This window comes from Canis lupus, chromosome 14, assembly GCF_048164855.1.
Source record: "Canis lupus baileyi chromosome 14, mCanLup2.hap1, whole genome shotgun sequence".
Taxonomy (NCBI): domain Eukaryota; kingdom Metazoa; phylum Chordata; class Mammalia; order Carnivora; family Canidae; genus Canis; species Canis lupus.
Window position 1 is genome coordinate 42,160,183 of NC_132851.1, and position 144,179 is coordinate 42,304,361.

Genomic DNA, 144,179 nt, shown 5'->3' on the forward strand with positions numbered 1-144,179 from the left:
TTCATGTTATAGAAACAATGATATACCAATTCCGAGGTTAACTTATAAAAGGCTGTATACAGCTTCCATCTTAGGTGCTGTTATATAAAAATGGCCAAAGATGGTCCCTGGATATTGGCCCCTACGTTATGTACGGCTTTATAGTAGGGTGGTACCAGTAGCTCAAAACTGAACAGTACCAAACTCAAATTCTTACACATCCAACTGGTTTAAATAGAGCCCAAATATGCATATGTTTGACTAAATTGAGCTAGCCTGTTTTATACACTCCATGAAATCACCTTAACAGATGCTAGGCCTGCGTAAGACAAACCCTGTAGCTATAAAAGACCCCAGACCCCCAGAGATTCCTGTCTGGGCTGAATGACATCACTCACACGGGCAAGCCTCCACCTCGCCCCCAAAAATCCTGTTGCTCTCTTTTCCTGGGTGCTGGCCTTCTGCTGCCTTTGGAAGCTCTCCTGCTGTGAAGTACTTCCCTCACCTCATGTGACCCTGTCCAAGTGCCACCCTAGGAAGCTCCTTGTGAAATACTGCTGTGGATGGAACTTAAGGGATTATGCTAAGTAGGATAAATCAGACAAAGAAAGACAAACACTGGGATCTAAAAAACTCTGAACTTGTAAAAACAGAATAGAATGGTGTTTAATGGAGGCTAAGGGAAATGGGGGAATTAGAAGATGAGTTTAAGGGCAGAAACTTGCCAACTAGAGACCAAGAAGTCCCGATATGTAATGCACAGCATGGTGTTATAATGAGCAATACTGTGAAGAGACTATATCTTAACTGTTCTCATCACAAAAAAAGAGATAATAATTATGTGATATCATAGAGGAGTTGGCCAATGCTCTGATGGTAACCACATTGCAATAAATAAATGAATCACATCAACATGTTGCACACTTTAAACTAACATGAGGTAATATGTCAATTATATCTAAAAAAAGAAAATCCCATGGAAAGGATTTCATGCATGCCATTTTTAGCATTTGAGGACTTTTGCTAAACCAAGATTGTTAGTGAAACTGGTTGAAAGTCTTCCTATACCAGCATTTGTTAACCATAACCTGTGTTGAAGGAGTGGGAGAGGCCTCCCTCCCACTCAATTGCTCCAATTAGGGTAAGAAGGCAGAAAAACAAACTGACTCTTGAAAGGAGACGAAGAAGGAAATAATCCCCTCGCATTTCTTTCCATATCCATTTCTTACATTATTATTTAAAAAATAATAAATTTATCTAAATAATATTTAAATCAAGAGCAAGGAAGGACTAACATTAACTACTTCCCCTGCCAAGCACAAGATTCTCTCCTTGTTAATTTCCACCTATCATCCGAGATTGATAAAATTATTATCCTTATTTTCCAGATGAGAAAATTAAAACTTAGAGTGGTTAGTAATTTACACAACATCAGATAGCTGGTTGTAGTCAAATTCCACGGTGTGCCGGTACATCTCGGCAGTTTTTGAAACTATCCTTTGGTTTATAAACCCAATTGCTATTATTTACAGAATTTTGTATTTACTATATTCACTATAGATTTTCTCTATCCCAAACTGTGATTACTTAAGCCCTGAAATAAGTTCATATCTGTTCTTTATCAAGTCCTACCTGGATCCAAAAGGATGAAAATTACACTATGGAATCAATCAAGTGCTATCAGAGGTGTCTGCTTGAGTTGTCTTCAATCGTATTTTAATCAGCATCTGAGAAGTCTTAACTATAGAGCAGATAGAGAGAACGGACCCCAAATCCAGTTACTTTGGTAGAAAAATGGCACAGAAATAAGATAGATAAAAGAGTAAAAATCTATTAGAGAAAGGTCACATTTTCTTTAGCAGTTAATCTGTTAGTAGGGTGGCAATGCAGTGTCTGACTCAGGTTGAATTTAAGGTTATCAGCATCTGGTTGTGTGAATCTATTATCTAGATATGAACTCACTTTTGATTGGCTTTTGTATGAGCTTGCTTATATCAGCTGCACAGGCTAGTTCACCAATAAATTGAAGGCCAGGTTTTTATTCATGAATCTATTTTTATAAACATCTTGTTTGCAAGAAAATTATTGAGGCATACTCCTAGGAACAAGTTATATCAATTACTGACCAATTTCCTTATAGTATGTTGTTGTATGTGCTTAAAAAAATCTAAAGTTCTGTGTTTTAAAAATCACCATATCTCCTGTTATTTTTACAAACACTATCTTAATTGAAAGTACATATTTTATAGCACAGGATATTCCTAAAAGCCTCTGTTAATCGGAATGCTTATTTAATTAGCATATTTTTGTTTCTACCTAGGTGTGCCGATTAGAAGGATCCTGTTATATTATCATTTTGTTGATATTCTGTATCATATTTCCATCATTGACTCATCAGCATTCTTACTTCCTTAACTTTCAGAAGAATCTTTCTGGATAAGGATAATAGCTCATTGAAATGAATTTCTTCATGGAGTTTTTTTCTCCACTATATGTTTTCTAATGGAGTTCTTTTGTTTGTTAAATAAATTGAAGTGATGGAATGGAGCTGTCAATATAATTGTGGGCTCTATGAGCTTGTTAGTTTTCCACGCACATTTTAGCATAAAAATTGAAGAAAATCTCTATTAAAAAAAGGAAAAATATCTTATTAGGGTTTAAGTATCTCTTGCTTGTAACCTCTGGTCTATAACTGGCTTACTCTGGGATTGAATTTCTCTTTCCTTGTCCTATCTGGCAATTTTCCACCCATCGATTGCCTCTTTGGAGACCATTTTTGGTTTTCTCTATCCTGATATGGTGATACTCTTGTACCCTTGACTGGAATGCTTATTTCCTTTAATAAAGGTGTAATTTTATAACATTAACATTAACAATTTAAGTGGGACCGTCACTCAGAGGAAAAGTAACTAACATTTACCGAACACCTACTATGTGTCAAGTAGTGGACCAGTCAAATTTATGTTATTAATTTATTATGACCGGAAAAAGACTTCATTTTGTTATCTAAACTGTAAGCAATTTTTCCTTGATTCAAAGCGATCTTTTCTGTGATTAGTCATTTGTGCTGCTAACACAACTTACTTGCTATTTTTAGCCAACTTTGGTGAAGCAAAGACAAAAAACAGTGTCAAATGACCATGGGTTCAAGATAGCAGGGGAACATCTGAAGTTTTAAAAATACCTACTAGAGATGAATGTAGTAGCCGTTTTATAGGGTTGGTGGAGGTGTGTGTGTGTGTGTGTGTGTGTGTGTGTGTGAATTGGGTGGGGAGTATTCAAGCCACAAGTGGGGAGAAAGAACTTGTGAAGCAAGTGAAATTTTTCATCTTCTAAGTACATTTGATTCCAGACTCAATGCTTGGTTTTGTGGCTCCGGGCTAGAAGAGAGATTTTTTTTTTTTCATTCTTGGCTAAGTGATAATCAACGTAAATGCAATGAGGCTTGCCCTAAAACAAAAGAGAGAAAACAAGATGCGAATCTTTTATTTCACATATGGTACCTCTGGCAAAGAAAAAAAGACTGAATAGAGTGTGAAGGAGAAAAAGTCATTTTTCCTCTACCCTTCTAGATTCTTGGCTGAGGTCTGTCCAGTAATAAATTGACAGATTAACAGGAGACAAATAAACAGAAGTTTAACAATTGAGTAACTCTCTGAAATGACCTAAAGTCATCACCTTACATACCAAGATGTTGGGGGGGAAGGTGTTATGGGGAAAGCTTTAAATATGTCATTGAATCTGAATTATTATTGAATAAGCATCACGCCTTCTCCACCAATAAAATTTCTAGAGGTTTAGTCATACCCTTCCTGGTACAAAAAAGGAGACATCCTTACAAATGGAAATTTCCCTGATGAATGTAAATGGCTAACATTTACTTGTTTTTTCAGAGCTTTTCCTGTGTCCGCTCTTTCTCAAAAACAATCAGCTCAAGATAAACTTTATGCCAAAGATAGATATTTATTTCTCTTCAGTAGAAAAAAATCAAACTAATGCATCTATTGGCTTCATACTACTAGAGTAAAACTTCAGAAATATGAACAATGAATTTGTTTGTTGAGGTTATAGTGAATCTTTGTATCTTCTTTAGGTTCAGGATATATTATAGGATTGTTTGTAAATAAAATAATGCATGTTTGGATGATTAATTTTTCTCTTAGTACGGGCATCTTAGTCCAAATTTTAATCCAATACTTAGAGCTGCTTTGTAACTCATCTGCTGAAATGTTCACTTTTCAAAAGGCCGCATTACTGAGGGAGTTCAGAAGAGGCCTCCTCAAGATTTGGTTCTTTGGCATGTGCACTATTTTCAGCTGAAGGCAATTGAGATCCTGTGGGTCCAAGAAAAATTTTGTTTTCCTCTTAACTACCTAGAAGAATCTAAATGGAAGTCTTTCCCAAAATAAGAATTAATACCAAAATAAATTTTATCTGAGTAACCCATTTGAACCATAGGGCAAGCATCCAATTACCATACATCATTGGCTCTTTATTGCCCTATGAATTGCCATCCTTCCCTTTGAAGCCCCGGACCGCTACCCCACGGCTTCACTCAAGATGGCATATGTACTTCATTTACCTTTCTGTCTTTGAATCTCTTATCTATGTGGGGTTCCCATATGAACAAAATTAAATTAAAATTTCTCCTGTTGATCTATCTCAATCAGCAAGCTAGGAGAAACTTTTGAAGGGTAAAGGAAAAATTTTGCACCTCTACATCAGTGTGGTATAGTGGAAAGTCCTAGAAATTGGGCCTCAGAAATCCTGAGGTTGAATCTCAGCTGTGTTCCCTTACTTTGGAAAAAGTTGCCCAAGCTTTCTGAGTCCCCACATCCTTATCAGCATATTAAGCATAATTCTACTTATCTTGCCTACTCACGGTACTGTTTTAGGAAGTAGGTAATATCTATGTAAACACTGGGTAAGCTATAATATTCTGTCAAAACCAAGTTATTTTGCATTCTATATAACAGATTTAAGAATTATTTTTACAAGTGTATGGTTTATGGGTATAGATTTGCTCTAAGGATCTGATACTAAAATCTTTTAAAAATATTAAATATAAGTCATGAAAGAAAAACTATCTAAAAAGAACTATGAGAAATATTTTACTTTTCAGCTAAGAATAGTAGCTCTAAAAGGCATGGTTTTGTGGCAGATAGTGATTGTTGCTCCCATAAAATGTGGAGGAAAAGAATTTGCTTCACATATTTTTTATTTATTTATTTTTAAAAAATGATTTTATTTATTTATTCATAAGATACACAGAGAGAGAGAGAGGCAGGGACACAGGCAGGCAGAGGGAGGACAGGGTCCCTGTGGGGAGCCCAATGCAGAACTCCATCCCAGGACCCCAGGACCATGACCTCAGCCCAAGGCAGATGCTCCACCACTGAGCCACCCAGGCATTCCTATTTATTTACTTCAGACAGAGAGAGAGGTGACAGAGAATCTTAAGTAGGCTCCAAGGCCAGTGCAGAGCCTGACATGGGGCTCGATCTCATGCCTGGAACCAAAATCAAAAGTTAACCGACTGAACCACCCAAGTGCCCCTCATCTCAGTTATTCTCAATGCAGAAAGATTTATATAATTGTTTTTTTCCAAGATCAACAAATAACAAGCAAATATCATAAACCTTCATATGTTGAACCAGACAATGCTCTAACTATAAGGGTAAATATGTATATTAAAAAAGGACAGAAAGTGGATTTTCTCATATAAATAAAGAGACCTTCTTTTCTCTCTTTTCTTAGAGTATTTCCCTTAGGAAACTTGTAAGTTATTTTTTCTGACTCTTTGAAATGGATGTAAATCATTTTAAAAGCTAAATGAGACTTTTTGTCAAGTTAAAAACCATGAATGCCTTTCTCAAGGAATGACCTGGGAGCCATCTCTTTGAAATATAATCATCAAGAAAGAGAGCCCTCACATTTCTCAGTTCCTGGGAGGCGGGAGCCTAACTTTTACTAGTACCTGGTTCAAGTTGCAAACTTCCTGTCCTGAAGATATAAAAATGTATTTTCCTTTGGGATAAAATCACTTAGTTAACCTAGATGATCACCTCCAGTTACCAGGTAAATTTAGAATGAACCGTGTGTGATCAGTGATGCTGCCAGGTCCCCTTATTTGAAGACTAGTAATTATTTATCTTGAGAACAAGCATGTAGAGGATTGTATCTGCTTGGTTATAGAAGAATAAGGAGGTTTTGTTTTGTTTTTCCTTCTTTGCATTCCCTCTTAACAGATGGCCTGTGATGTGGATTGCATTCTGGTTTAATGCTTATTCAACGATACAACTGTTTTCTTTCTTTTCTACTTTTTTGGAGAGGTTTTGGGCAGGCAGGGGATTTTTGGTTTTGGTTTTATTTCCCCAACATCATACATATCTGATTATATCACTATTTTATTCAAACTTTTTGGATGGCTTTCTTCTATCCATGGGATCACACCTAAATCCTCAAAATGATATCAAGGTCCACCATGCTTTACTCACATCTCTTTCAGTATCATCTGAGGGCTTTCTACATAGAAGCTGTGACACAATGCTCAGCACCATCCTGTTTCCTGAGCATGCTATGCAAATTCAAATGGCCATTTGAAAGAACATGGTAGGGCAGGACCTTGGTATAGGGTAGGGACCTTGGTAGATCATTTTCTTAGCAAAAGAGCAATTTAGCTAGTGAAAATTATGAAAATAAATCATTTAAAGTCTCTGGAAATTGTCCTAAGGGCAGGAATGGATATATGATATAGGAATGGAATTATAGGATATAGGAAACAAAAAAAAAATAGAGAAATAGTAATTCAAGAAAACTTACTAAATCTTGGTAAGAATGTGAAAGTTGGTGACATTACAACCACAACCTGTTCCCTTACACCTTCTCCTCCAGCAACCTGCTATAGAAGTTCAATTTTGGGCAAGTGAAGCCAAGAATACTGGGCTACTCTCCCACTAGACACCAGTCTAGGGCTGGGAAACCATGCTTAAAAAATCCAAGGAAGATAGGATGCAAACAGGTCAATAAGTGAAGAATATCAATAGAGAGATAGAAATCCTTAAAAATAGATACTCTGGAGTTAGGAAGAACAACAACTGAAATTTAAAAATATATTAGAAACAAATCAACAGATTTTAGCTGCTATCACAAGAAAAAGATCAACAAAATGGAAGAGCGATGCATAAAGATTATTGGATCTGAAGAACAGAAAAAAATAATGAAGAATGATGAACAAAGTTTCTATGGGACACAAGTGTAACTTTGAGGCAGCCAGAAGACAACTTAATCATCCAATGGACCTAGAAATGGAGAAAAAAATGAATAGAAAGTGTAATTAATATAAAATATGAAATACAATGAACCATATGAGTTTTAACTCAACAGTACTTTCAAGGAAGCATATGTTGGGTTGATTTATCACAAAAATACTGTATGTTGAATTTAAAAAGTAAGACCCAACCATTTTTTTTCAAGATTTGCTCTTAAAAATATTCCAGAAGGTTACAAATAAAAGGTTTGAAAAAAAATACCCGGAAAATATGCATCACTATAAATATGGATGTAGCAATCTTAATAATTGTCAAAATACCATTTCAGATGAAGGAAAAAAATGGTGTCAAGAGAAAAGAAAACTTGTAAAAGAAATAATGGATGAGAAAGTTATAACCATTGTATACTTCAATATATTTTAAGTAGTTTTTGGCAGAACCATAGGGTGGAATGTAAATCAGAAGTTGTGACCAGAAATTTTAATAAAATCCTCTCACAAACATTGGGATCAAACAGGCCAAAAAAAAAGAAAAAAAAAAAAAAAAGACCTGTTTGTATATTGAAATATTTCAACCAACATAGGAAACCTTGAATGAACCACTTCCTGGCCAATTATTGTGAAGAAGCTTTCCTGTTCATTCAGAAATGGCCAAACACCTGCCTGAGTTTCATTCAGATACTTTGGTAATTATTTATTATTGAGAGGCAAAAACATTCTCGGCCACAAGGAAGCCACTTCACCCTGTGCTGTCAGTTCTTCTCTGAAGCATTTTAAAAAGTGGGGATCAGCACCTTCATTGAAATTAATGTCTCGCAGCAAACATCCAGACTTTCTTCCAGAATCTTTGGGTGCTGTCTGACAACTGTTTTATGAATCATGACTTGTTTTCATATTTTTATTTGCCCAAACAGCAAAAACAGCGTCATTAAGCCTTGCAGACATTCTATTTCTGAACAGAGGACCAAGAATTCTCTTTCAGTAAAGAGAAAAATTCAGGGGATTTTGAGGATTCTAAAAGACACTCTCCAAATAGAAATTCTTTTTGATGTCATCCGGGTGCATAGAAACTGAAATCTGGGAGTTGGCTGCACGAAGCTATTTCGTGAGTTTCATGGAACCGCAGGCTGATGAGAAAAGACGGTACCACTCATTCTTCATGACCTTCTCTCATATGTTGGAACATAAATACATGTTTCTCAAGTGGGTGGTGTCTTTGTCACAGGTACTGCTTCACTTTTCTTCTTGAACAATAAGCCACAGACCAGCCTAGTCATTGCCAAGAAACATGGTTGCATCAAGGTCTCTTCAATTGTGGGCAGCTCTAGATCATAATTAGAAATGGAATCCACAATCTTGCATAATGCCTTGCAAGGGGGGGTCTGATTCAGGACAGCCTCAATCTCCAGGCCCTTTAAACCACCCATCTTCTCTGCTGTGTCGGATACATCTCAGGTTCAATACATCGGAGAAGCTCTTTCAGTCTTAGTGAAGACTTCAGTCTTTGCTGGCCAGCAGGGGGGAAAAAACAAAGCCATTCTACAGATCTCGTGATTTTATGGCCAATCAGGTTCTTCAATGAAATTAAAATTAAAATTAATTTCCTCTTTCTTTCTGTCTCCCTTCCTTGCTTTTCTTTTTTAAAGATAAAATATTCAGAGCCCAAACAAATGAAAACAGAAGTCGTTTCATTTTTAACTTTCTTTTCTTTGAGAGCTTCCAACTTAATTATGCTCAACAAAAAATGGTAAAATATGTTTTTATTAATTTTTATCAACCAGAAACTATACTAAATGATATTTTAAGTAAAATATGGCGGGATGACCATATTCACATATGTATGCACAATAGTGTATTATGCCATTTACAGCAAAGACATAAAGGCATTAACATATCATTTTCTTCATACACAAGTAGACTTTTTTTTTTTGAGAGAGAGAGAGAGAGAGAGAGAGTAAGTGGGGAGGCCCAGAGGGAGAGATAAAATCTTACGCAGGTTCCATACCCAGTGTGGAGCAGGGCGCAGGGCTTGATCTCACAACCCCAAGATCATGAATTGAGCCGAAAGCAAGTCTAACCAATTGAGCCACCCAATCACCCTCAAATAGTCATTTTTAAATTACCTTTAAGAAGGTAATTTAAAAAAAAAAGTGTGTGTGTGTGTGTGTGTGTGTGTGTGTGTGTGTGTGAGAGAGAGAGAGAGAGAGAGGGAGGGAGAAAGAGAGAAAGACGTAATCTTTGGGCTACACCTAGTTTATGGAACCCCTAAGTACTATCCCCAGGTATAAGATTAAAGCTCTTGATCTAGAGGATTTTTAAAGGCATTTGACTCAAATCAGGGCAGGATCAGAAATATGCTGATTTGTAACTTAAATGTAAGTCTAGTCCTGCTCCTTCCTTACTGGGGTGGACTAGGCAGCAAAGGTTACTTAAAGCAATGTCACAGCTCTGATTGAGTAATGCCCCCTTGCTCAAAAATCTATAATTAATCTCTGCTACATTCAGAATGAATCAAAACTCCTTAATCTGGCATTAAAGACATTCATGATTTCTAAGCTTGTTTTCGACTTTTCAATCCGGAAAACTCCCTCACAGCCAAATGGAACTTGTGGGTTCTTGTACGTATGCCCACTGCTTTCTCATCTCCATTAAAAACATTCTTTGCTTTCCCCACACTGTTTCCTTAATGAATTTTTAATTGTCAGGGAACTAGCAATATGAAAATTTGTTCAAAGAATCTTAAAGTTCTCCTTATACAGTTCTATTAATCACACAAAAATGAAGTCTTGTGCTAGAGTCACAGACTCTGTGTTAAAGGCTATTTATGATCCGGTTGATACGTAAGACTCTTGTAAAGCAGGGGCTGTGCACAGACTTTACATCAAACTTCAGGGGAGCTCTCCCGGGAGCTGTAAAGCCACGCTTCAGATACCTTAGGGCACACAGAGATTAGGTGGGTTCAAATCATGCAACTATTGATCACGAGGTTCAGAATTTCTACTGAGGTCTGTTCTCTTTCCACTGTACTGAACTTGTGGTTACATTGCTTGTAATTTTGACGTTGGAGATATCAGATCTAGAAAATTTGGTGTCGTGAACAGGGTCCTGAAGCAGGAGTCCAGGAATGAGGGCCCAAAAAAGGGAAAAGAAAGTAAGCTGGAATGAGTAGGAATGTGAGGAGCTCATATCTGGGAAGTAGAATATTGTAATGCGTAAAAGCAAAATCCAAATGGTGCAGCCAGTGTTAACAAACTGTATGATTTAGGGCAAAGTACTAATAATACCTTTAAAATGAGGATGATGCTTATTTACATTCAGTTTTTGTTTGTGCTTTAGCACACCAACAATATATAATATATATATTATATTATATTTATATTATATTATATTATAGCCAAATATAGATTTATATATAAATAAAATATATAATTATATATATATATATTTGGCATTTAGTAAATCTTCAATAAATAAATAATTCAATAATTCAATAAATAAAAGATTGGGAGGGGAATTTTAATCGACTTGAACTAAAACCTAGTTCATGAGGATTCCCATAAAAATACCAGAGACTGGGAATTTAAACAAAGGAAATTTATTTTCTCACACCCTGGAGGCTAGAAGTCCAACACCAAGGTGTTGGCAGATTTGGTTTTTCGGGAAGCCTCTCTCCTCACTGTGACCTCATATACTTTCCCTTCGGTGTTGTTTGGGGGTAATTTCCTCCCCTTTTTAGGAAGGCCAGTCACACTGGATTAAAATGCACCCTAATGACCCAATTTTAACTTAATCATCTCTTTCAAAGCTCTAGCTCCAAATACAGTCACATTCTGAGGTACTAGGGGTTAGGCCTTCAACATATGAATTTGGGGGCACGTGTCTGAGCCAATAACACTTGGAGACCAAGAATATAATCCCAGGAGATCGTATCTGAAGAACTTTAAGATTAAGGGCGTGTGATAGAAGCAATGGAATGCCATGCCACAGTGGATGGCTTCGTACTGTAAATACGACTAATAAGCGGGTGGATGATGAAAGCAAGGTTCTTGTCCCAGGCATTTTTGGTTGCAGTCTGACATTTGATGAGTGCTTCAAAATTTGAATGGAGAGCTTAGACAACTGACAGAGGGAATGCAGAGTACCATGGATTAGTTTTAGTCCATGAGGAAATCACAGATGTATGGATAAACCATAGTGAGCGTGCTCCAAAATCAATTCAGCACCGAAAGCTGTGATATTCAGTTAATACCGGCTGGAGTTCATCTCTCTTCACCCCCATTTTTCTCAAGCCTCTCAAGAAACCCTCTAATCTTCAGAAAACCCCGAGACAACTAGGATTAAGCTGCTTTCATTTTCATTTTTTAAATTTTTTTATTATAAATTTATTTTTTATTGGTGTTCAATTTGCCAACATATAGAATAACACCCAGTGCTCATCCCATCAAGTGCCCCCCCTCAGTGCCTGTCACCCAGTCACCCTCCCCCCCCAGGCCACCTTCCCTTCTCCCACCCCTAGTTCGTTTCCCAGAGTTAGGAGTCTCTCAGGTTCTGTCTCCCTTTCTGATATTTCCCACTCATTTTTTCTCCTTTCCCCTTTATTCCCTTTCACTATTTTTTTATATTCCCCAAATGAATGAGACCATATAATGTTTGTCCTTCTCCGATTGACTTACTTCACTCAGCATCATACCCTCCAGTTCCATCCACATCGAGCTGCTTTCATTTTCAAAGCCAGCCAGCAAATTCCCCCTTGCCACGTCCCTTCCACCCGCATGACTTAAATTCTTCCCACTTTAAATATTTGTCAAGAACCCAGATGTAGGAGAACAGGAGTCCTTTTAGCTCTTGTGATGGCAGGTGGATGTTTTATTCCTATCTCACCTTCGCCAAGAGTACATGGCTTCCTGCTTTGTGTTTTCTTCCAGTGATTCAATAGAAGGACCATCCCCACTCCCCAAGGGGGAAAAATACATATTTTATTACCATGAAAAGGAGGCCACGGAGCCCTGTTTTATATTTCCCCTACTTATTTTCATCAGCCTCTTGAAGTCTTTCTTCCTGGAGGAATTTCTGAAAGGGCTTTGAACTTTCTCTCCCGTTGAAATCTTTAAAATATATTTTAAACATAACACTTTTTCTTCTGCCCTCTACTCAACTATATTACTTGTCAGTGCACAGCAGGTATTGATTACTTGATTATTTATATCTAACCGAGAACACTTTTATTAAGAAGATTTTTTTTTTCGAAGCTTATACATTAGGGGCTTGAATTAGTTTCCTTTAAGAAAATCATTTGGAAATCCACAGTTCTTACTCCCCTTTTCATTTGGAAGATGAACTGCTCATTCTTTTCTAATTCACATGGCCCAGGCATGTCTTTGATGTTTTACTGACCCAGCAAATTTCTTTTTCATGCTGAAACTTCATTCACTTGGTTTTCCCTCCAACAGATCATTTTAACTATTCATCGGTAACAGTCTGATACACATGCTCATAAACACAGCAAGGTGAGTGAGAAGAAGGAGGAGGAGGAGGAGAGAAGGTAATAATTAATTTGGTAGGCTGGAAGAGATTTTTGGCTGCTCTGAAACAATGAATGATTGAAAGAATTAATTAGTATTAAAGAGGCTCATTTATTCCTCCCCAGATCATTTATTCACTCACAAAATCTGAAACCAATATAGGTCAACCACACACACACACACACACACACACACACACACTATCTGCCTGTTTTCTTATCCCCGATAATCCACGGTAAACTTGGAATTACACCTGTTTTCTGTGCATACTTCACATCCCTCTGTTAGGTTCTGCAGCAAGGTCATATTGTGTATGAGGTCAGAAATGCTGTGAGGGGCGGGGAGACCTGGGAAGAGCATGTTATAAAGCTAAGCCTTTATGATTCACCTGCTGTTCCCTATTCTTGAAGCTCTGAAGGCCTAAGACCTCGCTACAGCAAAGCCCGCCATAAATAATTTTTAAAATGCAATTTAAATTGAGATCCTGGGGTCTTTTTGTTGCGTAGGCCAGTATCAGTTGGATGAAGTTTTAAGGCGGGTAATCCATTCCTTATATAGAAAATGACTCTTAAGAGAGAAAAAGGCATTTGAGGAGAAACAGTAAGCACCTATAAGCTTACAGATATGTAACGTTGTCTTTTTGATTTCGCGTACCCATCAACCCAAGGGACTTAGTAGAACACTTGTCTGATGCATACCCTGGTACGCGTGTGATACCTCTTCTCTTTGGTAGTCTTGCTCTAATGAAGTATTTAATTGAAAAGAAAAAAAAAAAAAAGCTGTTCCTGGAGAAAAATAGCAAGTACATCTTCTTTTTTTTTTCCCTACAGTAATTTCTGGTGTGTATAAAATGAGAAAAATATCCTCTAAAGGGACTTAACAGAAATAAGTTGTTTGGGTACAGAGTGACATACCTCGGGAGCATGAGATAGTCTCACTCAACGTTGTTGCTGATGTTGGGGCGCCTGGGGGCTCAGTAGGTTAAGCATCTGCCTTCGCTCAGGTCCTGGGATCGAGCCCCACATCAGGCTCCCTGCTTAGCGGGGAGTCAGCTTCTCCCTCTCCCTCTGCTGTTCCCACCTGCTCGTGCTCTCTCTCTCTCTCTTGCACACATGCTCTCTCTCTCTCAAATAAATAAATAAAATCTTTAAATAAAATTGTTGCTGATGCCAAAACTTTTTCATAACTGTGGGTTTTGTGAAACTTTTTTTTTTTTAAAGAGGATAAAGCCTAGTATTATGGACTAAATTGTATCTCCCTCTCAAATTAATATGTTGAGACCCTAACCACTAACTTGACTATAATAGAAGATGAGGCCTTTAAGGAGGAAATTAAGGTTAAGTGAGATCATCAGGATGGAACCCCACGCTGATAGGACTGATGGCCTTTTGAGAGAGAAAAAAAAATAGACAAGAAAAGCCATATGAGGATGCAGTGAGAAGCCATATGAGGATGCAGTGAGGATGCAGTGAGATGGCATATGAGATGCCATCTGCAAGGCAGAGAGTGGCCTCCAGAGAAACCAAATAGGCCAATACCTTGGTCTTAGACTTCTAGGCTCCAGAACTTGAAAAAATACATTGTTTAAGCCCTCCAGCCTGTGGTATTTTACGGCATCTCTTCCTGACTGATATTCCCAGTCAGACTTTCAGGAATGGGGAGATGCATCTTTTTTAAACCAAAGTATCACAAGGAAGGAGTTCAAAGTGACATGTAGACTGCTCTTAAAAAGTACTGCAAAATCTTGGTTCTCTCATAAACTTTTCTTTGGTCACCTTTACAGTTTTCATTTTCCTTCTCCACATAATGTAATGATCACTGGGGAGGGTAGAGCTAGCGTTGTAGCAGGAGGGGTGGACAAAGTCTGTATGCTGCTAGTAGCATGACACCATGAGAAAAACAAGAAATAAATTGTTTAATTCAAGACCATGAGACAGTAGAAGGTGTACTGAAGGTGAAAGGTGAAAATTGATACTTATGCAAAAATAACCCAAAATATACTTAGATTTTGGTGGGATCTGTGTAATTAATAATCAAGGAAATAATATAGAAGAATTTTTGGACTGGGGCACCTGGGTGGCTCAGTGGTTGACCGTCTGCCTTTGGCTCAGGGCATGATTCTGAGGACCTGGGATCAAGTCCCATATCGGGCTTCCTGCATGGAGCCTGCTTCTCCCTCTGCCTGTGTCTCTGCCTCTCTCTGTGTCTTTCATGAATAAATAAAACTTTAAAGAGAGAGAGAAAAAAAAAAAAGAAGTTTTAGACCACTCCTTTTGGCTATTGATGTTCTGTACTTCTGTGTAGAATGATAGTTTGGGCCACCAGAAGTACATTTTCCGGGGACAAAAAGTAATCATCTATGATTCTTGTGCATGATTATCATATATTTGCAAATGAAGTGTTTTGCATAATTCAGAGAATGCTTCTAGGAGTTGGGAAATCATGGATAACAGTTACTAAAGTAATCAAAGTAGTTTGGGATCAGGAAAACTGTGTTATGAGGATAATATAAAGGATGAGGACAAATCCTTTAGGTAAAGACAAAGAAAAGAAAGGTAAAGAAAAAGAAAATAATTAGAATCTACAATGTTATTAAGGATAGAAGGTGGGGAGTAGACTTTGTTTATAAAATCAAATTCAGTAGACATAATACATAGTCCTTAAAGTTTGAACAATTTTAATCATATAATAACTTGAAGAACATCAAAGAGGAATTCCTTTTTTATGTGGTGAATATGAACTTTTTTCCTCACTCAAGTCTACTAATTGCATCTAAGTTAATATTATAGTGTATCAACAGCTATATTGTTTCCCAATAAATGATGGTAGAAAATATAGCAATTGGAAAGGAAAAGCCCAAATGTTTCTCCTCTTTTTTCCACATATCTAATTATCGAATAATGACACTTATATCCCTGATAGATGGTGTAAACACAACAGTGTTTATGTTTAAAATAAAATCTTTAGGGTCAGGATCCCTGGGTGGCGCAGCGGTTTGGTGCCTGCCTTTGGCCCAGGGGGCGATCCTGGAGACCCGGGATCGAATCCCACATCAGGCTCCCGGTGCATGGAGCCTGCTTCTCCCTCTGCCTGTGTCTCTGCCTCTCTCTCTCTCTCTCTCTCTCTCTCTATCATAAATAAATAAAAATTAAAAAAAAATCTTTAGGGTCTACATCGTTATTTTTTTAAAACTTAAGTCATTTTTTTACATTCCCATACTATGGTGGTTGTGTTAAATCTCAGGATATTTATTCTAATGTAGTCAGACGGAATGATCCAAGTGAAAAAAAAAATAAGTTCATAAATTAGGATGTGATATCAATCATGGAATATCATAGAAAATTATTCTTTATGATTCTTAGTTAATAAACATAAAAAAGTGAGACATTGTAATTAAAACCCATGATGGAGAAATAAGGCAACATTTTCAAATCCAAAGGACCAGAGAATTTTATTTAAGGAGAGCCTGGAAATACATCCAAGAGGCATGTGAAAAAATACTCCTGCATCTGTGTGATATTCAATCACATGGCTTTTGTTGTTTTGTCTATCTCATCCTGAGATATAACAAAAATTTATTTTTCCATACGTTGGTAATCAGTTACCTGATTGAAGGAATTGCTGGTTCGACCATTCTAAAATTATTTTTGTTATTTAAAATATCAAAATCACTTTATCTTTGAGGATTCTCTTCCTTATCTGAGGGACGTTTTCAAAAAGTACTAATGAAATCTTTCAAACTAGTATATATTTAAAATGTAGGTAAGAGTCTTTCCATTATGGCTTGCACTGTAGCTTTTTTTTTTTTTGACTTATTTCAACACACTATCATTTAATTTAAAATTTCAATTAATGACAAAGTATATTCTTTTAAGGAAATCAATGCTTTCCATATTTTAAAGTAAGTAAGTGGCAGGAACATTGTGAACAAGTGTTTTATTTGTCAATACAATAGGTTTATAACTATATATTATTGTGTTTTTCTTAGATTGATTGATTGATGGATGGATGGATTTAAGATATCCTCCACACCCAGCATAAAGCCCAATGTGGAGCTTGAACTCACAACCCTGAGATCAAGACCTGAGCCGAGATCAAGAGTCAGATGCTCAACTGACCGAGTCACATAGCAGACCCTATTTTTCCTTTCTTACTGTAGAATGTCTTCAGTCACTTTTACTATCCCAGATTAAGAAAGATTCATATTTTTTTAATGTCAAATATAGTTCACACGCTTGATGATATAATAATTGTTTTTGTTCTTTAGATTCTTTAACTTTTTCAGTTTCTTTTGTTATTTTAAAATAATAAAGTATTTTTAAAGTACTTTTTAAAAAGGATTTTGTTTATTTATTTGACAGACAGAGAGAGAGAACCAACAGAAGGAGGGACAGAGAGAGAGAAGGAGAAGGAGACCCCCCCCCCCCCCGTTGGAGCAGGGAACCCAAATCAGGCCTCGATCCCAGGACCCTGAGATCCTATACTAAGCCCAAGGGAGACACTTAACCCACGGGGCCACCCAGGAGCTCCTAACATACTTTTAAACTAAGTTTTTTAAAAATAACTTTTAAAGTGTTATGAAGGAGAAAACTTTAAAATGTGTCTGGCCTTGTGCTCGGATAACAGCTGATGAGGAGCCAACATCCTGGACGATAGCCATCAGGAGACATGAATCTCTAGGACACAAAATTCTTCTTCAAAGCAGGAACATGTGACCCTTGCACAAGTACAGATCAACCTTTTTTATTTGTTGAACTTCATTTCCAGAGACAATTAATCACAGGATACATTTTTATGATCATAGACAAAGAGGGTACACCAAACATCTAAGTCCTACGCTAGGTGCCACAGACTTGATGATTTGTTACAGGCTAGTAGAGTTCTTTGAATTTCAAAAATTGTGAGAGCATGCAAACAGAGGAAGGCTCCCACCACATGAGTCAGAAATATGTCCTTGAATAGTGAATATTTGTTTAGGCCACGTTATATGCATGTGCATGGGTCCAACCAATATGAAGTGAAGAGCACGTTATTTTTACACATATACTTTGACGTGAATATGATCTCATTTAGCAGAGAGCTTACAGAAAAGCAAATCGAAAGATAAAAATATCTTTTTACCTATTTTTCTTGCATAACCCTTAGTCCTTTTAAGAGTTTCCAAACTTGTAGAGATATTTCAGAGTTAAGGAGTATTTTTTTTTTTAGAAAAAAAAAATAGCATACAGTTACATAATCTTCTTCAGAGGCAACAAGAGATCTTTTGCAAATAAATCTTTTCTTATTAGTGTGTCAGCAGCTTCTACTTTTGCCAAGTTAATCATGTCGACAGCTGAAATCTAGCGTGTTTGTTTTGCTAGTTTGGGCCCTGTCAGCAGTAATGCAAGTAAAAGTGGTTTTCTTAATACAACCATTTTTCCTCCCCTCTCCTTAGTTAAAAGAAATAAATCCTTGTACAGATTTCCTGCCCCCCCCCACCACCACAGGAAAATTATTTTTTATTTTTATGTCTGTGTAATCTAGAGGATGTTTGGTTTATTAAGATTTCTTATCCTGTAAATTGGGTCAGCTCTTAGCAAATCTCCCAAAGAGGTATGGCTTACTGTTTGCAGTTAATTTTGTGATCCTATCTTCTCATATTTCTTTATCAACCTTCTTCCAGGTGCTCTAGGATCATCTCCTGGTGATCAAACAAAAAGACAGCCTGGAAGAGCTGTACTCACGTAGAACAGGGAACCCACCTGACTTCTTTCTACCGTATTCACCACTCTAATGAACCAACTCTATGTACTAAACCTCACATACCAAAGGAGAGTAGCTTAGATAAACAAGCACGTGAAAATTAAACACATGAACTACTACACACTGCTGGTTGAGAGTACAGATTGGTCGACATTTTCTGGAATACGACCTGCCGATATACTTCCAAACTTTTAAATAGTATGGATATTTCGATCCAGTAATCAATTCGTAAAGCTCTATCCCAAGGATTTAATCAGAGATAGAGCTTAAGTGATGCACAAAAGTCTGTATCACAATGTTATCATAAAAATGAAAAAGAAAAGAAACAATTTGAGTGTACAGCGGGGAGTGTTGCTATATAAGTTAAATAAGCAAAATCATGTAATTGAATAATATGAAATAATTAAAAACACAAAAAATAACTCCTTTCAGCAATTTGATGGACTATATACTATGAAGTGCTTCTTACTCTATGACTAGACCTTTAATATACTATTCTTTTTCATGTGTTTGTGGACTTCCAAAAAGTAAGGGAAATCTATAAGGATCACTTCTCTTTACATAAACCTAAACATAAATGGATTAGTGGTAGCTCAAGGGACAAGGGAAACAGCACTACAGTAGGCCCATCTGCCAAGGGAAAGAATTAAATCAGAGGTTCTTGCATTAGGTCTATGATTTTCATAGGACAATAATGTGTTCCGAGATTGGCACTACCCTGATTTCAATCATAAGTAGATGAGACTCTTTGCTGGAGTAAAAGATCCCCAGCTCAGGCCTTTAGGATTCCTAAGAACATGATCAAGAGGATATAAGGAAAAAAAAAAAAAAGAGGATATAAGACAGCGAAGACCCCCAACACACAAGGAAATAAGTCAACATATTTGAGAGACAACAGAAATAACTACTAGATATGGTGCCCACTTAATTCCTATATTTTAAAATCAAATCAGGATACTGGCTATTATTTAAATATCTATACCACAAATATAGTGGCATGAAACAACACAAGTTCTTGCCATACAGTTCTGGAGGTCAAAAGCACTAACATCAGGTGTTGGCTGGGCTGTGTGCCTTCTGGAGGCTAGAGGATAGCCCATTACCTTGCTTTTCCCAGCTTCAAGAGGCCACCTGCTTTCCCTCCTCATGTCCCTTCTCATCACTCCCAACGTCTGTTTTGCTCATCACATCTCCCTTTCTCACTCCTACCCTCCTGCCTCCCACCTAAGGGTCTTTGTGGTTGATCACCTTGAGCCCACCTGCATAATCCAGGATAATCACTCCATATCAAGATCCTTAACTTACGATTTTAAAGACTTTTTTTTTTTTTTTTTTTGCCATGTAAAGCAATATATTTACAGATTTCAGGTGTTAAAATGTGAGCACCTCCCAGGACATTACTACATCTCCTACAGCCCCCATCTGCTAAATAGGGCAAGCAATAATGCCTACTTTCTAGGGTGGTTGTGAGGATTACATCTATCAGATTAGCATTTTTTTAAGTACATAGAATAAGGCTAGTACATATTGAGTGATATAAAAATGTTTGGTGAGTAAAATAAAAATAAAAGAACTGCACAATCAGAAAAGACAATACAACTGCACAACCTGACTCTTTTATTGTTTAATTTTTTTTGGTCTTGTGATCATTTTCTACCAGCATGCCTGGTTCTTTTTGATCATGTACCACACAGTGAACCAAAATATATGAGAGAAATTGAATCGCTAGATATTCCTCCGGAGATTTGTGTTTACTACCTGCTGGTGGCTGGTCTAAAATCACTAACCATCCTGGGTTAATTTAATCTCATCAGGAAATGAGACGTTTATAATCCAGGCCTCAGATCTCATGAAGATACTTGGGTTATTTTCCAAGGGGCTGTACCTGTGAGTCCAAATACCAGTCTCTCTCCGTCTTTCCCTTCTGTCCATGGAGAGCACCACTCACCCAACCTTTGTCTTCTCCAACATTTTCAAGGTGAAGTGACTATGGACACAGCCTCACTCTCCTAATTTTCTTCCAAATCCTTATTTTATAATTCTTCACTTCTTTGACAATTTTCTAGTACTTTCTGATGAATATGCATTGCATTGTCTCTAGCTTGTTTCTAGTCAGCCTTTATCAACAGCCAATTGAACAACTGGATTTTTTTTTTTCTTAAGGAATTTATTTATTTATTTATTTATTTGAGAGAGAAAGAGAGCGCACAAGCAGGAGGAGCTGCAGAGGGAGAGGGAGAAGCAGACTGCCCCCTGAGCAGGGAGCCTGATGTGGGGCTTGATCCCAGGACCCTGGATCATGACTTGAACCGAAGGCAGACATTTCACCTACTGAGCCATCCAGGCACTCGTGGATTTTGTTTTAAGGTCCATGTGCTGTTTTAGAAAATAATAGCTCTTCTCCTAAGAAATAGTTCTCACACAGCTGGAACCTTGATAGAAACTGAACGCTGGGTTGTGGGAAACTTGGTGATTGTACGACATGAGCCACTGAGTCATAGATGAAGGAGGCTTACCAGCACATTTTCATCAAATGACACAGTATCTACCTGACGATGTTGAGCAGATCCTGAGGGCACAAAAAGAGAATCATAATTATGTCCATTATAACATTACTTCCAATTACTAAAAATTGGGAACCTCTTAGATAATTTACAATATGAAAATTCATAAGGAACTTTCCTATTGAATATAATGGGATATGGTAAAGCTATAATGCATGACCTAGCGTGTCATGCATTTCTCCGTGGAAGGAGAAAAGGTTTAGAATTTTATGGAAGGCTTCAACTATACATATGACATATATACATATACACATATATTTTTAAATACATGAAGCAAACATGGGCAATTTTTAAGATTAGAAAAATCTTAGTAGAATATTCTCTATATTTTCCTGTGTACTTGAATTATTTTATGATACAAAATAAAATATTCTTCTTAAAAGCCTTATTAGAAAAACTTAAGTTCCCTCCATGCTATTTATATCTCTTTGTATTACAAATTATGCTAATTTTTGTATTTGCCTCATCCTAATGCACTCTCGGCCCTTCCCTACCACACACTGCCCTGGGACGCTGGGCTCTGTGGACTGACTACACCTTCACATTTCCCTAGTGGACAGTCTTCTGGTTGGATCAAGCCAATGGGGGGCCACTGTCCAATTGTAGTGGAATAGAGCAAAAGGCTATAATACTTACTCTTGCTCCTCCTGCCTTTCTTTTTTTACAAGTTCTCTGGCAGCATCTGTATGCCAGTGGTCCAGTCCCCCAAAATTCTAGCTCTCAGTGGGCTCTGGCCATGCTCTTCATGCTCTTTTTAGCCCTAGGAATGGTAATGGTTTTGCATGGCTGTAATGGGGATCTGGCCCTTGCTAATCTATCTCTTTACCCCTGCCCACTTCCCTGGAAGTGGGGCTCCTTTGTTAAGCTGCTCGTTGAAATATTTGTGTATCCTGATCATACCTTGGTTAATGCACTGGTGAAATGAGAAAAGCAAAAATAATACAGCATAGTAGTAACAAAATCTGTTGAAATTCGCCATTTAATTTATGTAGTGTGAAAAAACTAAAAAGCATATAAAATTATTTTAATTTAATTGATTAATCGACAAGTCAGAATTGGTCATACCAAACTCCAAGATATATGGTCTGTTTGGATTGTCCTAAGCCATGAAACAAACTGATTTAATGATAGTTGTCAGTTTTATTTAGGATCATTAAAATAGTACCATATGCAAAGGCAACTTTCAATATATTTATTATTTGGAACGGGACAATTGTAATAGCTGTCATGGTCAATAATCCAGTGGTCGGGTTTTAATATGGTTACAATGATGTGAAATTATAATTCATTTTCCAAAGATAATTCACTAGAAATAATATATCTCATTCTAAGCCCAACGGTTTTTAAAATGGAAGGTAACCAGGCTCCTTAAGCAAAACTGATTAGTCTGTTCTCCTATTTCAATGGGTTTATCTATTAAAGTCAGACTAATTAGCGAATTTACTAATGAGGTTCCTATATCCGTTGTAAAGAAAAACCTTTCCACTGAAACCTTGTTATTAAAAAAGTAAGCGAGACGAGAACTCAGTTTGGCAAAATTGTGCAATCCAGATTCAGGAAATATAAGCGTATTTTCCTCTACTGCCTGCCACGTCGATCGGCAACAACAGGATCTCAGTTCAAACAAATAATTAGAGTTGATGATCAAAGGATAAACATAACCCTAATTAATGACTTTATTAATGGCTGTTGCTTGCTTAGGTTATTAATTCAAGTTCACTGTGGAGCCTCTTCATCCCTCCTAACCTATATGCAATAATTAACAACTCACTGACTCCGTCTTCAGGCACCAGGTGATGATGTGCCACTGTACCCTTGAGGTGCTACTAAGGATGGTTTTGCTTATCCGCTCTGCCTTCTGGCTGCATCTTTTGCTGCAATTTTCCATCTTGAGCTCGACTTCCCACTTTCTCAAACTCTGGTGACGCAGGTACTCTTGTAACCAAGGATCACCTGGCGTTGAGGTGGAAAAGCCTGGCATCTGGATTAATGACCACTATCCACGTGGATGTTGCCTGTGAGCAGAGCTTTTGCACTGTACTGGGTGGTGACTGCTGGCCCACGTGAGGAGCCCCCACGCCCCCCGCCCATTTTGTCTTTGAATTCAAAACATGCAACATATTTTAAAAGTCCAGAGGCAGGAGAATAAGGCCCCTTGAAAGAGTTGAAGTACACGCAGGCAGCAGAAATGGCTAGAAATGAGACTGGAAATAGAGTCGCCGTTCGTAGGTTGGAAGTCTGCAGATCATCCTATGGATTATGATCTTTACCATACAGGTTAGTGGAAGTCCTGACAGATATAAAACCAGAAAGTAATGGGATCGGATTTACATCTTTCCTCTTTGGTTTATCCTTACATTCAACCTTGTTTGAGGTAATGTTGTAGCCTCAACTTCTGCTTCTATTAGGAAACTTGCTTGTTTTTGTTTTCTTAACTATCTTTTCCCAAATTCTTCCAATCCAGAAATTTCTGGAAGACCATGTTTTACTACTGTTCAAAGTCTAAACTGACAGACTTTGACCTCTCTGATGACTTTCAGGGTCAGAAGTTCATGTCTTGCCCGGCTAGGTGACTAGCTACATGACTTGGCACCGAAGTCATGAGAGGTCCCAAAGATTGAATTTTTTCTTCTTCTTGTTCTTGTTCTTGTTGTTCTTCATGTTCTTGTTCTTCTTCGAAGTTTGTTTATTATACTTTAGAGATTTTTGTTGTTGTTGTTAAGGAAAATTAGTCTAGATGAGGGTGTTACAAATACAACATGATGTAGGGCTACGCTATGAAGGTAAAGTGAATTTGATTTCTGCTTATTGAGACTGAGCAAGAAAAGAGTCATTTTATGAGGGCAAATGTGGGCTTTAGCATCAGAGTTAGATTTCAGTCAAATCTTTGCATCTTAGCATTTGTGTAGATCTGGGCAAATTAACTTTCCAAGACTTTAGCATCTTTACTTATAAAAGGGAGACAACAGTATCTACTTCATGATGTGTGGACCTAATGAAATAACACACGTGAAGAATTTAGGAAAACAAGCAATTGGGACACACTAAGTGTTCCATAAGGTTGCAATTACTTTATGAAGTACTAAAACATTTGCATTTTAAAATTTATATTTAAGGAGCACCTGGGTGGCTCAGGGGTTGAGCATCTGCCTTCAGCTCAGGGCGTGACCCCAGGGTCCTGGGATCGAGTCCTGCATCAGTCTCCCCACAGGGAGCCTGCTTCTCCCTCTGTCTGTGTCTCTGCCTCTGTCTTTTTGGGTCTCTCAGGAATAAATTAATAAAATCTTTAAGAAAATAGTTCTGTGTAGATCAGATAAAGCTGACTTGCCTACTGCACCCTTTGGTTCTGTGGTTCTCTGAGGATACAGTAGTGGCCAAGATCCTATAATTATACCGCAATTTCAATAATAGTATTTCCTGTTCCAAATACTAGATAATAAGTATGAAGTGTATTTGCATTTGAAAACTCATACATGGGATTTGGAATTTGGCCTAGTATTTCCATATATCCAGTGACTCTGTGTACTTAAAACTATTTGATTTTTATTATCGATACTGCATCTGTAACGTTGTCATCTTGAGCATTCTAACTGGGGTGCGGCTCTGAATTTTGTGCAGAAATACCTTCCGTGATACCATGCTGTTTTCTTGCCTCTGATTTTATCCTATTTTCCCATTTCATACGTGGGGCCCTCAAAACCCTAATCTGGCTCTTCTTTCTTACAAGGGTTTTTTTCTCTTCTTGTTGTTCCCTCCCGAAGATATTCACTTTGTCCGTAAGGTCAAGCTATTTTTTTTTTTTTGATAGTCACTATTTCTAATAGAACTTAATGATTTTGGTCACTCACTCGTGTCTAATCTTAGGACAGCGTCTTCCTTTTCAGAAGTAAGGACTTTGATTCAAACTCTGGGAGAAGCACAATGCCATTTTCCTGGAAGCCCCTGAAAGTGAACTGTAAACACCCAGAGTGCGCAGGAGTTATTAACCCAGTAGTTTCACTCAATTTAAAGTCTAAATTGCTCACTACTGATTGTGTCATGACCTCATCATCTCCCTCAGTGTTTCTATCCAACCCTTTTCTTCAAACAACCATTTCTTATTACTGTTCTCCCTCAGCCACAATCTTTCCATTTTTCAAAGTTTCCGGGCCTCCCCCCGACGGCTTTACTCAGCAGGTAGGGATGGTCCTTACCAGTTGGCATTTTCTGCCGCCTTTACACTGGTCCTCAGACCCTGTAGCCATCCTTGGGGATCGGCCAGGCACTGGGGCCGAGCGACGTGGTCGAGGGTTATGAAGCCAAGCAGCCTGCCCCACCACTCCCTGCAGAGCGAAACCAAGACTTCGGTTTTGGTGTCTCAAGCTGATGCAAAGGGTGGTATGACTCTGATTCCTCCTCAAAACCCAAGACAGAAAGAATTGCCCCCTGGAGAAACCACCTGATACCATAATTGTTCTCACTTTTCGCTCAGTAGCTCACCCCTTCTGAAGCGGCCTGGACCCCATTACTGGTCACCCCACATGCTTAACTCGCACCAGCAGGCACTGCCCTGAGTCTCCATAAATCCCCTCTGTCCTTTTGCCCATGTGACTCCTGTCATACACGTGGATGCACGCCCACCCCCCACCCGCGTGCACACACCAGGCTACCTTTCCAGAAAGGACTCATTCTCCAACGCAGTCACTGTTGCATGTCCTTTATGAACCGTGGCTGACCGGCTGGATCCAGCAGGCACCAGTGCCACGGTGTCCCCGACACACCACCTCTGCTGGGAGAAGCCCATCCTCCCACGTGCTTTGCACAGCATCATTAACACGTGTTCCTGGCAGAGTCGCTCAAGCACAAAGATCGATCTTATTGAGGCAATGTTGTCATTGTTGCTTTCCCCAGACATCAACTGGCGGGAAGATCTGGGGTAGTTCCTCTGGATATTGTCATGACTAGGGGCCAACTTTAGAATTAACTTCCAGGGGCACCTGAGGGGCTCAGGGTTGAGCATCTGCCTTGGCGTAGGGCGTGACTCCGGGGTATTGGGATCGAGTCTTGCATCGGCTCCCCTCACGGAGCCTGCTCCTCCCTCTGCCTGTGTCTCTGCCTCTCTCTGTGTCTCTGATGGATAGATGAATAGAATCTTAAAAAAAAAAAATTTCCAGTGCCCGTGGAAGTTCCCATAATGGGACCGTTGACACCTCAAGCTAGAAGGTGAAGCTCACCTGCTCAGTGGTTCCGCGCTTCCTGCCCAGCTGACCACGCAAGGCCTGCATGGCAGTACTTCGTTCTCACAGGTTCTCTCTTCCTGGGAGGCAGGAGCAGAGGGCCTGGACTCCTGTGTCAGAGCTGCAAGCTGCAGTGTGTGCACAGTGGCAGACGAACGAGTCTTACGGGAACAGCCTGGAGGCCTGCACCAGGGATCTGCTTGTGGTTTTTGTTTGTTTTTTTGTTTTTTAAGATTTTATTTATTTATTCATGAGAGACACACAGAAAGGCAGAGACACAGGCAGAGGGAGAAGCAGGCTCCTCACGGGGAACCTGACGCTGGACTCAATCCCAGGACCTGGGGTCACGCCCTGGGCCAAAGGCAGGCGCTCCACTGCTGAACCCCCTGGGTGCCTCTATTTTTGCCTGTTTTCTATACAAGCTATACAAGTTTGATCCCCTGGGAGGCTCCAGGATGCTGACATCCACGAGGGGGGACTCCAAGTGTCACCTAGCTCCAGAGCCACAGAACTCCACATAACAAAATAACCACAGTCATTAGGCCAAGCCCAGCTGCTGCCAAGTGCTGCTCGTTCCTCCTCCATTTTTATCAAACTTCTCATCCTATCATTTGTTTCAACATCACGTGATTCCCCTTCGGGTCACATTTCTCTTTAGCTGAATGAATTTTAAAAGTCCCCCAAGGCCTCCTGAAGGCAAGCGTGTGAGGGTGCACGTGTGTGGAGAAAGAGTGTGCGTGTGCTGCGCGTGTGTTGTAGGCGCGGGAGCGAGGCGAGGGACCCAGGATGGCAAGCCTCCGCGTACCCCGCAGCAGGAGCCCAAGACACACGTGTATTACCACCAGTCGGAGGTTCTAGAAACTGATTTCAAATCAACCACAAAAAGTGAAAACGTGTTTATAAATGAATTCTCTGCTCTTTTGTTAAATGAGAACCTGCTACGTATATAGGTGGCTCCGTATTTCTATTTATGTAAAATGTGTGAGTGTTCGTCACAGGCCCCTCTGTTCCTAGACATGGATTTTCACGAGGGTTTACTATGACTGATGTGATAGAGAATATTCAATTTTTTTTTTAATTTCTGATTCATTCAGGCCTCAGTGTATGAGAAAGAGTCAGAAGACCTGACCTGACGCGTGACGTGGCCGTGATGTTGTAACACTGACGGGTTTATTCAGTCCCTATGCCTCCTGGTCTCTTCCACGCATGCGGCAGGTGACGTTGTTCCATAGATGGATCGGACTTGGTGCTGACCATGTGGATCTGTTCCAGGACAAGTCCTTGAGGTCAACATCTGTGGGGAACTGAGGAAGGAAGCAGGAGTGGGGGCAGCAGCCACCCCACAGGGGGCCAACCCCACTGGGGCTCTGCACCCACAGGGCCCGCAGAGTTGTCTGGGCCAGCCGGGGCTGCAGGTGCACCGGGAAGGGCCTTGCCCTTGGTCACGATGTTCTCTGCAGTTGGGGCAAAACCTGAAGGGCCCGAGATCTCAAAGGCATCTGCCAACAGTGGGCCCAGCAGCTGGGGCGACAAGTCCTCCTTAGGAGATGCCCTGGGAAGCCCGCAGCATCCACTACACACAGCGCGGACAGTAAATAGCGACAGTGGTTGTCCACCTCAACCCGTTACCCTGAGAACAAGATGACGTGTGGAAAATAGTTTGAAAAATAGAAAATGCCACTCCTGGTAACCAGGTATTGTGGACCTACGTCAACAACTGTGCATTCTGTTGACTCTTAATGTCATAAGTTCCTGAACTGTAACAGTTTTTGCTTTTAGGCAAATGTATGCGACATGAGTAATGGATCAATGCAATGGGAGGATCAGAGTGTTTTCTGATATTGTTAACAACAGCAAAAATCTAAACTTTTTAAAATGTATGAGCCCTTCTCAGTGTTCACAGGGTGCAGGACGGAATAGGAAAGGAAGGGAAGCTAGCCAGCTGGTGAGGCCGCAGGTGGAGGCTGGACCAGGGTCGCTCGCCCCCCACTGAAATCGGTTTACTTCTCGTGTTGCCAAGCTGCGACAGCGGACGGCCCTGAGACAAGGTGCTGGCCTTCTCTGCGGGGAACCTACACGGATGACGTCCGATGAGGGATTCCAGTTGGAAATTTGATATATTTCATTAATCTTTTGATAGATGGCAAAGAACCGTGCAGCATCTCACTATCTTTACTCACTCTTACATTTATAGCCACGTTGAATTTTTTATTCTAGTTCTGACCTGGGCTTTCTTGCATCTTTTCTTGGTTAATTTATCCTGAGCTTTATTTATTTTCTTGGGGATTTTCAAAGAACAACAACCTTGTTACATTTTCCCTTTTTTTTCTTTTTTTTTCTTTGCTTCTGCCCTTATGTCCGTCTTTATAAACAATTTCTTCCTCATTTCTTCTCTGAATTCTTTCTTCTAGATTCATTATTGCTGTTTAAAAATCATTACAGGTACTTTATAATAATGAGAACGACCTTTATTTATGGAGACAGACTCTGCAATGCCACTTTGTGAACAACACATTTACTTCATTCTCTTTGGTTGAATGTCGAGGAGTCCCATCGTTTAATTTGCCTGTAAACCGGTCAGTTCACCGGAGCCTTGAAAATACGAGGTTCTCATTACTTACCCTTATTCTTTAAATAGTCTATGAATAAATTTTTTTATTTTCCTTTCAGTTAAAATGTATTTGGAAGAGAATATATTTTAGTCTCAAAACTGTCTTACGAAACTTGATCCAGGGCAACCTGGAGCTGGTGGAGCCCCGATGTTCGGTGAGTCATGTTAAGTTTAAAGAGACCACAGGGCAGGGGTAGGGGTGCTTAATCCTAATGCTAAGATGTTGTGTCCTGGGTTCCCTTTTGTGCTTCCTGAAACTGTGTGGTGAGGAGACCTAGGACACATCTGTTAGTGTTTCCTGCCTCTTTTTGGATTCTTGCAGCCCAGTGGCGAGAGGGCCAGTGACTTTCTGCCCCGCCGTGATGCTTCCCTGTTCCCTCTGAGCCCACATGAATTCAGGGCCCAGGCAACTCCTCTGGCTGTGCAGTGGGGTATGCTGTGTGGCCAAATAGCAGTTCCTCGGAGGCCTCTGAGGCTCACGGATATGTCTTAGGGTATCCTTTCCCTTCCCCACATGTAAAGGCCTCTCTTCATGTTTGAGGTCTTCAATGTTTCCTGTCATGTGTGTGCTGGGCCTTTTGAGGCCAACAACAATATGGTAAAAATCAAGGTTGGCGAGAGCAGTCCTACTGAGAGCAGTGCTGGGTTTGAGACAGGTCAAGGCCTCACAGGAAGAGGTTAGGGAAGGTGGCTTTGGAATGTGTGGAGGTTGGTCCAGGGGTGTAGGGGCGAGGACTTTGCTTAGTAACCTGAAATTTTAAAGATTGCTTCTCTTCCCACAGGTCGAGTTTCATATGAGAGGACCAGTAAATTGCTTGCTGGGGCCACAGAAGTCACAAGACAAAACAGACAGAGCTTCAATATTAGGTTTTAGGCCGTTACATGGAGTAGCTTGCTATAGCAATGTGTGAATTTATTTATTTATTTATTTATTTATTTATTTATTTATTTATTTTAAAGCTTTTATTTATTTGAGACAGAGAGAGAGAGACCCCTGCAGAGGGGGTGCACAGAGAGACAAGCAGACTCCCAGCTCCGTGGGGAGCCCGATATAGGGCTCATCCTAGGATGCTGAGATCATGACCTGAACCGAGGTCAGATGCTTGACCAACCTAGCCACTCAGGCACCCTACAAGTTATGTGTATTTAATCATCTGTTCCCCATCCCCTCTTTTCTTGTTTGTAATATGGGATATTTCTCTAGGGAAAACAGGCTCTACCATGAGAGGGAAAATTTGAGGAAATAAAGGGTAGTTTCCTTTTATTTTTTTGTTTTTCTTGCATTGGAATAGTGAAACTTGTAATGGCTAGTAAAACTAGTAATCTTGTCTGGTTCTCTGTAATAATTGTCTGTGTATCTTATGTTCTGGAATTGTACTTTTTTTATGTTACTGGATATCAGAGAATTTGTTTTCAATGTTTTTTTCTGATTCACTGGACATCTGTATTTTGACTTTGGTAGTTGAGAAGGCCTCTTTAAGAATTAGGATGGATTTAAAAAAAAAGAATTAGGATGGATTTTCATTAAGATATTAGAGACTCAGAAAAAGATATCTGAGATTGTTCTCTTTCCCCAGATAGAGTTTTCCAGTGAAAAATCAGAAATGTAATTTTTAAAAGATCTTGCCTATTAGATAAACTAACTGATAACCATTTTAAAGATTTTTTAACCAAAAACTCTTCTCAAATTTGCTTTTGAAATGTATTAATATGAAGAAAAAATGCAGATTTGCTCTTGAAAATATATGAGAGGATCTATCTATCTATCTATCTATCTATCTATCTATCTATCATCTATCATCTATCTATCTACACACATATGCATGTAGTAACTGAAGCATAGATCTTGAAATCAAGGATATGCTAATTTCTGAGTCTCTGTGCTTTAAAAATCCCTAATGGAAACTCCATCGTCACTTCTCTTGGCTATTGTGCATCTGCGTGCGTAACATTAATCAGACTGAATTTTGCAACCGACTGCCTTTAGGAGCCTAAATAAATGAAGCTAAAATAAACTTTGTTTAATCTAACAGCCTCAAATTGACAGCATACCCCCAAATCATGTGGAACGCTTCAAAATGGCATTATATCATTATGTTTGTAAGATCCTTTTTTCTTCCTTAACTCAAGCCCGTAGAGACATATCTTTGGAGACAAGAGATCCGGTGGTCTTTTAAAAAACATTTGTCTGGATAATGATCCCTTTCATGAGAGAGGGGAATATCAGAAGGGCAGATAATATATGAATACAGTTTAGCCAAAAGGATGGCATGGGAATAAAGGCATTTAAAAATATGGGTGCACACGAACTTAGTCTTACAATTTCAGGCAAGGAAGTCACATAACACTATTTTGCATCTTTTTTTGTGTAATTGGGATAACATTGATGTCCTCGCCTATCATGAAAGATTTATGTACTATCTGTCAGTCAGATGTGAATTACCATGCTTTGGAAATTAAAGGATAGAAAAAATATTTGTATTACATTATATATGTAAATAATTTTATTTTTGAAAATTCTGATTATAAATAATAGTCACTTTATTATGAGACTGCTAATATGTGATCTCTAGTCCTCCACAAAAGCTAACTTTAATAATAATAAATTGGATTTTCTGTGACAGCCTCAAAAAAAATTAAATAAATAAAAATATTTGTCTGGTAATGAAGTAGGTCAAAGTACTAGGAAGTGAACTCAGCAGTAATTCCTGCTCTGATATTGAGCAATGTATCATTCAGGATTAATATTTTTCTGCCAATTAGAAGAAATGAGAAACACAGGTAACAGATTCTTAGTGACCTTCACGTATCAGGCACCTAGCAGAGATTTACTGAATAAATAAAAGTGACATTTTAGTTGGTTGATTCTTAAACTTCTTTCTCCCTTAAGGAAGAGTCACCCGTAATGGATGGCATTTATATGCATGACAGTGCCGGGAAGCATTCATATTTTGATGAAACCGAAATTTCTTGAAGGAAGTAAAGCTCCTCAATAATTTATAGGCAGCACAACCATTAAGTCTTGAAAAGAGTTCCTCTCTGTGGACTGAGGCTGAAAAAAAAAAAAAAAAGCAGATTATAGTGTGCTTAATTCCAAGAATGCCGTTGTTCATTACTTCATATTCTTTTTACTCACACAGGAAAAAAAAACACAGCAAAGCAAATGATAGATAGTTATTACAGGGATAATAGCGAATTTCCTCTAACTCATGCAAAATAAATTAATTATCATGAAAATGCCTATATTTTGATGTGCAACAAACTAGTTTTAACTCATCCTAATATACCAGTAGGCTGCAACAATACTGTGGAGAAAGCCTAATCTTGAAAGGTAAGAGAGAGAGACCTGGGCTGTTGGGAGTAATTTGACAAATTTTAAAGACACCGACTATCCACAGATATGATTAAGAGAAGTATCTTTCCCTTTATTTTATGAACGTGCAGAAATGAAGATTGTGTATGAAAACAAAAATGATTTCTAAAATCCAATTTCCTTAAAAGATAATAGTGGATCATTCTCTTAAAATACCCTATGTGAAAATGCTTTTTGCTTTTCTCTTTGTTACGACAAACTTTTTTTTGTCATTATTCATGTATGTCTCTCTCAGTTAATAATAATTTTTGAGATTTTCTTTTAGAAAAGAAACATCAAAGTGGTGTTTATTTATTTATACAAGCTCATGGAAGATTGTTTAGCAAAAATGATCCAAATTGTTGACAAGTTTTGGGTAGGAACAAAAAGAAATAAACAACCCCAGAGAGTCTCACTCCATCTGTTAATGACTGAAGGCTAGTGCTGGCACATAACCAAAAATTTACCTGCAGGCTTTTTTTTTTTTTTTTTTAAGGAATATAAGAAAAATTGTGGCTTTTTATTTAACCACACAAAATTCTATTAATTTGCTTTTGTATATCTCTCGCATCTCTCCGTTTTAATGATAATTGGATAAAGGAATTTGTCCTTAAAGGAGAGAGGTAGGTGAGTGGTTATAAATCACCACCGAAAGAGATCTCATCTAGAATCAGCAGGGATTGGAAGTTGTCATTCTGTCCACTTGGAAAAAGAAGCTGAGATGAGGGGCTGGGAGTTGGGGAGTATTTTGGGGAAGGGGCCGGAGAGTCAGAACAGGACTTGTCCTTGGGTTATTCAGAGAAGCTTCGGTTCTTTACCCCAGTGTAATCCTAGCATAATTGGATGGGATAGTTATTGCTTACATTTACAGACCTTGATCAGCACAGATGTGTAGCTGGTTTCTGGGAAGACAAGGAAAGAGAAATTAAATCCTATCAGGATTGCCTGTGTTTCTGTCTCTTTCTCTGCTGGCTTTATTATCTGTTAATATGAACGGGCAGCCTCATGGCAGCGAGGGACACAGACACAGCACGGAGCTCTTTGCTCAATACCTGTAGCCTATCAATCAGAGATGAAGAGAGAAGCTGATGAGCCCCTCCTTGGGCTTTGAGCACTTACTTGGATGGGTCACTAAGTCATATTATACATTATATTGAGCCTCCTTTGGGACGTGTACAGTTTGTATGACCAGGGGAGTAGGACCATGTATCAGAAATAGGAGGGTGAGCACAGATCTGGGGACCCTGTAACCAGACACCAAGGTATCAACCTAACAGGAGATTTTCTTTCTAGTGGAGCCAAGTTAGAGACAACATTATGCTTCCCTTTCAAAAACAATGAAGACACTGTGAACACCTGAGTCATATGAGGTAAATCATTTACATTCATTATCATTATTTAAAAATAATTTGCTTAACTTATTTTTTTTTAATTTCATGAAAACGAGTTTGATTTTGACTAGGGCAAGCACTGAGAACTATTTTTGAATAATAATGGAAAAGCATTAGAAAGTAAATGAAATAGGGGCACCTGGGGTGGCTCAGTTGGTCAAGTGTCTGGCATTTGATTCTGGCTCAGGTCATGGTCTCCGGGTGGTGAGATGGAGCACCTTGTCAGGCTCTGCACTCAGGGGGAAAATCTGTTTGGGATTCTCTCTCTCATTCTTCCTCTGCTCCTCCCCCTTAAAAAAAGGGGTAAATGAAATAATACTATTTGTCAAATATACACATAGATGTATAACCATTTAAGAGATTACTCATGAGGTTTTAAAAATCTAATCAGAAAACCTGACCTACACTAAGACTAAAATTTAGAAAGACTTCCTCACAATATAGATTTTACTCAAGTTAAATTATTTTCATATTTACTGTACCAATAACAAAATTTCTGATTCTCATTTATTTAGCTAATTTATTTCTTTGGGGTTTTCCAGAAGCACTTAGCCCTGGTTATGTTTTCTCAACTCTACTAACGTACACACTAGTCTTACTAGCTAAGAAACAGAAGTACAGACCTTCCTTAGCTTATGATGGGGTTGTGTCCCAGTAAACACGTCACAGGTTGAGAAGTATCATAAATCAAAATGCATTTAAATACATATAACCTACCAAACATCATTGCTTAGCCTCACCTACCTTAAATCTGCTCAGAAGGCCTACACTAGTCTACAGTTGGGCAAAATCATCTAACACAAAATCTAGTTTATCACACAGTGGGGGATATCTCATGTAATTGATTGACTACTGTAATGAAAATGAAAAACAGAATCTTGGTATGCGTATCTGTTGTCTACCCTCACGATCATAGCCTGACTGGGATCTGCTGATCGATGCCACTATCCAGCTTCCCTGTCAATAAGAAAACATGAAAATTCAAAATTCAAAATATGGCTTTTACTGAGTGTGTAGCCCTTTTGCACCATCGTAAAGTCAAGAAATCTTAAGTCCAACCACTGTAAGTTGGGGAAATGGCATGTGAAAGGTCTTTGTTAGGCGTGTTCACGACAACAACAAAACACATAGACAAGAAAAGTCTTTAGGCTTAGTGAAGGATAATGGATGCAAATAAAAAATACAAATAAACAAACAGAAAATTCTAGAAATGAAAATACAGTTTCTGAAATTTCAAAAAATATCTCCATGTAAATAAATATTTTTTAAAATTAGAGGATATGCTATAAATTTTCTCCAATAAATTAAGCTGAGGAAAATAACATTACATCATGTAATTCTCAAACAACAGAATGCAGCATTACAGAATGGATGTAATATTTTCAGGGAATATTTATTTAGCATAGATGATGATATACTTTACTGATGAAGTTTTAAAAGGACTTGATAGAATGTAAATAGGTAGATTTTCAAAGATGGATGAAAGGTACAGAGTACTTTGGAAAAACAAGTATTATAATGGAGGACCTAGTAGAACTTTCTTTCCTGTGGAATTCACACTTTAATATATCAGAGACTTTCAACTGATTTCAGGACATGTAAAAAGTGTTATGTCAGAAATTTAAATTTGAAAAATCTTTTCAACATAAATGTTATTGAAAAAGCACTGGGTTTTCATGTTCTATTGAAATATTAACCTATCACTCAACAGTTGTGTAACCTTCCACAAGCCGTGCTCTCTATTTATTCACTTTTAAAATGAAGAGTTTGGACCAGGGGATCTTAAAGACTCTTTATAACATTAAATATTCTGAGTCTATAGCTGCAGTTCTTAATCTTACACCCATGTTCACTGAACTCGAATGCATCATATTTTGAATATTGGTTAAAACGCATTTTGGGAAAAGGAATTTCCGTATTTTTAGTTAGTACTTTAAAGAATTTTATTACACCCCCCCCCATTAAATTTTACTGATTTAGGACAATATTATTGAGACAGAATTGATCTTTTCTTTCAGGATTGAATTCTGAAGAGCAAGACCATTCTCAGTGAAAATGTAAGATATCTTTGAGTGCATAATAATTTTTTTTTATTCATTCATGTTACTATTTACTTATAACAGATTCTGTTACCTTCTAAAAATCCTATATTGGTAACCAGCTTATCCGAACAAAAGAATAGAAATATCTAATTAGTCATACCTCCATTATTGATTAGGTGAAATATATCCAAGGGAGACAATGACAGAGATTTTGTTTAGATGTGTTCATTCACTCATTCATCAAATATACAATGAGCCCCTCCAGAGGCAGCGTGTTGCTCTAATCACAGCAGTAAGTTAAATGACTTAACTTTATGGCACTTGAATTTCAGCGAGAAAGACCACTGATAAATGAATACAGCAAAAATATAAACAAGGTTTTGTCAGAGAGTGCTGAATTATATAAAGGAAAATATCAGGAAGCAAGAGTCTCTCAGGCTGGTTTTGTAGAGGAAAGATGGATTCTGGTTTAATTATGGTGTTCAGGGAAGGGTTTTGTGAGGAGGTGGTCTTTGAGCAGAGATCTGATTGAAGGGAGGCTAAGGAGGAGCTCTGTAAATTCCAAGGGAGGAGAGATCCAGGAAGAGGGAAGAGTAAGTCCAAAAGTCCTACGTCAGATTTATGGCAAGGTTGTTGGAGAAAAGTGAAGAGATGAACACGACACGATGACAAAGAAAGAGAGGTCTGGTTCCTAACTTCACCATATCCCATTTAAACTATCTTTGTGCCTCTGACAAATTTCAAATAGACATCCTGTAGCTTTCATTTTAAAAGGATGACTGGCTATTGGATGGAGCCAGTGGAAGGAAGAATAGATATTGGTGGTCCAGGTAAGAGGAAATGAAAATTTAGGAGAACAAGACTAATTTCTTAAACTAAGAGATGAATGACAGAGGAGCCATCATCAAACCTCTGTCAAATCACTAAGGACTCCTCTTCTGGCTTGTGGCCTGGCCAAAAGCAGTGATGTCTTAAGAAATTCATGTTTTTCCTGAAACTATTTGTAATCTTTTCCAGGTTAGATTTAGATTGTAGGAGCTCCTGTTTTAAAAGAAGTAATTTTAAACCTTGTGGTGATAACAATATCCATAGCTTAGATTCAGCTTTTAAGCAAGCTCATAAAGTTTTTGTCTGATTTAAGCTATTCTATTTCAGGATGTATTGGGAGAACTGGGAATTCATAATATTTTGTAGGCGGTAAATTCAGTTGCTTTCCTAGCAGGGTAGAACGTTAAGGTTAAATGAGATAATGCACTAGAGAACACTTTGCTCTCTTTGGAGGAAAGTTTTTATATAAATTATTGTATTTCTCTTGTTGTTCTACATTTAATGTGGTATGTGCATATAACCATGCCATTTAACATGCTTTTATAAGTATTTTCTTTTATACCAGCAGAGTTATTTCCTCACTGCCAGATAATGCGAGGTTGGCTCTCACCCAATATTTTAATTTTGGTGTATATTGTTTCTCTCTAGATATGTGAAAAATAAGCCTACAGAAATGTCCAAATATACATGGTTTTCTTTTCTTAAGAAAACTCAATACGTAATGTAGTAAATTAAGAACTGATTATTCACTCTCCAAGGGAATTCACAAAAGGAAAGTACTCATCTTGTAAGATCCTTAAGGGATTTATGAAACGATCCAATTATGAAAATATTCCATTGAAAAATGTATTTATGGATATTTTAGAGAAATATATCACTCTCTCTATATATAGTATAAAAGGTTGTAGTCATGAGTTACTCTGGCACCTTCACTACAGTCTTCTTTATAGAACTTCTTTAATCTCCGCTTCTTGTCCTTACTGTCAAAAAAACATCATACCACACGCCTCAGGGATAGAAATATGGCAAGACAAAGAAACATTTTATACCCTCTCATGTGTGTGAGCTAACATGATCTACTCTGTCAGCTGCCATTCTGCATAACTGTCAGAGATTCCCTCAGGTTCATCTGCAAAGCTTGATTTCTCACTGATTACTTCTGAAAATTCAGCTTCCTCTAATTCAACTTAAATATCTCAAAATATAATTTAGCGATACTATTTTAAGACTGCACTTTAAAATTCAACTGTGTTACTGTGCCAAATAATTTTTGGCCATGAATCCATTCATTTATTTAATTCATCTATCAAAACAGTATAAGAGACACCTATACCAGACCTATGACGTCAGGTAACACGAAGTCCCTTCATATGAGAATCTCATAATTCAGTGATGGATAAAATATTTTGTGTATATATACATGTGTGTACCTATGTATAGATACAGTACATTACGTATACCTATACACACATGTGCACACAAATGTGCACACGTACACAAAACAAAAATATTAAGGCAAAGATATGGACAAAGCACTGTGTTATGTATATATATACTGAGGACACTGAGACAGACGTAGGCCTCCCTAACTTACATTTTGTACAAGGGGTACTCATCAGACTACCAAAGTTGCGTAACAGAGTCTTAGATCGAAAAGGGCCCGTAGGATGACATGAGCAATACTAGCTTGTGTTCTCTGCCTTGAAATTTTTGAAGAAAGAGGAAAAAAAGAGAGAGAGAGAGAGAACACTTGTTCTGAATGCACTTGTACTAGATGCAAACTCTGAAATTAGAAAAAAAAGTATATGATTATTCTACAATTTGTCATGGACAAATAGTAAATAATATACTGTGAAACCACCAGTTGCGTACTTCCAGAGCCGCTGAGAATCCTTAACAAGTGTGGGGGAAAAAAATGTCCCCATACAGAATATCTTTACATCTGTAGTCCCAAAATGTTTCTGTTTGTGGGTTCCAAGACACAGGCACAGGTACTGGCCTCTGTTTCTGGACCTGGCTTCTCGTTTCCGTTTCTTTTCATTCGATAAACCACAGAAGGCCTTTGTCCTTATTTGTGCAAATAATAATCTTCATGTAATAACATTTGGGGAGGGATATATGTTCCTCCCGTGAGTGCTGCTTGATATCGCTAGCTGTTTGGTGTGGTTCTTCTAAGTGGCAACTAGCTGCTACTACAGCTTTGGCCTCGCCCACTGGAGTGTGTCGTGCCTGGTTCTGAGGGACCAGTGGCCTTTCACTCACTCTCATCATGGGTCTCAATCCCCACTGACGAAAGGATCACTTTCTGCCTGAGGTGACTCTGTATCTGCTGGTGGGTGTGCAACCCAACACTTCCTTTCTACCAACATCAAAGACTCTGCTCTGGCAACAGTTCATGGATCTAACTGTTCGGCCCCTTTATCCTAAGGTCATCTTAGCCTTCCCAATACAGAGGAAGATGATTAGACCTGCGCTGGCTGTCAGGAAAGTCTTCACAGAAGGGATGTGCATCGTTGCTCCAAGGCAGAGGATGCATTTTCCGGCACAGGAGGTGCAGAAGACGACATGATCACCCCGCAGACACAAGGCACAATAAAGGCTAGCTCAGTGAAAGACTGGACTGTTTCTTACCTAACTGCACATGACATTTCTTTCCCTTTATCCCACAGACCTTTTGGAGAAATTGCCAATAGTTGGAAAAGAGAACACAAGTTCTCCCTGGCCTGTGGGTCTTCACACATGCTGCTCCCTCTCCTCAACCCTCTCCACCCTTCCCTATGCAAGAAACAGGCCCCACCTCTTACATTCACACCCTTCAGTTCTCAATTTGGTCATCATTTCCTATAATCGGCCATCAGTGGCTCAACTTCCCCCCATCGGCATTAGGGCATGTCGGATATGCTCCCATGGCGTCCTGTACTTTCTATTCAGTGGCACTGACCTCTCCCCATATCCTTATCCTTTGGTCTACTTGTCATTACCACCATGCCAGAAGGAAAAGACAGTGTTGACTTTATTTTATTATTGTACAAGCAAGTACCTAACTCCAGCTTGACCTAGAGTAGAATTTCTAAAACCTTCTAGAACAGTTCAGGGCCAACCTTAACTGCTCCGTATTGGCATATTAGAAGCATCCAGAAATACTCTACAAATAAATAAATAAATGCATCTCTGTAGGAAAAATAAAACATATTTTCGGGTTACCCATATCAATTTCACTTTCAGTGTGACCCACTTCTTTGTCGGGACTGATGTCACCAGTGCTGATATTACTGAACCAAACCAAGTTTGGAGTGTTTAGTCTTACTATAACTTAACCAGTAGCTAGAGGTTCCTTCTATCTCTAGGGATCCAGAATGAATGAAATTTGTGCCCTCTTGACTACATCCTGGTCCTGGAAACTTTCTGTCATTGTGACTATTACAAATATTTATATTCCAACCACTCTGGATACAAACATCAAGATTTTCCTATTATTTCTTGCAAAGGGAGGGAAGTAGCTTACTTTAGAATAAGGATACATTCTCTACTACGAGAATCAAAGCTACCAGCTAAAACAATGTTAACTCTCTTTCCCCAAATAGACACCCTATTGAGGTAACTGAAGAAGCAAAAAAACACAAAGATTGGTAGGAGGAGTGATGACCAACTGAGGAACGAGCAGTGTGCTTTACTGCACTGAAATGTTAATGTGAAAATTTGACACCAACATCCAATAGTTCAGGTTGGTCGGGATGTGAGTTCTGGAGGCTCCTGGATTGCTTCCTTCAGCTTGTAAATAATGCAAGATCACTAACGAGAAAGGGGTGGTCATCAATAATATGTGATGATGTCAACGAAGCATGCAAATAACTAAAGCCAGTTGTAGTTCCACTAGTGTTGGTGGAAAACACTGTAATTATACTCAAGCAGTTTTGGGGTGCTACAGTAAGCATATTGTTTTCAGAAAATCTATTTCACTTCTCAAATGTGATAATGTAGTTGCCAAAACATTTGAGTTCAATTCCTGAGATGGTCACATTATTTAGGAGGCAGAAGCTGAGAGCAAGTTAGCAACGCGGGTGTTCAGGAGAGTGCCATCTGGGAAGGGGAAGGAGATCACGTAGGAATGGGCAGAGGAGCCATCGGGCCAAGATGCAGACCCACCATCTTATGCCATCTTATGTATGATCATGGCATAAGAAGGCTTTGGGGTGAAGCCTGTCTACATGTGTGGACATCACTAGGCTTTTAAACCACTTCTTGAATCAATCAGTGTCTGAGAATCGCCCAAGAATAGCATGACCTTGAAGACTGAGGTGGACTCCAAAGAACTGAGAGCTGAAGGTTTCCAGATGACCCCCATGCTTTGCAGCTGGACAGCAAGTCTTTGTTTTCTGGGGGTAACCTGAGTGTTTCGTATCTCTATATGCCACAATTCCTAACATGAATTTTTTTTTTCTGGAGTTGTGTTTCTCCGGCTACTTTATTTTCAAATGCATCGGATACATAAGAAAGTTTGATAAATATTAACCCTGAACCTTTAAAACAAAGACACTGAGAAATTCTCTAATATGATCCACTTCTAAAATACTGGCTAGAAAATTTTAATAGTTTGACAAACATACAAGACGATAAATTATTTAATGACATGGATTTCAGATGGTAATTTTTAAGGATCTAATATACTCAATTTATCTAGATAATTAATTTTTATGAGATTCACCAATTACAAATTCTATTTATTTAATTTTTATACCCCATATAACATTCTGGCAGCATCTGATCAATCACATTTGTATGCTTCAAATGCAGCAGCAATTTATATCTGAATAATTTATTAAAATGTATCTTTTAATTTTATAGTTAGATGACATGAAATATGTGTACAGAGAATGTACAAACGACTGACGAGCTGTGGCAAAGAGATTTTTTTGAGGCAAATATTTAAAACTAAATGAAATTTTGATTATATATGCATTCAATAGCACTGAGCCATTAAACAAAAAAAAAAAGAATGACTTGTTTATTCCATTTGCTAGACAGCTTTGTGATTTGGAATATTTCTAAGCAGTACTAAAGGCATTAGACATCTAGGCAGCAAAAAAAAAAAAAAAAAAAAAAAAAAAACCTTAAAAACCCCTCAGTATTCACTTGAAGAAAAATCTCCATCCAAGTCCCAGAATTTATCATTGCTTTACTCTACAACTCTGATTTTGGAAAACTCTCAATTTTAAATTCTCTTTCTTCTTATGTATCATAATTTTTGCCATCATTTTATGTTGAGCCGGTAAAAAGAACAGTCATAGCAAAATACTGTTTTCTTCAAGATTTTTTTTTTTCAGTTTTTAAACAGAGACATATTTCAGAAAAGAAATCTAGGACACCAGTAAGTGTTTCTCTTCATTTTTCAAGTAGATGCATTGTGAGCGTTATTAACGGTAGTTTATATTAATATAGACTGTACCAGATATTGTAACTCAGCACTTATCCCAGGTTCTCTTAATCTTTCCCACACCACTATCATATAAATGTTATTCCTCCCGTTTTACCACTGAAGGAACTCTGGCACAGAGCAGTAGGGTGATGTGCACCAATTTACTAGGTAAGTAAACTACACTGTTAATATGTGAAACAATATTCATCTCACCCACAGGCTAAGCTCTCTCAGCAACATTATATAAATATACATGCAAACAAATAAGTTAATTTTTCATGCATTTAGTTGTACATACATGAAATCACATTTGCTAACTGATAAATGAACAGAGAGGCAAATAGGTAGCAGGTGGGATGTTTAAAGGTGAGGAATTAAATCACCAAGGAAGGGGCACCTGGGCGGCTTAGTCTGTTAAAAGTCCATCTGCAGCTCAGGTCACGATCCCAGGGTCCTGGGATCAAGCCCCACCTCAAGTACCAGGTCAGAAGCAGGGAGCCTGCTTCTCCCCCTACTTCTGTGTTCTCTCTCTCTCTCTCTCTCTCTGCGTCAAATAAATAAAATCTTTAAACATAAATAAATCACCAAGGGATCTAAAAATAATTGTCTGATATCTACAAATATGAAAAGTAATACCAGCCTCATACGTTTCTTGTGAGAATTAAATGAGAAGAGCTGAGATAAAATAAGAGAAAATGCTTATCAATATTCTTGATGCAGTTTGATCATTCAATAACTAGTTTCTTCCTATCAATGCCTTCTCAGAGTAGGCAAAGCCAAAAAATTGACCTTTACTGGTAGCCTAAAAGATACAAAATAGATTTTAGGAAAAAAAAAAAAAAGGTGGGGCAGCTTAGAGGATATGTAAGTCTTTCTCTACTACTTTAAAGATACAAATTAGCAAACAATCACTAGACCACAAAAGTATTCTGAAGAGCTACTACCTCTGTGGAGTAGGTCAAAGCCTGCAGAGTCAGCCAAAAAAATATGATTTCGATGGGGGTTGTTAATTCGTTCTTTGAGATAAAATTTTTCCTCAAAATTAAATTGCAAACTTTGAAATCTGATATTGCTAATAAAGTTCGTTTTTCCTCACAACACTTGAAATTTTGAAATATTTCTGAAGTGCTTTCTTATTTGTAATGAACTCAAGAGTGTGTTCACAAACAGATCTGCCCTTTCTGAAATATTGGAATATTGGCAAAAGTTGCTTAAAACTTCTGGTAAAAATAGGCCCATAAATTCCAGCTTATGCAATAAGAAAACAGAAAAAAAAAGTCTTACATAGAACCCCCCAATCACAAATATTTTCAAAAGATAATTGTCTACTAGCAAATCGTGAATTTCACATGAAAAAACACAAGCACTCAGACAACAGCCCGGTGTTCAGAGTTCTGACCGTGGAGACAGAGGCACTCGGATCTGACTTGTATCTCCTCCAACTACTAGTTGTCACACAATAATCACGTTAGTGTGGGTTTGTCATTCTCTCAAACGGGGAAATAACATTACCTTTTATTTATCTACTTTTTGGTAAGAATTAAATGAAAGAATGCAGGAAGAAAATCACATTACATGGTCTATGGCAGATAAAAGGAGCTCAGTCAATGTAAATTCATGTACTCACAAGGTAGATATGTGATCATCAGTTCAAGATTAATTATTTTCTTATATACCATTATTATCCACTGAGAAAATACAGTAGAAAATCATAACATGTTTTTACACATTAAGAAAAGTTTGAAACACATATTAATAGAACCATGCAACTTTTCCACAGGCTGTAAAAGAAAATCTAAATAAACAGGAATAAAAAGAAATCTATACCATGTTAGTCACATAATTGCTTTTCACCATGATGGTCTAAAAATTCTTTGCAATAACAACCACAATCCCACTTTCCAAATTGATTGTAAGTGTATGTGAATGGATGTGTGGATGAATATGTCTAAGTTGTTATTTATTTATTTATTTTTATTTTATATATATATAATATATATTTTATATATATATATATTGTTGGAATTTGATTTGCCAACATATAGTATAACACCCAGTGCTCATCCTGTCCAGTGCCCCCCTCAGTGCTTGTCACCCAGTCACCCCATCCCCCCACCCACCTCCCCTTCCACTACCCCTTGTTCATTTCCCAGAGTTAGGATTCTCTCATGGTCGTCTCCCTCTCTAATTTTCCCTACTCAGTTCCCCTCCTTCCCTTATAATCCCTCCTACTATTTCTTATAGTCCCTATATGAATAAAACCATATAATGTTTGTCCTTCTCCAATTGACTTACTTCACTCAGCATAACCCCCTCCAGTTCCATCCATGTCAAAGCAAATGGGTATTTGTTGTTTCTAATGGCTGAGGAATATTCCATTGCATACATAAACCACAGCTTCTTTAGCCATCATCTTTCAATAGACAAACTGAGGCTCCTTCCACAGTTTGGCTATTGTGGACATTGCTGCTATAAACATCGGGGTGCAGGTGTCCCAGCATTTCACTGCATCTGTATCTTTGGGGTAAATCCCCAGCAGTGCAATTGCTGGGTCATAGGGCAGGTTTATTTTTAACTCTTTGAGGAACCTCCGCACAGTTTTCCAAAGTGGCTGCACCAGGTCACATTCCCAAGAACAGGGCAGAGGGTTCCCCTTTCTCCACATCCTCTCCAACATTTCTTGTCTCCTGTCTTGTGAATTTTCCCCATTCTCACTGGTGTGTGGTGGTATCTCATTATGGTTTTGATTTGTATTTCCCTGATGGCAAGTGATGCGAAGCATTTTCTCATGTGCATGTTGGCCATGTCTGTGTCTTCCTCTGTGAGATTTCTGTTCATGTCTTTTGCCCATTTCATGATTAGATTGTTTGTTTCTTTGCTGTTGAGTTTGATCAGTTCTTTATAGATCTTGGATACTAGCCCTTTATCTGATACGTCATTTGCAAATATCTTCTCCCATTCTGTAGGTTGTCTTGTAGTTTTGTTGACCATTTCCTTTGCTGTGCAGAAGCTTCTTATCTTGATGGAGTCCCAATAGTTCATGTTTGCTTTTGTTTCTCTTGCCTTCATAGATGTATTTTGCAAGAAGTTGCTGTGGCCAAGTTCAAAAGGGTGTTGCCTGTGTTCTCCTCTAGGATTTTGAGGGAATCTTGTCTCACATTTAGCTCTTTCATCCATGTTGAATGTATCTTTCTGTCTGGTGTAAGAGAATGGTCTAGTTTCATTCTTCTGCATGTGGATGTCCAATTTTCCCAGCACCATTTACTGAAGAGACTTTCCTTTTTCCAGTGGATAGTCTTTCCTGCTTTGTCAAATATTAGTTGACCATAAAGTTGCGGGCCAATTTCTGGATTCTCTATTCTGTTCCATTGATCTATGTGTCTATTTTTGTGCCAGGACCACACTGTCTTGATGACCACAACTTTGTAGTACAGCCTGAAATCTGGCATTGTGATGCCCCCGGCTATGGTTTTCTTTTTCAATATTCCCCTGGCTATTTGGGGTCTTTTCTGATTCCACACAAATCTGAAGACAATTTGTTCCAACTCTCTGAAGAAAGTCCATGGTATTTTGAAAAGAATTGCACTGAATGTGTAATTTGCCCTTGGTAGCATTGACATTTTCACAATCTTAATTCTTCCAATCCATGAGCATGGAATATTTTTCCATCTCTCTGTGTCTTCCTCAATTTCTTTCAGAAGTGTTCTATAGTTTTTAGGGTATAGATCCTTTACCTCTTTGGTTAGGTTTATCCCTAGGTATCTGATGCTTTTGGGTGCAATTGTAAATGGGATTGACTCCTTAACTTCTTTTTCTTCAGTCTCATTTTTAGTATCTAAGTCATTTTTTAAAAAAGAATAACACTAATGGGAGACACATCTTATCAAATAACAACCTAATGTAAGATCTCTCAGAGAAATGTGGTCATGAGAGAGAGATAGAGAAATAGATACATGAACAAAATACAATTAAAAATATAATATTTTAAATCAGGAGGGAAGAAATGGATTTAAGATAAGCAATGGCCATTTGAATAAAAATGAAGATAGATCATTATTTTACATCTTGGAGAGAAATTAACTTTTAGAGAAGTTAAGAAACTAGTTTAAACATCTGAAACCAGAAATGTATTAGAAGACATATGGAATACCATTTTTGTAATCCTAGAGTGTGGAAAGCTTTCCTAAACTTAACAGAATCCGGAACACATGAGGGGAAAATATTGACAGATATGACACAAAACAACTAAATTTTACAAAAGAAACCAAGCTAAGAAATGTGTGAATAACTGAGAAAAGTGTTAACATATTGAAAAGGGCAACTATTTATTTGTGCCTTTATATGAATACTAAAAATAAGTACATGGAAATCTAACAAAAATGTCAGAGTATGAAGTCAATAGATTTTAAATAGCCAAAGCATAAGTGTTTAACCTCACAAGTAATGGAATGGGTAGTTAAACCACTTTTTTACCAACTGGATTATTGAAAATTAAGAAGTCCAAAAATATTCAGAGTGGAGGCGATGTAGAAATGGAATGAATGAATGTTGGGGGAATGAGGTTGATATAGTATTTTTTCAAGAGTAATGTGACCAAATCTATAGATAAGTTTAAATAGTATTCATGCCTTGACTCAGAAAATCCACTTTTAGTAACCAATTAAACACAAATGTATGCATATTTCACCAAATATACTTACAAATATACCCATTACAGCATTGCTGTTACATAAAAATAGAAACAATCTAAGTTTACCATCAAAAAAGGAATCATTACATAGACCTTCCTCCATGCATGATGCAGAATTATATGCACAGCACGGAAACATCCAAAGATATATTGTTAGATACAGATTCACACATCATCATAACAATGATGTTAGAAACTTCTTAAATGTCAATCAATAATAAAATTATTACATTTCTTTTTATATGTATTACCTAATTATATATACCATGGTATGGCAAAATTTTAGATATGCTATTTTGTGAAATAAGTTTTATAATAGCAGGCATGAGATTACTCCATTTTTATTACATGTGCAATCAATATATGCATCTACACCCACACATGTGTGCATGTGTGTACACACACTCCTTTAATTGTGGCTCCACCAACAAAGAGGAAAGGAGGTGGCAGGAAACAGATAGGAGTTCTATGTTTTTATTTTATATTCTTTGGTGTTACTTGACTTTACTTTAAAGCACCACTTTGTTGTTGGGTAGGAATGATGAAAGAATACCAACCATGAAAGTTTCTTGCATAAACCAGGGCTTTAGCTCATCTGACTCTCTCGATCAGCTTTTGGATTATTGTTTCTTAAATTACATTTCCAGAGATATTAGTGTATGATGAATTGCACCAAACTGTCCTTGCCTAAAATAGACTAGAATTTTCCTTTAGGGATGCCTGGGTGGTGCAGTGGTTGAATATCGGCCTTCGGCTCTGATTTAGGATCGAGTCCCACATCAGGAACCCCGCAGGGAGCCTGTTTCCCCCTCTGCCTGTGTCTCTGCCTCTCTCTCTTTGTGTGCCTCTCATGAATAAATAAATAAAATCTTTAAAATTTTTTTTCCCTAAACTCATTAAAAAATGAAAGTTAGTTAAAATACTTCTCTCAATTTTCTGTTGACTTTTAATTATTAATTATGTTAGCAGATCTGTGGGAAAAAGAAAGAACTATGAAACTTATAAGCAGGTAGATCTGGGTTCAAACATTAATTGTTCCATAAATTGTGCTGAGAAGCTACACATCATAGCCAGTAGATGGCTTTAGTCAAAGAAGATGCTCAAAACATAGGAGATATTAGCATCATTTTTTACTCTGAAATGGTACACAAAATAATGAATGAGAGGCAGTGAGCTTTGCACCCAAATTCCTTCCTTCTTTTTCAGCGTGTGTGTGTGGGGGGGATCCCATGGGACAAGGGGCTGCCAAGCTAGGGACTCCATTTTCTCCAGCACTCACGTGGGGCCAGGGGCCAGGTGCCAGGTGCCAGGTTGCTGCCAACATAAACGTGTCTAAGTATCATGTTTCACTGGTAGTCTGAGCCTTGAAAGAAACAGGTGGGCCCCCCCTCTTATTTATTTTTATTTTTTAAATTTCAGTATAAAAATAAATAAATTTCAGTATAATTGACACACATTGCTATATTAGTGTCGGGTGTGCAATATAGTGATTCAACACTTCTATGCATCACTCAGTGCTCACCATGGTAAATACACAGTTCTTAATCCCTTTCACCTATTTCACCCATCCCTCCACCCAAACCAGTTTATTCTTTATAGTTAAGAGTCTGTTTTTCTTTGTTTATCTCTCTATTCTGGTTCTTGTTGCTGGTTTTGTTTCTTAAATTCCACATATGAATGAAATCATGCTAATTACTCTTCTGCAGACTAGATGCAGAGGATTCTGAATCTTTCTCAACCAAGGCTCTTATGTATACAACGAAATACAGAAAACGATTTTTTTTTTTACTAATATCAATTCTCCCAAGGATCCACATAACTATTACCTAGTGTTAGATGCCTAGGGGAAAAAATAATTCATTATATAAAATGGATGCTTTACGGCATTCGGGCTTAACAGTCTGAAGAATCTCCTCCCCTGCTAAGAAAGGCTGAGCGAAGTTGGGGCCGCAGGATGGGGTTCCTGAATCCCCACATAGATTTAAAAAACTCACAACCAACCAGGACATCAGTGTTGGATATTTACATAAAATAAAAATCGATTTCTAGTTTGTTAAAGCACTGAAAAACCAGTGTTGATTTTTTATTTCAACTAACATTATCTAAATTAAAACAAATAAGAGATCCTTTAACCACAGTACTGTGTAATTGTCTGCAAAATCAACAACAGCAATCAAGTGCATATACTATGCCAGTTATTGAAATAGGAACTGGAAACAAAATATTCATAAGACACATTTACATCCTAAATTAAATTTAGTTTAGGAGAGGAAGAGCAGAAATATGCATATTAAAATGATTGTTAAATACATTACTATTTATCAAGAAAAGCAATAAATATTGTTTAACTGTTTAATAAATTTCATTAAATGAAAGTACACTAATAATCACAAAATAAGCAATTTTATGGTACAATAAAACTGTAATAAAAATAAATATATACGTGTCTTACAAAATTAAAGAGATTGAAGGAATCCTCAACAAGGGGAAGCTGCATATGTGCCACTAAACTGCAAGGTGAACTAATGGAATAGAGAGCATGTCTTGCAAACTTTCATGGTCAAATTACTGAAACACATAATCATTACATGTGCTCAAGGATAATTCTATTATCTGTATCTGGAACAATAATGCGTTTTTACTCCTTCACTTAAAATATTTTAAAACCTTATCTCCTTCATTGTTTTAACCACAGAGTCATTATTTCTTACTGAATTATTTCATTAGTTTTTATTGAAGGATGTTACAAGATTATTGTGTAAAATCAATGTAGTGATGATTAAGAACAATTCTATTACATTGCACAGGCATCCTCTTTATGAGAATCTGTGGAGAATATTATTTCCTGTCTCTATTAGAGAGAGGTCACATACTTTCCTCGGCTAAAAAAAAATCTTTAAATTTAATATGCTGACTTTATTTTGATTTCCTGGATCTTGCAGACAAGTGCTTTTGAAGGCAGGGACTTCCAATTGGCTCCTCTGGCACACCCAAAATTCATCCTTCCTTTCTTCCTATAGTAATAAGAATCCTAAACTTTAGAATGCATATTTTAACTAATACGCTGATTATAAGAAATTCACTAATTTGTCATCCATTGGGTTCTATTTATGGATCAAACTGAACCATGAGACATGGTGGGAAAATGCATGTATATGCCTATGGCTGTACCCCAATGACTCAGTCACTTCACTTTTCTCCTTCCCCAGGAACGCCTCCACTGTGCCCTCTGATATTTTTAAACTGAGATAGAAAAGTGTGGTTTATGTATACAATGGAATATTCCTCAGCCATTAGAAATGACAAATACCCACCATTTGCTTCAACGTGGATGGACCTGGAGGGTATTATGCTGAGTGAAGTAAGTCAGTCGGAGAAGGACAAACATCCATATGTTCTCATTCATTTGGGGAATATAAATAATAGTGAAAGGGAATAGAAGGGAAGGGAGAAGAAATGGGTAGGAAATATCAGAAAGGGAGACAGAACATAAAGACTCCTAACTCTGGGAAATGAACTAGGGGTGGTGGAAGGGGAGGTAGGCAGGGGATGGGAGTGAATGGGTGATGGGCACTGAGGGGGGCACTCGACGGGATGAGCACTGGGTATTATTCTGTATGTTGGCAAATTGAACACCAATAAAAAATAAATTTATTATTAAAAGAAAACACAGGCATATCTCATTTCACTGTACTTTGCCTTATTGTACTTCACAGATACTGTTTTACTTTTCCCTACAAATTGAAGTTTTATATCAAATAAATCTATTGGCACTAAAAAAAAAAAAAAGAAAGAAAGAAAAAAAAGAAAAAAGAAAAAAGAAAAAAGAAAAGTGCACCACTACCCAACTATGAGATTGGACGAAATCTGGAATGTTGACAGGTCCCAATGCTGGCGAGGATGTGCTGTAACTCTCCTTCGCTGCTGGTGGGAACGCAAAGTGCTTCTGCCACTTTGGAAGACAGGTTAGTGGTTTCTTACAAGGGTAGACATCCTTTTATAACAAGATTCAGGAACTCCTTAGTATTAACCCAAAGAAATTGAAAACGTAGATCCACACCAAAACCTGCACATGGATGTTTAGAGTAGCTTTCTTCATAATTGCCAAACCCATTTTTCTTTATATGGAGATGTCTTTGACATGTAAAAATATTGTGTATGTAAGACATACGACTTAAAGTCTAAACTTGTCTGACTACTATTGCTCCAGCCTTGTAGCTGGTATCCGTAATCCAAATTCATTCCTTTCCCCTCCACACACACATGATTCCAAATTATCTGCTGCTGTCATATGTCATAGTCATATGACTATGTCATATGACTTCCTTGTCTAAAACTCCTGAGTTCTTATTCGTATTAAAATAAAATCCAAACCTTCATCTGACCTCAAAGGACCTGTATGATCTAGTTCTCCTCTACTCAAGGTCCCCTCTGCCACTTAACCTTTATTTATGACCCATACACAAGGGTCTTCTAGGATCATTCTGATCCTCTAACATCTCAAATATATTATTTCCTAGCATGTGTTTGTAAAAATAATTTTATTTTTGGACCTTCTTTCTTGTACCTTTATGTAGCTGAATCCTTAGTCTGTTTCAGATTTTTCTCAACTTTTTTTCTTTACAAAAATTCTTTCCATTCTTAGCCTATCGCACTCAGACCACTCTTCCATCGTTACAACCACCTACCTCAGATTCTTATGTTTTTTCTTAATAACTTTAATTATTTTATATTTTAGATTGCCATAGTATTTTTTACTATTTCTTCCACTAGAGTGGTAAATACTTGAGGGCAAGGGCTGGCTGCATCAGTTCCCAAGCACACCTCCTGGGCTAACTCAGGGCATGGAAGAAAGGAGATGATCACTCTGTAGTTCCTGAATGAAAATAAAATTCTCGCTGAAACAGAATTCCTGAGAGTTTCTGCTGGCCAAGTATTAAACTACTAATAACAAAAGAGAGTCTTCTCTCTTCACCTAACTATTTATAACACTTGGCGAAGTTACTTACCATGGGGCTTTAAAAGGATGACAAGATAACAGGCTGAGTGACTCATATTTTCTGATAATAAAAAATTAACTAGATTTGATTCTACATATAATATATAAGAAATTAAAGACTGTGCCAGATTTCCTGCTTTACAATTGGAGAGATATAAAAAGAAAATCAACAAAAAAACAAAAAATAAAATAAAATAAATAAAATAATAAAATAAAATAAAATAAAATAAAATAAAATAAAATAAAATAAAATAAAAAAGTAAAATTGGAGAGATAGGCTTCTCAAGGACACTGGCAAAGGCCCCTCGGCCACAGCGCTGGATGTCTTTGGGTAGAGCCAGGGTCCTCTTGGAGATCCTCTGCTCTGTTCCAGGCCCGGGCATCCGTGCTGGGGTATCCACTTCTTGCTTCAGGGGACTCATTACTAAACACAGCAAGTCTTTTAGCATCGTTGGAGTCCTGTAAGAACTGAATGTTTATAAATCGATTGTTCTGGAAGACTTCTTTTCTTTTTCATATCTTCTGCTTAAAACTGCTACGTGTTTTACATTTGAAAGCAAGTGGCTGCGTGATACCCAAGTTCTTGTTTTCTCTAACCTGAGAAGTGTGTGTGCGTAGAGGGGGAGCTGTGCTTCCTAAGGTAATCAGCAGCCTCTGCTACTGGGTGATAGGGGAGGCCTTTTAAATCTCTTTGATGAAATGAGCCATTTTCTGCTTGGTCTCGGCTTAAAATGGATCCCCCATTGTGCAGCAGCAAAAGCATCGTTATACATCTTCCATAACACTGTTAAATTTCCCTCTAAGAAATGCAAGGAAAACGTTAGGGCCGTGTGTTTAATCACTACATGGCAAATATTGTGCTGGCATCCCAGTACTTACTTACCTTAAAAAATACATTTTAAGTGAGAAACATTCATATGACAAGAGCAATTTAAGAACCTAATAGCCCCAGACGACAAATTTTTATTTGTACTCGTACCTTTAATATCTGTGGATATGGACATGAGCAATAAATAACTGTATACACAGATGACCGATTATCATATTATCCTTACCAACAGATAGTTGAAGGAATGCACCGATCCAGAGAAGCAAAAAGTCTACATAAGCCTCTGAAAAATGTTTCTAAGAGGAGAAACAATGAGGTATTTAGTCAAGTTATAAAGAACAAAATACTAAAGACTACGGGGAATAACGTGAAAAACCAAGTGGACAGCTTTTGTCATGGCAACGATATAATTAAGGATGTAAACAGGAGCTACTCTCAGAATTTATTCGAGGTAGGCTGCAGAAAATTCTCTAATTTATTTCCTAATAGAACGGATGTTAATTAGGCAAGTAGATGAATAACTTGTACCGTGACTGCTCTCTGGGCACCCCGCAGGGGCACAGGCCAACAAGAGTGTGGGGATGAGGAGCAAGGTAGAAGGACTGATTGGGGGAACGGCACATTCCGGTTCGGTGGTTCTACAACTTAATTGTATCCCAGTCGCCTGAAAAGACTGTTGCAGTGCAGGTGGCTGGGCTCCATCCCCCGAGTTTCTGACTAGTTCTGACTTAGCAGGTCAGGGACACGGCTCCTTCTCACCCTAATAAAATCCCAGGTGTTGCTGGTTGCTGCTGATCCTGGACCACATGAGAACCACAAGCCAGGCTAAAGAGAGAAGTCCTACAAAACGTGCTCTGATGTCAGCACAGCCCCAGGATCAGCAGCGCTGAACACGCATCACGCACACGCCAATGTGGGATGAGGCACAGGGAACGAGGTCAGAGGTCAGGAGATAGAGAATTGAATTTGAGATAAGACAATATTTTCCAGGATTTGAGTTGCTGAACAAACCAGAGGTTCAAAACTCTCAGTGGGTGTTGGCCCAGCCTAGAAATTGCACTAGACCCTCAGTTGGCTAGAGTCGTAGACTTTCTATGAAAAGTCTTAATGAGAAATCAGACTATCCAAATAGTAGAATTTAAAGTGTGTCTGCTGTTTCATTTGTTTAATAGAAAAGAGTCTGTGGTTCATGAAACTCATGGGTTCACATAGGTACCTACTATATGATTCTAATTTGAATGGTGTATAAGCCACTGGTGGGATCCACAGCCAAGGATACGGTCCCTGCCGTGGGTCACTGCTGCCCAGCAGGCCCGCAGCTATGAGGAAGGGTGGGTGGGTGTGGAGTGATGATAAATAGGAAGTCAGCACACGTCTCTGAATCTGTTAGAGGAAGGGGATTTTTGAAAATTTAATTTCCAGCCTAAGCAAGCCACAGAGAAGAGTCCACCACAGTCTACGCCTTGTCCTCTTGGTGTTCCTACACATCATTTGAGCCATATTTAATGTCCAAATAAGCACAATAGGTTTTAACTACCACAATGCAACTGTCCCACATTAAACCCCAAACACACTAGCCTGCTCCCTCAAAAGAGGATACACAAAATCTTACTTAATTCATCTTGAGGTGATGTTCATTCTTCTAAGTCATACTCCCCTTTTGATATTTTCTGACTTTGATATATTTTCACTTAAATACCGAAATACAAGGTTGATTACTATGAACCCATCAACATACCTTCACCTTAACAATGAAGGAACAGTAGCGAAAAATAGTGAAAAACTAAAAATAATCATAAATTGACACACACCTCACAGACACGTGTGTACATGTACACACATACACAACAAGGAAGAAACGGCTGCAACCGCTAGTCCTCCTTGCTGCAAGTGACCTGTGGTCAAGGCTGATATTGATCATTTCCATTTTGCGCTGCCAATTTCCCGTTTCCTTTGATGTCGGAAAGCACCGCAGACGACTATGGTTTCTTGACTGGCACAGTGACCCCAAACTTTATTCCTTAAGCTTCTGGACCATTAAGAATCCTGCCTGATGGATTTGAAGTTTGCCATCAACTGTCATCACAATACACAGCAGCGAGACTTCTGCATGTCGTTCATTCTCCCTGCTTGCATTGTGTGGCCACAGCCACTTCCTCTTAATAGCTGGGAAAGAGGTTGAGAAAGGTCATGGTGAATAAAAGTTTAAAAAAAAATTAAATTTAATTTAAAAAAAAAGACCATGAAGTAAATGAAGGAGGAGCCTTGGAGGGACCAGTGGTGATGACGTGTCATGAACTGAGGCAGATGATTAACAGATAAATATTTTATAATAGTTGAAGCTAAAAACGCTTATAGGACAAACACGAGTTTTAACGTGGAATAAATGATCAGTAAAGAGGAACTGCGAGCATGGAGTCTCCCTCAGGAGAGGAACGGTGTGAGATACGAGACAAGGCAACCACAGAGACTGAACAGGGAGGCCCTGACGTGGTTATAGGCCCCAGATCGTCGCACTGCTGTATTTCTTGAATTAATCAGAATTGGCTCAGGAACTGGGTCAGTGCGAAGCATTGTAGACTGTATTGATGGAGCAAACGTAAAAAGCTAAAAACAAAAGGAACAGAGGGAGTAAAACGTATTGGGACTGACAATTACCTTTTTTTCCTCTTCATTTGTATATCTGGCTCACACAGATTCTGGTGAAAAATTTAAATGACTGATTCTTTAGCATAAATTATAGATTAATTCTTCTGATAGTCTAACATCAACTAAGCAACTAATTTGCAATCCATTTTAGAGTGCCATGGGTTCTTAGCTCGAGGCCCCGGCTATTTCATTTTTGCGTATTTTAATAACGAATAAAGTCCTACAATGTTTACTGTGTCCTTCTCTGGCTTGGAGAACTTAGATCTTTGTCTTTTCCATGAATTATAGCTGCTCTGATGTCATTAGCCATTTTCAGCTGTGAACACCTGGAACACTGGAGCTGTCCTTTGTAGCCTGGTATCTTAGCACGGATGATTATGCATTAGCTCCCCATTTTATATCTTTCAAATGCTTTACAGCCTATGTTTTATTAGTTGTTGTTAAAAAACAAACCTGTAAATCATCTCAGGAGTATTATCTTTTTTTTTCCCCTTGTTTGTAAAGGGAATAAAGCCACATATAAACTAAGCAGCTTGCAATCAGAGCAGGAACATCAGAGGCAGAAATCTCTATTTCTCTGAAGTGAATGCTCTTGGTGTTTCATCCACAATCTACCTCAAAATTCGAGCTATTTTTGGAGAAATGGAAAGTTGGACAAGAACCTACTGAAAATAACCAAATCAATATTGCAGTAAAGTTATTATTCTAGATACTTCAGTCTTCCCCTCTACTCATCGTTTCCAAGAAACCGGGGTTGGATTCTATGTCTATTAAGCATTTTCCAACTCTTCCATTTTCTTTATCTTTGTAAACATAATTCCTGGCTGGAGAGAAATTTAGCAGTCTGAAGTGTTACTTTATTTTTTTTTTCCCTCCCAGCATATAAACATGGCCAAACCTATGACTATTTTTAGGTTAGTGTTTCTTTCAAATTCATGCTGTCTGATTTATTTTACTCTCAACCTGATCTCAACTACTCTACATTCCTCTGCACTGTTCTACCAAATACAAATCTAATATTTCACTGTAATATATTATTCTATTCTGTAGCTCTCGGCTGTGCAGCAAGGCATCATGTGTTTTAGCAAGGTCTTTAACTGAACGGTGAACTACAAACCACGTGGAAAAGCACAGATTTACAAAACTCCAAAACCAAGTGTAACTCACGTATTAATTTCTTGATGAACCATAAACCGAACTTTTATTATTTTCTTATAAAACATCCATTTAGAATATCAGTCTTCAGTAGAATTAAGCCAATATATTTTTTTATTCTGTTGAACTAGAGAGGATCATTTTTTTTTTCCTGGTCTTTGAAATATTCCTCCAGCAAGTCTTTTCATTCCCATTCCTGCACTTAACATCCTAACTCAGACCCTAATCTCCATGCTTAATTACTGTTAGGGTTTTCTAGTTTGTTGCACTGGAGTTCTTTAAGTGAAACAGTATTCATATAAATGTACTAACCCCTCTAGTCACGCCATCCCTTTGAGTCAGCTCTTTTAAGGCCACTGTAACACACTTTTATCACATTTAAATTGCTTAGGAACATATTAATTCTTATTCCATCTAATACCATTCTGTCAATTCCATCTGTACTAAATGCTTAGTAATTGGGTTATTTCTGCTTTGTAACGAGTCTACTGGGACTCAAGGAGAGGCTAAAGATCTTGAAAATGTCACTCATCTAGAAAGTGGGGGAATTGTAACTGGATGCAAATGTTTTTGTTTTTAATTTATGCTTTTCCATTATCTTCTTCATATGTCATTATCTGTATGCTTTCTTTGCGATGAAAAAAAAAACTAATGAAAAAAAACTAATCAAACTGTATTTAAAAACAAAAAGAATGTATTCTTTGCAACAAAAGTATAGTTTCTCAACTGGGCCAGTACAAAGACTCAGCAGGTCCAGGACCTCATTAGCTGTGGTCCATCTCACAGTTCTCCTTCTTCAGTGTTGGCTCCATCCTTGGCAGAGTGCTCCACTCATGGCCTCATGAGAGCTCTTGAACCTCATTACTTACACATGTGTGTGAATGACTATGATCGAGAGAATTATGATAGGACTGGAAGAAGTCAGATGCCCATCACTTAATAAAGCAATTTGGACAATATTAACTTAGTCTTAATCACATTCCTTGCACCTTGCTCGAATAGTGAAATCAAATTATGCAATGTGTAACTTGAGCAAGGAAGTGTGGACGCCTGGATAAAAATCGGTGTGTTCTTATCTGTAGAAGAGGAAATGGGTGCCGATCAATTAAACCCACCAAGTGACTACTCTCTGACAATATTTGAAACTTGCCTTGGGAGGCCAATCTGTGTCAGCTGCAAAAACCTTCTTTGACCATTCCCACTTCCATCACGTTGCTCATGATGTCTGGACTACAAAATTCTCATCCTTTCCTATAACTTGCCAAATCTACTTATGCTTCCAGGCCTGAGTGAAGTCCTATTGTCTTTACAAAAGCTCTCTTACCATAGAATTTGTAGTTCCCATAAGTCTTTAGAATAGTCTTTGAGGAAACATTTCATATTTATAATTTATGAGACCCTACTTAGACTCTAAGAGCCTGTTGAATCCAGCTCCATTTTTACTATATTAGTTCAAGCAAATTAATTAACCTTCTGAGTCTGATCTCTAAGACAGGCATAATCATAATATTTAGCTTGTGGTGGTGTTGTTGGGAGGAATGACTTATATACTACATGTAAAACTCTGAGAGCCATCCCAGATATAAATAAAAAATACAGAAAACTTTGACTGTTTTGTTAGTCTCTTTACCACCGGAATGATGCCCAGAGGAGTGCTAGTTAGATACTTAGTACATGCTCAATGACTGTATCTTGGATTTCCCAAAGCTAAACTACTGTCTGATATGGTAAAGTTGCCTTTTGAAACACATTGGTTCAGAGGACACATGCTACACACTGAAGGTTCATGTTCCCCTAAAATTCATATCTAGAAACCTAATCCCCAGTGTGATGATATTTTCAGGTGAGCCTTTTCAGAGGTCATTAGGTCACGAAGGTAGAGCCCTCATGAATGAGATGAGGGACCCTCTAAAATTAACCCCACAGGTCGTCCTCACCCCTTCCATCAAGTGAGGACACAATAAAAAGGCAGCCATTCAGAACCAGGAAGCTGGCTTTTACTAGACACCAGATCTGCCTCTGCCTTAAATGTAGACTTTCCAGCCTCTGGAACTGAGGGAAATAGGTTTCTGTTGTTTATCAGCCACTCGTCTATGTGTTTTGTCTTAGCAGCCCATACAGAGACAAGGACAAAAGAAGAAAGCCAGAGAGAGAATATTTACACCAAAACAGAATCACAGAAGGAGAAAGTGAATATTAAATGATGAAACTCATGATTAAAAATTACATTTTTCCATGTTATTGTTTATTTATGCAAACTATATTTTTAATTTTTAATTTTTTAGAAGAAACACAGGACTTTATTATTCCCATCACAAAGGGCAAGTCTCCGCAGGCTGAGGGGAAGAATTCTGATGGTGGGGAGGGGGCACCTACCTGCAGTGATGAGCAGATTGCGCAGGACCTTGATGACCGGGTCCCCACGGGAACATCCTGGAGATGTGGGGGTCCTGGCCGACTGGCTTGGACTTCTACCTGCCCTTGCCACTCTTGGCGACCTTGGCCCACATCTCCTTCATATTTTCTGACATCCTATTGCCGTGTCTGTCAGAGGCCTTCCGGTGGCCAGGAAGCTTCTTGTTGCTGAGGCAGTTGACGAGCACGTGGGGGTTGTTCTTGACTGACTGTGTGAGCACTGTGTGGACCCCGGTTAAACCCTTCCTCCTCCTGCTTCTGCAGTTCCTCTACGGTCATCTCACTCTTGGGCTTGTTGACGAGGCACATGGTGGAAGGGGCTGCATGTCAGTACCATCTTCCCGCCTTGCTCTAAACACTATTTTTAGAGCAGTTTTAAATGTATAGCAAGGCCAAGGGAAAAGGTACAGGGCTTTCCCATATACTGTCTTCCCTGACACACACATATCCTCCCTGTCACCAATATCCCCCACAAGAGTGGCACATTTGTTACAATTGATGAACCTACAATGACACATCATCCTCACCTAAAGTCCACACTTGAGACTAGGGTTCACTGTTGGCATTATCCATCCTAAGGCTTTACAAGGCTTTACAATGACATGTATCCATCATCATGGCATCATACAGAGTATTCTCATCGCCCTAAAAAATCCTTTGTGCTTTGCTCATTCATCCCTCCCTCCTCTCACCAGGGTCTGAGACCACTGATCTTTTTATCATCTCCATAGTTTTATCTTTCTCAGAATGTCATTTAGTTGGAATTGTACAGCATACAGCTTTTCGGGTTGGCTGCTCTCCCTTAGTCACATCATGGATCGATAGTTCAATTCTTTTAACCCTGAATAATATTCCATTGTCTGAATGTGCCACGGTATCCATATATTTACTGAAGTGCATGTTGGCTACTTCCAAGTGTTGACAATCACAAATAAACCCATCATAAACCTCCATATGCAGGTTTTTGTGTGAACATAAGATCTCATCTCCTTTGAGTAAACACCAAGAAGTGTGATTGCAGGATTATATGGGAAAGGAGGATGCTTAGTTTTTGAAGAAACTGCCAAACCGTCTTCCAAAGTGCCTGTACTATTTTCATTTCCACCAGCAATGACTGGGGTTCCTACTGTTCTACATCTTCGCCACCCCCTGGAATTGTTATTGATCCAGACTTTGGCCTATTGTTATTGATTCAGACTTTGGCCTTTCCAGTAGGTGTGCTGTGGTTTCTTATTGTTTTGATTTGCATTTCCCTGATGATACCTTCCTTGAAGCATCTTTTCATATGCTTATTCACTATCAGCAAATCTTTTTTTTTTTTTTTTTTTAGCAAATCTTCTTTGGTAAGGTGTCTATTGAGGTCTTTAGCCCATTTTTTAATCAGGTAATTTGTTCTCTTATTGTTGAGTTTCAAAAGTTCTTTATATATTCTAGACAATAGTCCATTATCACATATGTGTTTTGTAAATGTTTTCTTCCAGTATGCTTTTTTAAAATTCTTTTGGCATTGTCTTTTGCAGAGCTGATTTTAATTTTAATCAAACCCAAATTACCAATTATTTCTCTAATGGTTCATGCCTTTGGTGTTATTTCTAAAAAGTCAGCCCTATACCCAATGTCATCTAAGTTTTCTCCTACATTATCTTCTAACAACTTTATAGTTTTTCTTTTTATATATAGGTCTTAATCACTTTTAGGTTAATATTTGTAAAGGATGTCAGGAGGTCTGCAACTAGATTCATATTTTTGTGTAGGGATATCCAGTTGTTTCAGCAGCATTTGTTAAAAAAAAAAATCTTTGCTCCGTTGCATTGCCTTTGTTCTTTTGTCAGAAATCAGTTGACTATTTTTTTTTAAAGATTTTATTTATTTATTCATGAGAGACACACAGAGAGAGGTAGAGACACAGGCAGAAGGAGAAGCAGGCTCCATGCAGGGAGCCCAAGTGGGACTCCATCCCAAGACCCCAGGGTCACGCCCTGAGCCAAAGGCAGACACTCCACCACTGAGCCCCCCACCACAGCCACCACTGTGCCCTGAGGATGGTAGCTTTACAGTAAATCTTGAAGTCCGGTAATTCTCTTCTCCAACTTTGTTTTTCAGTATTGTGCTCGCTATTCTGATCTCTTCTTCTTTCCATATGCATTTTATTTTATTTATTTATTTATTTATTTATTTATTTATTTATTTATTTAAGATTTTATTTATTTATTCATGAAAGACACAGAGAGAGAGAGAGGCAGAGACACAGGCAGAGGGAAAAGCAGGCTCCATGCAGGGAGCCCGATATGGGACTTGATCCCGGGACCCCAGGGTCATGTCCTAAGCCAAAGGCATAAGCTCAACCACTGAGCTGCCCAGCTGACCCACCATGAAGTTGACTTAAACCCAGAAACTCGGATCTCTTTTCAAAACCCATGCAAGTTTCATTTACCAGTTTCATGGTAATGGAGATCAAGATGAGAAGCTCATTTTATATTATAATGACTATTTTTTTAAGATTATTTATTTATTTTATTTATTCATGAGAGACACAGAGAGAGAGAGAGAGAGAGAGAGAGAGAGAGAGGCAGAGACACAGGCAGAGGGAGAAGCAGGCTCCATGCAGGGAGCCGGACACTGGACTTGATCCCCGGGTCTCCAGGATCCATGCCCTGGGCTGAAGGCAGGAGCTAAACCGCTGAGCCACCCAGGGATCCCCTTTCCATACGCATTTTAGAATCAATTTGTTTATATCTACAAAATAGCTTTCTGAAATTTGAATTGTGATTGCTTGGGATCTATCCATGTATTTGGGAAGAACGGACATTTCAACATTTCTGAGTTCTCCTATCCACAAACATGGAGTATCTCTCCCTTTATTTACTTCTTTGATTTTATTTATTAAAGTTTTACTGTTTTCCTCATATAGATCTTGTACAGATTTTGTTAGATTAATACTTACTTATGTTATTTTGGGGCTGCTGATGTAAGTGATATTGTGTTTTAATTCCAAATTCCACTCAGTCGTTGGTATAGGAAAATGGTTGACTTCTATAAATATATAGAAGCTTGCATCCTACTACCTTGCTATACTGCTTATTAGTTGCAGGATATTTTTTTTGTTGTTTATTTTTCCAGATATCTATATAGTTGATAATGTTATCTACAAGAAGAGACAGTTTCATTTTTTCCTTCCCAAATTTCCTTCAAATTGCATTTGCAAATATTTCCATGATGTTGAAAAGCAGTGGTGAGAGGGCATTATTATATCTTAAAATTATGTCACAGTTAATCTGTAATTTAATGTAATTTTATGTGGAATGTAATTTTACATTCCACCAAGAAGATAAAAATGCTTGATACTTAGACAACCTAAGAAAATCATTTTGGGGCACCCAGGTGGCTCAGTCATTTAAGCGTCTGCCTTTGGCTCAAGTCATGATCTTAGGGTCGTGGGTTAGAGCCCTGCATGGGGCTCCCTGCTCAGTGGGGACCCTGCTTCTCCCTCTCCCTTTTCCCCTTCCACTGTTTGTGCTTTCTCTCACTCTCTGTTGCTATCTCTATCTACGTCTCTCTCAAATACACACACAAAAAAAACTTAAAAAAAAAAAAAAGAAAATAGCTTCCCTATTTGGAAAACAAAACCCATTAGAATTGCAATGAATGATTACAGAAATTTCTATTTAAAGATGACAATGAGAAGATATTATCACTTATTTTCCATCCTTTGAAATTTGCCAAAAGGTATAGCACCAAAATTAACTTCTGAAAAAAAATTCTTTAAAGTGAATAAATTAATAGAGGTCATAGACAAAGTATATGCTACAATAATGCCAGAAAAACGCATAGAGAAATTCATTAAGTGCGTTAAAGAATGTTCAACCTAAATAATAATTAAAAACACACAACCTGAAATACCAAATTCTATATATTTTTTAAGATTTTATTTATGTATGTATGTATTTCTTTGAGAGAGAGAGAGAGAGAGAGGGGAAGTGGAGAGAAGAGCAGAGGGAGGGCAACAAGCAGACTCCGTACTGAGTGCAGACGTTGATTTGAGGTTCCATCTCTGGATCCTGAGATTATGACCTGAACCAAAATCAAGAATTGGACAGTTAACTGACTGAGCCACCCAGACACCCCAATAACAAAATAATTGATATCTCATGGGAACTAACAGATAAATTACTAACATATTGTGCAAGGAAATGAAAAAATATGCACTCACATTAATTTTTAGTGAAAGTATACATTTGTGTAGATTTTCAGAGAGCAAAAGCAGTGACTATCAGGATTCTTTTAAAACCCGCGTGGCCTTTGCCCCCTAAAATTCCCCTTCTCAACTTCTGTCTTATAGAAATCTCAATGTGAAAAATATTTAAGTTGACTTGTTTCATTTTTTGGAGGGGGGTGGGGGAACACATGCCTTTTATTGTTCTAAGGAGCATAACTAGTTAATAGGCTTGGGCAGAGCTCCCCTATCTGTATGGCTCCCATCTCCCTCTCCTGGGAGTTTGTGACTCATCCCTAAGGAGAAGAGTGTTCTGGACAGAGGTGGCAGACCAAGCCAGGATGAAAAATATAGAACTGGGGTCTGAAAGGGTATCATGGTGAAGTAGAAAACACAGGGTTGTGAGATCATCCAAATAAAAAGTCCACCAAGGCAGAAGAGAAGTTTCTCCACATGGGCCCCCCACCTGCCCTGGCCAGGAATGGGAGGGGGCAGGAAGCTTCGGCTGGAGATTACATGTGGAATTTTGGATTCCATATGTAAGTGATATCAGATGGTACTCGTCCTTCTCTATCTGACTTATTTTTTAGCATGACCCTTTGAATCCATCCATGCTGTTGTAAATGGTAAGATCACATTCTTTTTTTAAGGCTGATTAGTATTCAGAAGAGATGAGTAGGAGGGTGGGTGAAAAAAGATAAAGAGGATTTAGATCTACAAATGTCTAGTTATAAAGTAAATAAGTCACAGGGATGAAAAGTACAACGTAGGGACTACAGTCAACAATCGTCTAGCGATTTTGGTGACAGATGGTGACCAACCACACTTGTGCAGGTGAACATTTAGTGATGCATAGGATTGCTGAATCAATATGTTGCATGCCTGAAACTAATATAACATTGTGTGCTGATTATACTCCAATAAAATATTTACGTTGAAAAGGTAATTGGTAGCATCGTATGTGATAGCCAAAAAACAGTCTATCAAAAAATGCCGTCAGCAAAGTTACACATGAGCTAGAATCTGAGGGAGCCATGAAAAAGATCACCAAACTACGTAATGGCTACTTTATGTCATGATACCAGAGGATAATCATTTGTATTATTTAAATAGATAAAAACATGGTTGCCCAGATTTTCGTATACAAAAGAAATTCAACTCATGTGAATATTTTTGTTTGCTTTGAACTACAAAATGGCAACCCTCACCATTTAGACTAGTCAAGTCTTGCTATTACTATTACTTCTGAGGATCAGAAGTTCATTCTATTGTTAATTTGATGTTTTTATACTTTCAGAGGCAGGCATGGTAATTGCCAACCAGAGGCGATTTCAGCCAACAGTAGATGTGAGCTTGTCAACACTAGATACTAAAAACAGGAATGAGATCAGGGCCTTTCTAATTTTCCTTGTAAGTAGATTTCACTGTATGTCTTAACATATTTTGTCTGTAAACAGCTCTAATATTTCTTGGCTTGTAAATACAGTGCATTAAAAATGTTGCCAATATTTTTTTCCCTCAATAAGTAAACTGTCACTTAAAATAATCTCATAGAAACTTTTAAGCACCAAGAGCAGAGAGATTCTGGTTTAGAAAAAAAAAAAAAACAAAACAAAACAGTTTAGACAAAGACATGTTCTCCAGGTCATCTAAAATACTTTAAGCCAGAAAATAGGGGGAGATAGAAGTTAATTAACGATAGCCATAAAAAAAGATAAGCACGATAGTTTAGAAGTCACTGGAGCAAGAATTTTTTTTTAATTTAATTTTATTTATAATAAATTTATTTTTTATTGGTGTTCACTTTGCCAACATACAGAATAACACCCAGTGCTCATCCCATCAAGTGCCCCCCTCAGTGCCCGTCACCCATTCACCCCACCCTCCGCCCTCCTCCCCTTCCACCACCCCTAGTTCGTTTCCCAGAGTTAGGAGTCTCTATGTTCTGTCTCCCTCTCTGATATTTCCCACACATTTCTTCTCCCTTCCCTTCTATTCCCTTTCACTATTATTTATATTCCCCAAATGAATGAGAACATATAATGTTTGTCCTTCTCCGATTGACTTACTTCACTAGCATAATACCTTCCAGTTCCATTCACTTTGAAGAAAATGGTGGGTATTTGTCATTTCTAATGGCTGAGCAATATTTCATTGTATACATAAACCACAGCTTCTTTATCCGTTCATCTTTCGATGGACACTGAGGCTCCTTCCACAGTTTGGCTATTGTGGACATTGCTCCTATAAACATCGGGGTGCAGGTGTCTCGGCGTTTCATTGCATCTGAATCTTTGGGGTAAATCCCCAACAGTGCAATTGCTGGGTCGTAGGGCAGGTCTATTTTTAACTCTTTGAGGAACCTCCACATAGTTTTCCAGAGTGGCTGCACCAGGTCACATTCCCACTAACGGTGCAAGAGGGTTCCCTTTTCTCCACATCCTCTCCAACATTTGTGGTTTCCTGCCTTGTTAATGTTCCCCATTCTGCCTAGTGTAGGTGGTATCTCATTGTGGCTTTGATTTGTATTTCCCTGATGGCAAGTGATGCGGAGCATTTTCTCATGTGCGTGTTGGCCATGTCTATGTTTTCTTTGGTGAAATTTCTGTTCAGGTCTTTTGCCCATTTCATGATTGGATTGTTTGTTTCTTTGCTGTTGAGTTTAATAAGATCTTTATAGATCTTGGAAACTAGCCCTTTATCTGATACGTCATTTGCAAATATCTTCTCCCATTCTGTAGGTTGTCTTTGAGTTTTGTTGACTGTATCCTTTGCTGTGCAAAAGCTTCTTAACTTGATAAAGTCCCAATAGTTCATTTTTGCTTTTGTTTCTCTTGCCTTCGTGGATGTATCTTGCAAGAAGTTACTGTGGCCGAGTTCAAAAAGGGTGTTGCCTGTGTTCTCCTCTAGGATTTTGATGGAATCTTGTCTCACATTTAGATCTTTCATCCATTTTGAGTTTATCTTTGTGTCTGCTGCAAGAGAGTGGTCTAGTTTCATTCTTCTGCATGTGGATGTCCAATTTTCCCAGCACCATTTATTGAAGAGACTGTCTTTCTTCCAGTGTATATTCTTTCCTCCTTTATAGAATATTAGTTGACCATAAAGTTGAGGGTCCACTTCTGGGTTCTCTATTCTGTTCCATTGATCTATGTGTCTGTTTCTGTGCCAGGACCACACTGTCTTGATGACCACAGCTTTGTAGTACACCCTGAAATCTGGCATTGTGATGCCCCCAGATATGGTTTTCTTTTTAAAATTCCCCTGGCTATTCGGGGTATTTTCTGATTCCACACAAATCTTAAGATAATTTGTTCCAACTCTCTGAAGAAAGTCCATGGTATTTTGATAGGGATTGCATTAAACGTGTAAATTGCCTTGGGTAACATGGACATTTTCACAATATTAATTCTGCCAATCCATGAGCATGGAATATTTTTCCATCTCTTTGTGTCTTCCTCTATTTCCTTCAGATGTGTTCTGTAGTTTTTAGGGTATAGATCCTTTACCTCTTTAGTTAGGTTTATTCCTAGGTATCTTATGCTTTTGGGTGCAATTGTAAATGGGATTGACTCCTTAATTTCTCTTTCTTCAGTCTCATTGTCAGTGTAGAGAAATGCCATTGATTTCTGGGCATCGATTTTGTATCCTGCCATGCTACCAAATTGCTGTATGAGTTCTAGCAATCTTGAGGTGGAGACTTTTGGGTTTTCTATGTAGAGTATCATGTCATCGGCGAAGAAGGAGGGTTTGACTTCTTCTTTGCCAATTTGAATGCCTTTAATGTCTTTTTTTTTTTTTTTTGTCTGATTGCTGAGGCTAAGACTTCCAGTACTATGTTGAATAGCAGTGGTGAGAGTGGACATCCCTGTCTTGTTCCTGATCTTAGGGAAAAGGCTCCCAGTGCTTCCCCATTGAGAATGATATTTGCTGTGGGCTTTTCGTAGATGGCTTTTAAGATGTCGAGGAATGTTCCCTCTATCCCTACACTCTGAAGAGTTTTAATCAGGAATGGATGTTGTAAATGTTTTCTCTGCATCTAATGAGAGGATCATATGGTTCTTGGTTTTTCTCTTGCTGATATGATGAATCACATTGATTGTTTTACGAGTGTTGAACCAGCCTTGTGTCCCAGGGATAAATCCTACTTGGTCATGGTGAATAATTTTCTTAATGTACTGTTGGATCCTATTGGCCAGTATCTTGTTGAGAATTTTTGCATCCATGTTCATCAGGGATATTGGTCTGTAATTATCCTTTTTGGTGGGGTCTTTGTCTGGTTTTGGAATTAAGGTGATGCTGGCCTCATAGAATGAATTTGGAAGTACTCCATCTCTTTCTATCTTTCCAAACAGCTTTAGTAGAATAGGTATGGTTTCTTCTTTAAATGTTTCATAGAATTCCTCTGGGAAGCCATCTGGTCCTGGACTTTTGTGTCTTGGGAGGTTTTTGATGACTGCTTCAATTTCCTCCCTGGTTATTGGCCTGTTCAGGTTTTCTATTTCTTCCAGTTCCAGTTTTGGTAGTTTGTGGCTTTCCAGGAATGCGTCCATTTCTTCTAGATTGCCTAATTTATTGGCGTATAGCTGTTCATAATATATTTTTAAAATCGTTTGTATTTCCTTGGTGTTGGTAGTGATCTCTCCTTTCTCATTCATGATTTTATTAATTTGAGTCTTCTCTCTCTTCCTTTTAATAAGGCTGGCTAATGGTTTATCTATCTTATTAATTCTTTCAAAGAACCAACTCCTGGTTTTGTTGATCTGTTCCACAGTTCTTCTGGTCTCGATTTCATTGAGTTCTGCTCGAATCTTTATTAACTCCCTTCTTCTCCTGGGTGTAGGATCTATCTGCTGTTTTTCTCTAGCTCCTTTATGTGTAAGGTTAGCTTTTGTATTTGAGTTCTTTCCAGTTTTTGAATGGATGCTTGTATTGCAATGTATTTCCCCCTTAGGACTGCTTTTGCTGCATCCGAAAGATTTTGAATGCTTGTATCTTCATTCTCATTAGTTTCCATGAATCTTTTTAATTCTTCCTTAATTTCCTGGTTAACCCTTTCATCTTTTAGCAGGATGGTCCTTAACCTCCACGTGTTTGAGGTCCTTCCAAACTTCTTGTTGTGATTTAGTTCTAATTTCAAGGCATTATGGTCTGAGAATATGCAGGGGATGATCCCAATCTTTTGGTATCGGTTCAGACCCGATTTGTGACCCAGTATGTGGTCTATTTTGGAGAAAGTTCCATGTGCACTTGAGAAGAATGTGTATTCAGTTGAGTTTGGATGTAAAGTTCTGTAGATATCTGTGAAATTCATCTGGTCTAGCTTTAATCATTTAATCATTTAAAGCTCTCGTTTCTTTGGAGATGTTGTGCTTAGAAGACCTATCGAGTATAGAAAGAGCTACATTGAAGTCACCAAGTATAAGTGTATTATTATCTAAGTACTTCTTCACTTTGGTTATTAATTGATTGATATATTTGGCAGCTCCCACATTCGGGGCATATATATTGAGGATTGTTAAGTCCTCTTGTTGGATAGATCCTTTAAGTATGATATAGTGTCCCTCTTCATCTCTCACTACAGTCTTCGGGGTAAATTTTAGTTTATCTGATATGAGGATGGCTACCCCTGCTTTCTTTTGAGGACCATTTGAATGGTAAATGGTTCTCCAACCTTTTATTTTCAGGCTGTAGGTGTCCTTCTGTCTAAAATGAGTCTCTTGTAGACAGCAAATAGATGGGTCCTGCTTTTTTATCCATTCTGAAAACCTGTGCCTTTTGATGGGGTCATTAAGCCCATTCATGTTCATAGTTACTATTGAAAGATATGAGTTTAGTGTCATCATGATATCTATTCAGTCCTTGTTTTTGTGGATTGTTCCACTGAACTTTTCTTAAAGGGGAATTTTAAGAGTCCCCCTTAAAATTTCTTGCAGAACTGGTTTAGAGGTCACATATTCTTTCAGTTACTGCCTGTCTTGAAAGCTCTTTATCTCTCCTTCCATTTTGAATGAGAGCCTTGCTGGATAAAGTATTCTTGGTTGCATGTTCTTCTCACTTAGGACCCTGAATATATCCTGCCAGCCCTTTCTGGCCTGCCAGGTCTCTGTGAAGAGGTCTGCCATTACCCTAATACTCCTCCCCATAAAAGTCAGGGATTTCTTGTCTCTTGCTGCTTTAAGTATGTTCTCTTTATCTTTGGAATTTGCAAGCTTAACTATTAGATGTCGAGGTGTTGAACGGTTTTTATTGATTTTAGGGGGGGGATCTCTCTATTTCCTGGATCTGAATGCCTGTTTCCCTTCCCAGATTAGGAAAGTTTTCAGCTATGATTTGTTCAAATACATATTCTGACCCTCTGTCCCTTTCGGCGCCCTTGGGAACCCCAATTAAACGTAGGTTTTTCTTCCTCAGGCTGTCATTTATTTCCCTTAATCTAACCACATGGTCTTTTAGCTGTTTGTCTCTTTTTTCCTCAGTTTCCCTCTTTTCCATCAACTTGTCTTCTATGTCACTCACTTGTTCTTCCACCTCATTAACCCTCGTCGTTAGGACTTCTAGTTTGGATTGCATCTCATTCAATTGATTTTTAATTTCTGCCTGATTGGATCTAAATTCTGCAGTCATGAAGTCTCTTGAGTCCTTTAAGCTTTTTTCTAGAGCCACCAGTAGCTGTATAATAGTGCTTCTGAATTGGCTTTCTGACATTGAATTGTAATCCAGATTTTTTAACTCTGTGGGAGAAAGGACTGTTTCTGATTCTTTCTTTTGAGGTGAGGTTTTCCTTCTAGTCATTTTGCTCAGTGCAGAATGGCCAAAAACAAGTTGTATTGGGAAAAGGAGAAAAAGAGAGAGGAAGAAGAAAAGAAAAGAGAAAAAAAAATAAAAAAGGAAGAAAAAAGAAAAAAGAGAAGAAAAAGAGAGAAAGAAAGAAAGGGGAAAAAGGGTGGGGGAAGCAAACAGAAATCAAAAAGAAAAAAACAAAACAAAACACCACGGGGAAGTATCCTCTGATTCTGTGTACTTTAAGTCCCTTGGCTTCCCCTGGACCTTGTCCATCTAGCTGGTGTTCTGGGGGAGGGGCCTGTTGTGCTGATTTTCAGGTGTTAGCACTTGGGGGAGCTGCTCTGCCCCCTGCCTGGTGCAGGGCTCAGTGGGGGTTGTTTACCCCGTGAGGCCCCAGGAGCAACAGCCCTAGTGGCGGGGCCAGCTCTGCAGCCCTGGAGTCAGCTCCGGCAGGAACTCCGGAGCTCTCGGTCTGCAGGGCCTGGAGGCTCCGGGGCGGGGCCGCTGATCTGCTCAGCTGGGGCAGGAGCGGCCTTGCTGTCCTGGGCCCTCCCGGCCTCTGCCTGTCCCGGTGGGAGGCCGGATCCTGGGCTGTGTCCCGGCACCCTGTGCTCCGGGGCCTGGGCTGTTGGATTCGCGCTCCCGCCCCGCAGCCCCCTCCGCGGAGCCTCTTCCTCTGCCCGAGCCCCTCCGAGCTGCTCCCGCCCCGCAGCCCCCTCCGTGCAGCCTCCCCCGAGCCCCCCCCGAGCTGCTCCCGCCCCGCAGCCCCCTCCGCGGAGCCGCCCCCGAGCCCCCCGAGCTGCTCCCGCCCCGCAGCCCCCTCCGCAGAGCCGCCCCCGAGCCCCTCCGAGCTGCTCCGGGTCCCCCGTGCGCGCTGCAGCCCTTAGGGAGCTCGGCGCACTCTCCCGGGGCGCAGGTCCCTGTTACTGTCCCCGGGAGCCCGAGGGCATCCCCGCCCTCCTGGGTCTTGCTCCACCTCCCTGGAGCCCCTTTCCGCCCGGGAAGGTCGGTGCAGCTCCTGCTTCTCCGGGACGGGGCTCTCCTGTCCTGGGGACACTCGCCCCAGCCTCAGCCCGGCTCCTCGCGGGCCCCTCCCCCTTGGAGGCCTTTGTTTCTTTATTTCTTTTTCCCCGTCTTCCTACCTCGATAGAAGCGTGAACTCTTCTCACTGTAGCATTCCAGCTGGTCTCTCTTTAATTCTCAGGCCGAATTCGTAGATTTTCAGGATGATTTGAAGGTTATCTAGGTAATTTGGTGGGGACAGGTGACTTGGGGACCCTACTCTTCGGCCGTCTTGCCCCTCCTCCCCAGAATGTTTTAAATGTATCTTATCATATATTTCTGAAGCCAGCCTTGAAAAAAAATCAGATTTTGGTTTTGGTTTTGGGCTTAGGCTTCAGTTCAGATGAGGGAGAGAGTCTCCCATATGCGGTTTATGATCACCACGCCTGCCTCTGAAGGTACAAAAACATCAAGTTAGCTTGTATATGACTTAAACCCTGATGATGCGAGACAGTACTGCGCTTAATTTTTTTCCAGGTTTACCGAGATATAATTGGCATAGAACATCATAAAAGTTTAACGATAACAAGATCATGATTTCATATAGCCTATATTGTGAAATCATACCACAATAGGTTTACTTAACAGTCATCGCCTCACATAGTCAGAATTTTTTCCTTATGTTGGGAACTTTAAAGATTTTTTCTCTTAGCAACTTTCAAACATAAAAGATGGTATTGTTCATTGTATTTGCCATGTTGAACATTACATCCCCTGAATTTTTTTTTATCTAATAACTGGAAATTTATGCTTTGCGACCATCTTCACGCCTCTTTACACTCCCCACCTTCTACCTACAGCTGGTAACCACCAATCTGTTCCCTACGAGCTGCTATGAGCTTGTTTTTCTTTTCTTTCTCTCTTTTTTTTTTTATTCCATGTACAAGCAAGATAATACAGTATTTCTTTCTCTATTTGACCTATTTCACTTAGCATAATGCCCTCAAGCTTCATCCATGTTGCAGGGTTTCCTTTAATGTGACTGAGTGATATTCTATTGTGTATGCACGCTACATTTTCTTTTTCTTTATCTACTCATACATCAATGGACACTTAAGTTGTTTCTATGTTTGGGCTATTGCAAGTAATGCTGCAATAAATATGGGGTTTCAGGTGAGATGGGAAGATATTGTTAATAGTTAATATGCAAGAAGATAAGCTTGAACTAAGGCTGTAGGGAGGGGAAAAGTATAGTGGGATTCATGAGACCCTTTTGGTAGAACTGAGATACGTTGCTTATTCCTTGGAAGTAAAGAGAACGACTACAGAAACAAAATGAAACGAAACAAAATAAAACTGTGGGGCAAAGGGAAAGGGCATGTCTTTTCCTTGAAATGAAGATTTATTTAGTAATGAGATCCCAAAGCAGCATAGAAAAATGACAGATCTGAAAGTGTTGCATGTGGGATGAGTTCAATTTACAGTCTTGAGGATTTCTGCTCAGGAATGAGAAATTAAAAGCCACAGAGGAAAACCAATAGCATGTCAAGCAGTATTCTTGATATTTAGCAAATATATTATCCATTGAATGGCATCCAATTTGAAAAGTAGAATCTAGAGTCTGTAGATTGTTTCAGAAATTAGAAAATACTTCAATGTAGAGGACTCTGTGACAAATCAAGGTATTATAGAATAATGCCATTGGATATTAAATTATGTATCCATGGGACATTAAGTAGCCAGCACACTTACACAAAAGTCAAATAATGTCAAGATTTCCCATTCAAAAGGATGTAAAAAACAAAAACAAATGTTAATAAATCCCCCAATTCTAAGTTTCTCTGCTCAATATTTTTCAACCTTTGAGACCTAGCAAGAAACAAAATAAAAAAAAATGAAATTAATGGAAATGTCAGAAATATGATTACAAGAAAATCTTATATGTATTACTTATAGTTGCAGGAACTTGCTTACATATACCCATGTATTTTGTTTATAAAGTCATTGTTATTTTGCAGAAAAGATTAAATATATCACTTCTCCTGAAATTCTTTAAATAGCACCATTACTCCTAGACTCACTGCCTGCCTCCTAACATCTAGGAAGCTACCCTGAAAATAGGTGGGGATTGAAACGAATAACGAGGCAAAAACAGGAAAGAAAGGCAGAGAAGGGTGATACAAAGGGGAAGTAACTTTGCAACATATGAGATGAAATTTGAGATAAACCCAAGATATTTAAATAAATCCATAAATGAATATATGGTTCATCATGAGAATTCAAGGGAAATTATGACAGTTTGCTCAAGGCCGTGTCTATTCATATGCATGGCATTTGGCAGAGCACATTCACAGTATAAATGTTCAATAATCAGATGATTAGTTGAAAAGAAGCATTGGTATCAGTAAGGTTCTTAGAGTTAAGCAAATGAAACTGACTCTGCCTGAGTCAAGTAGCAAAAGAATAGACTGAAATATTGGTTGGAAATGTTGGGACATGAATCTTGTAAAAATGGGTGAGGACAAAGATGGTTGGAGGGAAACGAGAATGGCTGAATTGCTCCAGAGAATGAGTTTGGTGAAGACACCAAAAACCATTGTTTTAACCACAGAAACCAGAGCTTGCTCCATTGCCATGGCCCATGCTGGACACCTGACTCTCCCTTTCGCATTGCTGTCACTATTGTTCCTAGAAATTTGATCATGTGACCGGTGACTCCCATCATTTGCTCACGTCCAGTATTAGGTGCTTGTCTAACCATGTCTCAACTGTTCTGCTTAATTGGAATATTGTACTCTATTTAGAATAAAATAACACCGAAGTAGCGATCAAGGTGCTTAAAGAAGAACTGGTTGAGATATTTAGTTTGAGAAGATGAATAAAAGCTGTTTTAAATATTTAAAAAAACATACCTATGAACTAATTTCAAGTTTTTCAGAGGATAGAGGAAACACTAATGAGTAAAAATCATGACAAGGTAAAATTTCTTTTTAATATAAAGAAGTCCAAAATTGGAATTGGCAAGAGCCCTGCTGCTAAGAGTAATTATTCAGAAACAAGACTGTCACTTCCTAGGATGTCATGGAACCAATTACTGTTTGAGTGTGAGATTGGACTGCATAACTGGTAAGATTACAGTAGCTCCAAGTCTCCACAGGCCTTTGATCTCTGCCTTTGAATTTCATGTAAAATATTTTAAATAGTTTACATTGCTAATTGGTCTTCAAGTTGAAAGAAATGTTACTTTTGTACAAAAGAACAAAAATTTGCCTCCAGCCCCTTGAGCATGATTATTTATGTGTGAAGCCACACCTTTTATTACTTCTCAGTGCTTTTCTGAGCAATTTGTAGTGTTAAGAGATAAATCTCAGTTTGGTGTGGCTAGTGGATTTTTTAAAAATATGACTATCGGAAACATGTATCCTGGGTGTGCTTTTGGAATTTAGGATTTGGATTTTCATTCAAATAGTTTGACATTACAGATATTATAGAACGTTTCCTGCACATTCTTGCATGATTATTTAGCATTGTATTTTGAAAAATTCCAAAGCATAAAAATGTTGCAGAATAGTACAAAGAGTTCCTGCTCAGCCATCACTCAGGTTCCACCAAAATTAATGTTACTATATTCATTGAATCATTTTTTCTACTTTGTGTATGTGTGTGTGATCAAAGAAAAATTGTACTGATGGAGTTAAAAAGGCACACACACACACACAAAATAGGTAAAAAAGACTATTGAAGACTATTGCAATAGAGGAAAAAGACTGAATTCAGTCTCCCTGAAACAAAATGTGGGAGGATTTTTAAACCCTGGAGTGATCTAATGGGTAAGTACTGGAGGACATTATAGAGGGGGCTGGTCCATGTGATTAGGCCATCTATGTTTGCTAATTGAAGCTTATCTAAATTAGGCTCCTACTCTCCCGTAGAGATGAGAAAATTGGGACACTGTCTTTCTTGATGATTACATTTCAAAGGAATGACTCCCAGGTCCTTGAGAAAGATATTGCTAGGCTGTGAACTGGCAAAGGCTAAGGGGTAAGAAAGAATCTACAATCACAAGAGTAAATGTTCTAAGAAAAGTGAAGTCAGGGCCCTAGTGTTTGGAAGGAAACTGTCTAAGGTGAGGAAACTGGTAAGGGTATGTTGGCCAGTGTGTTGTCTACATGGGTTGTGATGGGTACAAATTATGGCATCTAGAAAATAAATTAATGGATGAATACACACACACAAATACATATATACATGCAAATGTGCATGCAAATAAATATGTATATTTATATTTTTTCTAAAATGTTTAATAGAAAAAAATAAAAATAAATAAACAAAATGTTTAATAGTAAGTTGCAGACATGCTACCTCTTTACCTCTAACCATTCAGTATGTACCCATAAAAACAGTATCATTCTTTTATATACATTTTCATATATAGATTTTCTTCCATTACATAACCATAGTATAATTATTAAAATCAGAAAGTTGGAGCACCTGAGTGGCTCAGTGGTTGAGCGTCTGCCTTCGTTTCAGGGCGTGACCTTGGAGTTCCAGGATCGAGTCCCACATCGGGCTCCCTGCATGGAGCCTGCTGCTCCCTCTGCCTGTGTCTCTGCCTCTCTCTGTGTGTCTCTCATGAATAAATAAACAAACTCTAAAATCAAATCAAATCAAATCAAATCAAATCAGAAAGTCAATCTCACATGTTTTTCACAACAACCCCAGACTGGAAGTTACTGGTAGGCTAGTTTCTACAAATGAAAGGACTATGCACATTGACATTTGGGCCCAGTATCAGGGGCCAGAGATCTTCCACAGATTTTGTCAACTTAGGAAAGAACAATTCTTTATGATTTACTACACTCTGTTTGTTCAGGATGCTGAAGAGTAACTGATAGTGGTAGGCATGTTTGGAATGAATATGAAAATTTGTATTTCAGTAATCTCAAGAGAATATGTTTTCCATCAAGGTCTCTAGAATTTTGGAATTCCCTGCCACGTCTGGTTGTGTCAGAAAACCGAGTAGGTTAAATTTAAATGCCTGTGGTGAGGCCCATATGTTGTATTATGCTTTTGCCAGGTTGACGTAAGAAGCTCAGCAAAAGCAAGGGAGTCCCTTCCATTATTAATGATTCTCTAGGCCCTTCGCCACATCCTGTGAGCCATAAAAATAAATAAATGAAATATTCATTAAAACTTTTAAGCTATCGATATTGTATAAATGAAGATGAATGACATGGTATGCATGGACTCTCATTAAACCCAGTTACCACGTTAAAATTTTCCAAGAAAAATGGGTAGTTTTTGAAATCCTTCAGAGGATAAATTATTTTGTGTAAGTCTCTATATGCCTTCAGTTTGGCTAGATGCAAAAATCCACAGATATCAGAATGATCATTTTTATGTATTAAAAATATCCATAAGGTAAACAAGGGAATTATACTCCATTTTACTATTTCTAGTAAATTTGCATTTATAAGCTTCTAGACACAAACTAGTAAGTCTCTAATTTAGATTTTAACAGCATCCTGTTGGCATTGGATACACAAGGTAACTGACTGTTGAGCAAGAATTTTTATTCTAAGTCTCCATCAGGAGCTGGCACTCTTTTTCTGTAAAATGAGATAGTAAATATTTTAGGTTTCACAAGTCATGTATGGTCCCAATAACATACTTTTTAAATTTCTTTTACAACTTTATAAAACTTTATAAAAATATAAGAATTATTTTTACTTTATAAAAATATAAGAATTATTTTTACTTCAAAACACACCAAGGATAATATTTGGTTCACAGGTTTAAACAGTTTGCTGATCCTTGGTCTTCCTCAGAAAATCAGGCCTAAGGTCATAAAGAAAACCAAACAGAAAATCACGACAACATTTAGACTTCGAGGGAGAAGATAGGGAGAACTTCTAGAACAGGAAAATGTGACAGGAGGTGAAAGTTAGGGCAGGAAAAGTCCTCCTACTAAAACTGAAACATGAGAACAGTGAAGGACCAACATGAGAACCGAGAAGGACCATGCTGAATCCCTGACCTGCTGGCCTCTCAACACCTGTTCCTCTTGACTAGCAAAGTTGGCCTCTAAGTAGGTCTTGAGCAGACCCTGCAAGTGGTGATCTGATGGTTTCTCTGAAAAAAGGCATCTCCAATTCGCATTTCCCTGATGATGAGTGATGGTGAGCATCTTTTCATGTATTTGTTGGCCATCTGTATATATTATTTAGAAGAATGTCTCATCAGGGCCTCTGCCCACTTTTAATCAGATTTTTTTGGTTTTGAGTTGTATTAGTTTTTAATATATTTTAGGATATGGACCCCTTGTCAGATATGTCATTGCAAATATCTTCTCCCATGTAATAAGTTGCCTTTTTGCTCTGTTGAGAATTTCCTTCACTATGTGAAAGCTTTTTTTTTTTGAAGTAGTCCCAATAGTCAACAATACAAAAAAAAAAAAATGCATTCCAACCTAAAAATGACAACTTTGATTTTCAAAGGCAGCCCACCGTATGACATCTAGAAGTTGTTTACTACTTAACTGATTAAAAAAATAAATATAGTGGAAACTGAGTCAAGAGGATCAATAAATTTGTATTTTTAACAGGTTATTTGGATTTATAAAGTATCACATAGGTTTTTTTTTTTGGTGCTAATTTTAAATACAGTTTTATTTAAGACATTGCATTTTCCACTTAACAATACAGTGCTTATAAAGTGCAAGTATCACATAGTTTTTATGAAATGATTACTAAATATGTTGGGACTCATAGTGACTGGCAGTTTAGTAACGAAACACCATTTTCTTTCCATGAGGATTCATAGTTATTAATTACTCATGATTTTGATATTAATTCTTCAGCTTTTGGACTAATAGCAGTTCAAATCATAAACTTTTTTGACTCTTTCTTTTAAAATCAGAGTAAATATGTGATAAAAAAGTATCATTTAAAGGAACATTCCTCAACATCTTAAAAGACATCTAAGAAAAGCCCACAGCAAATATCATTCTCAGTGGGGAAGCACTGGGAGCCTTTCCCCTAAGATCAGGAACAAGACAGGGATGTCCACTCTCACCGCTGCTATTCAACATAGTACTGGAAGTCTTATTAGCCTCAGCAATCAGACAACAAAAAGACATTAAAGGCATTCAAATTGTCAAAGAAGAAGTCAAACCCTCCCTCTTCGCCGATGACATGATACTGTACATAGAAAACACAAAAGACTCCACCCCAAGATTGCTAGAACTCATACAGCAATTTGGCAGTGTGGCAGGATGCAAAATCAATGCCCAGAAATTAGTGACATTTCTATACACTAAGACTGAAGAAAGAGAAATTAAGGAGTCAATCCCATTTACAATTGCACCCAAAAGCATAAGATACCTAGGAATAAACCTAACCAAAGAGGTAAGGATCTATACCCTAAAAACTACAGAACACTTCTGAAAGAAATTGAGGAAGACACAAAGAGATGGAAAGATATTCCATGCTCGTGGATTGGAAGAATTGATATTGTGAAAATGTGCATGTTATCCAGGGCAATTTACACGTTTAATGCAATCCCTATCAAAATACCATGGACTTTCTTCAGAGAGTTGGAACAAATTATTTTAAGATTTGTGTGGAATCAGAAAAGACCCCAAATAGCCAGGGGAATTTTAAAAAAGAAAACACAATGCCAGATTTCAGGTTGTACTACAAAGCTGTGGTCATCAAGACAGTGTGGTACTGGCACAAAAACAGACACATAGATCAATGGAACAGAATAGAGAACCCAGAAGTGGACCCTCAACTTTATGGTCAACTAATATTTGACACAGGAGGAAAGAATATCCACTGGAAAAAAAGACAGTCTCTTCAATAAATGGTGCTGGGAAAATTGGACATCCACATGCAGAAGAATGAAACTAGACCACTCTCTTGCAGCAGACACAAAATTGAACTCAAAATGGATGAAAGATCTAAATGTGAGAAAAGATTCCATCAAAATCCTAGAGGAGAACACAGGCAACACCCTTTTTGAACTTGGCCACAGCAACTTCTTGCAAGATGCATCCACGAAGGCAAAAGAAACAAAAGCAAAAATGAACTATTGGGACTTCATCAAGATAAGAAGCTTTTGCACAGCAAAGGATACAGTCAACAATACTCAAAGACAACCTACAGAATGGGAGAAGAGATTTGCAAATGACGTATCAGATAAAGGGCTAGTTTCCAAGATCTATAAAGAACTTATTAAAGTCAACAGCAAAGAAACAAACAATCCAATCATGAAACGGGCTAAAGACATGAACAGAAATCACACAGAGAACACATAGACATGGCCAACATGCATATGAGAAAATGCTCTGCATCACTTGCCATCAGGGAAATACAAATCAAAGCCACAATGAGATCCCACCTCACACCAGTGGGAAGGGTGAAAATTAACAAGGCAGGAAACAACAAATGTTGGAGAGGATGTGGAGAAAGGGGAACCCTCTTACACCATTGGTGGGAATGTGACCTGGTGCAGCCACTCTGGAAAACTGTGTGGAGGTTCCTCAAAGAGTTAAAAATAGACCTGCCCTATGACCCAGCAATTGCACTGTTGGGGATTTACCCCAAAGATACAGATGCAATGAAACGCCGGGACACCTGCACCCCGATGTTTATAGCAGCAACGTCCACAGTAGCCAAACTGTGGTAGGAGCCTCAGTGTCCATCGAAAGATGAATGGATAAAGAAGCTGTGGTTTATGTATACAATGGAATATTCCTCAGCCATTAGAAATGACAAATACCCACCATTTGCTTCGACGTGGATGGAACTGGAGGGTATGATGCTGAGTGAAATAAGTCAGTCAGAGAAGGACAACATTATATGGTCTCATTCATTTGGGGAATATCAAAAATAGTGAAAGGAAATAAAGGGGAAAAGACAGAGAGTGAGTGGGAAATATCAGAAAGGGAGACAGAACATGAGAGACTCTTAACTCTGGGAAACAAACTAGGGATGGTGGAAAGAGAGGTGGGTGGGGGGTGGGGGTGACTGGGTGATGGGTACTGAGGGTGGCTCTTGATGGGATGAGCACTGGGTGTTATTCTATATGTTGGCAAATTGAACACCAATAAAAACAAATTTATAAAAAAATAAATAAAAATAAAAAATAAAAAAGTTCTGCTGACGATCTACATTTAACAATTTCTTTGCCATACTTTGAGGTAACAAAGCTCATACCATTCTTTAAACCTTATTTTCATTTTTGTGCTTTTTAAAAATTTATTTGAGAGAGAGTGTATTGGGGGAGAGGGACAAAGGGAGAAGGAGAGAGAATCTCAGGCAGACTCTCCATTGAGTGCAGAACAGGACATGGGGGGCTGTCCTCATGTGATCTCATGACCCTGAAATCACGACCAGAAGGAAAATCAAGAGTCTGAGGCTTAGCTGACTGAGCCACCCATGTGCCCTTTTGTGCTGTTTTTTTAACTTAGTTAAATACAATAAGGGAGAAGGCATAAATATGCAAAATCTCTGAAATATGAAACAACCCGTCCCTTTTTTCTGAGTAATGAAACCATTGTTAATACAGGAAGTTAGAAGATAAACTGCTTTTAGTAGAATATGTAGCATTATTCTAGATCCAGATTCATTTCATATGTAGAATTGAATATAAAGTGATATAGATGTCATTTCTACTCACCTTACCAGTGTCAAATATATTACAATTCTAAGTGCAGATCCTCGATTTTAAGTATTTTAATCATTAAAATCCCTCTGCACCAGGAGAAAAGAAAAAGACAAGAGAGAAATGATAAAGATGTGCAAACTTTATCCTCCCTTTTCTTAGATATGCTGCTTCAACCTTTTGGAAAAATATGGTAGCTGATTCTGTCCCATTCTCACCTTCCTCTTTTTACTCTTAGATCTCTGGATTTCTCAGCATAAAAGAGGTTCCAATGAAAATAAACACACGACACTCTGTAATAACATGCAGCCTCTCGAATTAAGTTCAACTCAGAGCGGCACAGATTCTGCATGGAGTGTGAAGGCTTCTTGCACTAGAAATATTTTAAACTATTATAGTGTCAATTTGCTTCCGACTTTTTCTTAAGCTTGACAGTGAACTCACTTTGCTAAATCGGCCCCATTGAGAATGATATTTGCTGAGGGATTTTCGTACATGGCTTTTAAGATGCTGAGGAATGTTCCCTCTATCCTCACACTCTGAAGAGTTTTCATCAGGAATGGAGGCTGTATTTTGTCACATGCTTCCTCTGCATCTATTGAGAGGATCATATGGTTCTTGTTTTTTCTCTTCCTGATATGGTCAATCACATTGACTGCTTTAGGAGTGTTGAACCAGCCTTGCATCCCGGGGATACATCCCACTTGGTCATGGTGAACAATCTTCTGAATATCCTATTGAATCCTATTGGCTAGTATCTTGTTGAGAATATTTCCATCCATGTTCATCAGGGATATTGGTCTGTAATTCTCCTTTTTGGTGAGGTTTTTGTCTGGTTTTGGAATTTAGGCGATGCTGGCCTCATAGAACGAGTTTGGAAGTACCCCGTCTCTTTCTATCATTCCGAACAGCTTTAGTAGAATAGGTATGGTTTCTTCTTTAAACGTTTGATAGAATTCCCCAGGGAAGCCATCTGGCCCTGGACTTTTGAGTCTTGGGAGGTTTTTGATGACGGCTTCAATTTCCTCCCTGGTTATTGGTCTGTTCAGGTTTTCTGTTTCTTGTGTTCCAGTTTTGGTCATTTGTGGTTTTCCAGAAATGCATCCATTTCTTCTAGATTGTCTAATTTATTGGTGTATTGCTGCTCATAATATGTTTTTAAAATAGTTGGTGTTTCCTTGGTGTTGGTGGTCATCTCTCCTTCTCATTCATGATTTTATTAATTCGTGGCTTTTCTCTCTTCTTTTTAATAAGGCTGGCTCATGGTTTATCTATGTTCTTAATTTTTTCAAAGAACCAACTCCTTGTTTTGTTGATCTGTTCCACAGGTCTTCTGGTCTCTATTTCATTAAGTTCTACACGAATCTTTTTTAACACTCTTCTTCTGCTGGGTGTACTTTCTATTTGCTTTTTTGTCTCCAGCTCCTTTCCATGCAAGGTTAGCTTTTGTACTTGAGTGCTTTCCAGTTTTTGGATGGATGCTTGCATTGCGATGTATTTGCCCCTCAGGCTGCTTTTGCTGTATCCCAAAGATTGTGACCGGTTGTATCTTCATTCTCATTGGCTTCCATGAATCTTTTTAGTTCTTCTCCAATTTCCTGCTTGAGCCTTCCATCTTTCAGCAGGATGGTCCTTAACCTCCACGTGTTTGAAATCCTTCCAAACTTCTTCTTGTGATTTAGTTCTAATTTCAAAGCATTATGGTGCCAAAATAGGCAGGGGACGATCCCAATCTTTTGGTATCGGTTCAGGCCTGATTTGTGACCCAGTATGTGGTCTATTCTGGAGACAGTTCCATGCGCAGTTGAGAAGAATGTGTATTCAGTTGAGTTTGATGTAAAGTTCTGCAAATATCTGTGAAATCCATCTAGTCCGGTCTATCATTTAAAGCTCTGGTTTCTTTGGAGATGTTGTGCTTACAAGATCTGTGGATCATAGAAAGCGCTACATTCAAGTCACCAAGTGTAAGTGTATCTTTATCTCAGTATGTCTTAACTTTGGTTACTAATTGGCTGATATACTTGGCAGCACCCACATTCGGGGCATAAATATTGATGATTGTTAGGTCTTCTTGTTGGGTCGATCCTTTAAGTATGATATAGTGTCCCTCTTCATCTCTTACTACAGTCTTGGGGTTAAACTTTAGTTTATCTGATATCAGGATGGCTACCACTGCTTACTTTTGAGGACCATTTGAATGGTACATGGTTCTTCACCCATTCATTTTCAGGCTGTAGGTGTTTGCCTCAAATGAGTCTCATGGATCCCTGAGTGGCTCAGCAGTTGGCACCTGCCTTTGGCCTAGGGCGCGATCCTGGATTCCTGGGATCGAGTCCCACGTCCGGCTCCTGGCCTGGAGCCTGCTTCTCTCTCCTCCTGTGTCTCTGCCTCTCTCTATCTCTCTCTCTGTCTATGTCCATCATCAATGAATCAATCTTAAAAAAATAAAAATGAAATGAGGTTCTTGTAGACAGCAAATGGTTGGGTCTTGCTTTTTCATCCAGTCTGAAACCCTGCACCTTTTGATGGGCTCATTAAGTCCATTCACGTTCAGAGTTAGTATTGAAAGATATGAATTTAGTGTCATCATGATACCTATGCAGTCCCTGTTTTTGTGGATTGTTTCCTTGGACCTCCTCTTTCTATTACAGAGTCCCCCTTTGTATTTCTTGCAGAGCCGGCTTGGTGGTCACATATTCTTTCAGTTCCTGCCTATCTTGGAAGCTCTTGATCTCTCCTTCTATTCTGGATGAGAGCCGTGCTGGATAGAGTAATCTCGGCTGCAGGTTCATCTCATTTAGGATCCTGAATGCATCCTGCCGGCCCTTTCTGGCCTGTCAGGTCTCTCTGGAGAGGTCTGCTGTTAATCTCTTATTTCTACCCATAAAAGTCAGAGATCTCTTGTCTCTTGCTGCTTTAAGTATCTTCTCTTTCTCCTTGGAATTTGCAAGTTTCACTATTAAATGTCGAGGTGTTGACTGGTTTTTATTCGTTCTGGGGGGGAATCTCTCCATTTCCTGGATCTGAATGCCTGTTTCCATTCCCAAGTTAGGAAAGTTCTCAGCTATGATTTGTTCAAATGCAGTGTCTGGACCTTTGTCCCTTGCGGCGCCCTCGGGAAACCCAAGGAAATGGAGATTTTTCCTTCTGAGGCTGTCATTTTTTTCCCTTCAGCGATCTTCATGATCTTTTAAATGTTTTTATCTTTTTTTCCTCAGTTTCCCTCTTTGCCTTCAACTTGTCTTCTATGTCTCTCACTCGTTCTTCTACCTCATGAACCCTCGTCTTTAGGACCTCTAGTTTGGATTGCATCTCATTTAACTGATTTCTAATTTCTGCCTGGTGAACTCTAAAATCTGCAGTCATGAAGTCTCTTGAATCCTTTACGCTTTTTTTCTAGAGACACCAGTAGCTTTATAATTGTGCTTCCCAATTGGCTTTCTGACATTGAATTGTAATCCAAATTCTGTAACTCAGTGAGAAAGAGGACTGTTCCTGAGTCTCTCTTTTGAGGTTAGTTTTTCCTTCAGTCATTTTGCTCAGTGCAGAGTAGCCAGAAACAAGTTGTAATGGGAAAAGGAGAAAAAGAGAAAAAAGAAAAGGAAACAAGAACAAGAACAGGAGGAGGAGGAGGAGGAGGAGGATGAGGAGGAGAAGACAAACAACGGAGGGGAAGCAAACAGAAAACAAAAAGCCTGGGGTAGTATCTTCTGAATCTATGTACTGTAAACCCCTCGACTTCCCCTGGACCTTTCCAGTGCTGTTTGGGCAATAACTGGCTTTTCTGCTGTCCTTCTAGGTGGTCTTCTGGTGGCAGGTCCTGCTGTGCTGTTTCTCAGGTGTGAGCACCTGGGGGAGCTGCGCAGGCCCCTGCCAGGTGCACGGCAAAGTGGGAGCTGTTCATCCTGTGAGGTCCCTGCTCATCCCAGGTACAAGGTGACCCCAGGAGGAACCACTGTGGCGGCAGCCGGCTCCCCAGCCCTGGAGTCAGCTCCCGCAGTAGCTACCTCAGCTCCCAGTCTCCAGGGGCCTGGATGCTCCGGGGCAAGGCCGTGGACTTGCACAACTTGGTTCCCCCTGGGCAGGAACATCCTCCTCTCCTGGGCCCTCTGGGCTTCGCCTGTCCCGGGTGGAGGCCGGGTCCTGGGCTGTGTCCCTAGTACCCTGGCTCCGGGACCTGCACTGCTGGAATCCGCTCTCGGGGCCCTGGGGGCCCTGCAGCCCTTTAGGCATCTCGGCAGTGGGGTGGGGGCTCCCCCTGGGGCGCAGGTGCTCTGTTAGTGCCCCCGGGAGCCTGAGGGCCTCCCCGCCCTCCTGGGATCCTGGCAAACTCATTGGAACTCATGCTCCTCCGGAGGGTGGGGGGCTCTCCTGCCCTGGGGGCCTTGCCCTGGAGCCTCAGCCTGGTTCTTCAGGGGGCCTCCCCCTTGGAGGCTTTTTTATTTCTTTACTTTTTCCCCATCTTCCTACCTTCAGAGAAACACCAACTCTTTTCACTGCGGCCTTCCAGCTACTCTCTATTTAAATCTCAGGCGGAATTCATAGGTTTTCAGGATGATGCTAAAGTTATCTAGGTAACTTGAGGGGGGTGCAGGGGACCTGGGGACCCTCTTCTTCCACCCCCTTGCCCCCTCCCCCATTCATAGTGGTAATTGATAGGAATATATTTATGCCATTTGATCCTTCAGGTCATCAGCTTGGTGGCATTGCCCTCACGGAAGCCCCTGAATGCTCCTCTCTCATTCATCATCTATCAACGATCCAGACAGCAAAGGCTCATGCGCCCCCATGACATAACCGAAGTATAAGACCTAAGGGGTCAGGCTCAGTTAGCGATTCCAGACAAGACAGTGTAAGTCTGTACACTGAGCCTGAGTGTGCAAGCTGCTGAATGTCTGGGACCACGGACATCAGAACAACAAAGACCTAAAAGTCATCCTGTCTAGCAGGGAGAGTGTGTGGGTTTCTCCAGCCGCACCATTATTCTGGAAAGGGGGAGCCAATGTCTGATCCATCAGGTCCCAGCAGGGAAGAGCGGCCACTAGGCCCTCGACCAAGAAGCCGGGGCCATCAGGGAATTGCTGCCTTCAGGAGAGCTGCCCAGGGAGGTACAGGGAGGCAGGAGATCTTAGCTCAGGAGTCAGCACAGGAGTTCATGGAACCTGGCCCAGGTGTGGCCTTCATGTACACAAATATCTCTCCCCCTCATGCACACCAAGAGGGAAAAGGACGTCAGAGATCACTGTCAAGGACCCAGGAGGATTCCAGGCTTGGTCAGGGGTGAAGTTGGAACCCGAGAGCGAGACTGAGGATGGAAGCCGTGCCTGCCCTGAGGTCATCCACTAATGATCTTCCCCTGGCCTCATGCCGTCCATGTGCAGCACAGGGTCTCTTTACGTGTGTGCCCACTTTGGTGTTGATGCAATTGCAGAGGTTGACCTAGACGACTCCACGCTCCGAATAATGGGAATGGCAAACCCGAAACCCAAGCCAAAAGAATCCACATCAGAAGAAGTGGCAAGACAAAGTCCTCCTTCCTTGAAAGTGTACAAAGGGAGCCCCTGTCCTGGGCAGGAGAGGGTCCTGGCGGGCGGTCCCCTTCAGGACCCCCAGGTCAGGGGTGTTGCTGTTCCTGGGGAAGTCCCTGCACCCTCTGAATATCAGCAGCTCTGAGGGGTGTCTCTGCTGTCTGCCCAAGTTCCTGACACTGTCCTCTGGGGAAGGGGGCCTGGGGATGCGCTTCAGGAGCTGGGAGGAGGCTGGATCCTCTACTTCTTCCCACATACAGGAGCTGGGGACTCTGTAAGATTTCTCCTTTAAAATGAGCACAAGAGGGTCGCCTGGTAGCTCAGTGTCAGGGCCTCTGCCTCTGTCTCAGATCCTGACCCTGGAGCCCTGGGTTTCAGGCCCATGACCGACCCCCCACACGGAGCCCGCCTCTGTCTGTACCTGGTCAATAAAGAAAACAATATCTGGGGGGAAAAGATAGAAAATGACTATGAGACCTTTTGATTCTCTTAGATTCCAACAGGAAGCAAAAGACCCAAACGACTCCTGGACAGTAAAGCGGCTTTAATATCACAACATTGAAATCTTCCATTTATGAGTTAAGACAATGACATATCGTCCTCCCAATAGAAGAGGCGGGAGGAAGTGGTGTCGCACAGACGGGCCCCGTCCCCTTGAGGCCCCTGCACCTCGGCTCAGGCCTGAGGGTGACTGCGACCGGCTCCTCCTGTCTGGTGGCCGGCTCGGGGCTCCAGCTGGCAGGACAGGGTGTAGCTGAGGACAGAGGGACACGTGTGAGTTGAGCAGGAGCTTCAGGTCCGGAGTCTCCCCTGGGATTTCCAAGGAGCTGGAGCCTGGAGCCCCAGCAGCAGGGCTGGAGGCCGCCCCGGGAGCCAAAGGAGAAGGATCCCTGAGGGGCCCCTGAGCAGGCCGCCCTCCCGCCCTCAGCCCTGGGGGCCTCACCTCTCCTCCTCGCTGAGCCACGTCCCAGACTGGAACCAGGCCCGGAACGGCTGCTCGGGCTCGATGCGGTACCGATCCGCGGCCACCTGGAGCAGCAGGATCTCGGTCAGGACTCGGTACTCCTGGGCCCGGAGAGAGGACGGGGGCATGAGGAGCCTGGGGGCGGCGAGGCCTTCGGGGGCTGCGCCCGGGGACAGGGGCCCGGGGCTGGTCTCTGACACGTGGCGACCCCCCATCCTGCACACTCCTCCCGTCCCAGCTGGTTCTCAGAGGGGAGCCCACCCGGCCCAGCCCTGGCCAGGTGTCCCTGATGGCCGCGCCTCTGGCCTGGCCAACTGCGGGGACTTTCCCTTTCTCAGGGAACCGTCCCCGACAATGTGACAATGAGGGGATGGAGGCCCGGCGTGGTGCTCCCGGGGACCCCTCTGACAGCCCCAGCCTCCCCCTCCATGCAGGAGCTCAGAGAGAGCCTCACCTTGTTCTTCTTCCGGTGGTTGACCTCATTGCCCTGGAAAGCAGACAAGCACAGTCCATCGGGGAGAGGCCTCGGGTGCTACTGGGTGCCGCTACCCACCCCCACTCACGCCCTAGGGCCAGGCACACAGGGGCCAGGACCCCCCGGTGACAGGCCTGCGATCCAGGCCAGGCCCCGGGTCCAGGGAAAGGAGACCTGGCGGGGAGGGAGCGGATCTGGCGTCCCAGAGCACAGGAGGGGAGGCCAAAGCCTCAGGTGGGCAGGAGATGCGAGGCTCGCTAAGGGCCCGCTCAGGCCGGGGACCCTGACGTCACTCTGCCCCCACAGGCTGAGGCCCACCCAGCCTGACCTCGGCCGCTTGGCATTCGGGCCGCAGACTCGATCTCGGGACCCGTGACCTAGGTGCAGCCTCCCTCACTCCTCCCAGACCTGGGCCCTGGACCCGCACACCCAGGGCAGCGGGGAGCCTTTCACGAGGGGAGACTTGTCAAGGACGGAGAGCTCGGGGCTCGGCTCAGGGGCCCTGTGCTCCCCCACATCAGGACTCTGGCCCCCCGTCCCAGCCCCGGGCCCACGCACCTCCAGGTACTCCTCCATGGCAGTATCCAGCATGAAGAGCTCGGTGAGGAAGGTGCCCAGGAAGGGGACGACACCCTGTATCGGGGGGGGGGGAAGGAATGAGGCCCTGCTCTCGGGTCCCCGGGGTCCCTCCCTGGGACAGGTCAGCACCCCGGCCCGCCCGCCCCAGCTCCCACGTGGTGCACACCAGGACCCTTGGGGCCTCCCCTGGGCTCCCCCCCTCACCCTCCCACAACACCAGAGTCCTCCTAAGCACGTCAAGGGCGAGCTGTAGGACATCGGGGTGTAAGTGTCCCGGGCCCTGCCCCCCACAGGCACATTGTTTCCAGCTGTATAGACCCTCCTCCGGGTCACCTCGAAAGAAGGGTTGTCGAAGCTGTGGCTACGGGAGGCAGAGCTGGAGTTGGACGGCCCCACCTGCCTTGATTTGGGGCCTTCCAGCTCTCCGGGGAGAACCCTCTCCTCTGGGCTCGAGGCCACGGATCCGGGGCTCGCTCACCTGCTGCTGCTGCCGCCTCTTCCATGCTGTCTGCATGTTGATCCCCAGGGCTCCAAGCTTAGCCGGCCGGTCCTGTAGGGCCAAGGACAAGTTCCTCAAGACCGTGATCACCTCGGGCCACTACTCCCACCAAACTTTCTTTTTTCTTTTCTTTTTATTTATATATTTATTTCTAATGCTGTTCATTTTGCCAACATATAGAATAACACCCAGTGCTCATGCCATCAGGTGCCCCCCTCAGTGCCCGTCACCCAGTCGCCCCCACACCCCGCCCACCTCCCCTTCCACCACCCATCTTTGACCTCACACCCTGGACATCGACCAGAAGCAGAGGGTAGCCGCGACGTCCTCCTTCAGCCTCCCGTGAGGGATTCCAGAACAACCTCAGCTCCAGCATTCACTCCCCGTGTGACCTGGAGCTTGCAGCCTGGCCTCCCTGAGCCTGGTTCCTCACTGGGAAAGGGGCGAATTCCAGCTCCCTCCCTCGGTCTCCCGAGGACCCAGGGTCCTATTCCTACCATCCCCGTTGGGGCCCTCATCCCATTCAAACCCCTCGCTGGGCGCAGGCCTGTCCTCTGGGCTCTCCAGTTCGGGAGAGGCCCCCATCGGGACCGGCTGGCGACAGGGAGCGCGAGGGTCCAGCTCAGGGATCCTGGTTGAGCAGCAGCTGCTTTTCCACCCCTGGTGGATTTTCACCCCAGGCTGCGTCCACGTTCATGCCAAAGGCTTCACTCGCCGAAGGAATGCTCCGGGCCAGTCCCTAATTCAGTCACGTAGGACACCGTTGCTCCCACGCCGCCTCTCTTTCTATCCCAACACCTCCCATACTACCTTGAGAAGCAGGTTCCTGCTCTGGGGATTGTCCTGGGAGCACAGTTTTTCAAATGCTTGAATCTTCTTCCTGAGGAGAGAGAAAGAAGGCAGGACGGATGTTGGAACACTAGGGTCGGGTTGAGGGCAGACCCTGTGATCTGAGACCTCGAAGGAGTTCAACTGCTGGATCAGGGTTTCCTTGGGTTCCTCTGAGCACTCAGGTCGTTGAAGGACACGGGAGGGAGCTCTTTGGAGGGTCATCCGGTGCATCCGATGCCCTATTAATTGAACAGCTCTGCTTTGGTCAGTTTTGGTTTCAATTGCGAAGAGACTCTAGTTGCTGTCATGTTCGCATCCAAAACCTTGTACCTCAGCTCAGCCCAGACTCCCCAAATGGGGACCTTTGGAGGCATGGTGGCCTCTTGGCCAGGAAGCCTGAGAAAATCCCCTGCCCGCCTGCCCACCCACATCCTGTTGTCATGGATTCCTGCCTCCTAGGAAGTCCAGGGTGACCGAGGAAGCCAGAAAGGACAGGCCTATGGGACATCTCTCATCGTTCATGGTCCTTCTGGAGCAAGGACCCCTCACCTGGAAACTTTGGCCCATGTGTTCTTCAGGCGGTGAATTGAGACACTCTGCAGAGCCGAGAGGATGGCGTGCAGGGAGGAGTAGTTCCGTAAGGTTCGGCAGGCCTGGGGAGGAAGAGCATGAGCTGTCAGGTGGCCAGCAGGAGCCCTGTGTGCTGGAGAGCTGCACTCTGCTCAGTGTCAGTCTCCTCTCCTGCATGAGGCGGATGTGCAGGGGCCTACAGAAGGGCGCATGGAGGACCCCCCGAGGAGCCCTGCTGGGGAGAGGCGGCATTTCCCTTCCCTCCAAGGAAAGAGTCATGTGGGAACTGAGCATCCCAACATCAGGCCATGCAAGGGATGGGCAGCATGTTCCCGGGAAGAAGAACTCAGAGCAGAGACTTCAACCTTGAGGAATGATCAAGGGAAGAGCAGTTGCCAGGCTCAGAAGAGCAGGTCAGCCGGGCCTCCCGTAGGCTGACCTTGGCCACCTTGATCCAGTGCTCCACCACCTCCGCCCTGTCCCGGGCCGTCATGCGTGCGTTGCCAAGGCAGGTGGTGATGACGCAGTTGGCCACGTTGTTGAACTGGGTGACGGTGGCACTGACTGTGCATGTCCGGTGCTCATATCCAGGCTCATTTCTCTTGGACCAGATGGAGCCCAGGCACTGTTGGGGCTGCACCTTCTTGAAAAGATCCTAGAGAATAGGGGGACGCTCGCTCACACAGCCATTGCACATGCAGGATTCATGTCCTACATAGGGGTCCCCTGTCAGAGCCGGGGCTCAGCCAGCACAGAAAGTGGCCTGACCCAGTTAGAGTCCCTGGACTGCCCTCCATTGCTCTTCCCTGAGGGAGCCCAGTGCAGGATGAACGAGGAGCAGGTACTGCCAGGGGGTGGTAGGGGGGCAGGAGGGCTCTGTACCCTGATCATCCCCACTAACTTCAAGTTAGAGGTGGCAGTTTAAGGGGGATCCTCAGGGGGCATCTTCCCCTCCCAGTGTTCATGCCCTGGCCCTCCTCCCCTCTCAGCAGCACATTCTCACAGAGTAGGGGACAGCCACACATTTGTCTGCCTCCCTGAACTTCGGTTTCCATTAGATGCCTAATAAGTGTGGGGTGCTCGGCCTCCAAGGCAGGTGCGTGGTGAGTCGTGGGCTCGGCCGCACACAGTGAGTTGCCCCCGCTGCCCGCCCAGGACCAGGGCCTGCCCCTTTACGTATCAGTTCTGGCTCATGTAATCGACACAGGGACTCTGGGTCAGTCCATCCCATGGTCTAGCTCCACAGTCTGCAGCTGGACAGTGAGAGCAAGGGTTTGAGGAACTGGACAGGGTGAGGTGGTTGGTAAGGGATGGAGCTGAGATCTGGACCCCGACCACACAAGTGCGCATCAGGGAAAGGCAGGACTGGGGCAGGTGACAGCAGGAAGCAAGCCTGCCCCGGCCCCCCGGCCTGGGCGCCCCGCTGCTCACCGCGTCTATGGAGGTCAACTGCTCTGCCACCAGCTTGGGAGGGAAGGCCATGAGCCCAGGCTGCTCCTCATGCCGCTGGTGCGCGGGGGTTCCCCAGTAGCAGGTGGCCTCTAGGGCTGGAGGTGGCTCCGTCTTTGTGCTTAGGGAAGGAGTGTCAGTCCCCACGAAGGCTGGTGGTGGAACTGACTGCAGTTCAGGACCCGGTACACGTGAGGAAGGCACCAGCTCTTGTTTCAGGTCTGGAGGAGCCGACGGAGGAGACGCCGGAAGGAGCCGTGGAGCTGGCACTGGGACAGGATAAGGAGAAATGTTTGTCCACAGGGCTGACTTGCCCCATGTCCTTCCAGAAACAGGGCAGAGTCCATGGCCGATAGAGAAACACGCAGCCCCTGACCCCATCCCAGATAGTCTGCCCAGCTTGCAATCCCCCTTACCCTCTGACTCTGCGTCTGCCTCCGTGAGCTGCAGAAGTTGCCGTGGCATCACGATAATGGGGGCATGGCAATACAGGGCATACAGGTTTGCCTGCACCCAGGACTCCTGTACATCGAAGCAGGCCCGGTGCAGGGACGGCCAGGTGTCCTGCAGATTGCGGTCAGGCCAGGTCCCCGAGATGGGAGAGAGGGTGCTGGGGAGAGTCAGGTGCGGAGCCGCATCAGAGCATGGCCTTTCATGCCATGTGGTACTCGCATAGCACCATTCTTTGTGTAGGGGTCCCCGAGAATGTCCTCAGCATGACTTCCAACCCCCTGTTGCTGGCCTTGCAGTAGATGACCTGGTCATCCAGAAAACCTGTCTGAGTCTGGTGTTTCTACTTCTTCTCTCTTCTCAATGGCCAAGGGCCTCCTCTACTGCATCCTCCACGCACACCGGATTTGGGGCTTAGGTTTGTGGCAGATTGGTGAGTGGTCTGCTCGCCAAAGCTTCTGTTCTTGGCCCCAGTGGTGTATGGGGTGGTCACTCACCTAGAGAATTGCTGGCCCAGGACTCGTTGGGCTGTGGTGAACACTTGGTAGAGACAAGAAAGGACTGGGTTGATGATGAGGCTTCTGTCCTGGAAGGATGGCACCAAGGACTGTAGAAAATCATCCATTCTCCCTTCTCTGAGCGTCAGCATGGTCCTGGCCTCCCTCACGGATAGGGTTGATTGCTTTTCACACCAGAGACACAAGGAGGGGCACTGTAGTCAGCCTCCAAACCGGGAACCACTGGGAAGATCAAGGTCTGGCGCCCCGCCCACAGACTCCCAACCCCTCAGAAAGTTGCACAGGACAAGGGACTCGAGTGCCCACACAGAAAAAGGTTCGAGGCTTCAAAGTACCACTGGTTTTAGAGAAGACGTGGTAAAGCATTGGCCACTTCAACACGTTCTGTTAGCCGAGCAACAACAGCATTCCTCTCAACTACTAGCTCTTACGAAGACCAGGATGCCACAGAGTCTTCAGTTACATCCCAACTGCCACGAGAACACAGAGGCCTAGACCCTCAAATGCTGTTCAAGATCATATACATCGCAGGTGAGAAGAGACCAGAGCGTGGGCTGCATGGGGTTTCCCTTAAGCGGATGTGGCTTCGGCTGTCCCTGACCTAGGAGGAAGGCTCAAGGGAAAATTCCCTTCTCCTGCAGGGCCCAAGGGTGTCAGTTTTTTCTAGAGTAGGCTCTGGGCATGCCCTGATCCTCTCTGCATGTGGATTGAACATGAATGGGGGCCTGCTCTCACTGCAGGCCTTCAATGGATGTGGTTGGTGGCCTGATTCCCCTCTGCTTGTCAGGGGAGATGGAGGAGTTGAACTCTTGGATGAGCAACTCATCCAAGAGTTCCTGGGTGGATCATTCCAAAAAGAGCCAGCTACTGGTGCCAGGAGGCATCAGAGGCCTTCCCCCTCATCTGGGGTTCCAGGTTATGGCAGGTCTAGCAACCCAAACAGTCTGTGGGGACACATAAGGTGCTCCTTGCAGGACTGCAGAGATGGCAAGAGAATGGCATTAGGTCAAAGGCCAGGGCCTTGAGAGTCTGAATGCCTGTGGCAGACGGCCCCTTTGATGGAGGACTACGAAGATCTATCAGGATACAGCTCATGAGCTGTTGGGCCTACAATGATCTGATGTGTTCTGAGAGATGACATGTTATTGAGAAACATATAGGGAGAAACTATGTAAACATTTCATATGAAAACATATAGGATGACTTCATCCCGCCCTTGCTTTTGTGTTAAATCACCCTCCTTAGTGTGATGATTTGGAAGGGCTCAGAGAAGGTCGGCAGGGACGGTGGAGCTGGCTTCTCCAAAGCATATCTGGGACTAGTAGGTGAAATAATAAAAACAGAAGACAGAAGATACTCTACATAGAAAACCCAAAAGCCTCCACCTCAAGATTGCTAGAACTCATACAGCAATTTGGTAGCGTGGCAGGGTACAAAATCAATGCCCAGAAATCAGTGGCATTTCTCTACACTACCAATGAGACTGAAGAAAGTGAACTTAAGGAGTCAATCCCATTTACAATTGCACCCAAAAGCATAAGATACCTAGGAATAAACCTAACTAAAGAGGTAAAGGATCTATACCCTAAAAACTACAGAACACATCTGAAGGAAATAGAGGAAGACACAAAGAGATGGAAAAATATTCCATGCTCATGGATTGGCAGAATTGATATTGTGAAAATGTCCATGTTACCCAGGGCAATGTACACGTTTAATGCAATCCCTATCAAAATACCGTGGCCTTTCTTCAGAGAGTTAGAACAAATTATTTTAAGGTTTGTGTGCAATCCGAAAAGACAGGGGAATCGCCAGGGGAATTTTAAAAAAGAAAACCATATCTGGGGGCATCACAATGCCAGATTTCAGGGTGTACTACAAAGCTGTGGTCATCAAGACAGTGTGGTCCTGGCACATAAACAGACACATAGATCAATGGAACAGAATAGAGAACCCAGAAGTGGACCCTGAACTTTATGGTGAACTAATATTCAATAAGGAGGAAAGACGATCCACTGGAAGAAAGACAGTCTCTTCAATAAATGGTGCTGGGAAAATTGGACATCCACATGCAGAAGAATGAAACTAGACCACTCTCTTGCAGCAGACACAAAATTGAACTCAAAATGGATGAAAGATCTAAATGTGAGACAAGATTCCATCAAAATCCTAGAGGAGAACACAGGCAACACCCTTTTTAAACTCGGCCACAGTAACTTCTTGCAAGATACATCCACGAAGGCCAAAGAAATAAAAGCAAACATGAACTATTGGGACTTCATCAAGATCAGAAGCTTTTGCACAGCAAAGGATACCGTCAACAATACTCAAAGACAACCTACAGAGTGGGAGAAGAGATTTGCAAATGACGTATCAGATAAAGGGCTAGTTTCCTAGATCTATAAAGAACTTCTTAAACTCAACAGCAAAGAAACAAACAATCCAATCATGAAGTGGGCAAAAGACATGAAGAGAAATCTCACAGAGGAAGACACAGACGTGGCCAAAACGCACATGAGAAAATGCTCTGCATCACTTGCCATCAGGGAAATACAAATCAAAGCCACAATGAGATACCACCTCGCCCCAGTGAGAATGGGGAAAATTCACAAAGCAGGAAACAACAAATGTTGGAGAGGATGTGGAGAAAAGGGAACCCTCTTACACTGTTGGTGGGAATGTGACCTGGTGCCGCCACTCTGGAAAAGTGTGTGGAGGTTCCTCAAAGAGTTAAAAACAGACCTGCCCTACGACCCTGCAATTGCAGTGTTGGGGATTTACCCCAAAGATACAGATGCAGTGAGACGCCAGGACACCTGCACCCTAATGTTCACAGCAGCAATGTCCACAATAGCCAAACTGTGGAAGGATCCTCAGTGTCCATCGAAAGATGAACGGATAAAGAAGCTGTGGTTTATGTATACAATGGAATATTCCTCAGCCATTAGAAATGACAAATACCCATCATTTGCTTCGACGTGGATGGAACTGGAGGGTATTATGCTGAGTGAAGTAAGTCAGTCGGAGAAGGACAAACAGTGTATGTTCTCATCCATTTGGGGAATATAAATAATAGTGAAAGGGAATATAAGGGAAGGGAGAAGAAATGTGTGGGAAATATCAGAAAGGGAGACAGAACATGAAGACTCCTAACTCTGTGAAAAGAACTAGGGGTGGTGGAAGGGGAGGAGGGCAGGGGGTGTGGGTGAGTGGGTGACGGTCACTGAGGGGGGCACTCGACGGGATGAGCACTGGGTGTTATTCTGTATGTTGGCAAACTGAACACCAATAAAAGCAACTTTATTATAAAAAAAAAAACAGAAGTAGAATGCAAAGATACTCATGGCTTTGGGAAAACAAAACAAAACAAAGCCCTCCACTTCCTCAAAACATGAACTATATCCTGCACCACTCCAACACAGGTGAAGAGTGTCCTCCCACATCCCACGTAGCTGGAGGCTAGGCGTAGAGGTTCAGATCTCTCTGCGGTTGGGCCTGTGGGACACTCATGTGGACACACTAGGGGAGGGCCCCAGCTTTCTCTCCTCATTCGTGTGGGGGCCATATTTCTGGGGTGAGCCCTCTTCCGTTTCTTACCTCAGAGCAGCACCGATCCCTGTTTGTCGGGAGCACCAGATCATTGTCTAGGGAGCTGGAATAGTTGAAGCCAGAGACCATCTCTTCCAAGACCTCCTGGGTGCAGCTCTGCAAATAGAGTGCCCCGTAAATACAGGGCCAAGAGACCTTAGGGTCCTCCCGCGACATCACCCCCAGGGGACACCTGCATTAGAAACCACGTTCTCCTGTTCAGGCCAGAGGGGCAGCTGTGGAGACATCTGGCAAGGAGGAAGCCAGATGAAAGAGGCTCTTGGGCTCATGACTCCCATACTGGGAGTTGAGCTTGGTCCCCAGGACTCCCCTTCTCATCTGCCTGCTATGGCCTGGGGTCTGAACATCAAAGGTGTGTCAGGCTGCCAACAGCTGGCAGCTGGTTTGTGCCCAGAAGGGCATGTTCCTCTCCTCGGTCCCCTCTACACTCGCACACACACATACACACACACACCCAGACACACTCACACATGCATAAACACACAGACACACACACAAGGAGGTGGCAGAGGTGGGAGCCCGCTCAGCTGAGATCACAGTGTGCCTGCTCTCCAGTGGCCTCCCCAGGTTGCCTTGTTGTACCTGTTGAGGTCTCCTGCCACATAAGCAGAAACGTCGGAGAAGAGGGCCGAGCTGACGTCGACAGCTACGTGAACATCTCTCACTCTGGACTCTCCAGAGCCCAGAGCAACTCAAAGTAGGACAACAGCAAGAGGACATCTTGTTCTCTCAACTGTCTCCAGTAAAGTGAGCAGTTGTGGAATGCAGGTGCCTGGTTACCAGAGTTCCAAATCAGTTGCAGGCCTGTCACCAAGGAAGTGACATCACTTTTTCAAGATACTGGGACCTGGGCCCCTTCCTCCAGTCAGCCCTATCCAGAGCCCCTTCTTGGCAGATGAATGCTTACCCCATGCCATCCCCTTAGCTTTACATCATGTGCCAAGAAATGCCATAGACACAACCCACTGAACATGCAATGAGGTCTACCTGTGAGGACACGGAGCTGTTTTCAGACCTTTATTTCTGAGTTTTCTCAGTGCTATGTCATACCTAACCTACTGGGTCTCTCAAATAGTTCACAGTTTCCCAACCTGCACTGTGGAGATCAGCCTGGAATCTCCTAGAATCTACTTCCTAGGCACATCACCAGGGGTCTATGCATGATATTTATAAGGCGTGTGGGCTGGTATCCTGTGTATCTGAAGCACAGATATACGGATGGAAGATTGACCAGAAGGGGTGGGATGAGCTATGGAGCACCACTTGAAAGTGGCCTGGGCTCCAGCAATGGAATATCACAATAGCAGGTTCCTCTGGCCTCATTTCAATGGGGACATCACAATTGGGTGGAAATGCTCCAAGAGGCAGACATGGTCATCTTCTGTAGTCCAACTGTCCAATCATTTCCTGTTATATTTAGAAGACCTGGTTCCCTCGTTTCGACCTCTGAGGGCCGCAGCCTTTACATGGCTCCCAGGAACCTGACCTGTGGCATAAGTGTCTCTGTGTCACCCCGAGGTGCTTCGTGACTGGCTTCTGACCCATACGGTACAGCCAACAAGTTGGCATGTCACATCTAAGCTCCAATTGGAAATAGCCTCTACCTTCAATAGCCCCCCTTTCTTGTCCTATCCCGCTAACTCATGTTCCACTTCTTACCCTTTCCCTTTCCCATTTTCTTCTCTATCCCTGAATCATAAATCAACCAGAGATGTTGTGAGCTGCCACATACATAGGCTCACGTGGCAGAGAACTGAATCCACTTGGCAGAAAATCCTCTGCCAGGCTAGCCTCCCATGAGGCCACAGCCACAGCCTCTGATGGACCTGGAGGTGGAGGAACCAAGCTAATTTGGGCCTGGCTTCCTTAGCCACAGAACCGGTGAGAAATTATACAATGTGCAAGATGCAAGGTCCTGGGGCAATAGTGTAGCAGGGGAACAGCACGTTACCACCAGTCCACTGGGCCTCAGCGGCTCTCCCTGCCCTCTTCCCTCTCTCCAGATCCCTCAGCATTTCCCCTCAGCCATGCTGGCTGCCTTTTCCACCTCCTCTGGCCAAACCAGTTTCTGTTAGTCAGTATCTGCAGCAGGGGTCCTTTCTTCCCAACATGCCGCACCCAGATGTGTGCAGATCTAAATCCCTTTTGCTATTCTGTTCTCCCCAATGTCACCCTCACTGAGACCTTTCTTACCTTCCTCTCCCATGGCTCCCCAGCCTTGCTTCCAGCATACAGTCTTGTGTGCATACAGCTCTTTCCTTTCATGCCTTGTTGTTTTTGTGCTTTTGTCCATTTCCAGACCGTTAAGTTCCTAAAGTCAGGGAGCTCGTGGTATTTTCACCTCAACCCCTGGGCCCACCAACGTACCCGAGTGCTTATGCCTAGTTACGGAATGAATCGATGAAAGTTCTTGGAAGCCACCTCCCCTTTCAGCTACCTCGACTGCAGGGAGAGATGCCACTAAGAGTTTCAAGTTGGCTCTGGGCAGGGGGAGGACCACAATGGCCTCTGCAGGAGTCTTACCTCTGCAGTTCCTCCAGCAGAAGTCCCTAGGTACCATTGCAGAGGAGGCCCCCTGCATCGTGTTCTCCAGCTCTAGCATTACAGCCCCAGGCAGGTACACCACCAGATAAAAGAACAGTTTTATTTGGGTGTCCTCAAGGCAGTGTCTTTCCAGAATCACAGGGGCAAAGAGCAGGACCTATGAGCTCCAAGGACAGAGTAAAGGACCTCAGAAGCCTCCCTTTCATCCCTTTCCTGTCCTCTCCATTAGTATCCTCTTTAAAATATGGGATTGCACCTCAGCCAGAAGAGTGACCCTGCACGCATCCATGTCTATGTAAACAAGTATCCTAAAGGTCCTGTGGAGACTGGTCTTGTCCCTGGAACCCAGACGCAGTGCACGATGCTCTGGCATTTTCCTAGAGAAAGTGAACACATGATAAACAGGTAGACAGCATGACTAACCGTCAGAAAAACGCAAGCCAAGAACACAATGAGACATCACCTCACATCCATTGCAAGGGCTATCATAGAAAAGACAAGAGATTAGAGATGCTGCTGAGAATATGGAGAAAGGGGAACCTTCGGGCCATGTTGTTGGGATCGCAGGGTGGTACAGTTGCTCTGCAAAAGATATGGTGGTTCCTCAAAATTTAAAAATAAGGCTACTGTAGTATTGAGCATTTCCACTTCTGTGACCATATCCATAGGAAACAGAATATTCTAGAAAGTGCTTGCCCCTCCATGATCGAGAAGCACTATTTTCAACAACCAAGACACGAGAACTTCCGTGCCCATGAACGGTGACTGGATGAAGCAGTGTTACCTGTAGAATGGAACAGGAGTCTGCCATAGGAAAGGAAATCCTGCTACGTGTGGTAACGGTGCTGGACTTTGAAGGCAATACGCCAAGTGAAATGAGTGAGACAGAGAATGGCAAATATATATATATTCCCTAATATGTGGAACCTAAAACAGAAGAAAGAAGAAAAAACTAATTCAGAAAAAGAGATGAGATTGAAGTAACCAGAATGGTGGTTGAGGGAAAGGTGAAAAGGTACAAACTGAATTTTAAGATAAAGAAGTAGTAGCGATTTACAGTACAACATGACGACTCCAGCGATACTGCTTTATAGTGTATCTGAGAGGTGGCAAGGGAGTAAATATTGAGAGTTCTCATCACAACGAAAATTGTTTTTTATTTATTTTTGTATTGATAAGAGATGATGGTATTTAACCAAACCGATTCTGGTAATTGTGTCATAATATGGGAATGTAAAGTCATTATGCTGTTCACCTTCCACATGCACAGTGCTCTAGGTCAATCATATCAATAAAAGTGGGGCCAACAGTATTGTAACATTCATAGGGAGGTTCGGAAAAGTGGACTTGGTAAAAGTGATGACACCTAAACAAAACGTTAAACAGTAGACCCTGTCTGTAGCCATTAGATTATGAGATGGATAAAAATCTTCCCAAAAGACACGACTGTGGGAGGAAAGGGAAGAGGAAAGAAGAGCAGCGTATTTATATTTATATTTTCCATTCAGTTCATCGTCTCTGTTTAACTAGATCTTGCCTTCCTGGTGGGGGTTTGCATCGGTTCTTAAAGTTCAGCCTCCTGGGGCTGGCATTCAGGACTCTTCCAGAAGCTCTATTTTCCCAAGGCAATGGACAGAGGACTTCAATGAGACATTAGCATCTGAATAGGTCGGGAGTCCTGATATTTAGTATGCCAAAGATTTGTAATTTTTATTCATTTAATTATAAATCAAAAGTGGGCTTTTATCAGGTCTTGAGGTTCACGTATAATGCAAAGTTTTCTCTCCAATTAAATCAAATAGCTACTATATGTGCTATTGAAGCAGTAAAAATATATATATATAAAATAAGATATATAAGATATATATTATCTTATAAGATACAAGATATAAGATATATATATATATATATCTTTCTCTTTCTCTCTCTCTCTCTCTCCCTCTCTCTCTCCATATATATATATATATATATATATATATATATATATAAAATTTCTTATATATCTTTTTATGGGAATGTAATGAAGAACTCATAACTTTGCTCCGTAGAGGTCAAATCTGATTTTACAGTGATTGCCGGCTAGACGGCCTCCTTTTTCTGCCATATATTTATACCAAAAACCTGTTGTCCCTGAGTCTATGACCTATCATTCTATATGTCCCTTTTACAAGCCTCTCTGCTCCTTGCACGAGCTGTCACATTTTAAGGTGATTGTCACCTGAAGTCCCTAGATACTGAACTGAAACATGAAGGAGACATCAAGAAGAGAGATTCATTTCTCTCTGGGTATCACTGTTTTATTGTCATCACTCCTGAGGGCTATGAGGGCTTTTCTTCATCAGATTCTACAGTGTGTGAAATCTACGATGAAGAAATATAAATATGAAATATGAATGACCTCATTTGCCAAAAAAAAAAAATTGAGCGATAAATTAAGCAAAGATTAAATGATACTCCCAATTACATTTATTTATGAAACTCACTACATGCAAGATATTTTAACGTGTGCACCTCGAGGTAAAACTTGGCCCTTGTCATCTTAGGCAATGTGTGTAAAAGAGAGATTATATTTTGGACTCTACCGTCTTCCTACCCGTGTAATTGTGGGCACGATGTTTAACCTCTAGGAGTCTTTGTCTCTGACCTATCACCTGAATTTGACCTGCTTACCTTAGAGTTGCAAGATCCAAACAAAATAACACATATGGGAATGTCACTAGAGGCTGAGGGCTTTAATGAGGACAAGAAAGCTTCATACATGTTTGTTTAACTGGAGACTAAAATGGAATAAGAATTCAAGGAGGTCTGATTAGTGTGATGGTTAAGACCACAGATTCTGCATTTAAAACTCGGGTTTGCATTGGCTGTGTAATCTAAACAATTTATTTAGCTTGCTTCAGCTTCTTCATTTGTAAAATTGGAATAATATTGTATGCAGTTCATAGTAATACTATGCGCCATGTATCAGGTAGACCTTGCCGCAAAACAAGTGAAACCTAGTGGCTGGATGGAATCTGCTGGGTGACTCCCCTGCTGCTTTTGCTTGAGTCATTCATGCAGGTACAGGCATCTGGTGATTTCATCGAGATATCTGATGAAAGAACTTGGCCCGGGTATGTGGTAGGCGGGTGTAGTCATTGGCCGTCCTGTAGCTCCACTGGGTGGGTAAGTGACCCTCCAGGAGGCTGGTGTGGATCCCTCTAGCTGGCCACCAAGGGCAGCAGGACAACCAGAGCAGAAGCTGAAAGCTGCCTTTCAGCCCAAACTCTCAGCTCACAAAATGTCACTTGTGCTCCTTTTACTGTCAGAACAAATCACAAGGGCAACGCATTTTAGAGGAGACCTGGGACATGTGGCAAGGTCACATAACAAAAAGGTGTGTGCATACAGACGGGAGCAATCATCGCTATCGTGTGCAATCTCCCACAGGATTAAATGATGTCTTATTTGCAAAGTGCTTAGAGCAGAGCTTGGAACATCGTAAGCGCTACATACACGGTCACTAAATGAATCATTAATCCATTTTACTGGAGAATAGACAACATTTACACTTTCTATTATGAGCAGCTAAGGGCCAATAGATTAGGCAATCTAGAAGAAATGGACGCATTTCTGGAAAATCACAAACTACAAAAACTGGAACTGGAAGAAATAGAAAACCTGAACAGGCCAATAACCAGGGATGAAATTGAAGCAGTCATCAAAAACCTCCCAAGACACAAAAGTCCAGGGCCAGATGGCTTCCCTGGGGAATTCTATCAAACGTTTAAAGAAGAAACCATACCTATTCTACTAAAGCTGTCCAGAAAGATAGAAAGAGATGGAGTACTTCCAAATTCATTCTATGAGGCCAGCATCACCTAAATTCCAAAACCAGACAAAGACCCCACCAGAAAGGGGAATTATAGAACAATATCCCTGATGAACATGGATGCAAAAATTCTCAACAAGATACTAGCCAATAGGATCCAACAGTACATTAAGAAAATTATTCGCCATGACCAAGTAGGATCTATCCCTGGGACACAAGGCTGGTTCAACACTCGTAAAACAATCAATGTGATTCATCATATCAGCAAGAGAAAAACCAAGTACCATATGATCCCTCATTAGATGCAGAGAAAGCATTTGACAAAATACAGCATCCATTCCTGATCACAACTCTTCAGAGTGTGGGGATAGAGGGAACATTCCTCAACATCTTAAAAGCCATCTACGAAAAGCCCACAGCAAATATCATTCTCAATGGGGAAGCACTGGGAGCCTTTCCCCTAAGATCAGGAATAAGACAGGGATGTCCACTCTCACCACTGCTAGTCAACATAGTACTGGAAGTCCTAGCCTCAGCAATCAGACAACAAAAAGACATTAAAGGCATTCAAATTGTCAAAGAAGAAGTCAAACCCTCCCTCTTCGCCGATGACATGATACTGTACATAGAAAACACAAAAGACTCCACCCCAAGATTGCTAGAACTCATACAGCAATTTGGCAGTGTGGCAGGATACAAAATTAATGCCCAGAAATCAGTGGCATTTCTCTACACTACCAATGAGACTGAAGAAAGTGAACTTAAGGAGTCAATCCCATTTATAATTGCACCCAAAAGCATAAGATACCTAGGAATAAACCTAACCAAAGAGGTAAAGGATCTATACCCTAAAAACTACAGAACACATCTGAAGGAAATAGAGGAAGACACAAAGAGATGGAAAAATATTCCATGCTCATGGATTGGCAGAATTAATATTGTGAAAATGTCCATGTTACCCAGGGCAATTTACACATTTAATGCAATCCCTATCAAAATACCATGGACTTTCTTCAGAGAGTTAGAACTAATTATTTAAAGATTTGTGTGGAATCAGAAAAGACCAGGGGAATAGCCAGGGGAATATTAAAAAAGAAAACCATAGCTGGGGGCATCACAATGCCAGATTTCAGGTTGTACTACAAAGCTGTGGTCATCAAGACAGTGTGGTCCTGTCACAAAAACAGACACATAGATCAATGGAACAGAACAGAGAACCCAGAAGTGGACCCTCAACCTTATGGTCAACTAATATTCTATAAAGGAGGAAAGACGATCCACTGGAAAAAGGACAGTCTCTTCAGTAAATGGTGCTGGGAAAATTGGACATCCACATGCAGAAGAATGAAACTAGACCACTCTCTTGCACCAGACACAAAGATACTTTCAACATGGATGAAAGATCTAAATGTGAGACAAGATTCCATCAAAATCCTAGAGAAGAACACAGGCAACACCCTTTTTGAACTCGGCCACAGTAACTTCTTGCAAGATACATCCACGAAGGCCAAAGAAATAAAAGCAAAAATGAACTATTGGGACTTCATCAAGATAAGAAGCTTTTGCACAGCAAAGGATGCAGTCAACAAAACTCAAAGACAACCTACAGAATGGGAGAAGAGATTTGCAAATGACGTATCAGATAAAGGGCTAGTTTCCAAGATGTATAAAGAACTTATTCAACTCAACAGCAAAGAAACAAACAATCCAATCATGAAATGGGCTAAAGACATGAACAGGAATATCACAGAGGAAGACACAGACCTGGCCAACATGCACATGAGAAAATGCTCTGCATCACTTGCCATCAGGGAAATACAAATCAAAGCCACAATGAGATCCCACCTCACACCAGTGAGAATGGGGAAAATTAAAAAGGCAGCAAACCACAGATGTTGGAGAGGATGCGGAGAAAGGGGAACCCTCCTGCACTGTTGGTGGGAATGTGAACTGGTGCAGCCACTCTGGAAACCTCTGTGGAGGTTCCTCAAAGAGTTAAAAATAGACCTGCCCTACGACCCTGCAATTGCCCTGATGGGGATTTACCCCAAAGATACAGATGCAGTGAAACGCTGGGACACCTGCACCCCGATGTTCACAGCGCAATGTCCACAATAGCCAAACTGTGGAAGGAGCCTCGGTGTCCATCGAAAGATGATGGATAAAGAATATGTGGTCTATGTATACAATGGAATATTCCTCAGCCATTAGAAACGCCAAATACCCATCATTTGCTTCGACGTGGATGGACCTGGAGGGTATGATGCTTACTGAAATAAGTCAATCGGAGAAGGACAAACATATGGTCTCATTCATTTGGGGAATACAAAAAAAAATAGTGAAAGGAAATAAAGGGGAAAGGAGAAAAAATGAGTGCGAAATATCAGAAAGGGAGACAGAACATGAAAGACTCCTAACTCTGGGAAATGAACTACCGGTGGTGGAAGAGGAGGCAGGCAGGGGGTGAGGGTGACTGGGTGACGGGCACTGAGGGGGGCACTTGATTGGATGAGCCCTGGGTGTTATGCTATATGGTGGCAAATTGAACACCAATAAAAAAATAAGTATATAAAAAATAAATATTGCTATCATGAAAAAATATATAATATTACATATTACAGACACTAGCAAAATGTATGATTTCTGCAATAATAAATCAAGAGTATGATCCGAAGTATATTTAATAATTTTATTTCACAGACAAGGCTGAGTTTAGATGATTTTCTTTTTATTCTTTCAAAACCAAGAATTGGGAAAAATGATCACAAAGAAAATGGAATAGTAATTTTAGTAGAAAATGCCTACACAACTGTGTCGTGCTGTTAGCAATGAACTGTGAGAAAAAAACAGGTGAGTTCCTCTTGTATAATTCCTGATTTTCCTGAATTCCCATCCAGGCTAATTGTTGTAGTACTTCATATAGTTCTTAGCATAACATAGTAAAATCCATGAATAATTGATTTGCAGCAAAACCTCAATTTTATATTTATTTTACACAAAACCACAATGTTGGGTGAAGTTTCAGACTATAATGCAATGGTGCACTAAATTGAGCACCTATCGGTTCATACAAGCAAACTGTTTAATTTTCGGGAAAGATGTAAACTTTTATTGACTAATTAAATTGTATGAGCTCAGAATTAAATAAATTACACTAAAAACACAACTAAAATATTCAGAACTCATCATTTCCTCGTCATTTGACTACATTCTGCTACCTTTGACCCTAAGATTATTTATGTCTACTGTTTCCAATTAGAGAATATACCCTGCATCAGGGTATATTAGGGCACATCACTTCCCATTTCTGCATTCAGCGAGGTCATCGTATGGCATGAAAAATGCTATGGTGGAAGTATTTACACTAAAGAAATTAGCAAGCGCTGTAACCCGGAGCTATTTTCCTGCTAGAAACCCGATCATTAAACATTTACCAGCATATCAATTTTCATCAAAACCAACATTTTTTTTTGAATTTTTTTTATTTATTTATGATAGTCACACAGAGAGAGAGAGAGAGAGGCAGAGACACAGGCAGAGGGAGAAGCAGGCTCCATGCACCGGGAGCCTGACGTGGGATTCGATCCCGGGTCTCCAGGATCGCGCCCTGGGCCAAAGGCAGGCGCCAAACCGCTGCGCCACCCAGGGATCCCAAAACCAACATTTTTTTTTCTATTTTTAGGATGACCATATACATGTGATGAGGGTTGTGAAAAAAGGGATGGATTCAAAATATTATATAAGAACAAGCGATATGTTCATGCGTATTTACTCATTAAAAGAGTCTTTCTAAATTAGGTAACAACACAGAAACAAACGTCTTACTTGAAGGGACAGCATTATCCATTAAGAAGGCTTGCTAAGGTGGATTAATCAATATGTGATTGTCTCTAAATGGCAAACAAATACGTTATTATAGTCTGTATGTGCTGATGAGCGATATTCATAAAGGTCCAACTTTTTTCAGCCTTGAAAATGTCAGACTTGTTTTTATTTTGGCCTCTACGTTGACCACCGTATCAGTGACTGAGCAACGTGTCCTTCGGGACATGAGCAAGCTTCCAGAGCACCACGTTGGATTCCGACATTTGACACCTTCAGTAGAAGCCAAGGCTGGAGATTATTACCTTCTCTGAGAAGCCTCTTTATTAGTTCTGCTTCATGTGGAAGGAAGCAAGTTTGGGAGAAAAACTGGCACTCATCCAAGGGAAAATAAAAACTCCAGGGAAAATAGATCAAAGATTAGTTTCAAGACCAGTGTCTACATTTCTCCCTGTTAACCACTGGGCTCGTAAGGATACAGTAAATGAAAGAGGAATTAACAAATAAAATTTCATTTACAAACTCCAGAAATACAAATATGTATATGATGTGTCTATAGAAGTATATTTGCATTCATACACAATAAAGAATCTCCCATCAAACATTGACAGTAGTTGTCGCTGGGTGGTGGCATGTATGGTGAGTTTACTTTTCTTTTTTTTTATTTAAACATTTACCATTGAAAGCTCTTACAATTAGCATGCATTCCTTTATTATAAACAAAACAAGTTAAAATAGTAATTCCAGAGACCTTAAACAATTAAGTTTATAATATCTTCAAATTTGATATGGAGTTAGATTGTTCTTAAATTCCTAAAAAATAATAATAATAATAAAAATAATAAAAAAAGAAAGAATTTAAAGCAAGAAATCAAGTTTGCTCTCTTTTAAATGCAGTAATATTTCTTTTTGTCGCAAAACAAATCAAAGTAGGAACTAATTCTGTGCAATTATCTCCTGATAGGTTTCTGTTCTTTTTTTTTTTTTTTTGCAATGTAAGTATAGAGTATAATTTAAGTATAAAATGCTGGTTAAAAGTAGTAGCTTTAAATGCCGGCAGGTGCAGCTTGAAATCTTCACCACACCACTTCCTATGTGATTCTGAAGCAACTTATTTAACCTCTCTCCTTGTTTTCTCAACCATAAAATAGAGATAATAAAATCTACCTTGTAGGAATTTTATGAAGATTAAATATGAAAATACGTCTAGCATGTAATTAGCAATCAATACAACAGGAGCTTGAAATATCACTGAAAGTGGGAAAGGTATTTCAGGAGCACCTTTCAGCCAACTTCAACGGCCCCCAGATGCGCAGTCTTGGGACTTTTGTTCTAACCTCGGAGCAAACTACCTGCACGTTGGAGAATCCAGCGCTGGGACCTCTGCTATTCAGGAGCGCCGTGATGTACGCGTTCCTTACACCCTGGATTGTGGTGCTGGGAGGTCTGTGTGATGTTTGCTGCTCTCACTTCTGTGGCTGCATTGTCCCCTCTGCACAGGCCCGGGCAGGGCTGCCTGTGTTTCCACCTATTCTAACTCAACCACTACCTTGTGAAGGTCTCCTGCAGGGAGCCAAGGAGCTGTGCAAATTTTTTCACAATGGGTTCACCTGTCAAGCTGTTATTTTGTCATGTAAGAGTCTAGGTATTGCCTACATTCGTTTTTTAATGTAATGAGTGTCTTTGAGTGTGGCTGAAGTCCAACTCAACGTGACACGCGTAGCCACCAGACAGTTACTGAGAGGCCACTATGTGCTGGATGCGATCCCTACAACTAGGAATCCATGTATATCTTATGAAGCTTATCCTTTAGTTGTAGGGAGATAATCACAACAAATAAGTAATTTATAGATATGTTCGAAGGTGAGAAGTACTGTGCAAAAATAGTGCAAGATGAGAGAAGTTGGTCACTTATATTGGCATGGACTTCTAGTCCTTACCGAAATACCACCTCAATGACACCTTGAGGGGCCACACCATAGCAGTCGTGACCTCTCCCAAACCCAGACTCCTATTCCGCGCAACTTGCTCTATGCTCTCCACAGCAATCATTGCTATTCTTATGTGTTGTCGTTCTTCTCCCTCCCATTTGAAGGTAAACTTCATGAGTGTGGGGATTTTTGTCTGTTTTTTTTGTGTGTGTGTTATTCTCACTTGAGGCAAAACCACTGGGAGATGGTTCCAGGACGCAGGAGATAATCTTGAAAAGATTTTCAAGAGCAAGGAGCCCACGAGGAAAGGCCCTATCAAGGAATTTCATGCTCCTTGACCTGGGCCTTGGGAGCCACTGAGCACACAGCATAATCTGTGTTGCACATTGGGACAGTCATTTCTCTCTTGCAAAAGGATGAGGGATGGATAGAGGCTCCAGGAAGTGATGATTGCCTCCCCCGGTAGAGGCGAGGAAGCCAAGGATATATGATGCAAATAAGACGTGGGTGGGACTCCCTGTCAACTGGAAATTGAGAGACAGTTAGAGCTTAGAAGGACTTTTAAGCTTCCAGTTTGAATTGCGTGATGGAAAGTAATGCATTTGAATGAACTGTGGGATTTAAAAAAAAAAAAAAAAAGGAGGAGGGGCATTTGAGAATATATGCTCAGTTGAGATATTCTGAGTTTGAAAAAATACGTGGGATATTCAGGTAGAGTAAGTAAACACTCAAACTCAGGACAGGAGTCCCAGAGGTGACAGGAAGGGAATTATAGCTTTGGGAATCATGAGCATGTTGGTAATAGCTGAATAGTGTGACTAAAAAGAATTAAATAACCATGTTTTATGTGCTAAGGGGAAAGCAAATAAAAAGGGGAAATTTTTAGGGCAGCATAAAATCCCAATGGCACAACAATCCAGGCAGGGCACAGGTGAACTAGCTCTCTCCCTTGAAATAGGGCAGGAGGACACAATCACGTTTACCCCTATTCCCATGGACATTGCTGCAGGAAGCTTCCTTTTCCCCTCCTCCACGTGGCCTAGGTACACATCTTAGTAATCGTCCTAAAGAATCAAGACGTCCTTCTTTCATTACCTTTTCCACGTCTGCTGTACTTAGGGAATTGGCTGGTGTTGCCTTCTGCTACAAATCAACTAAAGATCTGAGCTAAAGACACACTTACTTGGTCGGTGCCAGCCGATTCCACCTGTCAGAGTCACCAAACCTCTAAAACCCTGTTACTTTTTCCCAAAGACTTTTCATCTGATGCTTAGGTTATAAATCAATCATTTCGATTCTCTCTTCTTAATTGTAAATCCCTTGGGAGTAATATCCTGTATAACAAGAAGGGGTTTTCTATTGCTTCTTTGTTCTTTTGTATCCATTTGGAAAATTCACCAGTACAATCCAGCTTCTACACCTGAACTATTTTGATCTTGAGGAAATCACGGTAAATATGCACATGAGGGTCATCATATGTGTATTGTTAGACATTTTTACCAACGTATCACCAATGGGCAAGAATTTTACGAGTTTTCCTCTTTTTCACCCCACATTTAGAACAATTGCTAGTTTACTTCTTTAGTGATTTCTAGAAGCCTCACCTCCAATACCACCGACTCCTTAATTCAACCCAACTCAATCCTCTTGTTTCAACTTGGTAGCTACCACTGACATATCTTTCATCCTGACCCAGATTCTAGTGGAAAAATCTATTCTATTCCTGGATTAAGATAATTTTTTCAGTCAATATCATAATCTTTCAAAAGTTCTACTTTATACTTTTTGCTAAATATTTCCAATTTATCATTATAGTTGCATTTCCAATACTATAATCCATGGCATGCAACAATTTTTCTCTTGATTTTTCTTTCCTTTCTTATTGTATTCTTTTTTCAAATTTACAACCAACCTTCTCATAAAGATTGTCTACTTTCTTTGAATCCACTTCTGAACGTCTAGTTCCCTACAACACACTGCATTATGATTTCTAATATCCACTAAAATTCCTTACACTGATAGACCCAATGGAGAAAAGAACTTTATTACTTTATTTTACATTTCATCTATGGCATTTGATACTTTTATGTAACTTGTACCTTTTGAAATAAAATTCCACCTTGGCTGCTGGTATATGCAATGTGCTCCTTTTTTGTTTGTTTCTCCTTGTTTGTAGTTGTTTTTTTCCCCCCCTTGGTTTCTTTTTTTTTTCTTCTATCATGTTCTGAATATTTTCCCAAGTTCCACGTAAAAATTTCTTCTCATTCTTTGTAAATAACTAATTTTCTCTCTCTTAGCTCCAAATATCTGTCATTATATCCTGACCAATTGAAATTTAAATCTTCAGCTGACATTATCCCTCTTGAACTCCAGATTAGAATATACAGTTGTTCACTTCTCCCATGAAAACTTCACTTGAGTTTTCTAAGGTATTTAAAGCAGGTTATATTTTATGCAAAGCTCACCCTCTCTCTCATTCACCCCTTAAGACACTTGTGTCTTTTCTTTTACTCCTTACCTTAAAGACATCACAACCTCAAATCAGAAAATTGGAAATAATTCTGAACACTTCTTTTTCTATTGAGTCTCACAGACAATTTGCCAACAAGTTCTTTTTCCTTCTATATCCCTAACACCTCTGTCTTCTCTCAATCAAAAATTCTAAAGCTTTATCCTACATCAGCTTTATTAACTCTCCCAGTTACGGCACTAGCTCTCTGACCAGCCCTCTGTTTTCAGTTTCACACCTTATCCTATGTGCTGCTTTCAGAGCAAGATTTTTTTTTTAAGTGATGCTCATATCATGTCAGTTTGCTATGGGATATGTTATAATAGTTACCTTTTTTTCTCAGCAGTTAAACTCTATTTTTAATGCACTACTGAAGTATTACTAAGGATTATTCCCAATCTGTCTTCTGATTGCCCACTTGGTCTGATAATATCCCCCTATGTTATTTACTGCTCATACCATAATCCTTATATGCATTCAAATTTTTGGTTTTGTTTGTCTGAACATATTTCTTCACTTCTTTGGAATGGTCTTTCCTTCTGGTACATTAAAAAATTACATTTATTTTTCTTAATATATTTCATATCTTCTTTAGGAAGCATCCCAAACCTTATACCTATTAGCATACTCATGATACTCCCAACTCTGGGAAACAAACTAGGGGTGGTGGAAGGGGAGGAGGGCGGGAGGTGGGGTTGAATGGGTGACGGACACTGAGGTGGACACTTGACGGGATGAGCACTGGGTGTTATTCTGAATGTTGGCAAATTGAACACCAATAAAAAATAAATTTATTATTAAAAAATAAAAAGATTATTTTATTGTTTCATTTATAACATTTTATTATGTCAGATGTATTTTTTTAAGATTTATTTATTTATTAGAGAGAGAGAGAGAAAGGGACAGAGAGAGAGAGAGCATGAGTGAGGAGAAGAGCAGACTCTCCAGTGAGTGGGGAGCCTGACTCAGGGCTCATTCAAAACCTTAAGATCATGATCTGAAACAAAATCAAGAATTGGACATTTAAGTGATTGAGCCACCCTGGTGCCCCTACAGATTTATTATTTTCTCTATATCTTTTTTGGAACTGTAAGCTCTTTGGGCTCTTCTTTCTCTTTTTTTCAGTTCCCTTAATAGTGCCTGAAACATATTAGAAGTTTAATAATTATTTATTCAACTACATTAAGTAAAAAGGTAATATTAGGCACTAAAGAATTATCATATCATTATATCTATTATTTTTTCTTGAGAAATTTTAAGTCCAGTGAAATTACATGCAGTTTTATATTAGTTTAAGGTATACAATATAAATTCCATATATTACTATATAAAAGTAATTCTATATATTACTCAGTGTTTATCACAATAAGTGTCCTCTTAATCCTCTTCATCTATTTCACCCATCCCTCCACCTACCTTCTCTTTGGTAATTATCAGTTTGTTCTTTATATTTAAGAGTCTGTGTTTTTGTCTCTTTTTCTCTTTGGTCATTGATTTTGCTTCCTAAGTTTCACATATGAGTGAAATCATATAGCATTTGTCTTTCTCTGACTGATTTATTTCACTTAGCATTATACTCTCGAATTCCATCCATGTTGTTGCAAATGGCAGGATATCATTCTTTTTATGGCTGAGTAATATTCCATTATATATTTATATATTAAATATATATATAAATATATACTATAGCATTCATCTATTGTTGGACACTTGGACTACTTCCATATTTTGGCTATTGTAAATAATGCTTCAATCAATATAGGCGTGCACATATCTTTTTAAATTAGCATGTTTTCATATTGTTTGGGTAAATATCCAGAAACGAAATTACGGGGTCATAACATAGTTCAATTTTAATTTTTTGCTAAGCTTCCATACTGTCTTCCACAGTGACTGCACCAATTTGCATTCTTACCAACAGTGCAAGAAGGTTCCTTTTTCTCCACATCCTCTCCAACACTTGCTTATTGTATTCTTTATTTAGCCATTCTGGCAGGTGTCTCATTGTAGTTTTGATTTGCATTCCTCTGATGATGAGTGATGTTTAGCATCTTTTCATGCATCTGTTAGCCATCTGGATATCTTCTTTGGAAAAATGTCCAAAGAAGAAAATAGACACACTACACACACACACACACACACACACACACACACACACACACAAACTATCTAAAACTTCTGAAATGTCTTCTGTCCATTTTTAATGGGATTATTTGGTTTTGGGGTGTTGAGTTGTGACAGTTTTTTATTTTGGATACTAACCCCTTAATACACATTTCATTTGTAAATATCTTCTTTCATTCAGTAGATTACCTTTTAGTTTGTTGATTATTTCTTTTGCTGTGTAGAAGTTTTATTTTGATGTAGCCCAAATAGTTGATTTTTGCTTTTGTTTCCCTTGCCTCAGGAGACATATCTAGAAAAATATTGCTAAGACTAATGTCAAATAAACAAGTTAGTATAAATCTGAAGTAGATTCAGAGGAGTTAAGATATACATGGTAAGCTCTTGAACAACTCCTAAGAAATAGCTTAAAAATATTTAAAACAATATATTTAAAAATGTTATGGGAATTAAAATATTGCACTATAAAATATTCAGTTATTGAAAAAAACATTAAGGAGAGATATAAGAATAAAAGACACGTGAGACATATGGAAAAAAATAAAATGGAAGATGTAAATCCAATGACATCAATAATAACACCGAGTATCAGTAGATTAAACAAGCTGATCAAAAAGTAGTTTATAAACTGGATTTTAAAAGAAGCCCACCTATATATAGTGGACAAGTGTCACACTTTAGAATCAAACACCTTAAAAGATTAAAAATAAAAAGTTGGAAAACAGCAACCATAAGATACTGATGTGGTTATGCAAATATCAGGTAATATAGCCTTTAAAACAATAACAAAAAAATAGATGAACAGGGATATTTTGCAATAAGTTTCAGGGGCACCCGAGTGGCTCAGTCAGTTAAGTGTCTGATGCTTGATTTCAGCTCAGGTCTTAATCTCAGAGTCATGAGTTCAAACCTTGCACTGTGCTCCACACAGGGCATGAAATCTACTTTAATAATAATAAAAAAATAATAACGAGTTTTGACCCATCAGGAAGAGATAAAATTATAAACACATATGCATGAAACAACAGGTCCTTGAAATACACAAAATACCAACTGATAGAATTGAAGAGAAAAATAGATGATTCAACAATAATAGATGAATATTTTAATACCCTATATTTAATAACCCATTTTCAATAATGGAAAGATTAGAGAAAGTAATCATGACAAAGAAGAACAATGCTGCATTCATTAAGTTTCAAAACTTACCATAAATTTACATTAATTAAGACAATATAATACTGGCATAATGTTAGAAATGTAGATCAAGGAACAAAATTGAACATCAAAAGAATAAACTTCCACTTTTATATTCAGTTGCTATTTGACAAAGTGCAAACACAAATGAACGGGAGGAGTGTTTGAAAGTGAAAAATGAATAAATACATGATAAAACAGCATATTATTCGTGTATTTTATTGCTATGAAAAAAATTAAACTTGGAAACAACTAAAAAAAAGTATGAATTTAACATTTATTTTCTACTTTTCCAATCAAGACAAAAAGTGTTTACTTGAGAATAAGCAGAAAATATATACACTACACACACATACACACACACACACACACACACACACCTACCTAAAATTTTAAAAGTTCTGCTAAATTAGAAAAAAATAAATTAGTATGTTTGAAAATATCAATATAAACATTTATTTTACATTTGCTGGGCAAAATTAGCTTTGTTGTAATAATGAATTTAGGAGAAAACAGCATAATTCATATTTTTAAAGATTTATTAATGTATTTTAGAAAAAGAGCACAGGCAGGAGGGGCAGAGAGAGAGAGGGAGAGAGAATCCTAAGCAGACTCTGAGCAGAGTGTGGAGCTGGACATGGAGCTCAATCTCACAACTCTGAGATCAGGGCCTGAGCTAAAACCAAGAGTCAAACACTTAACCAACTGCACCACGTAGATGTCCTCCCAAAGTAGTATAATTCTTAAAACATCAAGGGGCACCTGGGTGGCTCAGTGAGTTAAGCATCTGCCTTGAGTTCAGGTCATGATCCTGGGGTCCTGGGATCCAGCCCCACATGGGGCTTCTCGCTCAGCAGGGAGCCTGCTTCTGCCTCTGCCCTTGGTTGTGCACACTCTCTCTCTGTCAAGAAAATAAATCAAATCTCTTAAAAAATGACAAATTAAAATATATATATATATATATATTAGGAATAAGAGTATATTATTTTTTTTGAATCCAAAAACAAAGAGATTCATTCACCAGAGGAAGGAAGAAATTTCCCCTTTCTTGAAAATGAGGAAGAATCACATAAACCAAAGAAAAGAACATCTCATTTTCTTTCCCATAGTCATATTAGCTTACATTTGATTGCACTATCACAATGGGATAGACACTGTGCTAAACACTGAATAAAACATTTCATTTAATCCTCATTAGAACCCTATAAAATAGGTATCTCATTTTTTTTTTTTTTTTTTTTTTTTTTTTTTTAGATGAAGAAACCAAGACTTAGGACATGTTGGCTTGTCCCAAAGTCCCACATAAAGTGATGGTCTTGCTTCAGGCTTAGGCAGTTTGACTTCAGAACTTGTGTTTTCATTGTATGTGGGAAAGGAGTTCACAGACACAATTAAAAAGAGAGAAAAAAAGAAAAGAATAAATCTTATAGTCATGGTCTAGACATTCAGACCAAGGGTGAAAGTGTGAAGAAGCAACAGAGGAAGGTGTGGTCGTTTCCATTCTCATCATGATGCCACGGCTACCCCAAGAGCAGTGGAGCATGGAAACGGAGATCTAGCAGCCCTTATAAAAATTTTGAATTCTTACTGTTTTCTAGTGAAACTAAGAATTCATTACTTAGATTTAAATTTAACCTCAGAAATACCATCAATATATTTCATTTTCAAAAGTGTCCATTATTAGCCCTACTTTATGCTGATAATATAAGCATGGTCTTGTTTTCCCTTCTCTCTATAAACAATTTCTGACTTATCAAGTTGTGAAGACCTCCAACCTCAGCTAGTTTTAAAAGTCAGACTTAGCTTCAAAATGCAAAATCTGCTTCTCCTAACTGAGAGGATTTAAATTACATTGCAGATACATTGTTGTAAGCAAACCGCTAAAACAGTGTGTTATTTTGGAGGTAAATGGACTGAAACAGATGGAAGGGGGAAGAGGAGAGCTTTCCTAGAGGCACAGTGTCTGCGTGTCACCAGCTGTGGCTGGGAGATAATGTGCGATGGCAAGTGATGTATAGGAGGAAATCCAATTGCCTGTAGTCCTCTGCTTTGGACCGTTAGGAGAAAGAGCCTCTACTTGAGCTCTTTTAATTGAAGGTGAAGCCTGGAATTTGCAATGCCCACTTAAAATGACACTCCTTGATTTGATTGAAATGTAAAACAGGGCTCAAAAATTGCCTCTTTTATTCCACAGTGGGGTTCAGCTAAAGCTGAATTCATGGAGGTAGCCAGGAGGGGTGCTGAGGGGCAGGGGTGGGGGACAGAGAGGGTAATGGTTAAAAGTAAAGGTAGACTAGATTTGTAGTCATACTGTATAGCCTGTAAACATTTTTTTGTTATTTTGGATTTCAATTAGAATTCATTATTTTAAATGTGGTTATTTAAATATACGGAGGAATAAAAGATGCCACATAGGCCATAATTGCCTGAATTTGCTTTTTAGACGTCTAATTTCTACATCAATCGATTCCTTTATTATGAAAGACAAAATGCCAAGGCTCGATGCGGATAGCCTAGAATATAATAAGGAGGGCTGAGTTTATCTGGGAGTTCTATGTTTTCACAGAGGCTGTATAAAAGGAGGTCTGGGATGAGGAGAAGTAAGAGGAGATATGATTGGGACATGAAGTAAGAGCCTCAGATGATAAAGAAGCCAAAACAAATGGAAGAGGCCCGGGCACAAAGTAAGAGACAGCAGTTGAATACCTGAGTCTTCATGTGGTTCAGTGGCCAGGCAGTGCCTGGTAGGTCACCTCGGGAAGACGGGTAAACGCCACCTGTTGGAAACAGACCATGGGATAGTGGCCAGCACTCACAAGCAAGGAATTTTATTTGCACATACCCACGTGGATGGGTCCAAACAGTGGTGTTCCCAGTGAAAAAATCATTTATCATGAGATGTAAAAATGAGAGTCTTTCTATAAGGTAGACTAAATACAAGCAGAAAAGACATTTTAGGAGTTTTCAGTGAAATGAAAGCTCTGTTTAACACATGGAAAGTATTACAGAGTGAAGGGAAGGGGTTTGTGGGAACAAAGTGTATGAGGAATGAATAGTCAAGCAAAATTAAGCTAATCCAAGACAGACGAGGGAGGCTGGATTAGCCTGCTCTGGCTGCCCTTACACCATATCACAGGCCACGTGGCGCAAACAATGGGAATTCATTTTCTCAGGGGTTGGGAGGCTAGACATCCCTGCTCAAGGTGTCAGCAAGCTCAATTTCTTGTGAAGACTATCTTCGGAGGTTAGGGACAGCCTCTTCTCACTGTGTCCCTGGATGGCCTTTCCTCTGTGCTCTTTCTGAGAGTGAGAGAGAGGAAGGATCTTGGCATTTCTTCCTCTTCTTTTATGACACGGATCTTGTCAGCTTAGGGCTCCACCATCATCACCACGTTTAACCTTGATTCCTTCCTCACAGGGATTACTGTATAATAACATTGCAGAAAAAAGTCTGCACTGGAGGAGGACTTACTGCTCTCTTCCACGTCCTGTGTAGTGCCCTGAAACTCAACGAGGAGCCTGCAGGGAAGGGCAGCTCTCAGAATCTGTGGATTTACAAGAGCAACTGGCTGCACATGATCCTTGAGCCCACGCTGCAGCAACACACAAGTCAGTTGCGTGTGTACAAAGAACCTAAGACAGGAGACATTTCACAATTTTTCTTGCTTCGAGTCGCCATCCAACACATGTGTATGTCACACTTCACAGTTTAGATGACTGCACTACGTATTTTGTGACAATGTAATGGATGTAATGGCTCCTTGGCCACTGGAATGAGATCTGCAAGACCCATTGTCTTGTCCGACCATGGTGGCATGATATGGGGGAAACAGCAGGCTTAGGACTTTCAGCAGCTTCAGATCACCTGCTTTAGTGCAAGAAGCAATTGGGTTCATCAGTGGTGAGTTCTTGTTATTGTGGCATTTCTTAATTCCTCTTCAACAGTCACCTTTTCTTCCTTCCTTCCTTCCTTCCTTCCTTCCTTCCTTCCTTCCTTCCTTCCTTCCTTCCTTCCTTCCTTCCTTTCTTCTTTCCTTCCTTCCTTCCTTCCTTCCTTCCTTCCTTCCTTCCTTCCTTCCTTCCTTCCTTCTTCTTTCCTTCCTTCCTTCCTTCCTTCCTTCCTTCCTTCCTTCCTTCCTTCCTTCTCTTTCTTTGTTTCTTTGCTTTCTTTGTCTAAGATTTTTTATGTATTTACTTGACAGAGAGAGAGAGAGAGAGAGAGAGAGCCAGAGCGTGCCAAAGAGCACAAGCAGGGTGAACAGCAGAGGGAGACGGAGAAGCAGGTTCCCCTCAAGTAGGGAACCTGCTGAGGAAGTTTATCCCAGCGTCCTGGGATCATGACCTGAGCTGAAGGCAGATGCTTAACCGACTGAGCCACCCAGGTGCCCCAACAATCACGTTTTCATAAATTTTATAAGCATACAATTTCCTGCATTAAATCCTTTTTGGTTAAAATATCTGAGTCACTTCTGTTTCCTACCATGATTGAGTAATCATAGTAATTATTTCCTAAGAACATTATAAATCTTCTGTTAATAAATTAAAAATAGAATCTGGTTGCCCTGCATTTAATTAAGTTGAGCTCCTATTTACATTTAAGATTTTATGACCTATAACACTTCCAGCAAAATCTCATCGTGATAATTTCAACTTACAGTAAGTAAATTCTGTTGAAATTTTGTCTAAATTGTGGTGAGTTAAGTATTTGAAAACTATAACTGATACAAGTTGAACTTGAACTCAAATTTATAATAAATGTATTCAAATATCAGAATTTAACTATTAAAGCACAAGCAGAAGTTTGGAAAATATTGACCAATGAGACTAAAAGGATGTTTTTAACTTTAAAGACTATTTTTAAAAATATATATATTAATTTATTTTTTCTTTTTTGTGTGTTTTTCATCATATTGTCCTTTCAGAGAAAAAGAGCAAAGTGTATGAGAAGTAAAAATTTAAAAAAATAAATTAAAATAAGAAAAAATATGTTATTTTTAGGTGGTAAGGGATAACTGAAGTGCCTTGCCTTATCATATTATTTAGATCATTTATTTATTTGAAACAGCTTTAAGAACATTTTTAATGTATAGAAATCTTTAACTCTTTTCAAGAATTCTTTTTCTTCCTTCTAGACGGCTTTTGATTAGGGTTATGGTTTTTCTGAATTTTTTACTTTTAACTTTCTTTATCCAGGTATAATTATAATTCTTTAAGCCTTTGGAAGAGCAAGATCTGATTTGTTAAGGCCTTAGGATCTTTTCTAGGCTTTTAACTTCTTGTCTTCTCAGTTCTTCAATGGTCCATCATGCTGTGCATTTCTATCTTTTTTTTTTCTTTTCTTTGTCTTTTTCTTTATCTTTTTAAATGATGATTACATTGTATACTTTTATTTCAGGTGAATCCTGTGAAATAAATAAATAAATAAATAAATAAATAAATAATAAATAATAAAATTCTGTAATAATGGTTGTTATTTAAAAAAATCTTGGGCAGCTCGGGTGGCTCAGCGGTTTAGCTCCTGCCTTTGGCACAGGGTGTGATCCTGGAGGCCCGAGATCAAGTCCCACGTCAGGCTCCCTGCATGGAGCCTGCTTCTCCCTCTGCCTGTGTCTCTGCCTCTCTCTCTCTCTCTCTCTCTCTGTGTCTCTCATGAATAAATAAATAAAATCTTTTTTTTTTAATTTATGATAGTCACACACACACACACAGAGAGAGAGAGAAAGAGAGAGGCAGAGACATAGGCAGAGAGAGAAGCAGGCTCCATGCACCGGGAGCCTGATGTGGGATTCGATCCCGGGTCTCCAGGATCGCGCCCTGGGTCAAAGGCAGGCGCCAAACCGCTGCGCCACCCAGGGATCCCAATAAATAAAATCTTAAAAAAAAAATCTTTTTGTTGGGTTTATAAAATTCTGATTTAAGGAATCTCCCATATTACATTGAGTAGTCAAGCCCAAAAGAGCCTTTTTGATTAATTTAACCTAGATTCTTTTTTTCCACTTTCATTGAGATATTATTGACACAGTTTACTGTATAAGTTTAAGCTGTACAGTATAATGGTTTGACTTACATATATTGTGAAATGTTACTGCGATAAGACCAGATAGTATTGGTATTAGTTTTTGTTGTTTTAAGATTTTATTTATTTATTCATGAGAGACACAGGCAGAGGGAGAGGCAGGCTCCCTGAGGGGAATCTGATGTGGGACACAATCCCAGGACCCCGGGATCACGGCCAAAGGCAGACACTCAACCACTGAGCACCCCAGGTATCCTAATACAGTTATTTCTTCTTCTTTTTTTTTTAATCTTTTTTAAAAATTTTTTTATTTATTTATGATAGTCACAGAGAGAGAGAGAGAGAGGCAGAGACACAGGCAGAGGGAGAAGCAGGCTCCATGCACCGGGAGCGCGATGTGGGATTCAATCCCGGGTCTCCAGGATCGCGCCCTGGGCCAAAGGCAGGCGCCAAACCGCTGTGCTACCCAGGGATCCCCAGTTATTTCTTCTTAAGCTTCCCCCTTGTCTTGTAGATGGTGGTCTTCTGGTGTCTATATGGTGTCTTCATATGTTCCTGTTTGTGTCCTAAACTCCTCTCTTTATAAAGATACCAATCATATTGGATAAGGACCTATCCTAATGATCTCATTTTAATTTTATTACCTGCTTAATGGCTCTATTTCCCAATAGTCACCTTTTAAGGTACTAAGGATTAGGACTTCAAAATACAAATTTTGGGAGAACATAATTCAGCCCAATATACATATCTACTTATTGACCACAAAATCAGAGAGAACAAAGTTAGTGTGCACCATTATCATCCTCCTAGGTTTGGATTGTAATAAATGTAATGAAATAATATCCTCTATTAAACTATAACCAAAGGTGGGAGATCCACCATATAATTCCTAATAGGTAGAGATAAAAAGGTTTTGAGTTACTTAACATGTATAAACTTTATCATGCAAGACAAAAATTATTTTAAAAATTCTAGAAAATGTGAAAAGTGTCTCAGCACAATAATTCAAACACATTTGAAGAGGAAAAGGGGAAAATTTCTTTAATGCATAAGAAGTGTGATTCCCTAAAGATGTACCATGAATATCATTTGTGTTTTCCCAGAGTATATAATGAAAAAATTTTTAAATGATTAATACTCCATTTTATTATAGGATGAGGCATTGTTTATTTTAAAATTTGAAAACTTTTGGTTCTGGTTTTCAAAATGATATTTTAGAATGAGGATATGCAGTTACTAAGTATAGTGGCTTGATTTTTTTTCTGAAGAAATACTTCTCAGTTTCAACGAGACATGCAATTCTGAAAATGATTCAAATATGACAAGGTTCTTGCAAAATGTTACAGTTTTTATAGGTCTTTGACATTGCTGGGAACAGCAAGTGAGGATTTAGATAGTTTTCTATGGTAGTAAGTCAGTGGAAAAATTAAAGGTGAAGATGACAAACTAAATGACTTATTTCACTTTTAATTAATAACTTATGGCAAACTTTGAAATTATTGAACATTTATCAATGTCAAATGTTATTTTTTAAATGTTTCAAAAAGTCTAAATTATTTTGTTATTATTTCCCATGTATATTTCATTTTCCCCTTTGGTAGCTCCTTGTATGTCTTGAACTCCCATCTTGGAAGAATAGGAAAAAATGAATTGGCAACGTTTGTCAAATATTATTTTAGACATGTTGATGTAAAGTCATTATTAATTGTCCTTGATGCTTTCAACCATGAAAAAGTATTTTAAAATTTACCAGTGTTTACTATATCCAAGAAATGGAAAACATTTTCCTCTAAAAAAAAGATTATATTCATTAAAATTAATAATTTCATAACATAATTTTATGTCATGCTGAATTTGTATGTTTGGTGATTCTTAAGATTCACACAACTAAATAAATGAACATAATATCTAAATGTATTTTGTATATTTTTGTTTGCACAATATCTATGTTTTACATTTTGAGGAAATTATTTTTCCTTAGAATGTACCTTACCTACTGGCTTGTAGAAGATTTCAGACATATTTAGTTGCACTGAATAATGTATGTTAATCATGTAAATATAGGTAGCATGTTGTAAATAGTACTAGTAAATATAAGTTAATGTATGTTGATATCATGTAGGTATAAGTATTTTGTATCTATTAGGGACAGAATTCTAGGAAATAAAAGAATCATGAGAGAACTAGTGAGGAAAAACAAAGAAAATATGTATGACTAAGACATTTTAAAATAAGAAAATGTAAAAGAATGCAGCAAATTTTCTAAACTTCACAAAATCTTGAACTCCAGCTACATCTAATACTTTCAATATTGAAATTCTTTTTTTTAAGATTTTATTTATTTGTTCATGAGAGACACAAAGAGAGAGGCAAAGACGAAGACAGAGGGAGAAGCAGGCTCTCTGAGGGGAGCCTGATGTGTGAGTCGATCTCAGGACCCTGGGATCATGACCTGAGCCAAATGCAGATGCTCAACCACTGAGCCACCCAGGCATCCCCAATACTGAAATTCTTAATGGCTCTTTTGGGTTCATCGGATTGCACATGATTTAGCTCTCAGTGGAGCTTCTTTAAGCTGTTGGTTATCCTTCTGCCAAAGTGGAAAGATGACATAGGCAGAACAGAGAAGATCTCCTTTGCTCTAGACTTTCCCATCACGACCACCACCTAGTAACCTTCCCCTATATTCTTAGTACATATGCTGTGCCATGATCATTGTTCTGTCATATTTTGTTGTATGTACATCTATTTCCAGTAATGGAATCAATAAGGCAGTGTTTCTCAGTTTAAATGACAATGTTTGAACATTTTAACTCTGTGACAGTCTTAAAATACCAACATCTGAACCACTGCTGCAAAAAAGTATATATATAAGATCTAAATTAAAATAAAAAAGGTGATCAGTTGAATAAGCAAAAGATCAAGTACCAAGGAAAATTTAGAAGAGAAAAAGTGGTTTTGCTACTAGGACAGGGAATACTGCTCAAAAAAAGCAGCTTTTGAGTTGGACCTTATGCATGAAAATTCATTAATTTTCAGGGTGGAATTTTAGATATGTATTATTTATTTTAGCTACCATTTGTCAATGTACTATTCTAGCCTCAAAGAAAAAAATATCAATATGTCATCTAGCCTTTATAAAATATGGTTATACATGAAAAAGAAGATAGAAATTTCCTTTTATATTGTTTTCTCTTAAGTCATTATAATGATATAATTTCAGAAACAGTTTCCAATAAAATTATTCAGTGTTATTTTGTAAGTTTATGATAATAAGGCATAATTTCCATTAAATTAAATTACTAGTCAATATTACTTGATATGCTGTAAACACAGGTTGAGACAGAAAGATCCTATTGATTCCCAGAAAATTCATACCTGATGTTCAGCTAAAAACTAAAAATGGTGATACAAAATTAATGTACAGAAATCTGTTGTATTTCTATACACTAATAATGAAGTAGCAGAAAGGGAAATTAAGAAAACAGTCCCATTTACATTTGCACCCAAAAGAATAAAATACCTAGGAATAAAACTAACCAAGTGAAAGATCTGTGCTCCAATAACTATAAAACACTGATGAAAAAAAGTGAAGATGACATAAACAAATGGAAAGATATACTATGCTCATGGACTGGAAGAACCAACATTATTAAAAATGTTCATTAGAAAAGTAAAAATGGAAAATAGTTGAAATTTATTATTATTGTTGTTGTCATCATTGTTTTCTGACAGTAACATGAATGACTAGCTCATGTCTGTAAGTGAACATTCTATGATGAGGACATGCTTGACATGTCTATGCTATCTTCTAAGTTATAACTAATATGTGAAAATCAGATCTTCCTTAGGAAAAAGCCACATTTTATTGTCACCCTTACATGATGTTTCTAAGGGTTTCACCTCTTCAGAAGTAAACGTGATCATTATTTGCCTGCTTATTTTGTCATTTTAATAAGGAAAAAATGGCTGTACTGAAGATTGTTAAGAATTATGCAACAAAACTCATTCTATCCTATGAAATTGAAAGAATTATTTTCACATGCAATCTTTTTTTTCTTTCATTTAAAGTGATACTTTTATCAAAAAAATAAAGTATTGTTGACAATGTTACATTCATTTCGGGTATACAACACAGTAATTGGAGAAGTCTATACCTATACTCATGTGCAATCTTTATACAGTGAGTTCCAACTGAAGGGTAAAAATTCTTGATGTGCCTGATAACTCCATAGAATCTATAAATGCTGAATCTATAGAAATGCCAATCCTTTTCAATGTTTGAAAAAAGACTTTGTAACAATTATTTTTTTGGAACAATTATTGATACCTAATACTATAATGTCCATTAGCACCTGGAATATTGAATTAAGTGTGGTATTATTAAATGGTACATGAAACTATTTAAAAAAAACAAGTATTACACAAAATAAGTACTGGCTTTAAATTGCTGTGAATAAAAACTCTGAAACACAGGGTGAATGTATAACAGTATGCTCCATTGCATCTCCTAGATGTTTTTTGGACCATGCAAAACCTTTCTTTGTGAATATATAAATGAGCAAAGTCAGGAAATAAACTATTCTATTCAGTGCCAGAGTGGTCAAGAACAACCATGTGGAGAATGCAATGAAATAGAATCCAATTTCATTTCTTCAGTTGAGTTGCAAATAAAATGTTTTCCAAGTGTATGCCTGAAAGCAGAAAGCCTAACAGCCTCTTCTTTAGTTGACTATGTTTAGTGCATATTTACCGTAGCTTTCCTTGCTTTATATCTAGCATCACAAATTGGATTTAGAATCTCTCAGGTAGGTTGTACTTCTTTTGTTTATCTGGTGTACTTATCATAAAATAATGCATTAAGTAGGCATTCTGTACATTTCTATTGATTTTGTGTAGAGTAAAAAGAATGCATTTCTACATTATCTGAATTGAATATTGTCCTATGATAAAAAACAAAACAAAACAAGTATATCCCATTTGAAAAAGGAATGGTACTCTATGTAAACACTAAGTGAGTTATTTTTTCAAGACTCATGTATATTGCCTATGACCTATTTCATTTTCTAACCCTATGATTTGGCTTAGAAATAACTACCCAGTGTTTCCTATATTTTATTCCTATAGTACTATTTGATTCAAAAGTCTATTTTCTTGCATTAGGTATTCAATGCATACTACAATTCCTGCAAATGATGAGTAGATTTTTTTTTTTTTTTTTTTGGCAAGCTTACCTAGGTAGTTTTAAAAATGAATCTAGCCATTGACTGGTGTGTTTTAATTGCTATAATTTGAATAATTAATTCTATGTTTAGAAAATGAGTTCAAGGTGGTGTGTGATTAACCATGTTTAATGAAGTCATTACCTGATTAAAACACATTTCATGCCCATGACTGACTATATCCAAATGCTAATCAATTTGATTTAAATTTGTCTCTATATATTTGAATTTGTTACACTTTTGGGTTATATCTACTGTCATGAGAACTACAGTGACATTCTATTATGGGTAATTTTTTACCCTTTCAGACTTCTTGTTTCTAGAAGTATAGTATAGGAAATAGTGTATCGATTCCACTAGAAAAAAAATCTGCATAAAACATTCTTGGCTTAGGAAATTATTTCATTTTGGAAAGTGGAGATTTTAATAAAAGGGACTAGTTTGATTAAGAAGAGAGCTCTTTAGTGATAAATTAGATGGCTGAATTTCTGAGGGGCTTTCTAATATTTTAACTCTAGCTCCAAGTTTTCACAAATAGAACATGCTAAATTTGCCATGTGGCCTTGAGAAAGTGAGTGATTTTAAAGGAAAGACATTGTAAGTTTCTTTAGTAATAGAACTCAAGACTGTGAAGAGAGAATTTTTAGAGGACAGGCACTGGCTGTTTTTCTTCTACACTGAGCACAGAACAAGATAAAATATAATTAAACTAAGAAATGCCGTACTTTGGTCCTTAGGATTGTTTCGAAGGTATAAACTCAGTCTGTCATATGTTAAATTACACTGCTGAGGTTAGACTATGATACTCCTTTGTAGAATTTTAAAAGGTGCATAATTTCTCATGTGATTTAGTTATATTACACAGCTTCCTGCCTGGGGTAGTCAATAGCTTTTTAAGGTTGCTTCCTTCAGCAAACAATCTTTTAATGCCATGGGACAAAATTTTCATTTTTTCAGTACGCATCAGGTTTCAAAGAACAAGCCAGAGTTTACACTGTGAACTCAGCTGTATTGACAATGATCTTTGACATCTACAACAAATAAGTAAATAAAAAGATGCCTACTTGCATACATACACATACATGCATATACAGTGAATCAGTGTGCTTCTACTATACTTTAAAAATGTGTTTCATTCTGCAAATTTTCACATCTGAAGGTAATAGGCTCTTCGATAGTGATTAATAAATTGTTGCTATTGACTGATGGACAAAAAAAAGATATATTTTCAAGGGAAACATGCTTTAGATTTGTTGTATCATTCACGTGACGATTTTGAAAATGTATAAGCAGATCAGGGGTTCTAAGTCTTGCAAAATTGACATTTTGGGCTCGATGACTCTTTATTGTGAGGAACTTTCCTGTGCATGCTATGGTGTTTAGCAACATCTCTGGCCTCTACCCAATTTATACTAGTAGCATCCTAATCCCCAAGTAATGGCCATAAAAAATGACCCCAGACATTGTCAAATGTTCCCTGGAGGGTGGAGAATGTGGTAGTGGTGGTGGTGACAAAGGTGCCCTCAGCTGAAAACCACTGAGGTAGATAATGACTAGTTCATATCAGAACTGGTTTTGTTAATAAACATATGATCTGCAGTTATGGGATGATAATTAACATAAGGGAGTGAAACAAATATAGTCTCTAGCATATAAGTTCACCAAAGAATACTTTTATAAAAGTGAACAACTGGATAAATAAAATGAGTAAGTGAAAGAGAAGAAAAGTCATAATTACAATGAATACAATCTGAAAGATGTTTCTTAAAAGATACTGGTAAGTTTTGTATACATCACTGTTCGACTCAAGAAGAGATTGTCCTAATGTGCAATTTAAACATAAAATCATGTCAACACAACCAAACTGCATTTTTTTTCAAAATTTTCTAAGCTTTATAAACTTTCTATGTACTTTAAAAATAATCAAAAGTAATTTGAATTTTTTACCATGCTTTACATTTTCAAATATTAAACACATTTTAATACATTTTTACAATAAAATTGATTTTCTTCTTTTTTAAAATTTTACTTATTTATTCATGGGAGACACAAAGAGAGAAGCAGAGACACAGGCAGAGGGAGAAGCAGGCTTCTGGCTGAGCAGGGAGCCCAATTCAGGATTCGATCCCAGGACCTCGGGATCACGCCCTGAGCCAAAGGCAGACACTCAACTGCTGAACCACCCAGGCAGTCCCTATAAAATTGATTTTCTTTTCCACTTTTCTTTGCTTGGCACTGGTTACCAGTAGCATGAGATATACCAATGTGACTGATAAAAGGAAGGAATATTGATTAATGGTCATATGTCTGGCAACTCATTTTTTAAAACCACTCTTTTTTTTCCAACCAGGAGTCTAGGCTTCCACATATCTAAGAATATCTTTCCTAATGCCTTAAAGAAGATTATAATAGTGACTCTTAAAATGACCAAGGATGATATTTTCACAGGTTGAATTTCTAGGGGCGCCTGGGGGGCTCAATCAGTTCAGCAGCTGGCTCTTCATTTCATCTCAGCTCATCATCTCTGGATCCTGGGATTGAGCCCCATTTTGGGCTCCATACTCAGCGTGGAGTCTGCTTGAGGTTTCTCTATCTCTCAAATAAATAAATCTTTAAAAAAAAAAAAGGGAGGATTTCTTCCTCCATGAAAATGTGCATTACCAAAAAGTGGTCTAAATTTTTTAAAATGAAAGAAAACTACGTAGTTCCACCAGACCTAAAAAATAATTGTTTATCCAAACAGAAGCACATTCATTTCTATAGAATTAATAATGACAACATAAGTAGATATGTATACACATTGCTATAAAATATAATCCATATTTATTAAATTTGAACAGATTCATATATAGCAGGCATCTATGACTATTAAAATTCTTTGTTTTTACCAGTGTTGTTTTACAAAACTTTATAATTTTATTTTCTAGATAGAATGATTACTATATGACACAGTTTTTTATTTTATTTATTTTCATTTTTATTTATTTATGATAGTCACAGAGAGAGAGAGAGAGGCAGAGACATAGGCAGAGAGAGAAGCAGGCTCCATGCACCGGGAGCCCGACGTGGGATTCGATCCCGGGTCTTCAGGATTGCGCCCTGGGCCAAAGGCAGGCGCCAAACCGCTGCACCACCCAGGGATCCCTATGATACAGTTCTGTAGCTTAAGTATTTTCTGCTCCATTTAAAATAATTAAACTAGTTTTTTATTTAACTGTTCACAAGTACTTAAAAATCTAGAAACATTTAACCAAACACAAAGGGGTGAGGATCATTTGGAAATTCTATCACTACATATAAGTGAAAGAAATATTATCTATACACGTAAGTTTAATCTTGTGACTATATTAATATATTATCAAAGCATTTTAAAAGCCAGTAAAGTTATTTCTCTATAAAATTTGAGATAGACATATTATTAATAACTAGAAATCACTAATACATTAGCAGAGTGCACATTGTTTATCATTGATTCCTTTATAATATTTTTAGTGTCAGGCTTTGGTAAAAGTATAAGAGAAACTAACTTCATAAGATATTTAAAAGGCATGGCATAGAAAAGCAAGATTTCAATTTATTCAGCTTTAAAACTACATGAATTAAGGTGGTATAAAGTATGTACTTGCTAAATATAATGAAGGAAAAATCTTATTAAGGATGTCCACAAAGTAGTGACAGAAACAATAATGTCTTAAGAATTAAGTTAAAAAAATATATCCTCATGGAGTAGAAAATATTCTTTTCTTAGACTTAATAAACCTTATATTTTAGATCAATTGTAGATACACAGCAAAACTGAGCAGAAAATATAGTTTCCATAACCCTATGCTTTTTAGTACAGACATCACCATCAGAGTGGTACATTTGTTACAACTGCCAAACTACTTCAACACATCATTATCCTGCAAAATTCACGGTGTACATTAAGGTCATTCTCGATGTTTTATGGGCATGCCTTATTATTCTGTTGCACTTCACTCTGTTGCATTTCACAGACATTGCATTTTTCACCGATTGGAGGTTTGTGACAAACCTGTCAAACCAGGCTATCCACACCATTTCTCCAACATCACTTGTTTGCCTCAAGTCACTGTATCACATTTTGGTAATTTTCATAATATTTTAAACTGTTTGATTATTATCATATTTGCTACAGCGATCTGTGATCAGTGGTGTTACTAGTATCATTGTTTTGGAGTGCCATGACCTATGCCCACACAAAACACCAAAGTTAATCAATAATTCTTTGCATTAGGCTGCTTCACCATGGGCTTTTCCCCTGTCTTTCCCTCTCTTTGGGCCTCTCCATTCCCTGAGACACAACAAAGTGGAAATCAGTCCAAAATGAATAACCCAACAATGGCTTGTAAGTGTTCAAGTGAGAGGAAGAATCACATGTCTCTCACTTTAAACCAAAAGCTAGAGATGATTTAGTGAGGAAGGTGTGTTGAAAGCCAAGACAAGCTGAAAGCTAGACCTCTTGCACCAAACAGTTCGTGAAGCTGTGAATACGAAGGAAATATTCTTAAAGGAAATTAAAAGTGCTATTCCAGGGAACACATGAATCATAAGAAAGCAAAGCAGCCTTTTTGCTGATATGGAGAAGGTTTTGGTGGTCTGAACAAAATATCAAACCAACCATGATATCACCTTAAACAAAAGTCTAATCCAGGGCAAGGCCTTAACTGTCTTCACTTCTATGAAGGCTAAGAGAGGTGAAGAAGCTGCAGAATAAAAGGTTGGAAACCAGTATACATTGGTTCATGAGATTTAAGGAAGGAAGCCATCTCCAAAACATAAAAGTGCAGGTGAAGCAACAAGTGCTGACCTAGAAGCTGCAGCGAGTCACCCAGAAGACTAAGATAAGTAATGAAGGTGGCTACACTAAACAGCAGATTTCTAATGACCCAACCTTCTATTGAAAGAAGATGCCAGCAAGGACTTGCATAGCTGGAGTAGAGAAGTCAAGGCCTGGCTTCAAAGTTTCAAAGGCCAGGTTGACTCTCCTTTAGGAATTAACTCTTATGATGAATCTGGGCAAATGAATTGAATTGAAACTCTTCTGGAAATAACTTGTTGTATTTAGATGTTAATCGTGATCCATTGGTAAGAGGCCAAAATATCAACATTGACCAAGGTGTGGAACATGTGTACTCTAAGCTTCATGGGTGACTTGGAGAGGCTCAAGAGCAGCAGAGAAGGAACTTGCAGATGTGGTGGAAACAATCAGAGAAATAGAATTAGAAGCAGAGCCTGAATATGAGACTGAATCGTTCATTGCAATCTCATCCTATAAGTTGAACAGATGAGGAGCTGCTTCTTCTGAGCAAGCAAAAAGCAAGTAGTTTCTTGAGATGAAATCTACTCCTGCTAAAGATGCCTTGAAGATTGTTGAGACAGTAACAAAAATTTACAATATTACATGAACACACCTGATAAAGCGGTGGCAGGGTTTTGGAAGATTGGCTCTCATTCCGAAAGCCTTACTGTGGGTAAAATGCCATCAAAGAGCATCACAAGGTGCAGAAAAATCTTCCATGAAAAGAAGTGTCAATTAAAGTGGCAGATTTCATTGTTGTCCTAAGAAATTGCCACAGCCACCCCAACTGCCAACAACCACCACCCTGATCAGTCAGCAGCCACCAAAACTGAGACAAGATCTTGTACTGGCAAAAGATTGGGACTCACTGGAGGCTCAGATGAAGGATGGGTAGTGCTTTTTAGCAATAAAATATTTTTCATTAAAGTATGTACATTTCTTATGCATAATTTGGTTGCACACTTAATAGACTATGGTTTAGTGTAAAACTAGCTTTTGTGTTCACCGGAAAACCAGAAAATTCATTTCACTCACTTTATTGCAATATTCACTTTATTGTGGTGGTCTAGAGCCAAACCTATGATACTTTTAAGGTATGCCTATCATACAAAGTTCTAAACATGGCAAGTAGTCATCACAGTCCCTTAAGATGAAATTATAAGAACGATATATGAAATGTGTATCTCAAGAACTTTAGTGAATTTATCTAAGGTTGCAGAAGTATATTTGGCATGTTTTCTAAAATGTATTAAATTACATTTGCATATGGATACAATTTAAACATTCACTTCACTCAATCTATCTTTATCCTTAGTGAATTGCAAAATAACAAGAAATGCTAAAAGATGCTTTACCTTTCTCTAAGAATTTGATGACTGAAACATACTTCATTGATTTGTTTGTAGTACATAATTCTATAGAATGTGTGCATATGTTTTAAATTTAGATACATGCTCAGGTGACACCAATACATACAACTTTAAAAGGCTTTATAAAAATAGAAATATTTAATTTACAAAGTTTTGATCTAACAATCATGATATCATAGATTCTTAGATGTTGAAGGGAGTTTGAAATCTCTATTTCAGTCCTTCAGTCATTTATGCATTGGAAAGCTCAAAACTTAGGTTTTAACTCATGCTTTGACAAGTATTTGATGACAATAAAGTAACTAATTCACTTGTTTTGTTTTTCAGACTAATCACTTTTAGTTAGCTCAATGATTATACAGGATTTTATGATTCATTAATAGTATGGGTAGAATTGTTATAATTATGGTGACATCCTTTTCAACATCTAGAAGCTGTCTGCATTCCTTGGCTAGTGGCCTTTTCCTTGCACTATACCAACATGGTGATTTATCATCACATCTCCTTCTGATTCATCATGATCTTTCTGCCTCCCTCTTACAATGACCCTGTGATTTCATTGGATTCATCCAGATAATCCAGGATAAACTCTCATCTTAAAATCCTTAATATATTCACATTTGTAAAATCTCTTTTTACAATGTAGGGTACCATACTCATAGGTTCAGGAGATTAAGATTTTATATCTTTGCAAGGGTTGGGGACTTTACTTGACCTACTACAAGTGCCCAATATGGACCTGCAATAGTCAAGAATCTGGAGATATGGTAGTAAACAAATATTTGAATATATGTTCATAGATCTTGTATTCTGGAGGATAGAAGTCATCAACCATAGCATAATGACTGCTTTTAGAGCTCTGAAATATTATGTGTGGGATAAGAGGCCTTTAAGATGGCCCTCAAGGACCGCCATGCTCTAACATTCATGCTTTCGTGTAATCCCCTCCAACTGAGTATGAGCTAGATCAAGAGACTCATTTCCTAAGAAGAGGATATATAAACAGTGATAGAACATCTTTTTCTAGATCACTCTACAAAAATCCCGTGGCTTCTATTTTGCTTCCCATTTTTACTCACTCACTAGCTTGCCCTAAGGAAGCCAGCTGACATGTTATGAGCTTCCCGGCCGAGAGGACTATCTGGTGAGAAACAGAGGAATGCTGTTGCCCAACAGTCAGTGAAGAACACAGGGCTTAATGTTCCTATAATACAGAAAGAAATAAATCTTGTCAATAGTCACAGGAGTGAGTTTAAAAGGATCCTCTCCTGGTTGCATTCCTGTGAGAAACCCTGAACCAAAGGCACCCCACTAAGCTGCACCCAGATACCTAAGCAATGAAAACTTTGAGATAATAAAAGTGTAATGTCTGAAGTCACAAAGTTTTAGGGTCATTTGTTATGTAGCATAGATATCTAATGCAGTGTTTATTTAAACTTGAATTTGAATGCCATTGAGAAGGGCGGGTACTGTCTAAATCATACAAAGTTCATGCCTTTCCTATTGTCTGACAACAAAACATCTAGTAAATACATATTAAATAAACTATCCAATTGTTTTTAATGTATTTTAAACATATTAAATTAATTAGAAAAAAATAATTTGCTATAAATACTATGAAGTGGGGGAAAAGAAAGTGTCCAGTGATAGCAGATAACTGGGAAACCTGAATAAAAATCAGGGAAAATCTCTCTGTGTATATCTTTTTCAAGGACCTAAAGGAAAAGAAGAATAATTTTAGCAAAGGACAGAAAGAATATTCCAGACAAATCAAATGATCGCACATAAAGGCCTAGAAGTAGGAACAGGCATGGTCTCCAATATCAAAATAAGACAAAATTGCTTTCCATTTGTATAGGGGCATCAGTGGGCAATAATGGGTTAGTAGTAGATGAAAGTGAGTGATCATTATTATAGCATGGCTTGGAACATCATGATAGAAAATGAATTTTCAATTCAGTGCAATGGGATTATCCAAAGGGAATAATTGAAGATGAATACAGATTTTAATTTGAGCACTTTGATAGAGGTGATGGCTAATTTTTGTATCAACTTGACTGGGCCACCAAGTGCCCTGACATTTGGTGAAATATTATTCTAGGTGTATCTGTGAGGGTGCGTGTGGTTGAGATTAACGTTTGAATCAGTAGACTGAGTAAAGTAGATCACCCTTCCCCGTGTGGTTGGGCCTCATACAATTCACTGAAGGCCCACAGAGAATAAAAAAGGTTGAGGCAGGGACAATTTGCTTTCTTGCTCTCCCTGTCTTCGAGCTCAGACACTGCTCTTCTCCTGCCTTCAGACCTGGACTTAGCCTGGAACTTATACCACCAGCTCTTCTGGAGCCTGGAACTTCAGACTTGGACTGGACTAGATCTTAGGATTTCTCATCTTCCACAATCATGTGAGTCGATTCCTTATAATCTCTTTATACATATCCTGTTGATTCTGTTTCTCTGGAGAATGCTCACAATTGCATGTTGTCCCATTTGCTTAAAAATTATGATGGAAAAAATGAATTCTAGAGCAGAGGGAAATGAAAACTCCAGCTTTGACTATACTATATTTGATTCGGAACATCCAATTTCAGATGTCAAGAACGAATTTTGTTAACAGATCGTGTTCTTTTTGTTCATTAATTATTTAACACATTGTGTCTTATGCCAAAGATGGGACAGGAAGTCTGGGAAGTGTAGTTTAAAAAGACAACAGTGCACAGATGCTGTATCAGTTAATTATGCCCTCCTTATAAGCAACAAAATGTCTGACAAATGATGAATTAAATAGAAGTTGTTAATTTTCTCATATAGTAGGAACTTTGAAAGTAAAGGCTTGCTATGGTCAAGGAAAAAGTAAGAACATTGGTTCAGGAACTCAACAATGTTAGGAACCTGTGTGTTTGTCTGTAGGTGTGTGTGTGTGTTTAATCTTCCTTTCACTGTTGCAAGTTCACGATAGCAGCTCCAAACACCACGCCAAGTCATGTTCAAACATGGGAAAACAGAGCCACACAGAGTGGAATCCTTTTTAGCACATGCTTCCTTCTTTTGAGAGATTCAAAATCATTCCCAAAAGCCCCTCAGAAAATTTTCTCTTTCCTCTAATTGGTGAAAAAAAAAAAATCAACCATAATTTCACTCCTAGACTTGGGCTGGGTTTACTTTTTCAAAGATCTAAGGCTCTTGTGTCTCTGCCTCTCTCTCTCTCTATGTCTATCATAAATAAATATAAAAAAAATCTAAGGCTCTTGATTTGATACATGAAAAGAAAAATAACATTCTACTTGAGAGAGAGAGAGAGAGAGAGAGAGAGAGAGAGAATGATTTTAGAGTGGGCATCTAATAGAACTCCAAATTTATATAGGAACTAATTCAAGGCTAGGAAATGAATTAGTTTGACTTTAATTAAATTACGTTAAGCTTTTCCATATTGACAACAATTCATCTTTGAGCATGTGACCCAGTTCTGGCCAATAAAACATAAATATTTCTGAAAGTTTCTATCAATGTTATCCTTCCTGTTATATGAAGACATCAGGAAAACAGGTGTTTGTTGGTTTTTTTTTTTATTTTTTTTCCAGCCCTTCCTCTTGCTTTCAGCTCAGGATGGTATTGTATAAAAATAGAATGATTCAAGGTGTGGCAGTTATCTTGTAACACTGAGATAAAAACCAAATACCAATGCTCCTTACAACACAGCTTCCCAACTCCATTCTTTTACTCAAAAAATCCTTTATTATTTAAACTAATCCAGTATGGGGGCACCTGGGTGACTCAGTGGTTGAGCATCTGCCTCAGACTCAAGTGGTGATCCCAGGGTCCTGGAATCAAGTCCCACATCAGGCTCCCTGAAGGGAACCTGCTTCTCCCTCTGCCTGTGCCTCTTCCTCTCTCTCTGTGTCTCTCATGAATAAATGAATAAAATTTAAAAAATATATAAACTAATACATAATATAATATGGAGACTCTGTTCTTTGTAACTAAAAAGAGCATATATAATATAGATATCATTTAAATCTATAGAAATGAAGGTATTTGTGGCAAAGGGGAAAAAATGCAGAGAATGAAGAAAAGGGTGTCATTACTGAGGTTTGGCAGCATTTAGGGAGAAATAGATGAGGAACCTGCTAAGGAGACAGAGAAGTGGCAAAAGGACAACCTAAAGAGTAGCGTGTTCTGGAAACTTGAGGGGATATTTCAAGAAAAGAAGTAATTGTGAACTACATAGAATGCTCCTGAAAGTCTTAACAGATTGAAAACTGCAATTTAAAAATAATTTTGGCAATATGGCGGTCTTTGGAAACTTTGAAAGGACTTCTCTGAGTTACTGGGAGAAAGAAGCTATATTAGAACACATAGGTTCAAGGAAGTGTGTCTAGGAAATATGTGTTCAGTGTTTGGCCATGAAGTAAAATTGATAAAAAGCAGTAAATGAGGCATGCCTTGTTGTTGCGGTTGCTATCTAGGGGAATGTGCTAAAGGAAATTTGCATGGGGATGAGGTTATAAGCAACGGAGAAAGAGATATTTATGATGCCGGAGGGGGAAAAAAAAAGAAACCACAGAAGTACTCTTGAGAGGAGATTATCTCTGAGTACAAGAGAAGAGATTAGCTTCTGATTGAGGATGGTTGCTTTATTGTAACAAGATGTGGTGATGAGGTAAAGACATTTCTTGGTTGGCTTGTGAGAGGCTGAGACACCTTTTCTGGCCCATTTTTCTCAGAGAAGGATCTGTTTACTCAGTTTACCAATTCAAATATTAATCTCATTCAGAAACACCCTCACAAAGACACCCAGAAATAAGGTTTAGCCAAACATCTCAATACCCCATGGCCCAGTCAAGATGACACATAAAATTAATGATCATGATCATCATGGAAGAGTGAGGGGAGCTTATGGAGAATGTGTGAGCTATCAGACTTTACTTAAGTTCAGCTAAAATGTCAGAACATTTTCTTGTGAATGAACTTGGTGTTAGGGATCCCTAATCTTTTACTGTACAGTCAACGCTTTGACATTAAAGGCAACATTTTCAATTTATTCTCATTAAATTATATTATCACAGTTTTACAGAAGAATACCTTTCTTCAAATTATTTTAATCATGGTTTTTAATTGCCAGTGTTATTTCTCCTTTCTAGTTTCTTGGCTCTGCAATTCTGGTAAACACGTGTTTTCTGTTGGCTTGTCATTCAACATTAGTCAGCATTGGGCCCAAGGCAGAGGTCGGTGGCACTTTCTGAAACATTAGGATCATTACTGGTAGTAATATTGGCAAATATTCCTAAAACATTAAAAAAATAATATTCACTGTAGACCTCAAAATTGAATCTGATTCATAATTTCAGAAAAATCTAAATCTTAATAAATTTTTATCAAATCTGATTTAAAGATGAAATTCCCTCAAATTTTATTTAAATATCATTCAAATGTAGAAATTATTATAGGCAACATGAATCTGGTTTCTGTTTTGCAAATGGTTCATTCATCCACATTCAGTGCTTTTTATTTATTTTGTTCCATTTTTCTATACTATGTATATTTCACAGCAATCAATTATTCTTTAGTCTAATTTGAGAGTAAAATACAAATATTTCAAAGTCAATTCATATGTCCTGCTGCCTCGCTAGAGGTGTCATGGAAACCAAGAATGTAGGCACTGGAGTGTATCTACTTAGCTTACAGTTCTGGCTGTGACATTTATTAAATGTGTGATCTTTAAAAAACTTACTGTGTCCTCTCTGTATGAAAGAAAAAAAGAGTTAGTTGGTTTAGGCTACAAAGTAAAATAGATGGAGTAGTTTACAAACAACAAACATTTATTTCTTACAGTCTGGAGGCTGGAAGTCCAAGATCAGGGTACCATGTGGTTGGGTTCTGGTGAGGGTCCTCCTCCAGGGTGGACTTTTTGTATCTTCAAATGGTGGAAAGAGAGCAAGGTAGCTCTCTGGCCTCTTCTGGTAAAGTAATTAATCTTATTTCTGAGGGTTCTAATCTCATGATCTAATTACCTCCCAATGATCTTACAACATAGAAATTTTGAGACAACATAAATATCCATTCCAGAGCAGATAAACACTTCTCCATATTTATACCATCCAAACATCTTTCACACAGTGTTGTTAATCATGTAAAAATGTATTTAAAAATTCCTCTCTGCAGGGGCCCTGGGTGGCTCAGTCAGTTAAGTGCCTGCCTTCAGCTCAGGTCATGATCCTGGGGTCCCGGGATTGAGCCCCAGGTCAGGCTCCCTGCTCAGTAGGGAGTCTGCCCTTCTCTCCCTACTCATGCTCTCTCTCACTCTTTCTCTCAAATAAATAAAATAGAAAAATAAAATAAAATAAAATAAAATAAAAATTACTCTTTGCAAAGCATTGTTCCAAGTGCTTTAAGTGTATTTCATGTTATCATCATAGCAAACCATGGAATAAATATGTTAATATTCCCACTTAATGGATGATAAAAATCTAAGTAACTCGCTGCTGGTCACACAATTTATAAGTGGTATAACTGGGTTAGACTCAAAGCAAAATTATGTGTAAAATTTAAATAATTCAATTATACTTAGAAATCCAGTAGGCAACCAATCCATTTATCTGTGATCTTTGTGAATTGAAGCAGATTTTGTAAAGCCATTAAGAGAAACAGCAATCAAACAAATAAAAAGCAGATACGCTGCAAGGTTCACTTTATACTTCACATCACATCATATTTAATGTATGATAATGTTAAGAAATAAATATAAATATATTAAATTGCCAGCTTATGGATCTTGAGGCTCATTTTAATCCTCACATATTATTTTTAATACATAAAAAGGTTATCGAGCAGTCTAAACTCAGTATATCTGTGACATAATTTTATATGCCTTCAAGGACCTCTCTTTAACTTTGCTTCCACATCGTTTAATTGCATTTTAAGCAAAACCCACAGCTTTGTGGTCATTTTCAGTTATTGAGCATAATCCAACATAGTTTAAAATATCAGTGATCACAGATAGGGTGAGCGAGCCATCCCAGTGCTGTAGCCTCTCTCCATTCTATGATGTCTCTGCAGTATGTGCTCAAATCGACCTGAAAAGAAAATCAGCAAACAGATTCTCAAACAGTGAATGAAATTCTTTTGTTCATTTATTCATCCCTTCAGCAAATATTGAGTAACTAACATTTGCAGGTACTAGGGAATTAAACGATCAACAAAACTAATAGAACACATTAGAAACATTAGAAAACTAATGGACCTTATATTCTAATGGGGGAACAGGGTCAATTGGTGATAGGTGTTTTGAAGAGAAACTGTAGCTAGGTAGGAGGAGAGAAGTTCATGGAAAATTATTTTTTCAAGCTTGCCAGGAAAAGTCTCCATTAATAGATAACAACTGAGTGGAAGTTCATGAAGGAAGGGAGGACTGTTCCAGGCTGAGAGACGAGGATTGGAGGGACACCGTCATAAAAGCATGTTTGGTGCCCTAGAAGGTGCGTGAGTCATCAAGAAGGAAGGTAGGAGCTGATGTTCAAGAGATAGATAGGTCCTTTCCAACTGGACCTTCCAGATTACGGCAAGAGCTTTTCATGTTATTAGACCCCTTTAGAAGGTTTCAAGAAAGAAGGAATGTGATAGAACATAGGTTTTAAAAAGAATTACCTGTCCAAAGGTGAGTCATCAACTGGGGTCAAGACTGGAAGGATTAGCTAAGTGGGGAAGCTTTTGCATTCTAGGCAAAAGTCAGTGGCAACGTGGCCTGTCCTCAGTGTTTTTTTTTTTGTTTTGTTTTTAATTTTATTTATTTATTTATTTATTTATTTATTTATTTATTTATTAAAAAAATTTTTTTTTTTTTTGTCCTCACAGTGTTGACGCTGGTGGGAACCTGTTGGATTTCTTGATGGATTTATATAAATGTGGGGAAAAGAAAAGAGTTAAGAATGATTACAAGATCTGTTTGTTTATTTGGAGGCTTAAGCAACAAGGTCAATGGTAGTGCTATTTTCTGAGATAAATAAAAGTTAGAATACAAATACCAATGGTTTTGTTTATAGCATATAAATTTGAGATGCCTTTTAGTTAACCTGGTGGAGTCATTAAGATTCCTACTGCCCTGATGAATATAAATTGGGTTAAAAAAAGAAAAAAAAAGTATATTTAAAATATAGCAGGAGAGCTGTCTGGCAAAACTTGTTTGATTTTTTTAAAAACAAGCATAAAGTAATTTAGTAGAAGGGATGTTGGCAATAATTTATTAAGAGCAGATTTGCAATTATGCTAGTGTATTAAATGCAGTCACCCTTATAGTCATGTGCAATTGACCGATATAATGTGCTGCTTGCTAGGTCATTCCATTTAAGAGGGTTATAACAGCTAATCTTTTCAGCAATCAAAAGGATCCTACAACAAATAAACAGTCAGAAAGCGGGTGAATTTTAACTAGTAAAGGAAGTAGGGATATTATTTTCTCAACCTGGAAACAAGATCCACCTGCTTCTTATATAAATAATTTCAAATGTGGAATTTTGATTTGGGGATTAAAGATAACTTTCTCTCTCTCTCTGTCTTCCCCTCTTCTGTATCTATCTATCGGTCTATCATCGATCTATCATCAATCTGTCATCTATCTATCTATCTATCTATCAATCATCTATCTATCATCTATCATTTATCTGTCTACCAATCTATATCTATCATCATTACTCCTTTTTATCCACTTGGGATAAGTTTTCCCTTTACTCATGTTTGAAGCAAATGCCTCAACTTGTGCTTTTGAAAAAAGCCTTCCTGCTTTGACTCCTTTACTCATAAAACAGGTCACCATTCATCACTCTTTACCTTCTTGTATATTTAACTCCTCTCTTTCTTTCCGTCGTCATTGCTTTTACACAGAAAACAAAGTGTTTGTCTCTGTAAATTAAAAAATAAAATTCTATTGTCCTTGAATGCTTTTTAAATTCTCCCTCTGCTAAAATCCTTGCTAAAGAGAGAAAGCTTGCCTTTAGTTCACGATGGGAGCCCTCATATTTCAGTCACTTCTTTCCTTTCTGCTATCAAGCTTCTGCCTCTGTTATCTCACTGAAATTCCTCTCTAAAAGGTGACTCATGGGCCTGCTAAATTTCAACAGGTTATTTTTGTCTTTCACATTACTTAGATTTGTTTAACATTAAACATTTTTTGGTCATCATTCTCAACTTTTCTCCTTTCTTGGCTTCTAGGATCACAATTTCTAGTTTAAAATCCTACTTTTTAAAACTTCATCTAAATATCCTTATTTATTTTTGTATTTTTCTTTTTGTGATGCCACTTCATATTCACTAAGATTCCATTTGCAATTTTTCTCTGCTCATCGCTTTTCTTTCCTTTTTTCTTTCTATTTTTTCTCTTTCTTTCTCTTTCTTTTTCTTTCTCTCTCTGTTCCTCTACCTTTCCTCTTTCTACTTTTTATAAAAATGACCATCCATCCCTATTAGGACAACTTCTGCCATTGGCCACAATATTTAGTCTAATTAGAGCAAATGTTCCTTGAGGGAGTCTTGCTCACTGTTGCATCCCCAGAACACTGCCTGCTACATAATGGGTGCTCAGTAAATTGTTATTAAAACAACCTATATTGACTGTGCAAAGGTGTCATCTAAACTCTGGACGTGTATACATAAGCGTATAGGGGATATCTGTAAATAGCCTCAAAACACCTCATCTACAACAAGACCTTAGGATAACATTATGTTCTCCCAAATATTTACCATTATTCACTCAGTTATCTAAGTTGTATTTAAGGGATATACTTTAAAAAGCCACCTCTCCCTTAAACCCGCAGCCAACCAACCACCAAGTCCTATAGATTCTATTGACTTGAACTCTAGCTCCTCCCTCTGTGTTCATGACTTCTGAGACAGATCATACACCCATCAGCTCTCACGTGGGCTGTGGTTGGGTCTCCCTGCCAATAGCACTCCCTCTTCCAATTCACATTTTACATGGCAGACAAAAGCTTTAACTGAAATACAGACATAACAATTTCCTCTCCTGAATAAAAATGTTTGCTGACATTCACTACTCAGGACAAAGTCTAGACACTTTGCTGCTTTATGCAGGACCCTCCAGGAGCTGTCATCTGCTTCAAGCTAACTTCCTCAGATTTTATAAGATTTTGCTTTTCTCTTACTCCTTTACAACCTATGCTTCAGGCAAACCAAATTCATTTACATTTCATAAATAAAAATCAGATTCTTATAAACCAAGATTTTCTTTTAAACTTCAGAGATACACTCTCATTGTCACGTTCCTCCCCTGCTGCCAATCTTGGCAATCTAGAGAACTTCTTCCTATTTTTAAGACACAGCTCAAGTGCCCTCTTCTATGGGAGGATTTTCTGAGGCTCTGCTCCACAAATAGAACTAGATGCTTCTACTTTCTCTACATCAATCTTATTTTATTCTATTATTAATGCAGTTGCTCGTCTCCCGATCATCAACTGGAAACTCCCTGGGAGCGTTCTTACTTCATTAACATCTTCCATAGCGTCCAGCCCCAAAATAGAACCTTAATATAGATCATGAGTTACAGACGTCCAAATGGAGCTTGGTTTCTAATGCCCATCTTAGCTTTCTTAGTCTAGACAAACAATTCAGAGGGGAAAAATCTCTGTAGACCACTCAATACATTATAGATACCTTTTTTTTCTTATTATAAGCATAGATTCAAGGTGCAGTTTGTGAAGATGGCACTTTTTTCTAAAGCTCATTTGTCTTCCATCTTTTAGGATATTTCAGAGAGATTACCCCTGCCTTTGTCCAAATTTATGCTCCACAAGTGACTTTGTGACTCAGGATGGAAATGAGAAGTTTATTCCGTGAAGGAGGAAGAATCAGGGATATCTTGAGAGTAAGTCTCAAAGATAGGATTAAGGCAAGGTCATCTGATTTTGAGAACAAGTGTTGCTGTCAGGACAGCTACCAGGGTGATTTCTGACAAGAGAATAAACTTATGCACACAAGCCTGTGCACACACATGTACACACACCACCACCACCACCACCGAATCCATAAGTCCTTTGAACATGTGGACAAACAGAAATGAAAAACTAGGTTAAAATGGCATTTCTGTAGAAACTCCAGGGAATGCTTGTGAGAACTCAGATTAATTATCCTTCTAGTGAGCCCAAAGGGAATAGGATCATATTTGAAGACAGCTCTTACAAGGTAATGAAAGCTTACCAATAAATGTTATTTTAAGTTAATTTCTGATAATTACACATTAGGCAATATTAAAGAATCATTTACTAGAACAACTTATGCAATTATTATCAAAGAGTTGTCTAGAGCATCCGAATGCTAGCAGGTCACGGCTATTGTTGCAGATTACAACTGATAACCTGCCTGCAATAAATATGGTTATATTTATAACTTACAAGGCCAAGAGAGGGGGAAAAAGTAATTATATCCTTTTTCATTCTGCACTATAGCTCAGTGCCTGCAGTAGGGTATATTTTCAGTTTTTTTTAGATGAATAAATAATTATTATCAAAAGATCACTTATTAAAAAAATCACTTATTGATATTGAAAAGTATATTCACCTGGTTAAATAAGGGAATGCGTAAAAGGATTATAAATTACTAAAATTGAAATGTTATTGAAATTGTTATAAAACATAAAATAAATATTAACTAACCAATGGTAGTTGGAGAAAATGTCTTACCTTGTGGAAAACTTACATTATTTTCCATTCTGAGTCAAAATACTATGCTTCACTTTGGGTCTAATGTATGCTCTTCTCTCCTTCAGAGTATAGTCATACAATTCAAAGGCCTAAGTAATTTTGGAAATAATCAGAATACTTACGGGCTCACTAGAGACATAAAAGAAATGTTTTATTATTTTAATATTTCAGATCACATGATCTCTCAAATCAAGATCTTTGTTGCAGAGGGCTTTTCTTATTTGCACACTTGTGTTGGGTTTGGGAGTCTTCAAATGTCTCAATTATTTTGTTTTCATTTCAGCAGGCACCGCTAATGCCTCAAGCCTGTTCTGGCCTTGTGACTGCAACAGGAGCACAGACTAGGCCCTGATTTCATTTAGAGATCAATTCAGTTTTTCCTTTCTGTTAGTTTTCCCCACAAGGCCCACAGAACTTCGCTCCTTGCTAACTGACTCCAGGGCAGCATCGGTGCGGTGTCACATGGATGCAGGTGCTGTCCCTGAAGGTGGGCTGTGGGCAGGCCATGAGCATCCACCTGGCACCCAGGGCCTCCTTCTCCACCGTCTGCATGACCCTCTTCACCCCTTGCCCAGTTCTTGCTACTCGCCTGAAATCTGGACTGTCAGCACTCCCTTTCCAGACTTCTCAACTGGGCAGGCGTGTAACATCCACATGCATGAGCTTATTCTTTTTTATGATGCTTCTTTCAGTTTCCCAGGAGATTAAAATAATAAAACAAAAGTATTGTGAATGTAGGCCTCTAAAAGCATCTATTTCGGTCTCAATTATCCAAGGTAATAGCTTATGTAAAAAAAATATATATATATATATATATATATATATATATATATATATATATGAATAGATATAATCCACAAACGAACCCTTGGCTCCACGATTTAAAACTGCGGCTGATCACCTTTAGTAGATTGTAGTTTCATCGAGAGATGCACACCAAGAATTATCTGAATAATTAAGTTCATCTGAATAATATTCCCTCCATTTCAGGCCCTGTGTAAGGTGTATTTCTTCATGGGTTTGGATAAGCTTCAAAAGAGCACTATGTGAGGATCTATAATTTGAGGTGAAAATGGTGTCATAAATCCAGGCTCTGAGCCATGGATGGAGAAACGTGAACTAAATGCTGGGCAGGAGGGCAGGGTGGCCTGGTGGGCCTGCGGCCTCCACCCCGGAGGAGAGAGTGGGGTGGTCCCACCGTCCACGCTGCCCCCAGCACGGGGAGCAAGAGTATCCAGACCTCACACCACAGACCCCTGGCCCTTCTTCTCTCCTTCAAGCCACGTTGCAGATTCCAT

At 39.5% G+C, this 144,179-nt stretch overlaps 2 protein-coding genes and 1 pseudogene across 3 annotated transcripts; all 3 read right to left on the reverse strand.

Annotated features, from left to right (window-relative positions):
* Positions 1-34,557: 34,557 nt before the first annotated feature.
* Positions 34,558-58,979, reverse strand: LOC140603536 (small nuclear ribonucleoprotein Sm D2 pseudogene; annotated as a pseudogene).
* A 27,415-nt stretch (positions 58,980-86,394) lies between these two features.
* Positions 86,395-88,607, reverse strand: LOC140604002 (ral guanine nucleotide dissociation stimulator-like). The gene is made up of 5 exons (XM_072774857.1): positions 88,362-88,607; positions 87,863-87,937; positions 87,284-87,316; positions 86,809-86,930; positions 86,395-86,619 (listed from the first exon to the last, which is right to left on the reverse strand). The coding sequence occupies exons 1-5, from the start codon at positions 88,395-88,397 to the stop codon at positions 86,541-86,543; spliced, it is 345 nt and encodes a 114-aa protein (XP_072630958.1). The 5' UTR covers positions 88,398-88,607; the 3' UTR covers positions 86,395-86,540.
* On the reverse strand, positions 88,172-96,572 carry LOC140604001 (ral guanine nucleotide dissociation stimulator-like). Of its 2 annotated transcripts, none has more exons than XM_072774856.1 (9): positions 96,392-96,572; positions 95,798-95,905; positions 92,180-92,364; positions 91,649-91,842; positions 91,215-91,501; positions 90,223-90,438; positions 89,763-89,866; positions 88,671-89,262; positions 88,172-88,433 (listed from the first exon to the last, which is right to left on the reverse strand). In XM_072774856.1, the coding sequence occupies exons 1-8, from the start codon at positions 96,527-96,529 to the stop codon at positions 89,169-89,171; spliced, it is 1,326 nt and encodes a 441-aa protein (XP_072630957.1). In that variant the 5' UTR covers positions 96,530-96,572; the 3' UTR covers positions 88,172-88,433; positions 88,671-89,168. The 2 variants fall into 2 exon arrangements, with proteins under 2 accessions (XP_072630957.1, XP_072630956.1); XM_072774855.1 differs by having other exon boundaries at positions 88,664-89,262.
* Positions 96,573-144,179: the final 47,607 nt, after the last annotated feature.

Excerpts from the sequence above, each read along its gene's own strand:
- LOC140604002 (XM_072774857.1), bottom strand. The coding sequence starts at position 88,397 with ATGCAGACAGCATGGAAGAGGCGGCAGCAGCAGCAG. Across the intron at positions 86,931-87,283 it reads ACCACCGGAAGAAGAACAAG|GAGTACCGAGTCCTGACCGA; the intron begins GTGAGGCTCTCT and ends CTCCGGGCCCAG. Across the intron at positions 86,620-86,808 it reads TGGCTCAGCGAGGAGGAGAG|CTACACCCTGTCCTGCCAGC; the intron begins GTGAGGCCCCCA and ends CTCTGTCCTCAG.
- LOC140604001 (XM_072774856.1), bottom strand. The coding sequence starts at position 96,529 with ATGTCCTCTTGCTGTTGTCCTACTTTGAGTTGCTCTGGGCTCTGGAGA. Across the intron at positions 92,365-95,797 it reads GGGATCGGTGCTGCTCTGAG|CAATCAACCCTATCCGTGAG; the intron begins GTAAGAAACGGA and ends TGGTGTGAAAAG. Across the intron at positions 91,843-92,179 it reads CTGGGCCAGCAATTCTCTAG|CACCCTCTCTCCCATCTCGG; the intron begins GTGAGTGACCAC and ends GACTCTCCCCAG.